The 142,083-nt window shown below is 46.0% G+C and overlaps 4 protein-coding genes and 3 pseudogenes across 7 annotated transcripts; 1 reads left to right on the top strand and 6 right to left on the bottom strand.

Moving 5' to 3' along the window:
• The first annotated feature begins 13,246 nt into the window (after positions 1–13,246).
• On the top strand, positions 13,247–25,832 carry GP6 (glycoprotein VI platelet). The gene is made up of 8 exons (XM_027514702.1): positions 13,247–13,404; positions 16,010–16,045; positions 16,163–16,420; positions 17,690–17,974; positions 19,518–19,571; positions 20,901–20,960; positions 23,807–23,857; positions 25,352–25,832. The coding sequence occupies exons 1-8, from the start codon at positions 13,371–13,373 to the stop codon at positions 25,588–25,590; spliced, it is 1,017 nt and encodes a 338-aa protein (XP_027370503.1). The 5' UTR covers positions 13,247–13,370; the 3' UTR covers positions 25,591–25,832.
• A 2,481-nt stretch (positions 25,833–28,313) lies between these two features.
• Positions 28,314–55,546, bottom strand: NLRP2 (NLR family pyrin domain containing 2). The gene is made up of 12 exons (XM_027514483.1): positions 55,325–55,546; positions 54,975–55,032; positions 45,348–45,392; positions 40,604–40,678; positions 38,856–40,455; positions 36,739–36,909; positions 35,146–35,310; positions 33,852–34,022; positions 33,340–33,510; positions 32,923–33,093; positions 31,292–31,462; positions 28,314–28,596 (listed from the first exon to the last, which is right to left on the bottom strand). Exons 1-12 carry the CDS (start codon positions 55,544–55,546, stop codon positions 28,458–28,460), a joined length of 3,159 nt encoding a protein of 1,052 aa, XP_027370284.1. The 3' UTR covers positions 28,314–28,457.
• Positions 55,547–67,866: 12,320 nt separating this feature from the next.
• On the bottom strand, positions 67,867–74,486 carry LOC113875961 (leukocyte immunoglobulin-like receptor subfamily A member 6). 4 transcript variants are annotated; one of them, XR_003506364.1, is made up of 8 exons: positions 74,380–74,486; positions 74,243–74,278; positions 73,782–74,066; positions 73,230–73,529; positions 72,947–72,991; positions 69,765–69,942; positions 68,397–68,449; positions 67,867–68,317 (listed from the first exon to the last, which is right to left on the bottom strand). XR_003506364.1 is itself a non-coding variant. In XM_027514699.1 (8 exons), the coding sequence occupies exons 1-8, from the start codon at positions 74,411–74,413 to the stop codon at positions 68,177–68,179; spliced, it is 1,026 nt and encodes a 341-aa protein (XP_027370500.1). In that variant the 5' UTR covers positions 74,414–74,486; the 3' UTR covers positions 67,867–68,176. The 4 variants fall into 4 exon arrangements, 3 of the variants coding, with proteins under 3 accessions (XP_027370500.1, XP_027370502.1, XP_027370501.1); XM_027514699.1 differs by having other exon boundaries at positions 69,765–69,896; XM_027514701.1 differs by lacking the exon at positions 68,397–68,449 and having other exon boundaries at positions 68,224–68,317; positions 69,765–69,896.
• Positions 74,487–80,360: 5,874 nt separating this feature from the next.
• On the bottom strand, positions 80,361–83,252 carry LOC113875810 (annotated as a pseudogene).
• Positions 83,253–84,904: 1,652 nt separating this feature from the next.
• On the bottom strand, positions 84,905–97,241 carry LOC113875959 (annotated as a pseudogene).
• Positions 97,242–105,880: 8,639 nt separating this feature from the next.
• Positions 105,881–129,042, bottom strand: LOC113875809 (leukocyte immunoglobulin-like receptor subfamily A member 6). The gene is made up of 11 exons (XM_027514481.1): positions 128,939–129,042; positions 128,802–128,837; positions 128,341–128,625; positions 127,792–128,088; positions 127,509–127,553; positions 126,124–126,294; positions 114,853–114,921; positions 114,392–114,676; positions 113,840–114,139; positions 108,349–108,393; positions 105,881–107,144 (listed from the first exon to the last, which is right to left on the bottom strand). The coding sequence occupies exons 1-11, from the start codon at positions 128,970–128,972 to the stop codon at positions 106,708–106,710; spliced, it is 2,004 nt and encodes a 667-aa protein (XP_027370282.1). The 5' UTR covers positions 128,973–129,042; the 3' UTR covers positions 105,881–106,707.
• A 3,859-nt stretch (positions 129,043–132,901) lies between these two features.
• On the bottom strand, positions 132,902–134,404 carry LOC113875808 (annotated as a pseudogene).
• Positions 134,405–142,083: the final 7,679 nt, after the last annotated feature.

Raw genomic sequence — 142,083 nt, 5'->3', positions numbered from 1 at the left:
TCCGTTAACGGTAGCACGATGGACCGAGAGATTTATCCTACTGAGAAGTCAGAGAGAGAAAGACATATTATGTCACTACAGGTGGCACCTATAAATCCTTTCAAATGGACAAATTCATAAACAGAAAGAGACTCACAGACTAATAAAGCCCACCAATGATTATTTCAACAAAGGGAGGGGAAGGGAGACATTTAGAGGTTGGATTAACACATACACACTCTGCTGTGCTCAGCCGTGTCCGACTCTTCGCGACCCCGTGACTCTAGCCCGCCAGGCTCCTCTGTCCATGGGATTCTTCAGGCAAGAATACCGGAGTGGCCATCATGCCCTCCTCAACATATACACACTGCTAGATATCAAATAGACAATCCCGAAAACCCTGCTGAACAGCACAGGGCAGTCTACTGAACACACTGAAAGAGCCCGTATGGGAAAGACCCCTAAAAGAACAGAACAGATACACCTCTGTATAGAACTGGATCAAATTCTTGTCAACCTAAAACAGAGCAGCAGACATCGACTGTAATCCAAAGGAAAAGAAAAACTTGATTTCCCAAAAGCGTGGAGCATGACCTCGCGGGCCCTCTCCCTGAGCGGCGGCCAGTGGCTGGGCCCCTTCCCTCGACGTGAGCCTCGGGGTCCTACTCGATGCGGGCCGATCTGCCAGGGACGGTGTCCGGGCCCCTCCGCTGCACGCGGTGGCGCGGGGCGCGCGGGCCGGGCGGCGGGGCCGGGGCATGGGGGCTCCGGGGGTGGCCGGCGTCCCGGGAGCGCCCCCGCCTGTGGCGGTGGGGCCCGCGCTTGCTGTCCTGCCGGCCCGGCCGTGTCGCTCCCTCGGGGCCCGGTCCCGCGGCCCTCGCTGCCCGCCATCCCCCCGCCCCGCACGGGTGCCCGCCCGCACCCCCTCCGCTGTCCGGGGCCGTGGGTATCGTCCCCGGCCTCCCTGCTGCTGGCGTCCCCGGGCCCCGAGGGACCCTCGGGCCCCGAGGCGGGGAGCTGGGCCCGGCGGGTGGCACGAGGGGCGCGGGGACGCGGCGGGAGAGCTTCCTCCCGGGCCCTCGCGGCGCTGCGGGTTGGGGCGCGCGAGCGCCTGCCCCGCGAGCGGCCCGGGGCTGGCGTCCTGGGCGCCGCGGGAGCGCCCCCCACCCGGTGCTGAGACCTCAGGCGCTGAGACCCCGGGGAGGGCCCGGCGGCCGACTGCGTCCGGGTGGTTTCCAATTGCCCCGGGGCCCCTCGCGGTGGCGCGCGGCCCACCGCCTCTGCCGTCGGTGCCCCTCTCCGTCCGTCCGTCTGCCGATCCCCGGGCCGTGCCCCGGTGCGTCTTGCTTCCCCGCCCGCCCAGCCCCGCTGCGTTGCGCGTAGCTGCCCTCTGTCCGCCGACGTCGTTGCTGGGCGAGGGGAGTCCCGGTGGCCTCGCCCGAGCGCGGGTCGGGTCCCTCGGCGGGTGGACGCGAGGGCGCGTCGGCCGTCCCCGGACTCACGTCGGGCCCACGACGGGGGTCGCCCCCTCGCTCCTCCAAGCCGCCGCGGCGCGCTGCGCCCCTCGGGAACCGACGTGGGCGATCGGTCGTCCTCGCCGCGGGCGGGGCGGGTCGGTCGGGCGCCCGGTGGTCGCCTTCCCCCTTCCTCACTTCGTGGGTTTCTGCTGCAGAGCATCGCCCCGCGCCCGACACGCCCGGGTCCTCGTGCTCGCTTCTCTGGAGAAGGGCATGGCAACCCACTCCAGTATTCTTGCCTGGAGAAGCCCATGGACAGAGGAGCCCGGCGGGCTACAGTCCATGGGTCACTAACACTTTGATCACTTTCACGTGGAGCAGGAAGAAATGCTGCCGCCTTGTGGCCACTTTGGGCCTCTTGTGCCCACCAGGGCACTTGATACTCACCTGGCAGGCCTGGGTCAGTCAGTGTAGCCGCTCAGTCGTGTCCAATTCTTTGCGACCTCATGGACCGCAGCACGCCAGGCCTCCCTGTCCATCACCAACTCCCGGGGTTTACTCAAACCCATGTCGGTGATGACATCCAACCATCTCATCCTCTGTCGTCCCCTTCTCCTGCCCCCAATCCCTCCCAGCATCAGGGTCTTTTCAAATGAGTCAGTTCTTCACATTAGGTGGCCAAAGGATTGGAGTTTCAGCTTCAGCATCAGTCCTTCCAATGAATATTCAGGACTGATTTCCTTTAGGATGGACTGGTTGGATCTCCTTGCAGTCCAAGGGACTCTCAAGAGCCTTCTCCAACACCACAGTTCAAAAGAATCCATTCTTTGACGCTCAGGTTTCTTTATAGTCCAGCTCTCACATCCATATGTGACTACTGGAAAAACCATAGCTTTGACTGGATGAACCTTTGTTGGCAAAGGCCTGCGCGGATGTAAGGAAAAAACACCTGTCCTCAAATAATGCCCTCAGTTAGGTCCTGGAAAAAGAATTTTAAACAGCAGACAGTCCAGAGGGGGTTCACACTGTTGTTTTTTTTTTTTTTTTTAAGTCTCATGAACAGCCTCCACACCATGAAATCTTAGAGAAACGAAAATCAAAACTGCAAAGAGGCATCACCTCACACGGGTTAAATGGCCTTTGTCAGAAAGTGTACAAACAATAAATGCTGGAGGGGGTGTGGAGAAAGGGGAACCCTCTTACACTGATGCTGTCAATGTCGATTGTTAACAGGCAGGATGGAGGTCAGGGAGGAGGTTCTTTAAACAATAAAAAGTGATTGAAGTCACCACACTCTCTCCCCCCATACAGAAAGAAGAAACTACAAATCAATTAAAGAGCGAAATGGAAGAATGATGATGCTTTAACCCTTGATGAAAATACAGACATCATATGGTTTGACATGTATTGTAGCAAATTCCTATTTGAGGAAAGAAAAATAAAACAAAAGTCAACAGAAGGGACCTACTGATCTTAAAAGCATTATGGACTGTAAGGAAAACCTCACTGGAAGAAAAAGGTAACCCTCAGAATGGGAAAGAAATGTTTGCAACTGAAGATGCCCACAAGAAATTTATCTCCAAAACAGGCAAACAGCTCATTAGCTCATTATCAAAAATACAAGGAACCCAATAGAAAAATGGGTCAAAGTTCTAAATGGATATTTCTCTAAAGAAGGCATATATATGGACATAAAGCACATGAAAAAGAAAAAAAAAACCCTCAGCATCACTAATTATTGGGGCTTCCTTTTTGGCCCAGCTGGTAAAGAATCCGCCTGCAATGCAGGATACCTGGGTTTGGTCCCTGGGTTGGGAAGATCCCCTGGAGAAGGGAAAGGCTACCCACTCCAGTGTTGTGGCCTGGAGAATTCCATGGACTGTATAGTCTGTGGGGTCGCAAAGAGTCAGACATGACTTCACTAATTATTAGAGAAATGCAAATCAAAACTGCAAGGAGCTATCGGTTCACATGGGTCAGAATGGCCTTTGTCTAAAAGTCTAGAAACAATGAAGAGTGGAGAGGTTGTGGAGAAAAAGATCCCTCCTGATGCTGGAATGTAAATTGTGAACAGTCAGGACGGAGGACAGGATGGGGTTCCTTAACGGGCGAAAGTGAACAAGGTTACACCACTCCCTAACCAGTTACAGAAAAAGAAACTCCAGACCAGTTAAAGAGCTGGATGGAGGGGTAATTACTCTAACCCTCTTGAGGAAAATATATTAATAGCAGAACAGGCTTTGATAAAAATCACGGCAAGTTCTTTCTGGATCCACTCTTAGAATAATGAAAAACGAAACAAAACTGAACGAAAGGGACCTCATTATCGTCAGAAGCTTTTGCAGGCAATGGAAACCCTAAATGAAAGGAGAAGACAGCCCTCAAAATGGGGGGCAATGCTTGCAAACGAACTTAAGAAGCAAGGAGTTCATCTCCAAAACATGAAGACAGTTCAGGCGGGGGTGGTGGTTTAGTCGCTAAAATCGTGTCCGACCCTTGTGACCCTATGGACTGTAAAGCCTGCCAGGCTCCTCTGTCCATGAGATTCTCCAGGCAAGAATGGTGGAATGGGTTGCCATTTCCTTCTCTAGGGGATCTTCCCAACCCAGGAAGCAAGCAACCTAATACAAAAACGGGCCAAAGACCTAAGTGGACATTTGTCCAAAGAAGGCAATGGCCTGTGAAGAGGCGCTTAGGATGACTGTTAGAGAAATGTCAACCAAAACGGCAAAGAGGTGTCTGCTCACACCCCTTAGAATGGCCATCTTCCAAAAGATCTACAGAGATAAAGTGCTGCCCAGGGTGGGCAGAAAGAATCCTCCTACAGTGTGGGCAGGGATGTAAAGGGGTGGGTGCCTGCAGGAAAGAAACAGTGTGGAGACACCATGAAAGACCAAATACTGCGTTACCACCTGCAGCGGCAAACCTGCCTCTTGCCCTAGATCCGGAGAAACTCGTAATTTAAAGGGATACGTGCACTGCTATTTCCAGGACAGCACTGTTCACAATATTTAAGACAGAGCATCAAATCAAAATGTCCATCAACAGAGGAAAAAAGCGTAACTGGTCCATCCAGACATGGGAATGCACTCAGCCATCCGAAAGAGGGAAGACATGCTTTGGAAGCAGCATGGTTGGATTGAGAGATTTATCATTCTGAGTGATATCAGTTAGAAAGGGAAGGAGAAATAACGTATCACTTAAACATGGAATTAATTAATTCATCCAAATAAGCTAATATATAAACAGACTCACAGACTTAGAAAACCAACTTACGATTATTAAAAAAATGGTAGGGGAAGGGGGACATTAAGAGGGTGGGATTAAGTAAATACACGCTAATTATTATCAGATCATCCAAAAGAACCTACAGGAATAGCACAGAGAACTCTTGAACACACTGAGAGTACCTATTTCAGAAAGGACGCCCTCCCTCCAAAAGAGATATGCGTTTGTGTATAACTGAACCAAGTTCCTGACATCGAAAACAAACACATCGGAAATCAACTCTACTTCAGTAGAAAATTAATGCTCAGTTACCAAAGGCAAAACAAAGAACACCAGTGGAATGTGAAGAAATGCTGTTGCCTTCTGCTGCTGCTTTTGTAACAGCAACCGAAAAACCTATGCTGATGGGTGCGTCCTCACCAGGCCTGCGGGGAGGTAAGGAAAAACCCCTGTCCTCAACAGATGTCCTCGAGCAGGTCCTGGAAGAAGAGTTCAAAACAGGGCAGAGGGTCGAGAGGCCAAGCTCCAGAGGTCAGTTTTACTCACACTGTTTTTTAAAAAATCACATGAAAAGCCTCCACATCCTGAAATCTTATCGAAATGCAAATCAAAACTACAACAAGGAATCACCTAGATAGAGAGATATGCTCAGTTGTGTCCAACACTCTGTGACCCCATGGACTGTAGCTACCAGGCTCCTCTGTCCATGGGATTCTCCAGGCAGGAATACTGGGGTGGATTGTCATTTCCTGCTCCAGAGGATCTTCCCGACCCAGGTATCGAACCCAGATCTCTTGCATCACAGAGAGATTCTTTACCGTCCGAGCCCCCAGGGAAGTACCATCAGTTCAGTTCAGTTCAGTCGCTTAGTCGTGTCCGACCCTTTGGACCCCATGAATCGCAGCACGCCAGGCCTCCCTGTCCATCACCAACTCTTGGAGTTTATTCAAACTCATGTCCATTGAGTCAGTGATGCCACCCAGTCATCTCATCCTCTGTCATCCCCTTCTCCTCCTGCCCCCAATCCCTCCCAGCATCAGTCTTTTCCAATGAGTCAACTCTTCATATCAAGTGGCCAAAGTATTGGAGTTTCAGCTTTAGCATCAGTCCTTCCAATGAACACTCAGGACTCGTCTCCTTTAGAAGGGACAGGTTGGATCTCCTTGCAGTCCAAGGGACTCTCAAGAGTCTTCTCCAACACCATAGTTCAAAAGCATCAATTCTTTGGCTCTCAGCTTTCTTCACAGTCCAACTCTCACATCCATACATGACCACTGGAAAAACCATAGCTTTGACTAGACAGACCTTTGTTGGCAAAGTAATGTCTCTGCTTTTTAATATGCTGTCTAGGTTGGTCATAACTTTCCTTCCAAGGAGTAGGGTCTTTTAATTTCATGGCTGCAATCACCATCTGCAGTGATTTTGGAGCCCAGAAAAATAAAGTCTGACACTGTTTCTACAGTCTCCCCATCTATTTCCCATGAAGTGATGGGACCAGATGCCATGATCTTTGTTTTCTGAATGTTGAGCTTTAAGCCAACTTTTTCACTCTCCTCTTTCACTTTCATCCAGAGACTCTTTAGTTCCTCTTAACTTTTTGCCATAAGGGTGGTGTCATCTGCATATATGAGGTTATTGATATTTCTCCTAGCAGTCTTGATTCCAGCTTGTGCTTCTTCCAGCCCAGCGTTTCTCATGATGTACTCTGCATATAAGTTAAATAAGCAGGGTGACAATATACAGCCTTGATGTACTCCTTTTCCTATTTGGAACCAGTCTGTAGTTCCATGTCCAGTTCTAACTGTGGCTTCCTGACCTGCATACAGATTGCACAGGAGGCAGGTCAGGTGGTCTGGTATTCCCATCTCTTTCAAAATTTTCCACAGTTTATTGTGATCCACACAGTCAAAGGCTTTGGCATAGTCAATAAAGCAGAAATAGATGTTTTTCTGGAACTCTCTTGTTTTTTCCATGACCCAGCGGATGTTGGCAATTTGATCTCTGGTTCCTCTGCCTTTTCTAAAACCAGCTTGAACAACTAGAAGTTCATGATTCATATATTGCTGAAGCCTGGCTTGGAGAATTTTGAGCATTACTTTACTAGCGTGTGAGATTAGTGCAACTGTGTGGTAGTTTGAGCATTCTTTGGCATTGCCTTTCTTTAGGATTGGAATGAAAACTGACCTTTTCCAGTCCTGTGGCCACTGCTGAGTTTTCCAAATTTGCTGGCGTGTTGAGTGCAGCACTTTCACAGCATCATCTTTCAGGATTTGGAATAGCTCAACTGGAATGCCATCACCTCCACTAGCTTTGTTCATAGTGATGCTTTCTAAGGCCCACTTGACTTCACATTCCAGGATGTCTGGCTCTAGGTCAGTGATCACACCATCGTGATTATCTGGGTTGTGAAGATCTTCTTGGTACAGTTCTTCTGTATATTCTTGCCATCTCTCCTTAATATCTTCTGCTTCTGTTAGGTCCATACCATTTCTGTCCTTTATCAAGCCCATCTTTGCATGAAATGTTCCTTTGGTATCTCTAATTTTCTTGAAGAGATCTCTGCTGCTGCTGCTGCTAAGTCGCTTCAGTCGTGTCTGACTCTGTGTGACCCCATAGATGGCAGCCCACCAGCCTCCCCTGTCCCTGGGATTCTCCAAGCAAGAACACTGGAGTGGGTTGCCATTTCCTTCTCCAATGTATGAACATGAAAATTGAAAGGGAAGTCACTCAGTCGTGTCTGACTCTTCGAGAACCCATGGACTGCAGCCTACCAGGCTCCTCCATCCATGGGATTTTCCAGGCAAGAGTACTGGAGTGGGGTGCCATCGCCTTCTCCAGAAGAGATCTCTAGTCTTTCCCATTCTGTTGTTTTCCTCTATTTCTTTGCACTGATAGCTGAGGAAGGCTTTCTTATCTCCTCTTGCTATTCTTTGGAACTCTGCATTCAGATGCTTATATCTTTCCTTTTCTCCTTTGTTTTTCGCTTCTCTTCTTTTCACAGCTATTTGTAAGGCATCCCCAGACAGCCATTTTGGTTTTTTGCATTTTTTTCCCATGGGGATGGTCTTGCTCCCTGTCTCCTGCACAATGTCACGAACCTCCGTCCATAGTTCATCAGGCACTCTATCTATCAGATCTAGTCCCTTAAACCTATTTCTCACTTCCACTGTATAATTATAAGGGATTTGATTTAGGTCATACCTGAATGGTCTAGTGGTTTTCCCTACTTTCTTCAATTTAAGTCTGAATTTGGCAATAAGGAGTTCATGATCTGAGCCACAGTCAGCTCCCAGTTTTGTTTTTGCTGACTGTATAGAGGGAAGTAACATAAGCAGACACAAAAGACCACACATACATAGCTTGACTCCAGTTATAAGAAACACCCAGAGCAGGGCAGTTCACAGAGACAGAGAGTACATCGGGAGTTATCAGGGGCTTCAGGAAGGGAGGACAGGGCGTCACTACCATTTTAGATTCTCTACGGGGTAAAATGCATGGAAACTGGAGAAGTGTTTTGAACAAGCTGCTCATACGGAGTATTACCTGACAGATCTCTGTAATGGATGGTTTGGTGAACTCTTCTTTGGAGCAGTGATGTGGGTCAGACACTCAGCCCTAAAGCCCTGAAGAGGGAAAGAGCCTGGCATTGCAACCAGAAAATGTGAGCAGAAAAAGATGGGCGTGGCTGGAATGAGCTGAGCAGAACCCTGACTGCAGACTGCAGGGGCGGGGTCAGGACGCACCAGCCTTGGGGGCTGATTCTTTACTTTCAGTTATAATCATAGATGTATCTCATTAAACATATAAAGTATATGTATGTGTGTAGTTGAAGGATCCTGGTGGCTCAGTGGTAAAGAATCTGCCTACAATGAAGGAGACCAGGGTTTGATCCCTGGATCAGGAAGATCTCCTGGAGAAGAGAATGGCCACCCGCTCCAGTATTTTTTTTTTTTTTTGCAGTTGAGTTCCTTTTCCTGACAACCCCCTCAACCACCCTGACTCCAATATTCTTGCCTGGAGAATCCCATGGACAGAGGGGCCTGGTGGCTTCAATCTCATGGCGGTCCATGGGATTGAAAAGTTTCAGACTCGACTTTGAGTGACTAACACTTTCACTTTTTTCATAGTTTATTTACAATGCTGTGTTAGTTTCAGGTGTACTCACAACAATTCAGTTATGCATATATATATTCCTTTATATACATATATACATACACATTGATTCTTTTCCAGCTTCTTTTCCCTAGTAGGTTACTGTTGATACAGATATTGAGTCGAGTCCCCTGTGCTATATACTAGCTCCTTCTTGTTTACCAATTTTTTATTGTAATTCCTCCCTTTTTTCTGGCTGCATTGTGCAACACGTGGGATCTTAGTTCCCTAATCCAGCCTGTGCTATCTGCAGTGGAAGCGTGGCGTCCTAACCACTGGACCTCCAGGGAGGTCCGTGTTTACCTGTCTTATAGATGGTAGTAAGTATATGTTAATCCCAAACTCCCAGCTCATCTCCCTCCACCACCTGCTGTCCCCTTTGGTAACCATACGTTTGTTTTCCATGTGAGCATTTCTGTTTTGTAAATAAGTTCATTTGGACCAGGTGATTTTTTGAAGTGGGGAGGAGAGAGCTATCTTGTGCATTAACCACTAGATGTCACTAGCACAATGCCCCATCCAACTGTGGGACAACCAAAAAAACATCTTCAGACGCTGCCCAATGCTCCTGGGGAGTGGACAGAATCACCCCAGTCAAGAACTGTTGGGTTACATCATTCAGGGACTAACAGGGCAAGATAGACTTGGGTGCACAGACATCTTTTTATAATGCTGGAGAAGACTCTTGAGAGTCCCTTGGACAGCTAGATCAAACCAGTCAATCCTCAAGGAAATCAACCCTGAATATTCATTGGAAGGACTGATGCTGAAGCTGAAGCTCCAATACTCTGGCCACCTGATGCGAAGAACTGACTCGTTGGATAAGACCCTGATGCTGGGAAAGACTGAAGGCAAAATGTGAAGGGGACGACAGAGGATGAGATGGTTGGATGGCATCACTGACTCAATGGACGTGAATCTGAGCAAACTCTGGGAGGTAGTTAAGGACAGGAAGGCCTGGCGGGCCTGGCGTGCTGCGGTCCGTGGGGTCACAAAGATCTGACGGGGCTGAAGCAACTTAGCATGCACGCAAAATCAGCACAGGAGTTAAGATAGCCTGATTAGACGAACGAAAGGGAAGCGCTTTTCTCTCCCTCACTGGACAACACACACACACACACACACACACACACACACACACACACACACACACAAGAAAGCAAGTGGCCCAAAATGGCTGTGGTAGCCACCTCCTGACCCTCCACCAAAGAGATTGTGTCAGCTTCCTCCAGCCGCTGTAACAAATACCGTTACCTTGATGACTTGTTGAGTTGCTAAGTTGTGTCCAACTCTTTGTGACCCCATGGACTGCAGCTTGACAGGCTCCCTGTCCTTCACTGTCTCCCATGGTCTGTCCATTGAGTCAGTGATACCATCCAACTGTCTCATTCTCTGTCGTTCCCTTTTCCTCCCGCCTTCAATCTTTCCCATCATCAGGGTCTTTTCCAATGGGTCAGCTCTTTGCATCACATGGCCAAACTCTTGGAATTTCAGCTTCAGCATCTAGGTTCCTCTAGGGTTGACTGGTTTGACTGACTTGGTGACCTAGAACATAAATGTATTCGCTCACAGTTCCAGAGGCTGGATGTCCAAACTTAAGGTGTCAGAGCCAGGGGCGGGGGTGGGATGGGGGACACACCCTCAGAGGCTCATGCCTTTTGCAGCTTCTGGGGCTCCAACCACTCCTGGGTTGGGGCTGCATCATCCCTGTCTCTGCCTGCCCTCCCCTCATCTCCTCTTCCTCTGTCCTCTGTCTTCTCTTCTGAGGACACTTGTTGGAGCGAGGCTCCGCCCGGATAATCTAGGACAGTCTCATCTCAAGACCCGTACGTACATCTGCAAAACCTTTTTCCGGGGACTCCCCTGGTGTCCAGTGGTTATGACTTCACCCTCCAATGCAGATGGTGGGGGTTCGATCTCTGGCCAGGGAGCTAAAATCCCACATGCCTCGGGGCCAAGAAACCAGAACACAAAAAACAGAAGCAATATTGCAACAAATTCAATAAAGACTTAAAAAATGCTCCACATTAAAAAAAAATCTTAAAAAACCCCCCTTTTCCAAATTAGCTCCATTCACAGGTACTAAGGGGAGGACCAGGCATATCTTTTAGGGGAAGCACCTCTGTTCAACCTGCCACAGTGACCTGATTTGGGGTGATGTCATCCCATGGGTGGAGGAGCCTGGTAGGCTGCAGTCCATGGGGTCGCTAGAGTCGGACACGACTGAGCGACTTCACTTTGATTTTCACTTTCATGCATTGGAGAAGGAAATGGCAACCCACTCCAGTGTTCTTGCCTGGAGAATCCCAGGGACGGGGGAGCCTGATGGGCTGGCGTCTATGGGGTCGCACAGAGTCGGACACGACTGAAGCGACTTAGCAGCAGCAGCAGTAATTGTCGGACCTGCATCTTGCAGGAGGAATCCTCAGGATGTTACTGAACCCAAAGCCTGCTACACCCCTGGGCTTATACTTCTGTGAAATGGAATTCCTTCTCCCTTTTGCCTGGGGTGAAGGTCAGCTCAGCTTAAACACCTTTTAAAAAATTGGAATATAATTGCTTTACAATGTGGTGTTAGTTTTTGCTGTACAACAACATGAGTCATATATACATATATCCCCTCCCTCCTGAACCTCCCTCCACCCCCATCCCACCCTCTGGGTCGTCACAGAGCACCGAGCTGAGCTCCCTGTCTACACAGCAGCTTCCCACTAGCCATCTATTTTACACATGGTCGTGTGCACATGTCAGTTCAGCTTAACCCCTTCATGTCCCGTGACTGGCAGCCCAAACCATCCCGACACAGTTCTCAAGCCCCAAAGGGCAGCATGAAGGATGTGACCCCGGCCTGGTCTCTCGTGGTGAAGAGCCCATCCGAGCACCGCCTTCCACGGTGGGCCCTGGGTCTGTGCACGACTTTGCCGCTGTCTCCTCTCTGGGCTGCTTCTGCGGGTTTGGGTTTTGTTTTGCCCGTCTTGTTGTAGATCGGTTTGATTGTCTTCCATCCGTCTGAAGGTTGTAGCTGGGTTTGTGAACCACCTCAAAGCCTTCAGAGAAGCAGTCAAGGATGAAGCTGATGTGTGACTCCACACTTGTGGTCTTCGGGGTTTCTCAGTTTCAGAAAGGAAGCGGATGTTGGTTGTGAAGGTTTGTGGTTAGCATCAGCTGTGAGCCGCAGGTTGCTTGCATGTATGTAATAGACAAATCTCTGTGTGGTCAGAGGTTCTCACGGACATTTGGACCTATAACCCTCCCCCAGAAAGAGAGTGGGCTGTGGAATCAGACTCTGAGTTCCAACCCCTCTTCTTGCTAACACACCCCAAGTTTTTTTTTTTTTTGCAAGCAGATAGTGGGAATTTTTGATTTTAAAAATCTGTTCTTTTCAGTTGACTTGCTTGCAAACGACCCTGGTGAAGCTGATTCCTCTTAATTTAAGCAGAAAGGATCTTTGCTTAAGGATTTTGTAAAGAACAGTGTGGTCGGCACAAAAGTGGGTGCCCCCAAAGGTGTTCACATCCTAATCCACAGAACCTTCTACTTTACAGGGCAAGGGGGGAGCGAGGTGGATGATGGGTTCAAGTTCCTAAAAGCCAATGTCAAAGGAGGAAGACGATCCTGGATTGTCTGGATGGGCCAAGCGATATCAAGAGTCCCGGAGAGGATTATTGAGAATCCCTTAGACTGCAAGGAGACCAAACCAGTCAATCCTCAAGGAAATAAGTTCTGAGTGTTCATTGGAAGGACTGATGCTGAAGCTGAAGCTCCAATACTTTGGCCACCTGATGGGAACAGCCAACTCATTGGAAACTCCTGATGCTGGGAAAGATTGAGGGCAGGAGAAGAAGGGGGCGACAGAGGATGAGATGGTTGGATGGTATCACCAACTCAATGGACATGAGTCTCAGCAAGCTCTGGGAGATAGGGAAGAACAGGGAAGTCTGGTGTGCTGCAGTCCATGGGGTCGCAAAGAGTCAGATACGACTGAGCGACTGAACAACAACTTCTGCGCTGGCAGGCAGATTCTTTCCCATTGAGCCGGCAGGGAAGCCCTACTGATGTACTTTTCCCCTTTCTTTTTAAAACGTTAATTTATTTGGCTGTATCAGGTCTTGCTTGCAGCCTGTGGGGTCTAGTTTCCTGACCAAGGATGGAACCGGGGGTCCCCTGCATTGGGAGCTCGGAGTCTCAGCCACTAGACCACCAGGGAAGTCCCCAGTGTACTTTCTGACTCTGTGGATTGCACTGACCCATTGGGGTTTTGATATGCAAGCCCTTAATGAATGTAGGGGGCTACTGGAAGTAGCAGAAGACAGATGATGCCTCACGAGGCAGACTCACTGGGGCCCTGGGCTGGTGACCGGAGATAAGCCAGGCTTCTTGGAGCTTGTGTGCAAGTCACGCTGTGGCTCTGGCTTGATGAGTGCCAACTAGGGAAAGCCAGGCTGATGGGGGAGGAGGAGAGGGCCCTTCACCCCCGCCGCAGCCTGTGTCCGGCTCCAGCCCCCACCCAGGGCTTCCCTCCTGGGTTGCAGAGCTCAGGACAGGCGAGGAACCATGTCCCCAGTCCTGTCTGCCCTCTTCTGTCTTGGTGAGTCATTCTGGAAAATGCTGAGGGACAGGCAGTGGGCTAGGAGACAAAGAATGCTTTTTTTTTTTTTTTAATTGCACCAGGGCAAGAGGTAACTTTCAGGGCAAGAGGCGACCTACAAGCATCACCTCACTTATTTGCTGGGTGGGAAAACTGGGACCCAGGGCGATGCTGCTTGTGTGAATTATTGTAGTTTATTCATGGCTGGGTTGATAAATGAATACAGGTCTCAGATACATATAATATATATATATATATATATATATATATATATATATATATATATATTCTTTTTCAGGTTCTTTTCCCTTATAGGTTATTACAAAATATTGAGTAGCGTTCCCTGTATTCTATAGTAGGTCCTTGTTGTATTATAATTTTTAATTTTGTTTGAGGTGGATTTGATATCAGTGCTAGATTATAGATTTAGCTTGTCAATATCCCTTAAGGTTCTGGTGCCAACAATTTTGCTGTTTGTGACAATGTGATTGGACTTTGAGGGTATTATGCTAAGCAATATAAGCCAGATAAACAAATATTGCAGGATCCTACTTATACACGGAGTCTCAAAAGGTCAAACCCACAAGAGCAGAGAGTAGCTTGTGATTGCCCAGGCTGGGGACAGGCGGTTGAGGTGGAGGTGCGGGTAATGGGGAGGTAGATGATGTGGGTCAAAAGGTACAATCTTCCACTTGTAAGATGAAATCAGTTCTGGGGGTTTAAGTCGTAACATGGTGACAGTAGGTAACCATTCTATAGCACGTACCTGAAACTTGCCAAAAGAGTAGATTTAGATTTCTCACCAGAAAAATACCCCAAAAGATATTTAATTATGTGAGGTGACAGATGTGTTAACTAGCTTGATTGTGGTAATTATTTTACAGGGCATCACCTTGGATATGTAAGATTTTTATTTGTCAGTCCATCTCAATAACGCTGGAGTAAGAGTCTCCTGTAATAGGACTGGTGCGGAGGCTCAGATGCATTTTTTGAAGTCTCCTTCTTATCAAGCTCTATTCTGGGCACGTCTGCGCATGATTTCCTTGTTTCTTCAAAGGAGTTTTATCACGGAAAAGGACAGAGGCTCCCGGGGCTAAGCAGGAAGGGAGAGCAGTTGTGTTATCGGGGATAAGAGTGCATACTGTGAAGACAAACTGCCCCTCAGTCACTCAAGCCTTTATCCACCCTTGAAAGAACTCATGGAGCTCTTGCACATGCATTATTCTGTGCTTTTATTTTATTTTTGGCTGTGCTGGGTCTTTGCTGCTGCATGTGGGCTTTCTCTAGTTGTGGTGATGGGGGCTCCTCTCTGGTTGCGGTGCCCAGGCTTCTCATTCCGGTGGCTTCTTTTGTTGCGGAGCACTGGCTCTGGGGCCCGCAGGCTTCAGTAGTCGCAGCACCTGGGCTCAGCAGTTGCAGTTCCCAGGCTCTAGAGCACCGGATCAGTAATTGTGGTGCACGGGCTCAGTTGCTCCCAGGCACGTGGGATCTTCCCGCATCAGGGATCGAACCCGTGTCTCCTGCACTGGCAGGCAGATTCTTTACCACTGAGCCACCAGGGAAGCCCTACTCTGTGTTTCTAAAAAGACACTCATTTAATCCCCATCACGGCCTGATGAAGCAGGGCCTCCTGTTATTCCCATCTCACAGGTGAGAACACAGGCCCAGAGGGATTAAGTAACTTGTTTAAGGTCACGCAGCGACAGGCTCAAATACAAACTAAGGAATGTTAGCACCACATCCACATGATTTACTGCGAAAATGTGCTGCCCATGTTTAAATCTACCTCCTGCCAGTTGCAGGGCTATGGACCTCATAGGATATACTGTGCAAAAAAAAAAAAATTATTTGTTGTTTATCTGAAATTCAAATTTAACTGGGAGCCCTGTGTTTATTTTTTAATTTTGATTAACTGGTCATGCCTCAGGGCTTGTGGCATCTTAGTTCCCTGAGCAGGGATCGAACCTGGGCCCCTGCATTGGAAGGGCAGAGTCCGGGTCACTGGACCACCAGAGACGTCCCAGGCTGGCTTCTTTCACTTCAATCATGTGCTTGTGTATCTTTGAAAAAAAAATGACACACACACACAATAATGACAAAAGAAAGGCAATACTTGAAACTAACACAAGGTTATTAATCAACTATCAGTTCAGTTTGGTTCAGTCGTTCAGGCGAGTCTGACTCTTTAGGACCCCATGGACTGCATCACATCAGGCATCCCTGTCCATCATCAACTCCCGGGGTTTACTCAAACTCATGTCCATCGAGTCGGTGATGCGATCCAACCATCTCATCCTCTGTCGTCCCCTTCTCCTCCTGCTTTCAATCTTTCCCGGCATCAGGGTCTTTTCAAATGAGTCAGCTCTTCACATCAGGTGGCCAAAATATTGGAGCTTCAGCTTCAGAATCAGTTCTTCCAATGAATATTCAGGACTGATTTCCTTTAGGATAGACTGGTTGGATCTCCTTGCTGTCGAAGGGACTCTCAACTATATCCTCAATTAAAAAAAGCAAAAGCATGCAAGTTCGTCAGCTCAGTGTGCAGCATGCAGGAGGTGTGGGTTCACACGAGGTCCTGGTGACTGGTCGCTTGCTCTTTCCCCAGGGCTGTGTCTGGGCCGGGTGATACGCGTTCCGGAAGGTGAGTCCAGATCCGTCTTCTGGGTTCAGCCAGTGAGAAGGCAGGAGCTGGGGGAGGGACCGGGACGGGAGGGCTCTGTCGGAAGCTGAGCTCCTCTAGGATTTGCTTCGCTTCCAGGTCCTCTGTCCGAGCCCTCCCTCCAGGCCCTGCCCAGCTCCCTCGTGCCCCTGGGGAGGCCGGTGACCATTCGCTGCCAGGGACCTCCGGATGCAGAACTGTACCGCCTGGAGAAGCTGAAATCCGGGAGGTATTTTGACCAGGCGGAGATCTTCATCTCGGCGATGGAAAGAGACCAAGCCGGCCGCTACCGCTGCTCCTATCAGATAGGGATGCGCTGGTCCCCTCCCAGCAGCCAGCTGGAGCTGGTTGCTACTGGTAACCGGGGGTGGGCGGGGCTGGACGTGGAGCCTCAGGGCTGCGTGGTCCTCTGTTCTGGGCGCCAAGAGGGTGAAAGTGGCGGGTGATGAAGACCCTAAACCCAAAGTCCCAGGGCAAGGGCAGGGGGTGGGGATGTTGGGATTAGGGTGGGGCAAGCAAGATGTTGGCCTTGAGTGCCAAATTTAGGGAAAGTGCCCAAAACTCAGTAACCCACATAAATAATATGTTAATACAATATTTAAAAAAAACCACCCCCAAATCAATGCATAAAATCCAGGATGTTCACAATAGCACAATTTTAAATAAAGACAGATTCCTAGATTGTCATTCCAAGTCACATCCAAGCCTGACACGAGAGCAAAAAATGTGCACCCCTCTAGCCACGTTTATCCCTTAAAAAATATTTATTTTGTGGCCACACCCTTGGGGCATGTGGGATCTTAGTTTTCCATCCAGGAGTCCAACCACCTGGCCCCTTCAATGGAAAGGTGGAGTCTTAACCACTTTCTCTCTCTCTTTCTCTTTTATCCCTCTCCCCCAGTTTTAATATTTTTTAATTGAAGTATAGTTGATTTACAATGCTGTTAATTTCTGCTGTGCAGCAAAGTGCTCCAGTTATACATATCTTTTTTTGAAAAACACTTTCCCATTATGGTTTATCCTAGGGTGTTGAATATAGTTCTCTGTGCTGTACAGTAGTAGAACCTTGTTGTTTATCCCTCCTATATATAAATGCTTATATCTGCTAACCCCAACCTCCCACTCCATGCCTCTCCCAACCCTCTTTCCCTTGGCAACCACCAGTCTGTGCTCTGTGTCCATGAGTCTGTTTCTGTTTCACTTGTGTCATATTTTAGATCCCACATGTACTTGATATCATGTGCTACTTGTCTTTCTCTGTCTGACTTACTTCCCTTAGTGGGATTGTCTCTAGTTGCACATGGCATGTTGTTGCAAATGGCATTATTTCATTCTTCTTTGTGGCTATGTGGTGTTCCATTGTATACACGGACTGCATCTTCTTTATCCATTACTCTGCCAGTGCATATTGAGGCTGTCTCCATGTCTTAGCTATTGTGAATATTGCTGCTGTGAACATAAGCGTGCATATATCTTTTTGAGTTAGAGTTTTGTCTGTATATGTGTCCAGGAGAGGGGTTGCTGGATCATATGGTGGGTAATTCTGTTTTTAGTTTTCTGAGGAACCTCCATACTGTTTTCCACAGTGGCCACCATCTTTAATACTAAAGTTCTGTCCTTTCCCAGGAACTTCCCCCAAGCCCTCGCTCTCAGCTCAGCCCAGCACGGCGGTGCCCGCAGGAGTGACCGTGACTCTACGCTGTCAGAGCCAATATGGTTTTGACCAATTTGCTCTCTACAAGGAGGGGGACACCAGGCCCTTCAAGACACCGGAGAGGTGGTACCGGGCAGACTTCCCTATTGTCACGGTGACTGCAGCCCACAGTGGAATCTACCGATGCTATAGCTTTTCCAGCGCATATCCATACCTGTGGTCAGCCCCCAGCGACCCCCTGAAGCTTGTGGTCACAGGTCAGGGGTATAGACAAAATCTTTTCTCCAGCCTTGGCAGTCCCTGATGGAAGTTTCCAGGGGAGGGAGCATGGGAATTCAGAGGCATTGGAGGGTGTTTGAGTGTCTGGGTGCTGTGTAACAAGTGACCACAAGTTTGCTGGCTTAAATTTCACAAATGTATTACCTTACAGTTCTGGAAGTCAGAAGTCTGAAATGGGTCCTGCAGGGATAAAACCAAGGTGTCAGCCAGCCTTCCTTCTGGAGGCTCAAGGGGAAGATTCATTTCTGGTGCCTTTTTCAGCTTCTAGAATCACCTGTATCTCTTGGCTCCCATGGTCCCTTCCTTCATCATCAAAGCCAGTTTCATAGCATTTTCTAATCTTTCTCTTTCTCTCTGACTCTTCCACCTTCCTGCTTCGCTCTTAGGCTTTTAAGGACTCTTGTAATTGGACCCACTCAGATAATCCAGGATGGTCTTCCCAGCCCAAGATTTTCTTTTTTTTAAAAATGTGTATTGTAGTATAGTTGGTTTATAGGGCTTCTCAGCTAGTGTGGTGCTAGTGGTAAAGAACCTGCCTGCTAATGCAGGAGATATAAGAGACTCACGTTCACTCCCTGGGTTGGGAAGATCCCCTGGAGGAGGCCATGGCAACCCACACCAGTATTTGTGCTTGGAGAATCCCCGTGGACACATAAGCCTGGTGGGCTACAGTCCACCAGGTTGCAAAGAGCTGGACACAACTGAAGTGACTTAGCACACACACACATGGTTGATTTATAATATGGTGTTAACTTTAGGTGTACAGCAAAGTGAATGAGTTATATGTATATATATATATATATATATGCATACATATATTCACTTTACATTAATCAATCAGTTATTTTTATGTAAAAATTTTAATTTATGTATTTTTTCTTTTTTTTTGGCTGCACCTTGCGGCATGCGGGATCTTGGTTCCCTGACCAGGGACTGAGCTTGCACTCCCTGCAGTGGAAGCCTGGAGAAAGTGAAAGCCAGGAAAAAGAAAATTTAATACTGTTTTAATTTGAATGCTATGAATAATGCCTGGGTATTATTGCCTGGGAATGATGCTGGGAATAATGCCTGGGTGATTGGTCTGGGTAAACAAGCAGATAGCAAGGGTCATGGGAGAGGGAAGGGGCTGTTTTGTTCCCTTGGCAGTCCCCATTTGTCCCCACATAGGATGCCTGTCTTTCTCTGGATACAGTCCATGGTTTTTGCCTCCTCATCTGGTTCCCAGGAGACAAAAGCCACTTTTGTTCCCAGGATCTGTAAGATGGCAGGTCACAGGGATCCAGAAGAAGGGACAGGACTGCAGTTTGGCAAGTAGGGAAGGCAGCTACAGGGATCATCATTCATTAGCTCCAGAATGTGCTAGGTGTGCCTTTCAAATGCTGTTTAAGACTCACTACAGTCCAGTGATGGAAGCATCTGCATTTTTATTTTCCAGGTGAGGAAACTGGGTTTGCTCAGGAACCACACGTAACAGTGCACAGATCGCTCTCTCTCTCTTTTTTTTTCTTCCTGATTTCTCAGGGACCTCTGTGACCCCCAGCTGGCCGCCCACAGAACTGCCTTCCACTGTAACAGGTAGGTTTTGGAGCATTCACCCTGTGTCTGTGGTATAAAGGGACAGGAACCCTGTTATCCTTCTCCTCTTTGTCTAGATTTCTCGATATACTTGAATACTGGAGTGGGTTGCCATTTCCCCCTCCAGGGGATCTTCTTACATAATTACAGTACAACAGAAAAACCAGAAGTCTGACATTGGCACACTATATATGTATAGTTCTATGTCGATTTATCACACAGATTCATATAACTACCATTGCATTCAAAATACTGTTCCCAGGGAAGAAAACAAAAAATGCTATTCCACCCTCACAAAGATATTTCTCAGGGTCCCCGCTTTATAGACACCCCTCCCCTCCCATGATCCTTAACCCCTGGCTAATTTGTTCTTCCTAGATTTAATTTTGTCATTTTGAGAATGTTACATATAAACGGAATCATACAACATGGGACTTTTTGAGATTGTCTCCTCCCCCGCCCCCCATCATAATACTCGATGGACATGAGTTTGAGCAAGCTCCGAGAGTTGGTGATGGACAGGGAAGTCTGGCATGCTGTAGTCTATGGCGTTGCAAAGAGTTGGACATAACTGAGTGACTGAACTGATCATAATACCCTTGAGATTTTTCCAAGTTGTTGCATGAATCAATAGTGCTTCCTTTTTCAAAGAAAATTAAAAAAAAATTATTTGTCTTTGGCTGTGCTTGGTCTTCACTGCTGAATCGGCTTTTTTTTTTTTCCCTAGATGTGGAGAGCAGTGGCTACCCTCTAGTTGCGATACATGGGCTTCTTATTGTGGTGGCCTCTCTTGTTTCGGAGCATGGGCTCTAGAGCATGTGGGCTTCAGTAGTTGTAGCTCGTAGGCTCTAGAGCACAGGCTCAATAGCTTAACTGCTCCACAGTATGTGGGATCTTTCTGGACCAGGGATCGAACCCAGGTCTCCTGCATTGCAGGCAGATTCTTTACCACAGAGCCGCAGATTCTTTACCACAGAGCCAACAGGGAAGCCCTCACCTTCAGTATATACAGCCAAGAATATTTAAAAAAGTGTATTCACACAGAAGCTTGTATGTGAATGTTCATATAGTAGCAGAATTCACAATAGCCCCAACGTGGAAGTAACCCAATGTCCATCAGCAGATGAATGGAGCCATTTCTCAGGAAGCCACTCAGAAGTAGAATACGGGTTTATTTTGGGCTTTCTGAGTTTGTTTTTCCTCTGTGTCTGTGCAGTGTGTGGTAGATAAATGAGTTCCAGGAAACGGATAGCTCAGAAGGGGTGAGGGGAGTACGGACTCACTGAACAGACACGACATTACCCACTTTCTTATAATCTTCTTGCTTAGAATTCACAGAAGCCTCCAGGAAGCTGAACCACTCGATTGCGAACGAAGCCTCCACAACTGGTGAGTAACCAGGCACTCAGAGCTCGCTCTTCCATCATCTAAGGCTGTCAGCTTTCAGTCTGCTTCTCAAAACCACCTGACTCTTCCCAGGAAAGTCCTTGATTTGAGGGCGAGGGTGGGGTGGAGGTGGGCTCTGAGCATGGGGGCAGAGGAGCATTCTGGGAAACGTGGCTGCCTCCAAGATGGCGGCACCGAGGCTACCATGGGGACACCATTACTTATCCCTACACTGTGCTCTTCTTCTTTCCTAAATTTACTTTTAATTGAGGGACAACTGCTTTACAATGACGTGTTGGTTTCTGCTATACAGCAACGTGAGTCAGCTATACACATGTCCCCTCCCTCTTGAGCCACCCCCCCATCCCCAGCTCCGCTCTGTTTTTCTTTTTCATTTGGACTTTCTCCCACTTAGTGTGTTGCCACAAGAACTCTTCTACGTGGGTAGTAAGTTCTGTGCCGGGGTCCAGCCCTGGTGGACCCAGGGAAATAGAAGGGGAGACAGCTTCAGCGATCAGGATATGATAGAGTTAAAGATATAAAGAGTGGTTAAATAAGGATAGCTCAGTGAGAAAATTCAGTGGAGAAAAGAGGCTGAATAACCTGGTTTACGTGGAAAGCTAATAAAATTCCAAGACAAGGAATTTGCATCACCTACATAGGCTGCAGGCGTCCTCCCGTTCTCCCGAAGGAGAGGAGACACTAAGGCCTCCCTGGTCAGATCTTAGAAGCCCAGGCAAAATTAGTAGGCTTGACGAGCCTCCATGCTCCAGATGGGAATTCAGCCAGAAGGTGAGAGAAAGAATGACATCGGGAGACCAAGCTTCGGTGAACAAGGCCTGCACTTTATTTTCCAAAGTAGTTTTTATACCTTAAGTTGTGCGTAGAGGATAATGGGGGAAGGGGTAGAGTCAGCAGTAAGCCAGGCTTTTTTCCTGCAAACTTATCATATGCAAAAGTTTAGGTGATTTACATCATCTTCTGACCAGGAGGCCTGTTAACATTTTATGACCCTTTCTTCAGAAAACTTATTTTTCTCTAAAGGTGACTATTCTAAAGTCAGGTGCCACCCTCTGAAAGCATTAGATAAAGTTACATTCCTATAACAAGGAAAGAATTAACTCAAGTGTCCAAGGTTACAAACATTAAAGCTACTACTTACATTTCTATTCACCAATTATATTAATCAATACACTCCCAGGGACACAGTAGGTAAGGGATATGGAAACTTAGCAGCAAACATTGGCCCAACAAGTGAAAAACACTTCACCAATACAATTTCTAATCAATCTTTTAACTGCTCAAAGGAATCTGTATTTAGACAGTTTAGAACATCTCATGTCTCTCACGGTTGGGAGGCTGTGAACAATCACATGTGGCCAGAAGAACCTGTTAAGGCAGGCTAGAGGACTTCCAAAGGAGTTTGTAGGTTGAAACACTCTTGTCATGCCCAGGAACTTTATTAACTGGAGCTGTAAGTTAACTCTTTTTCAGAGAGAGGTGGTGGGGGACAGCCCCCCGTAAAGCCAGGGGTGTAGGTGAGAGCACAAAGCAGTAAAGTAGGCAGGCTCTGGTTTTCGGGGTAGATGCTCGAGAATTTCCAGGGGGACTCCTGAGCCTCGATCCCACCTTTGCGTTTGCCGAGCCTCCTTCCTCATGACCTCTGCCATGGGCGGAGTTCTTCACGCTGGCTCCCGGCAGTTCTGAATGTTTCTTTCTTTCTTTCTTTTTTTTTTTTAATTTGTTGGCTGTGCTGCATGGGATCAAACAGGGATCAAACTCACGCCCTCTGCATTGGAAGTGCAGAGTCTGAACCACTGGACCCTCAGGGAAATCCCTTTGGTGTGCTCTTCCAACTTGGCTCTGATCCATGTGTGTAGCCTTGTTCCCCTTGCTTCCAGGCTCGATCCTGTGCTTCAGGCCCATGTAGATCGTAGTTCTCTGGACACAGTACATCCTCCAGTCCAGTGCAGTTATGTTTCCCTCACACTGTTGTGCTCTTTGCCTTTGGATTCCCTAGGAAGTGTCTCCTTTTCCTTCAAGGCAGAAAACCTTGGCAGATTCCCTGAGGATTCCTTAGCTATCTTCATGGGGTCCACACACTTTAGGTTCCTGATTCCAGCAGGTACTTTCCAAGACTCTGAGGAGATTCTTCCCCATCCTATGTTCAAAACCCTTCTTGGTCCCCAGTCACTCTCAGGAGGATTAGGAAAACTGACCCATAGCTATTAAGTCATTTGTCAGATGGTAAAGAATCTACTTGTAATGCAGGAGACCTGAGTTCAATCCCTGGGTCAGGAAGATCCCCTGGAGAAGGCAATGGCAACCCACTCCAGTATTCTTGCCTGGATAATTCCATGGACAGAGGAGCCTGATGAGCTATAGTCCATGGGGTTGCAAAGAGTCAGACATGGCTGAGTGACTAACATTATCACTCTATCCACATCTAATAAGTGATGAGTCTGAGGTTCAAATCCGAACACTCTGACTCTGCAGTTTGTGTTGTTTACTCACTCAGTCATGTATGACTCTTTGAAACCCCGTGGACTGTAGCTTACGAGGCTCCACTGTCCATGGGATTTCTCAGCCAAGAATACTGGTATAGGTTGGCATTTCCCACTCCAGGGGATCTTTCCAACCCAGGAATTGAACTCGTGTCTCCTGCATTGGCAGGCGTTTTTTTTTTTTTTTTTTCCCCACCACCTAGCCATCAGAGAAGCCCTTTGTAGTTCATACTCTTCTTATAAACCTGGAATTCTGCCTCTCAATGCAGCTGTTCAGGATTGGGGTAGAAACAGGGGTAGAAGAGATGGTTCCACCTCTTTACACTTATCGTTTTTGATTCCCAGAAGCTTCTAGGAATATCACTGTCCTTCCAAAGGAGTCAGACCCTCCAACTGGTGAGTAAGTGTCCTTCTCTGGACCAACTTCATGCCCCCTCTAGCCCATGTCTTTACCCCAAACTGGCTGCTTTCCCTGCAAAGAAGCTGCAGCTCTCTGGTCTTGGGTTCTGGTGTGTCAGCTAAGAAGGGGAGGGGTAGTGTTAGCATATGGAGCTCAGAATTGGGCAAAGACCAGTGTGAAGGTGGAGATTATCTAAAAGGTCAGAAGAAGGGAAATTTCGTCTCTGTCCCACCCCTTATGACAGTCTCCTCTTCCACAATCAGCCAAACAACCAGGTAGTGTCTGTGTATGGGGAGAAGTATCAGAGGCCTGTGAAGGGGTGAGTGGAAGATGTGCTACTCAATGAATGGGGCTTATCTAGTCCTGATGCTTGGTGAGGATGGGAGGAATCCTCGAGGAAGAAGGTTGGCATCCTAGCCTGTTATTCTTCAGTTGTGTCTGACTCTTTGCAGCCCCATGGACTGCAGCATGCCAGGCTTCACTGTCCTTCACCATCTCCCGGAGTTTGCTCAAACTCATATTCATGGAGTTGGTGATGCCATCCATCCATCTTGTCCTCTGTTGTTCCCTTCTCCTCCTGCCCTCAATCTTTCCCAGCATCAGGGTCTTTTCTAATGAGTCAGTTCTTTGCATCAGGTGGCCAAAGTATTGGAGTTTCAGTTTCAGCATCAGTCCTCCCAATGAATATTCATGGTTGATATCCTTTAGGGTTGACTGGTTTGATCTCCTTGCAGTCCAAGGACTCTCAAGAGTCTTCTCCAACACCACAGTTCAAAAGCATCAGTTCTTCAGCACTCAGCTTTCTTTATGGTCCGACTCTCACATCCATACGTGACTACTGGAAAAACCATAGATTTGACTAGACAGACCTTTGTTCGCAAAGTAATGTCTCTGCTTGTTAATATGCTGTCTAGGTTTGTCATAGCTTTTCTGGCTAGTGGAGAGTAATAGGTTTTCAGATGAAGGATTTGGCTGTGACAAACCCAAAATGTGGCTTGGAGTGGGTCCTGGAGAGGAGCTTTTTTTTGTTTGTTTACTATTTATTTATAATTTTTATTTTTGACTGGGCTGGGTCTTAGTTGCAGCTTGAGGCATCTTTGATGTGGCATGTGGTTTTCTCTCTAGTTGTGGTTCTTGGGCTCAGTAGTCAAGCTCACAGGCTTGTGGCATGTGGGACCTTAGTCCCCTGACCAGGGATCCAGCCTGTGTCCCCCTGCATTGGAAGGCAGATTTTAAACCACTGGACCACCAGGGAAGTCCCAAGATTATTACCATTATTTTTTTGGATATGGACCACTTTTAAAGTCTTCATTGTATTGCTTCTGTTTTATGTTTTGGTTTTTCGGCTTTGAGGGATCTTAGCTCCCCAACCAGGGATTGAACCTGCATCCCTGGCATTGGAAGGTCAAGTCTTAATCCCTGGACCACAAGGGAAGTCCCCTTGGAGCTGGGCTTTTATCATCTGCTCCTGTCTCTTCTTGTTCCTCCAGGTCTTGCCCTCCAGCACTACACTAAGGGCAATCTGGCCCGGATATGCCTTGGGGCTGTGATTCTAATTCTCCTGGTGGGGCTTCTGGCAGAAGACTGGCACAGCCGAAGGAAACCTCCAATGATGCACCGGATCAGAGCTGCACACAGGCCACTCCCACCCCTCCCGCAGACCCAGAAACCACAGGGTCGTCAGGATAGGGGTCGACCAGATGGTCACAACCAAGGCTTCCGTCACTAGAATCTCAGGCTTGGCTGTGTCTAAGAGATTGGTTATGTGAGTTGGGAGGGGATCTAGCGTGAGTGGACTATGAGAGCCACAGTCTACTCACTGTTGTCTTGCTCGTTGCCTTTTTTTGGAGGAGGGGGGGAGCTGGACTGTGAGGCATGCGGGGATTTTAGTTATGTAACCAGGGATCGAACCCATGCCCCCTGCATTGGAAGGAAGAGTCTTAACCACAAGACCACCAAGGAAGTCCCTCCAGATGGACTAATTTTTTTCATTCTATTTATTTTTAATTGGAGGATAATTGCTTTACAATGCTGTGTTGGTCTCTGTCATACATCAACCTGAATCAGCCATAGGTATACACATGTCCCCTCCCTCTTGAACCTCCCTCCCACCTCCCACCCCTCTAGTTGTCACAGAGCACCAGTTTGAGTTCCCTGTGTCATACGGCAAATTCCCACTGGCTGTTTTACACGTGGTAGGGTATGTGTTTCAGGGCTTCTCTCTCAGTTTGTCCCCCCTCTTTTCCCCACTGAGGATTGACTTCTGACGTCACCCCCCCTCACAGATGACCCAATCCATCCTCTGCCCAAAACTCTCCCATGTGTCCCCGTTGCCCACCTGCCTTATGCTTTTTTTTTTTTTTTTTTTAAATTCTATTGACATATAGTTAATTTACAACGTTGTGTTAGTTTCTGGTATGCAGGAAAGTGAATAAGTTCCTGAGGTTTTTTTTTTTTTTTTCCTGGTTATCCCCAAATGTAAACCTCATGCTAACACTGTCTTAAGCTACCGTCTGAAAAAAAATCTTTTTTTGTTTCTTGGGTTGTACCTGACTCTTTCAGGCTTTTGGGTATTCTATTCTTTCCCCTTTGAATATAATAATAATTAAAACCAACATGTTAATGACTTGCCTTTATATTAGAAAAAAACTCCAAAGTCCTAAGCTTATCCTAAAGGTTTGGATGGACTGGTGGTTGACAGGGGTTAAGGCAAGGAAGAAATAGGGAGTATTTACTTGTTGGTCAGTTGCTAAGTCTTGTGTGACTCTTTTTGACCCCGTGGACTGCAGCACACCAGGCTTCCCTGTCCTTCACTGTCTCCTGGATTTTGCTCAGATTCATGTCCACTGAGTTGATGATGCCATTCAACCATCTCACCCTCTGGCACCCCCCCTTCTCCTTGGGCCTTTGGTCTTTCCTAGCATCAAAGGGTAATTACTTAATTGGTGATTTTTTTCTTTTCTAATTTTGCAGTGATGAAAACATTTTGCAACTAGGTAGAGGTGGTGGTTTCATAACAAAATGTACTAAATGGCACTGAGTTGTTCACCTTAAAATGGTAAATTTTATTTTACATGAATTTCACCTTAATAAAAAGGAAAAAAAAAAAAACCAAACAAACCCAACCTTACTCCCTGACATCCATCCCTGTCTGTGTGGGGTCACTTGTCCTAGGGAGATAAGTGACATAAGTCAGAAATACTTCCCTTTTCCTGTTGCTAGACTGTGGCACCTAGTTGGGTGCCCTCCTGCTAAACAGAAGCCTTTCTGTTGCTGACACAGTCTTCAAATGAAGTCCGGTCTGGCTCTCCCATGAATATGACTCTGGTACACATCTGGGGTTCCAGTTCCTACCAGAGTGAACCTCAGACCCTGACTTTGTTAGGGAACTTCCCCCCAGGAGCTGTGATGAAGATTGGCAAGATCTGGCCCCTCCCTCAACACTGCCAGCCCCCAGGTTGCCTGCCTTCCTGGAGACTCTGAGCTCAGAGTCCTCCCCCAGTGTGCCCTCTATGCCACTTGGGCTAGAGGAAACATCTAGAAGGAAGTAAGGTTTGGAAGAAAAAAAATTAGTGCTTAATAAAAAAGTAATTCTTATAGAAAATAACATTAAAAAGAATATATAGATGTATATATCATCAAGTCACTTTGCCGTACAGCAGAAATTAACACACCAATGTACATCAACTATACTTCAATTTAAAAAAAAGCAAAAAATAAAGGTTCTAATAAAAAAATAATTCTTGTACTGCTGCTTTAAGGAATTTGGGGATTTTGTATGTCACAAGGGAATTCTGGGGGCTGTAAGAAGAGCTATGCATACCATGAAGTTCTGTTTTCTGTGGAATCATTAAATCATTAACATGGAATCATTAAAAGTTAATCAGAGCAATGATGTGATCATATATGTGCTTCATGTATGTGTGTGTTAGTTGCTCGGTTCTGTCTGACTCTTTGCGACCCCATGGACCCCACCAGGTTCTTCTGTCCATGGTATTTCTCAGGCAAGAAAACTAGAGTGGGTTGCCATTTCCTCCTCCAGGGGATCTTCCTGACCCAGGGATCGAACTCTGGTTTCCTGCCTTGAAGGCGGATCCTTTACCTTCTGAGCCACCAGGGAAGGCCACTGAAGCACCCAAGAGGGCTGCAAAATATTGTGGGATTAGTAGGAGAAATACTCCAATGAGGAAGACTTGTCAGGTATCTAGCCACACAGATAAGAAATACCAGATCTGGGCAATGACTTCGAAGACAAATCAATGTGATCACCAACATTTCTTTCCCATTCCCTCACCCCTGGGCTAAGTTCTCCCTGATTAAAGTACCTTTTCTCTAAGTTCAGTTGGAATCCATTCATAAATAAGACTTCACTCATGAATGCTTTCACCTTTATTTTTCTTGACATACTCAAGATACAGACATTTCATCCACCACAGGGTTAAATGATGAGTGTATGTCTTATGTAAACCAGAGGCTCAACCATGGCTAAACTAACATCTGGCTAAGCAACTAACATCACTGAGAAGGATCTTGGGAAGTTCACCATCACCTTGATGATCTAGGAATTTACTGGGGAATGAATGGCTCCAGGGGGATTCAGAAAATGAAGTCATGAGAAGAAGGTCTGTTATCTTTTGGGTCTCGATGATCACTCTCAATAGTCAGCTGTGGGTTGCTTTCCTTCATTTCTCTCAGCAGCTTCTGGATTTGAGCATCAGATTCATCTATCTTCAACCTAGGAGGTAGAATGTGGGAGAGAGAATGTTTTCTTATTGCTTTGAGGAACTTCATTCCAAATGCCCAGGTGCCTGGCAAAGCTCATGATTTAGGAATTTACAGAGCAAGGGCCATCTGCATTGGTTATTCTATGCTGCAAAGTAGAGTTCCAGATTGATTTGGTAGGGAAAAAAGATGCTACTGGGTTAACATTGGTGGTGATGGTGGTAGTAGTGTAGTCACTAAGTTATGTCTGACTCTACAGTCATGGACCACAGCCCACCAATCTCCTCCTCCTCCAATCTTCCATAGGATTTCCCAGGGGGAGAGTACTGGAGTGGGTTGCCATTTCCTTATCCAGGGCATCTTCCTGACCCAGGATCAAACCCAGGTCTCCCACACTGGCAGGCAGATTCTTTACCACTGAGCCACCAGGGAAGCCCTGGGTTAACACTGTAATGGTATAAAGGTACTACATAGCTTTGGGTGCTTGAATGATCTTGGGTGATTATCATATCATGCTTGGCACTAGAGATGGAGTTGATGAATACCTCTGTGATGTCCGTCTAAAACCTACCTATTCCATAACATTGACAACTTCTATTCAGTGAATCCAGGATGAGGCAGGCACACTTGAATCAAGTCAGTGGGATTAGCTTTTTATGCTCCTTGGCTACGAGCTTCTAGATAACTGCTACCCCGTATGTGACCCGTGATAAGACCAGTCTCATTTCTTGGATTTGCCTTTTAGTAACCATATTCAGTCATGTGTATGTGGAAATGGGGAGTAGGGAAGCAGAGGGAATAATTAAATTAAAAATAAAAACAGGAGACCAAGGATATTGGCTGCCGCGTTTCTGATTGGCATTATAGTCCCAATTTTGCTGGCATATTAATCAAAATATGTTTTGATGTTTGAGTTTCACAATATGTCCATGCAACAAACCTTCAGTTATAAGATGAATGTTTTGGGGGTCTCATGTACAGCTTGATGACTATAGTTAATAATACTGTATTGTATATCTGATAGCTAAGCGAGTAGATCTTATGTGTTCACACCACACACACAAAGGTAACCGTGTGAGGCAATGGATGTGTTAATTACATTGATTGTGATGCTCATTCCACAATATATACATACACAAAAATATTACACTGCATACCTTAAATATATACAATTGTGTTAATTATATCTCAGTAAAGCTGACAGACCACCCCTGTCCCCAAACTCCATGTACCCCATTAACCTTAAGCTAGCTTGAGCAGAAACCTTGTCAGCAATCAATGTGCTGCTGCTGCTGCTGCTGCTAAGTCACTTCAGTCGTGTCCGACTCTATGCGACCCCATAGACAGCAGCCCACCAGGCTCCCCCATCCCTGGGATTCTCCAGGCAAGAACACTGGAGTGGGTTGCCATTTCCTTCTCCAATGCGTGAAAGTGAAAAGTGAAAGTGAAGTCGTTCAGTCGTGTCCGACTCTTAGCGACCCCAGGGACTGTAGCCCACCAGACTCCTCCATCCATGGGATTTTCCAGGCAAGAGTACTGGACTGGGGTGCCATAGGCAAGCTAGCTTCAAAATATTTAAAACATGACCCTTCAAGGTCAGACATAGTTGGGTCTATTCATGATTGTCAGAGGTTGGTCATAGTCTTTGGTAGAAAAACAAAAAAATAGTCCCATAGATGATCTGTGTGTGGTTGAAAGTGTTGAAGGAATCAGAAATGGGGTGTGAAGAACAGATCAGAAGATACAAATGTGTTACTTTAAGAACGAGGATGGTGCTAGGGAAGACGCTCGAGAGTCCCTTGGACAGCAAGGAGATCAAACAGTGAATACTAAAAGAAATCAACACTTGAGTATTCATTGTAAAGACTGATGCTGAAGCCAAAGATGCAATCTTTTGGCCACCTGATATGAAGAGTCAACTCACCGGAAAAGACCCTGATAGTGGGAAAGACCGAAGGCAAAGGAGAAGGGGGTAGCAGAGGATGAGATGGTTAGATAGCATCACTAACTCCATGGATGTGAATTTGAGCAAACTCTGGAGATGATGGAGGACAGAGGAGCCTTGTGTACTGCAGTCCATGGGGTTGCAGTCGGACATGACTTAGTGAATGAACAACAACAAAAGCCATTAATTGTCTAGGTTGCATTTGAGGATTTAAAAAAGCTCTCACACTCTTGGGAAGAGTTTTATGGTTCTTTGTTACCACAATAGCAAATCAACAATAGAGCAAGAACAATATAACAATGAACAAGTAGAAGACAACCAGTTGGTGATAGCTTCTACGATCACAGATTACTTCGATTAGACAGCAAACTCACTCCAAAGAACATGCTTCTAAGTCTGGCATTGACCCATTGGACCTCTGTAACTAATACAGTCCACAAACAAACTTTCCAAAAACACCATAGAAGAGCTGTGATTCTATTTCCCTAATGAGACAATCGCTGGCTGCCGTAACTCCCCCTCAGGTAGACAAACCCTAAGTCCAGCCTCTTGGTTTCCAGGTTGAGTTTTTGTCTCCTTCGACTCATCTTCTCTGTCAAAACAATGGAAGGAACCTATGGGAAAATGATCTCATAACCAGACATCAATAAATAAATGAAAGTTGAATGTGAGGATTAAATGCCTACAACAAATTCCTGTAGTTTGTGTTCCCCCAAAACCTAGGATTGTGGAGCAAACACTCAGGGGAGTAGGAGGATCATACCTGAGCGTCTGGAGGGGACAACTTTGAAGTTTCAAGGCATCGCACAGCATATTTACTCCACTGGACCCCAAGGAATTTTGGCCCAGGTCCAGCGTGATCAGGTTCTGATTGCTTCTAAGGGCAGATGAAAGTTCTGCACAAGAGAAGGGAGTGATGGCACATCCCCACAACCTGTAGGTGAAACACGCACATTCACTGATTTACTCAACCAGTGCTCGTTGATACCACCCCATATGCTAGGCACACACTTGGGTGGTAGTGGTCTTTGTGGTCAGGGTTGATTTGGGATCTTCTGTGGTTCACTATGAATTTGGGGATTAAATTTTGTGTGTGGGTATGAAAAATCACATCCTGGTCAAAATTTTCATTTTTATTTATTCTTTAAAGGTTTGCCTATTTTTGGCTGACTGGGTTTTCGTTGATGCGTGTGGGCCTTCTCCAGTTGCGATGTGTGGGGGCTACTCTCTAGTTATGGTGTTCAGGCTTCTCACTGCAGTGGTTTCTCTTGTTGAGAAGCATGGGCTCTAGGGTATGCAAACGTCAGCACTTGCAGCTCACAGGCTCCAGAGCACAGGCTTTAGGAATTGTGGCACATGGGCTTAGTCGTCCTGTGGCATGTGGGATCTTTCTGGACCAGGGATCGAACCCGTGTCCCCTGTATTGGCAGGTGGATTCTTTACCACTGAGCCACCAGGAAAGCCCCATCCTGGTGGAATTTTTTAAATGCTCAATGAAAATTTCGGGGGAGGTCTGCTATATTGATAGTACCTTTTAGATACAGACCAAAGTTCAAAAAAAAAAAAAAAAATCAATAACCTCAGACATGCAGATGACACCACCCTTATGGCAGAAAGTGAAGAGGAACTAAAAAGCCTCTTGATGAAAGTGAAAGTGGAGTGTGAAAAAGTTGGCTTAAAGCTCAACATTCAGAAAACTAAGATCATGGCATCTGGTCCCATCACTTCATGGGAAATAGATGGGGAAACAGTGGAAACAGTGTCAGACTTTATTTTTTTGGGTTCCAAAATCACTGCGGATGGTGACTGCAGCCATGAAATTAAAAGATGCTTACTCCTTGGAAGGAAAGTTATGACCAACCTAGATAGCATATTCAAAAGCAGAGACATTACTTTGCCAACAAAGGTCCATCTAGTCAAGCCTATGGTTTTTCCTGTGGTCATGTATGGATGTGAGAGTTGGACTGTGAAAAAGGCTGAGCGCCGAAGAACTGATGCTTTTGAACTGTGGTGTTGGAGAAGACTCTTGAGAGTCCCCTGGACTGCAAGGAGATCCAACCAGTCCATTCTGAAGGAGATCAGCCCTGGGATTTCTTTGGCAGGAATGATGCTAAAGCTGAAACTCCAATACTTTGGCCACCTCATACCAAGAGTTGACTCATTGGAAAAGACTCTGATGCTGGGAGGGATTGGGGGCAGGAGGAGAAGGGGACGACAGAGGATGAGATGGCTGGATGGCACCACTGACTCGATGGACGTGAGCCTGGGTGAACTCTGGGAGTTGGTGGTGGACAGGGAGGCCTGGCGTGCTGCGATTCATGGGGTCGCAAAGAGTCCGACACGACTGAGCGACTGAACTGAACTGAACTGAAAGTTCACAAAACCGTAACTCACCATAGACATCTTAGTTTACACAGTGGTTTCTTCAAAGCCTCGCACAGAAACTTCAATCCAATAATTCCTATGTGATTCAGTCCCAGATCCAAGTGTGTGAGGCTTGAATTTTGCTGGAGGAGTGTCGAGAGATGAATGCAGCCATCGCTGGTTATGTTGCAACACCATAGCCTAGAAATCAGATCACATGAAGAAAAAATTTTTCTTTTCTCCCACTGATGAGACACACCAAAACCATGACCAACTATCTCAAGCCATGGCTTTTTAGATGAGTTTGAAGACATTGGAGACAGTAACTAGAAACTGCCCTACTTGAATCCAGTATGTATGTATATACATACAACACACACACACACACACACACACACACACACACACACACACACACACACACATACAGAGCCAGCACAGACTTACACCAGGGTTTGCAGTTGACATTCAGGGTAAGTCAGGCCCTCACACAGCAGTTTCACCCCACGATCTCCAAGAGCATTCTTGGCCAAACACAGGTGGGTCAGCCTCTGGTTGACAATCAAAGCCGAAGACAGATCTTTGCAGTAGGCTTCTGTAAGCTGACAGTTTTCCAACCTGCAAAAGCACCACACAGATAGCAAGATGGTGAAAACATTTCCAGGACCCAACTTTTCTTGGCTGTCTTCAATGACTAGAGTCCTCAGTCACACCCCTTTTTGTTAATTCTCTGCCCTCTGTCAATGGTGTGCTAGTGATCGTGGTCATAAAGGGACAGGAATGAGAGAAGGATGAGATACATAAGCCATTTGTCTGGGGCCAAAAATGGGAGCCAGGCATCTATATCAGTGGGGTGCTCATCCTGGTCACCCAGCAATTCCAGGTGTTACCTCTTCTCTTCTCTGTGTGACCCTACATCTACCACAAAGACGCTCAGTGGAAAGAGGGGAGAGACTTACGACAACCTCTGTAGGAAGCACGTTGGATATCTCAGGGTCATGTAGAGCAACTTGGCTCCCTCATCCAGGAACTCATTTGCTGTGAGGTTCAAGCATGTGAGGGACTGATTGGTTTTGAGGCAGCAGGAGAGATCAGCCCATTGCTGAGTGGTGGCAGAACAAGACACCAACCTGCAGGAGAAATGGCAACAAGTCATTCACGAGGACCAAACACTGGATACACGACTGTCTACAGTTTTGTCTCTCACTCTGTTATGTTAGGGCTTCCCAGGTGGCTCTAGTGGTAAAGAACCCACCTGCCAGTGCAGGAGACTAAGAGATGTGGGTTTGATCCCTGGGTTGGGAAGATGCCCTGGAGGTGGGCATGGCAACCCACTCCAGTATTCTTACCTGGAGAATCCCATGGACAGAATAGCCTGGTGGGATACGGTCCATGGGGTCACAAAGAGTTGGACCCAGCTGAAATGATCTAGCATGCCATTATGTTAACCCTGGATTAAATTATCTGGAGCAGAGGTTGTCCAAGTGTGATTCCTAGACCAGTTGCATCAGCACCACCTGGTAACTGTGTAGAAATGCAAATCGTCTAGAGACTCTAGATGTAGAGGCCAGTGATCTATGTTTTAAGGTATCCTGCAGTCACCTGGAAGATGTCTTTTAACAAATTCCTTGGCCATATACCCAGAATTTGATTCTGAAGATCTGGGTGAGACCCAAGAATTTGGATCTTTTTATCAAGTTCCCCAGGGATGGTGCTGCTGCTGGTGGTCTGGAGATGATACATCAAGAACTACTTATTTAGAAATCCAGCCAACCAAGTATATTGTGCAATTGTATTCTATCTGGAGATACGTATTCTATTCCTGGAGGTACACATTCTTCATCATGAGCAAATAAAACTTTATTGGAACACGATATATAGTATCATGATAAAGAATACGCATTTCCAGGAGTAGAATACAGGTAACATGTTTTTCTTTCTTTGGGGGCGGGGTGGGTCACGCTGCCTGGCATGTGGGATCTTTGTTCCCTGACTAGGGATTGAACCTGCACCCCCTGCAAGGGAAGCATGGAGTCTTAAACACTGGACCTCCAGGGGAGTCCCCTCCAACTCATTTTCTATTCTGGGGCATGTGCTTTAAGTGGTGGTGGTTGTTGTTTAGTCATTAAGTCATTCTATCCAGTCAGAATAAGGGATTCCTGCCTCCCTCCGATTTGCACAGCATTGCCGTGTAGGTTTGTGCTAGCTCTATTCACAGGCTGAGGGTTTTCGGTGATGGTGAGGCTGATATACCTGAGATACTGCAGATTACATTTGGGGTTCCTCAAGACCTCACACAATGGGGGAAGCATGTCATTCTGGTCGTTTCCTTGAAGGGTCAGATGTGTTAAAGTCTTGTGACCACCAAAAGCCATGCAAAAGTTCCGATAAGTGTCAGCTGGGGAAATGTTTTTGAGGCTAGGGAAAAGAACAGGTGTTAGCTTGAGTTTGTATACCTACACTGCATACACATAGAATAAAGAGCTGCCATGGGCTTAAGTGTTAGAATTAATTTTTTTCATATTTTTACCTTTATTGACATACTGTTCACAGATAAAACTGTGTATATTTAAAGCATATGACTCCATGTTTTGATACACAAGTACCTTGTGAAGTCACCCCTACTATCAAGCCACCACTGCACATAGATCCCCTTCCTTCTTTTCTTCTGTGGTGAGGACACTTATGATGAACTGTCTTAGCAAATTTCAAGTATTCAGAGCAGTAATGTTAGCAGTCATCACATTGGTGTCCATCAGGTCACCAGAACTTACCATCTTGCATAGCTGAAACTTTGTGCTGTTTAATGAACAGCTCATTACAATTAGAAGCTCGAGTTTCATTTTTTTTTAAAGCAGGAAAGAATTTTAATTATTCAATTCTTCTCACAGAAGAAAAAAATCTGAGCTGCTAGTAGCTGTCATGTCATAGATGGATAGATGGATAGACAGACAGATAGATGATAGATCTTATGAAAGTAGAAGCTCCAATTTCTTTGGTTGTTTCAAACTTTTTCCAAAGTGAAGTCAGTCATAAGCAGTCATTTTAGACAAAAGCTGTTCTCCTATGGCTTTTTGAGAAAGATAAGGCAGTATCTCTTTTTCTTGAAGTGTTACCAATGGATGCATTTCAACAATGCTATGTTCTTGATGACAAAATTATAATGGAGGAATCACAGTTCAGGTATTCAAAATTGGACTCAGGTGGCTACTGGGAATCTGGTCTCAGACACCTCTCTGCATCACTGAGAACTTGAACTTTCTTAAAAAGCCCAAGGACACCACCCTCCAACCCCACCCTTATGGTCTCTCCAATCTCCCCTTGTAACTATGTAAGCATTTCAAACCCCAAGCAATCCTTGCTCAAGGAGCACTCTTACTTCTTGCCAGTTCCAATTATAATTCTTGATAAACAACTCAGGTAACTGACTGTAACACTGCATTTTCTGCTTTATAAACCTCCTCAATTTTGTAGTCATGGGGAACACAGTTTAAACATTTCCTGAATCTGTGTCTCTTGGGCTGTGGTCCTAAATGACCCCAAATCAGCACCTTTTAATCTCAATCAAGTCTCCATTTCTGAAATGTTGGTTAACAGCCTGCTGAATACTTTGACTCCAAGGAATGCTCTTGGGCTTAGAATCAGGACTGCAGAGCCAATAAAACCCAAAGTGGGAAGAGCTCTTATTTCTCTGCGTCGAGAAAGAAAAATACCAAAAGAGGACTAGCTACACAAACGAACCTCAGGTCCAGGAAAACTTTAACTAAAATGCTATCCTAGGGGGACAAAATGTGAGAAGCTTGGACATGCCCTGAAGTTTTAATGCAGGGACTAGCTGCTACTTACACCACTTTCTGGAGACTAGACGCAGCAGAGGCTATTTTTTCACAAAGAATTCTCACTGAAGAGGTACTGAGGAAGCTCTGACTGATGTCCAGAAACAGCAGACTCCTGCTTGAGTCAAACACAGAACAAAGATCCATCCAGAGAGGGAGCATGTGTTGCTCATTCTGGGACCTATGGGAAAGAGATGAAGGAGGGACTTAACAAACACTGCTGGAGAGAAAAGTGGCATTTGTCTGTCTTCGTGAATGTGTTTCAGGTTGCTCTATGCATTATTGTTGTTTAGTTGCTCGGTTGTCTTCTACTCTTTGTGATTCTATGGACTGTAGCCTGCCTGGCTCCTCTGTCCATGGGATCTCCCAGGCAAGAATACTGGAGGGGGTTGGCATCCCCTTCTCCAGGAGATCTTCCTGACTCAGGGATCGAACCTGCATCTCCTGAACTGGCAGGTGGATTCTTTACTACTGAGCCACCTGGGAGGCCCTAATAAGAAATTATAACTGTAAAAGTTGGGTGATTTAATTATTTAGCACAAGTATCAGACAACCCAATACCTAAGACATATTACTGGAGAAAGAACTTGAACTTCTCACATGTCAACCTAATAGAGCCTTAAAATAAGTCAAAATTCTAACCATATCATTGATCAAAGATTGAGAGCAATATACATCATTGATAAACACTTAAGAGTAGGTGTACACATCAATGGAGGTTATTTGGATATTTGATGGTAAATCCATATACGTAATATTCAAGCTAATTTATAACCATATTTGCTGACCTAAGATGATGTCCATAAAATCTTGAGAAAATACAATCTTTAAGTGGTTGCATATTCATATACAAAGATTTCTCAAAGAATGGTTATTTTGTTCTGGTGACTGGTCTTTAGTGGAAGGATTTTAGCAGAGGAAAGATATAGGAGACCTGGGTTCAATCCCTGGGTCAGGAAGATCCCATGGAGTAGGAAATGGCAACCCACTTCAGTATTCTTGCCTGGGAAATCCCATGGACAGAGGAGCCTGGTGGGCTATAGTCCATGGGATCGCAAAAGAGTCAGACACAACTCAGTGACTAAACAAAGATTTAGATAAATTAGTATGCAAGCCTGTCAAAACATCTGAGTGAAAGAAGGGGAAAAATTAGAATATGAATATAAATGGATCCATAAGGTAGAGAAATGCTGATGTCAAGTTACCATGGTCCTAACACTTTCTGGAAGTAAATCAAGCTTATGACTTCACCAAGTGGTGAAGGAAAGTGGGAGAATGTTAAGGGAATATATAAAACAGACACCTCCACCAGGGGCTAATGAGGGCATTTTATTCTAGTTCAACATATATACATGAAGATTTCAGACACAGATTTCAGATAACAACGTAGGAGGGAGGAAGAGGTGAGTTGATAAGATGAATATCAGTATGTTGACAGGTATTACACACCACCGTGAGGTAGAGATTTTAGATTGTGACCACAGGACTTTATAAGCCAATAGACTTGAGCTCTAATCCCAGCCAAATACTCTTTTCTGAAGCCAATATCTTCATCTTAACATGGAAGGTGACCTGTTTCTAGTAGGTGCCAAGTTAGAGGTATTTGGAAGCTGCACATGATCTCAGTTGATGTTATTTGTGCCTAAATTGAAAATAACAAAGATTCATAACTGGCCATCTCATTATCTAAGTCTGTCAGGTGAAGTTCCTGGGAGGAGAGTCTCCGTGATCATGGGTGAGGTGTGGTGTTCAGAAACTTGGATTCAACTCCTAACTCCATCTTTAATGCTTTTCTTGAAGTCATGCCCCAAATGGGACCACCATGTTATACATCTCCCCAAATCTACACAGCCAACCTGCAGACTGAAACAGGTGGAAACATTTTTAAAAAATGGTTTGGCTAAAGGAAAATGGAGGTGGGTCTTCAAAGAAGTTCTGGTTCCAAAGCTCCCATTTCTAATGCCATCATACCTCCTGCCTTGAATGTTAGGTTGGCAGGACACAAGGCCACAAGAGGCCACTTACTGACCTTAAGCAAGAGGGAGCAAGACACACTGGCTTTTTCTTAATGAACCATGGAATAAGCAAAAGATAGGAGAACTAGCCAGGTGAAAAATGAGTTCTGACCTTTCAACTTGAGTGCCTGATTCCAGTGCGGTATCATTATCCAGGAATATCCCCTCTTCTACCTGAAGTGAAAGTTTCTGCAAGTTTCCACAGTGCTTGAGGCAGAATGATGAGTGCACGACATCCGTTTCATTTTTCAAATGCAGGGACATCTCCTTAACATGGGCCATGGCATCTTTCACGAGCTGCTCCTCCTGAGACTCGTACAGACAGCTCAGAACCTCCTTCGTGTCCATTACGGAAAAGGATTTCTTCCCATGGGGCATCAATGTGTATTTCAGTAGCTCCCGCTTGATCTCCGTTGATACCAGACAGCCGAAAGTCGTCTCCAGCTCCATGGCCCTTCTTTCGTTGCAGAGGCCAAACAGGAAGTACCCGACGTGAGTCAGGCTGGGGTTCTTCAGCCTTTCCTCCTTGGACAGCAGTTTCCCCACATTCCCAACGTGCCACTGGCGGCCGCCCAGCCCTTCCTCCTCTTGCTCTTCCAGCTCCAAGACATAGAACATGGCGGCCAGAAGCTGCTGGACGCTGAGATGGATGAAAGAGTAGCAGGCCTCACCGTCTTCGCTCTTCTGGAGAATATTCCCGTCCAGGAAAGGACAGAGGGCAGATGGGTCCACCCCAAGTCGCCTGAGGTCTTCCCCATCGAACACAGAGCTCCGCATCCACACGCCCTCAGCAGCCAAGAGGCACAGGGGCTTGAGCGGAGCCCGGAGGCCCCGCCTGGGGCCGCCGCCATGCGGTGGGGTGAAGCGGCCGCAGAGGAAGCGCAGGAACAGGGCCGTGGTGGTCCTGCAGGTGGCGGCGGGGTCCTCCCCCCTCTCCATCTGCTGTCTCAGGCAGGTGCAGACCATCCAGCACACGGAGGGCGCCGAGCCCAGCTGGAACAGAGCCTCGTTGTTCTTCATCAAGTCGAAAGCTCGCAGGGCCTGACTCTCCTCTTCAAAGTGTTTCAGGAAATACGCCTTCCGGTCCTCCTCCAAGAAGCCCTCGATCTCTATGAAGAGCGGCTGTTCTGTTAAGAGCCGCAGCTCCCGCAGGGCTCCCGGTCGGGTGGTGATGAGTAAGGTGGCCTTGGGTAGCATCTTTCTCTTCAGTAAACTCCCCAGGAGGACGGGCACCGGCTTCTGCTTCTTCCAGTCGCCACATATGTCGTGGATGAGTGCCTCCGAGGGGACCTTCAGCTCATCAAAACTGTCGAGGATGAACAGGACTTTCTGTGCCTGGGCCAGGATCGCTGGTATGTCCTCCTGCACATGTGGCCAGTTGGTAGATATCAGCTCTGCAAAGGTGCACGTCCCCATGTGGTTGAGCTCCTTGCAGCTGAGGTAGAAGGCGAAGTTGAAGGTCTCTGCCAGGTTGTCCTGTGTCCAGTCCAGCATCAATTTCTTTGCCAGTGTGGTTTTCCCAACGCCAGCAGGACCGTGCAGCACCACAGTGTGTGGAAATGGCCCGGCCGGCATTTTAGGATTACAGAATGGGATCAGGGTCTCATATCTTTGGGTGACAATACAAACATCTTCACTGAGTCTGGGCCAGAAGTTCTTCCAGTGTTGACAGAACTTCTTTTTCAATATATTTCTGTATTTATCTTGTTTACCTTCAGTGATAAGAGTCAGGGGATAGAAAGATATAGTTGGTTATTCATTAGGGAGATGATGCTTTGTTTTAAGTAGGAAAGGGAAAAAGAAATGAGGTTTATAAAGAACCACCCAACACCAAACTCACTCCAGGTAGAGAGGACAGACCTGGCTTTTCTCCTTCCAAATCTTCTTTCGTTTCTTGTAGGTTTGTGACATCTTCTTCCTGTATTTGGGCCAGCTCTGCAAAATACAAATTAAAGTGAGCTTGACACAAAACCGGTGTACTTCTTCTTCTTTTTCTTTCTTTCTTTTTTTTTTTTTTTTTACCAGAAATATGGTGTTAAAGTGGACTCCAAGGAGTCCAGAATCTAAGTTTTTTGTCCACAGTGTGTGCTGGGATGTGTAAAGTTGGGTTTATAGTGATGAAGATAGCAAGTGAGTCCCTAAACCAAGTTGCATGCCTCTACTCTGTGGAACCATAACAAGAAATGCTGCCTCTATCACAACTCAATGTGGTTTATTGAAATTATTTGTCTATCTTTTCCAAAGGATTAGAAGAAGTGCCCATAAAACAGGTAATGGATCTTCCCCATAATAGTCTCAAGTCATTTTAGGAGCTCAGTATTAAAGTACAGGCAACTTGTAAGTATGCACCCAAGATAAATGGGCATATGTCTATACAAAGACTTGCACCCTCTATACTAAGAGTGTGCATGGCAGCGTTATTCAAGACAGTCAATAAATAGATATGATTCAAACTTCCCTTCCCTGATAAATGAGCAACCTAAACATTTTATGTCCACTCAATAGAATATTACTCAGCAACAAAAAGGAATGGATCAGTGACACATGTAACAACATGGATGAACCTCAAAAGCATTTTTTTTGGAAAGTTGCTCAGTTGTGTTTAACTCTTTGTGACCCCCATGGACTATACAGTCCATGGAATTCTCCAGGCCAGAGTACTGGAGTGGGTTGCCATGCCCTTGTCCCGGGGATCTTCCCAACCTAGGGATTGAACCCAGGTCTCCCACATTGCAGGCAGATTATTTACCAACTGAGCCACAAGAGAAGCCCAAGAATACTGGAGTGGGTAGCCTATCCCTTCTTCAGCAGATCTTTCCAACCTAGGAATTGAACTGGGGTCTCCTGTGTTGCAGGTGGATTCTTTACCAACTGAGCTATCAGGAAAGCCCCCCAAACCTCAAAAATGTTATTGTAAGTAAAAAAGAAAACAGACACAAAAGACCACGCATATTCAGAAATGGAGAATATAGAGAGACAAAAAAATTAATGGCTGCCTGGACTTGGGGGATAGAGACCAGGGAACAGTTACATATGGACAAGAAGGATCTTTCTGGAGGTGATGGAAAGATTGTAAAATTGAATAGTGGTGATTTTTGTACAACTCAGTAAATTGACTAAAAGTTATTAACAGGTACATTTAAAATGAATGAAATTTATGATACATAAATTATACTTCAACAGAGCTGTTGAAGCAGACTTGAGAGTGAGACTAATGTTAAACTGGCCTCCACATTGGTTGAGGCAAATCAGCTACTTACCATAGGTCTCAATTTTCTAATCTGTGAGTTGATACTATCAAAGTTGTCTGAACAATTGGCAAAATCTTAAGAAAATTCTATATGACATACTCCTGATTTTCCATGAACTGAATTCTGGCTTTCCCAAATGTTTATTTCCCTCTTTATTCTTACATAATAGGAATAAGACAGGGAGGAAGGCATTCTCCATAAGACAACTGGGGACAATGAATCAGTTCAGTCCAGTCACTCAGTCGTGTCCGACTCTTTGCAACCCCATGGACTGCAGCATGCCAGGCTTCCCTGTCCATCACCAACTCCCAGAGCCTATTCAAACTCATGTCCATTGAGTCGGTGATGGGATCCAGCCATCTCATTCTGTTGTCCTCTTCTCCTGCCTTCAATCTGCATTCCAGCATCAGGGTCTTTTCAAATGAGTCAGTTCTTCACACCAGGTGGCCAAAGGATGGAAGTTTCAGCTTCAGGATCAGTCCTTCCAATGAATATTCAGGACTGATTTCCTTTAGGATGGACTGGTTGGATCTCCTTGCAGTCCAAGGGGCTCTCAAGAATCTTCTCCAACACCACAGTTCAAAAGCATCAATTCTTTGGTGCTCAGCTTTCTTTATAGTCCAACTCATACATGACTACTGGAAGAACCATATCTTTGAATAGATGGACTTTTGTTGGCAAAGTAATGTCTCCGCTTTTTAATATGCTGTCTAGGTTGACTATAAACATGTCTAGGGGACTATGAATATTGGTGAAATAAAGTTAGAGAGAGATGAGGTTCCCCCAAAGAGTGAGAGAGGACAGCCAGGAAGGGTCTACTTCATTTAGTTTACTCCAATATTGGATGTCCTAAGATCAACCTGGCTCTTTGTCTTCCTCTTCTCCTACATGCTGCTGTGTTTGTTCCTGGGTTTTCATATTTTCTTATCCCTGAAGAAAAGGGAGGGTGTTATGGTCTTGCCACTATGCCAGTATTGAAGCTTCTGTTTATAAGAGAGTGGAATTTCAAGATGTTTCAAGTTCAACAATTGGGTCTCAATGTCTAAGCCCAGATTACATGAAAAGGGTATTATTGAGGTTCTGGAGATAAAATTAAAGTGTCAGGCCATGATCTCAGTGCCATTCTGACAACTGAATTCCTGTGCAGCTAAGAAATGGGCACATACAGACAATGGCTCTTTCCGAGGGGCATCAAAAAGTCTTCAAGACAAATTCCCTAGTTTCTGACAAGGTATGTAAAGTTACATAGTCATAGGATGCAACCTTGGAACAGGGAGAAGTCATACAGGAGAAGAAATACTTCAAGTGCAACATGGATAATGAAGAGGTGAGGGAGTTCCCTGGTGGTCCAGTGGTTGGGATTCTGAGCTTTAGTGCTGAGGACCTGAATTCAATCCCTGGTCAGGAAGCTAGGACCTCAAAGGCAAAACAAAAGAAGAGGTGAATGTGTGGAACTTGTGAAAAGGTATCCAGGAGGCAACAGGATATGAGTATCTGAAGTTCAGGGAAATGCTGAAGATGTCACCTGGAGAGTCCTTGGCATATAAATAGCCAGTAAGACTCCATGTGAGCCTTCCAGGATAAGTATACATAGTGAAAAATGGCCAACCAACCATTCATTTTGAAAATTAAACAGGAGAGCAGGGGCTCTGGGGAAAAAATGTTTGTACACAGGTGATGTCATGTTGCCAAGAGTTAAGTTTTCTTTAAGGATTTTTTTTTTTTTTGATGTGGACCACTTTTATGAAGTCTTTAATAATTTATTACAATATTGCTTCTGTGTTTTTTTTTTTTTTTTTGCCATTAAGGTACGTGGGGCTCAAACCTGCATCTCCTGCCTTAAGGTGAAGTCTTAACCACTTAACCATCAGGGAAGTCCCCAAGAGAAAGATTTTTAGACAAGGAACTCTCTGATGCTAGTTTAGTTAGAACATTAAATTAAATATCAACTTTGAGGCTGGTACTATTCCTTAAAGCATTGCCAAATGTCAACTCCAACAGATCATTAGCTTATGTTTGAATTTAGATCATAACTGTAGGACATTTAACATATTTATGTATCAGTAGAAGCAGTTAGATTTTTGGTAGGGGAATTATGTATGAATGGCTGTCTTCACTTTTCAAACCAGCCCCCAGTCTACAATTTTCTTGAACCCAAGTTATTTTTAAAGATACTGGGGATGTCAAGAGAAGATAATGTTGAAAATCACAAATTCAAAAATCATTTTTGGCCGGGATTAGCAAACATTTTTTTTAAAATCCTCTCTGCAAAGGAGCAGATAATGAAGATTTTCTGTTTTATGCCCAATATAGTTTGTTGCAATTACTCATCTCTGCCCTTGTGGGGCAGAAGAAGTCATAGGTAATATAATATATAAGCAAATGACTATGCTGTGTACAAATAAGTTTATTTATATTAACATGTAGTTAAATTTGAATTTCACATGATTTTCATAGACCATAAAATATTTCTTTTTTAAAAAATATAATTTATTGGCTGTATTGGATCTTGGGGTTTCCCTTATAGCTCAGTTAGTAAAGAATCCACCTGCACTGCAGGAGACCCAGGTTCGATTCCTGGGTCAGAAAGATCCCCTGGAGAAGGGATTGGCTACCCACTCCAGTATTCTAGCCTGGAGAGTTCCATGGACTGTATAGTCCATGGGGTCCCAAAGAGTTGGACATGACTGAGTGACTTTCAACTGGGTCTTAGTTGTGACATGTGGGATCTAGTTCCCAGCCCAGGGATTGAACCCTAGCCCCCTGCATTGAGATCATGGAATCTTAGCTACTCAAAAACCAAGCAAGTCCCTGTAAAATATTCTTTTGATCTTCCCAGCCACTTAAAAATGCAAATACCATTCTTAGCTTGTGAAGAAGTGAAGTAAAGTCACTCAGTTGTGTCCGACTCCTTGCGACCCCATGGACTATAGCCTACAAGGCTCCTCTGTTCACAGAATTTTCCAGGCAAGAGTACTGGAGTGGGTTGCCATTTCCTTCTCCAGGGGATCTTCCCAACCCAGGGATTGAAGGATCTACAAAAGCTGATGCTTTGGAAGCCATGGTTTGCCAACCCTGGCTTTAGGAGACTAAAGTAAAATTCAGCCTATTCAGATTCCAAGAGGAAGTTCACTCTCTCTCATGTTTGCATGCATTTACTGATTTCTGGCATAAACATTGCCTCATTGTACCTTTCAGTGTCTTACTGTTGCCCACCTGGATGACAGGAGAGGTGAGGTCTTCTGTTTCTTTGCATTCCTACTGCTCAGCATGATGTATTTTCTAATTAAAACAATCCTGAATTCTAAAATCTCACTTTTAGATAAAGTGAGATTGTGAATGGGGTGACTTACCTAACGACGGAGGCTTATTTTCCTGAAGTGACTTCAAAGCTGTTTCTGAAAAAAAAAAAAAAAAAAGGAAGAAATTAACATTTTTCAGAGCCCAGACCCTGGTAGTTGTACAGCCCTCTGAGTTTACTCAAGTGATTTTAAAATTTGCACCCTCCAGATGGCTTCAGGGGCTAAAACCATCACCTGTCCATTGAAGAGGTAACAGTAGGCTAAAAACTGAAGCTGGGACTTCCCTGGTGGTTCAGTGGTTAAGAGTCCATGTTTCTAATACAGGGGGTGAGGGTTTGATTCCTGGTAGGGGAACTAAGATCCTACATGCTATGTGGTGTGGCCAAAAAATAAAGATAAAATAAAATTTACAAAAAGCTAAAAACTGAATTTAAATTGGCAACTAAAGAAAATGCACTTTCTCCCCCACAAATTCATCAAAAGATCATCTGAATGCTGAGCAACTTCCACAAAGCAACTTCTGAATGCTGACAGAGGACACCAGGTACCCAGAAAGGCAGCCCATTCTCTTTGAAAGGAGGTAGGACAAAATAGAAAAGTCAAAAAGAGACAAAAGAGTTAGGGATGGAGACTCGTCCTGGGGAGGGAGTTGTGAAGGAGGAGAAGTTTACAAACAGCAGGAAACCCTCTCATCAGCGGGTCTGTGGGGAGTTTTGGAGTCTCCAACCTAATCAGAGGGCAACATAACCAGAAGAAGAAGAAGAAGAAAAAAAACCCACAGAATCTGTGCCTAACTGCAACTCCCAGTGGAGAAGTAGCCCAGACACTCTTGTCTGCCACCAGCGAGCACGGGCTGGACAGGGAGATGTGGGCTGCATGCTTAGGGTAAGGACCAGGCATGAATGCCCTGAGGACAATCTGAGGGAGCTGATGCTTTTTAACTGTGGTATTGGAGAAGACTCTTGAGAGTCCCTTGGACTTCAAGGAGATCCAACCAGTCCTTCCTAGAGGAAATCAGTCCTGGGTGTTCATTGGAAGGACTGATGCTGAAGGTGAACTCCAGTACTTTGGCCACCTGATATGAAGAACTGACTCATTGGAAAAGACCCTGATGCTGGGAAAGAATGAAGGGAGGAGGAGAAGGGGACGACAGAGGATGAGATGACTGGATGGCATCACTGACTCAGTGGACATGAGTTTGAGTCAACTCTGGGAGTTGGTGATGGAGAGGGAGGCCTGGCATGCTGCAGTCCATGGGGTCGCAAAGAGTCGGACATGACTGAGCGACTGAACTGAACTGAATTGACTGAACCTCTACTCTAGATTTTTAATCTTTGCTTTTTGGTATTTGCTGTCAATTTTGTACCTTTAAGAATCTAATCTTCAATATCCATTTTCACTTAGGGGTGTGATTACTAGCTTGATCGCTCTCTCCTCTTTTGACTCTCCCTTTTCTCCCTCAGGTCACATCTATCTCCTCTCTCCCCCTTCTCTACTTAACTCTGAATCTCTCTGGGTGTTCCAGGCTGCAAAGAGCACATAGGGAATTGATTACTGGCTAGACTGCTCTCTCCCCTTTTGACTCCCCCTCTTCTTCTCCTGGTCACCTCTATCTCCCTCCTCCCTCTTCTTTTCTCCATGTAACTCTGTGAACCTCTCTGGGTCTCCCTCACTGTGGAGAATTTTTTCACCATTAACCTAGATGTTTTATCATCTGTGCTGTATGGATGGAGAAGTCTAGAGGCTACTGTAAGAATAAGACTGAAAACCAGAGGCTTAAATCCAAAATTTGAGAACACCACAGAACTCCTGATTCCAGGGAACGTTAATAGACAAGAGCTCATTAAAAAGCCTCCATACCTACACTGAAACAAAGTTCCGCCCAAGAGCCAACAAGTTCCAGAACAAGACATACCAGACTAATTCTCAAGCACTGCAGGAACACAGCCCTGAGCACTTAAATACATGCTGCCTAAAGCCATGCTAAGCCCATAGACACCCCAAAACTCACTACTGAACACTTCATTGCACTCCAGAGAGAAGAGATCCAGCTCCAACCACCAGAACACAGATGCAAGCTCCTCTAACCAGGAAACCTTGACAAGCCACTAGTCCAACCCCACCGACAGGGAGCAAGCTCCACAATAAAGAGGAACCACAAACTTCCAGCCTAAAGAGAGGCCATCCCAAACACAGCAATCTAAACAAAATGAAAAGGCAGAAAAATATTCAGCAGGTAAAGGAACATGATAAATGCCCACCAAACCAAACAAAAGAGGAGGAGATAGGTAGTCTACCTGAAAAAGAATTCAGAATAATGATAGTAAAGATGATCCAAAATCTTGAAAACAAAATGGAGTTACAGATAAATAGATTAGAGACAAGGATTGAGAAGATGCAAGAAATGTTTACAAGGACCTAGAAGAAATAAAAAAGAGTCAATCAATAATGAATACTGCAAGAACTGAGATCAAAAACACTCTGGAGGGAACCAACAGTAGAATAACTGAGGCAGAAGATAGGATAAGTGAGGTGGAAGAGAGAATTGTGGAAATAAGTGAAGCAGAGAGGAAAAAATAAAAAAGAATTAAAAGAAATGAGGACAACCTCGGAGACCTCCTGGACAATGTTAAATGCCTCAACATTTGAATCATAGGAGTCCCAGAAGAAGAAGACAAAAAGAAAGGTCATGAGAAAATACTCGAGGAGATAATAGTTGATAACTTCCATAAAATGGGGAAGGAAATAGCCACCAAAGTCCAAGAAACCCAGAGAGTCCTAAACAGGGTAAACCCAAGGTGAAACACCACAAGACACATATTAATCAAATTAACAGAGATTAAACACTAAGAGCAAATATTAAAAGCAGCAAGGGAAAAGCAACAAACAACACATAAGGGGATCCCCATAAGGATAACAGCTTATCTTTCAATAGAAACTCTTCAGGCCAGAAGAAAATGGCAGGACATACTTAAAGTGATGAAAGAGAAAAACCTACAGTCCAGATTACTATACCCAGCAAGGATCTCATTCAAATATGAAGGAGAAATCAAAAGCTTTACAGACAAGCAAAAGCTGAGAGAATTCAGCACCACCAAAACAGGTCTTCAACAAATGCTAAAGGATCTTCTCTAGACAGGAAACACAGAAAAGGTGTATAAACTTGAATTCAAAAGAACAAAGTAAATGGCAATGGGATCATAATTATCAATAATTACCTTACATGTAAATGGGGGTTGAATGCCCCAACCAAAAGACAAAGACTGGTTGAATGGATACAAAAACAAGACCCCTATATATGCTGTCTACAAGGGACCCACCTCAAACAAAGGGACACATAAAGACTTAAAGTGAAGGGCTGGAAAAAGATATTTCATGCAAATGGAGAGCAAAAGAAAGCAGGAGTAGCAATACTAATATCAGATAAAATAGACTTTGCAATAAAGGCTGTGAAAACAGACAAAGAAGGACACCACATATTGATCAAAGGATCAATCCAAGAAGAAGATATAAAAATTATAAACACATATGCACCCAACATAGAGGCACCAAAATATGTAAGGCAAATGTTGACAAGTGTGAAAGGGGAAATTAAAAGTAACACAATAAAAGTGGGAGCCTTTAATACCCCACTCACACCTATGGATAGATCTACCAAACAGAAAATTAGCAAGGAAAAGCAAACTTTAAATGATACAATGGACCAGTTAGACCTAATTGATATCTATAGAACATTTCACCCCAAAACAATGAATTTCACTTTTTCTCAAGTGCACATGGAACACCAGGATAGATCACATCCTGGGCCATAAATCTAGCCTTGGTAAATTTTATTTTATTTTATTTATTTTTTATTTTTTTATTATTTTTTAAATTTTATTTTATTTTTAAACTTTACATAATTGTATTAGTTTTGCCAAATATCAAAATGAATCCATCACAGGTATACATGTGCTCCCCATCCTGAACCCTCCTCCCTCCTCCCTCCCCATACCACCCCTCTGGGTCGTCCCAGTGCACTAGCCCCAAGCATCCAGTATCGTGCATTGAACATGGACTGGCATCTCGTTTCATACATGATATTTTACATGTTTCAATGCCATTCTCCCAAATCTTCCCACCCTCTCCCTCTCCCACAGAGTCCATAAGACTGTTCCATACATCAGTGTCTCTTTTGCTGTCTCGTACACAGGGTTATTGTTATCATCTTTCTAAATTCCATATATATGCGTTAGGATACTGTATTGGTGCTTTTCCTTCTGGCTTACTTCACTCTGTATAATAGGCTCCAGTTTCATCCACCTCATTAGAACTGATTCAAATGAATTCTTTTTAATGGCTGAGTAATACTCCATTGTGTATATGTACCACAGCTTTCTTATCCATTCATCTGCTGATGGACATGTAGGTTGCTTCCATGTCCTGGCTATTATAAACAGTGCTGCGATGAACATTGGGGTACACGTGTCTCTTTCCCTTCTGGTTTCCTCAGTGTGTATGCCCAGCAGTGGGATTGCTGGATCATAAGGCAGTTCTATTTCCAGTTTTTTAAGGAATTTCCACACTGTTCTCCATAGTGGCTGTACTAGTTTGCATTCCCACCAACAGTGTAAGAGGGTTACCTTTTCTCCACACCCTCTCCAACATTTATTATTTGTAGACTTTTGGATTGCAGCCATTCTGACTGGTGTGAAATGGTACCTCATAGTGGTCTTGATTTGCATTTCTCTGATAATGAGTGATGTTGAGCATCTTTTCATGTGTTTGTTAGCCATCTGTATGTCTTCTTTGGAGAAATGTCTATTTAGTTCTTTGGCCCATTTTTTGATTGGGTCATTTATTTTTCTGGAGTGGAGCTGTAGGAGTTGCTTGTATATTTAACTGAAATCATTTCAAGCATCTTTTCTGATCACAGTGTGGTAAGATTAGATGTAACTACAGGAAAAAAACTATTAAAAATGCAAACATATGAAGGCTAAACAACACACTGCTGAATAACCAACAAATCACAGAAGAAATAAAAAATGAAATCAAAATATGCATAGAAACAAATGAAAATGAAAACACAACAACCCCAAACCTATGGGTTTTAGTAAAAGCAGTGCTAAGGGGATGGTTCATAGCAATACAAGCTTACCTCAAGAAACAAGAGAAAAATCAAATAAATAACCTAACTTTACACCCAAAGCAACTAGAAAAAGAAGAAATGAAGAGCCCCAGGGTTAGTAGAAGGAAATAAATCATAAAAATCAGAGCAGAAATAAATGAAAAAGAAACAAAGGAGACTATAGCAAAACCCAACAAAACTAAAAGCTGGTTCTTTGAGAATATAAATAAAACAGACAAACCATTAGCCAGACTCATCAAGGAAAAAAAGGAGAAGAATCAAATAAACAAAGTTAGAAATGGAAATGAATAAATCACAACAGACAACACAGAAATACAAAGGATCATAAGAGACTACTATCAGCAACTGTATGACAATAAAATGAACAACTTGGAAGAAATGGACTAATTCTTAGAAAAGTATAACCTTCCAAAACTGAACTAGGAAGAAATAGAAAATCTTAACAGACCCATCACAAGCACAGAAATTGAAATTGTAATAAAAATCTTTCAACAAACAAAAGCCCAGGACCAGATGGCTTCACAGCTGAATTCTACAAAAAATTTAGAGAAGAGCTAACACCTTTCCTACTCAAACTCTTCCAGAAAATTGTAGAGGAAGGTAAACTACCAAACTCATTCTATGAGGCCACCATCACCCTAATACCAAAACCAGACAAAAATGCCACCAAAAAAGAAAACTACAGGTCATTATTACTGATGAGCATAGATGCAAAAATCCTCAACAAAATCCTAGCAAACAGAATCCAAGAAGATATTAAAAAGATCATACATCATGACCAAGTGGGCTTTATCCCAGGGATGCAAGGATTCTTCAATATTTGCAAATCAATCAGTGTAATACACCACATTAACAAATTGAAAGATAAAAACGTATGACTATCTCGATAGCTGCAGAGAAAGCCTTTGACAAAGTTCAGCATCCATTTATGATGAAAACCCTCCAGAAAGCAGGCACAGAAGGAACATACCTCAACATAATAAAAGCCATATATGATAAACCTACAGCAAACATTATCCTCAGTGGTGAAAACTGAAAGCATTTCCCCTAAAGTCAGGAATAAGACAAGGGTCCTCACTCTCACCACCTCTATTCAACATAGTTTTGGAAATTTTAGCCCCAGCAATCAGAGAAGAAAAAGAAATAAAAGGAATCCAGATTGGAAAAGAAGAAGTAAAACTCTCACTGTTTACAGACATGATCCTCTACACAGAAAACCCTAAAGACACCAGCAGAAAATTACTAGAGGTAATCAATGAATATAGTAAATTTGCAGGATATAAAATTAACATACAGAAACCCCTTGCATTCCTATACGCTAACAATGAGAAAACAGAAGAAAAATTAAGGAAACAATTCCATTCACCTTTGAGATGAAAAGAATAACATACTTAGGAACAAATCTACCTAAAAAACTAAAGACCTATATATAGAAAAGTATAAAACATCGATGAAAGAAATCAATGACACAAACAGATGGAGAAATATACTATGTTCATGGATTGGAAGAATCAGTATAGTGAAAATAAGTATACTACCCAAAGCAATCTATAGATTCAATGCAATCCCTATCAAGCTACCAATGGTATTTTTCAGAGAACTAGAACAAATATTTTCACAATTTGTATGGAAACACTGCTGCTGCTAAGTCGCTTCAGTCATGTCCGACTCTGTGCGACCCCATAGACGGCAGCCCACCAAGCTTCCCCGTCCCTGGGATTCTCCAGGCAAGAACAGAGTGGGTTGCCATTTCCTTCTCCAGTGCATGAAAGTGAAAAGTGAAAGTGAAGTCGCTCAGTCATGTCCGACTCTTAGCAACCTCATGGACTGCAGCCTACCAGGCTCCTCCATCCATGGGATTTTCCAGACAAGAGTACTGGAGTGGAGTGCCATCACCTTCTCCGGTATGGAAATACAAAAAACCTCAAATAGCCAAAGCAATCTTGAGAAAGAAGAATGGAACTGGAGGAATCAACCTGCCTGACTTCAGACTATACTACAAAGCTACAGTCATTAAGGCAGTATGGTCCTGGCACAAAGACAGAAATATAGATCAATGGAACAAAATAGAAAGCCCAGAGATAAATCCACATACCTATGCACACCTTATCTTTGACAAAGGAGGCAAGAATATACAATGGAGAAAAGACAATCTCTTTAACAAGTGGTGCTGGGAAAACTGGTCAACCACCTGTAAAAGAATGAAACTAGAACACTTTCTAACACCATACACAAAAATAAACTCAAAATTGATTAAAGATCTAAATGTAAGACAAGAAACTATAAAGCTCCTAGAGGAAAACATAGGCAAAACACTCTCTGACATAAATCACAGCAGGATCCTCTATGACCCACCTCCCAGAGTAATGGAAATAAAAGCAAAGATAAACAAATGGGACCTAATTAAACCTAAAAGCTTTTGCACAACGAAGGAAACCATAAGCAAGGTGAAAAGACAGCATTCAGAATGGGAGAAAAGAATAGTAAACAAAGCAGCTGACAAAGAATTAATCTCAAAAATATACAAGCAGCTCCTGCAGCTCAATTCCAGAAAAATAAACGACCCAATCAAAAAATGGGCCAAAGATGTAAACAGACATTTCTCCAAAGAAGACATATAGATGGCTAACAAACACATGAAAAGATGCTCAACATTACTCATTATCAGAGAAATTGCAAGTCAAAACCACAATGAGGTTCCATCTCATGCCGGTCAGAAAGGCTGCTGTCAAAAGTCTACAAACAATAAATGCTGGAGAGGGTGCGGACAAAGGGAACCAGCCCTCTTACATCGTTGGTGGGAATGCAAACTAGTTCAGCCACTACGGAGAACAGTGTGGAGATTCCTTAAAAAACTGCAACTAGAACTGCCATATGACCCAGCAATCCCACTGCTGGGCATACACACCAAGGAAACCAGAATTGAAAGAGACATGTATACCCCAATGTTCATCGCAGCACTGTTTACAATAGCCAGGACATGGAAGCAACCTGGATGTCCATCGGCAGATGAATGGATAAGAAAGCTGTGGTACACATACACAATGGAATATTACTCAACTATTAAAAAGAACACCTGTGAATCAATTCTAATGAGGTGGATGAAACTGGAGCCTATTATACAGAGTAAAGTAAGTCAGAAAGTGAAGCACCAATACAGTATATTAACACATATATATGGGATTTAGAAAGATAGTAATGATGACCCTACATGTGAGACAGCAAAAGAGACACAGATATAAAGAACAGACTTTTGGACTCTGTGGGAGAAGGCCAGGGTGGGATGATTTGAGAGAATAGCATTGAAACATGTATATTACTGTATGTGAAATAGATCACCAGTCCAAGTTCAATGCATGAAACAGAGCACTCAAAGCTGGTGCACTGGGACAGGCCTGAGGGGAGGGGGGTTCAGGATGGGGGACACATGTACACCCATGGCTGATTCATGTCAATGTATGACAAAAACCACCACAATATTGTAAAGTAATTAGCTTCCAATTAAAATAAACAAATTAATTTTAAAAATGATAGGATACGAAGAAGAGATATGTTAAATGCTCTTGCTGAGGGTGGGGAGAGAGAGAATGTTTATAGTCATATTATATGGGGGAGGGAAACATAGTGGGACTTGACGACAAAATAGAGGGTTTATAACCCTAACCTTCACATTTTTCTCCTATATTTTTTACACAGAGGCAACTGTTTTATGAGTAATTGGAGTAAGAAATGGCAACCCAGTCCATGGAAAATCCCATGGACAGAGGAGCCTGGTAGACTACAGTCCATAGGGTCACAAAGAGTTGGACACAACCGAGAGACTGAGCCTGCATGCACATAGTATTTTTACTTTTTTCTTTGAGTTCTTTGAATTTCACTTCTCTTCATGTTTTTATGTGTATTAAAAAGTAAAATAAAACAATACTGTGTGCATTTTTAAATATACATAATATTATGAATGTTTTATGGAGAGGGAAATGGCAACCCACTCCAGTATTCTTGCCTGGAAAATCCTGTGGACAGAGGAAACTGGTGGGCTGCTGTCCGTGGGGTCACACAGAGTCGGACACGACTGAAGCAACTTAGCATGCATGCATGCATTGGAGAAGGAAATGGCAACCCACTCCAGTATTCTTTCCTGAAGAATCCCAGGGACAAAGGAGCCTGGTGGGCTGCCGTCTATGGGGTTGCACAGAGTCGCACATGACTGAAGTGACTTCGAAGCAGCAGCAGCATGAGTGTTTTAAACAGAGGGTTGATAAGATCTTGGAGGACATATGAAAGAGTGAAAAAATGAATCTACTCCCGAAACAGTCTTGAACAGGAGAAGAGTTGTTTAATGAAGTGGCCAGGATAGGTATACAATATTTGGAGTAAAAACAGCTAGAATACAGGAATCTTGGAAGACACCACCAGACTTGACCAAGGTCTAACACTTGTGTTCAGGTCAGCTAGCCTCTCCATGGAGCAATATCATTTCTGTGTTTCTAAAACCACAGAGACTATTACTCCTCCCTCCCAGGATGCAGTGTGGGCTTGTTTCTGCTTACCCTGGAGTTCATCCTTTGCTCTCTCAGACAGATCCATTCGGTTCATCTCATCAGAGACCTGGATGCATAATGGAGGAAGGAGAGGGTGGGACGAATTGAGACAGTAGCGTGGAAATATATATACTACTACATATGTAAGGTGGATAGCCAGTGGGAATTTGCTATGTGATGCAGGCAGCTCAACGTGGTGCTCTGTGATAACCTAGAGGGGTGGGATGGAGTGGGAGGTGGGAGGGAGGTTCAAGAGGAAGGGGACATATGTATACCTATAGCTGATTTATGTTGATGTATGGCAGAAACCATCACAGTAGGTCAAGTAATCACCCTCTAATTAAAAAAATAAAAAAGACCTGGATGGTCACCATCTCTACCCAGTAGCTGGGGCAGTGGGCAGTGAGGAGGTATGCCAGCTGCTTCCTGCTGGCCTCCTCCACCTCTGTCTGCAGGAGGTGCTGTAACTCCTCTTTCAGGGAATGGTCCCTCAGAAGAGATTTGAATTTGCTCAGCTTATCCTGGCCGAGCTCCTCTAATAGAGACTGCAGATGGAAACCCAGCTCGGCAGAAGACGCCATCTTGACCAACAAATGAGAGCTCAAATTTTGGCATTAACCACGTTTTAAGGGGAGGAAGGGAAAGGCACAGGGGATTGGTACTCCCCTCTCAAATGCTGGTTGCTTCTGTGTCAGGAAATAGGCTGTTTATTCTCCCTGCCTAACCTGCTGCGTTAAGAACAAACTCCCCAGTAGAGGTAAAACCCACATAGAACTCTTTCTTGGATTTAGAGCTTAGGACCCCTCTGAGAACAGGCGGTAGCTGAGGTAGGAAGGAAGTCCACACTGCTGGATCTCCTGTATGCAGCAGCTCATCTGGTATTTTTCAGTAAATTGATGTACAAATAAATTAATGAGAATTATTAACTTTAGCCCTTAGTAGCAACTTGATGTGTAGTTATCTTAGGATGTTTATAGAGCTTGACTACTAAATGAGGATCTTGAGTTGAGACTATTTTAACAGATATTCACTCTGCAGTTGAGTGGAATGCCTTTTCAATTTACTGTTCTTAAAGAGTCACTTCCTGAACTCAACAGACCTGGATTTGAAACTCTTTTAACAGTTGAGGGTTTGAGCCGAGGGTTCTGAGCTCGAATTTCTAATTGCTAATCAACTACACCATCACCCACATTATTAAATGGCTAGGGGCATTCATCTATGCCAATAAAAGGCTCCTTTGGATGTCAAGAAATATTTTAAATAAAAAATTTTATTGAGGTATAGTTGATTTATGTTGTATTAATTTCTGCTGTACAGCAAAGTGATTCAGTTATACATATATACATTTTTATAGTCATTTCCATTATATTTGCCATAGGATATTGAATATAGTTCTCTGTGCTATGCAGTAGGACCCTGTTGTTTATCCATCCTGTATATAATAGCTTACGTCTGCTAATCCCAAATTCCCAATACATCTATCCCCAGACCCCTCCCCCCAGGAACAATTTTAGAACCTAAATGACAGCTGTAAAGATGGGTAAGAGCTCTGCCTATTTGGGGTTTATACTCAATTTGAGTACACACATGGAGTGTAGGGGGGAGAAGTAGACATTTCGCAGATGAATTCAAACAGAAGCAATGACAAAGCTTGGAGACAAGATGACACAGAGAAATAGAATAAGGGTCAGGTAACCATGGAATTTTCTCAGAGGAAATATTTCAGTTGAGGACCTGATGAGTAGGAGCTGCTGGTTAGGGAAACTGGTGGGGGTTAGAAATTCTAAGCAGTGTGAACAACTAGTATCATTTTAGGGCTGAAATGAATACGGCAGGTTTGAGGGAAAGAATTTAGGTGTGTATTGGCTGGAGCAGACAGACAAACGCCGTGACTCCTACTCTAGGATCAGACATCCTGTCATGAAGGGGTTCCAGGTTAATGAGGATTTACAATTTGATTCCAAGTGCAGTAGCAAGCTGCTCCAAAATTTCCAGTGGGGAGACCTCACAGCCTGCTGTGTTTTCAGGAGCACTTTCTCTTACTTCTTGGGAGAGAGAGGGGAGTCACACCAAGGAGCTGGTTAAAATTTTTTGTGATGCTTGAAGCTAGTAAGGAAGACTTTGAGAGAGGTTACTGAATCGGGGGTTTTGAAGTAGGGGAGAGAGATAGAACTTAACTCCAACTACAATAAAGACAAGTGGGAATTGAGAGCCAAGGAACAGGATTTACAGGGTGGGGAGGGGTTCTGTGGGAACCCAATTACTAAGAGGAAATGTCAAGGCTAGGAGTATTCTTGTCAGATCGACTCAACAGTATTCTTGCTGAGGGCAGGTCAGGATGATCAGACATCACTCTGAAGGGTGACGAATTTGATCAGATATTGAAGGTGGGGATTTTTGCTCAACTGACTGAGCAGTGCTGTACTGTGCTTAGATGCTCAGTCATGTATGACTCTTTGCGACCCAGTGGTCTGTAGCCTGCCAGGCTCTCTTGCTCAAACTAGACTGAAATGGGCCAGGGAGAGAGCCCAAGGATGAAGTCTAGTGAAAACAAGGAGAGTCTTTGTTGCTGCCTGCTGAGAATTCTGAACTCATCCAGGTGAGGGTAGGGTCAGGGAACACCTGGATAGTACCAGGCACTGCAATCAACCCTGTAGACTTGGCTCATTAATCCTATGATATTCCCAAGTACTATATCCTCCCTATTCCAGATATTGATACTGGATTAGCAGAAATGTTAGATAGAACATCCACGTTTACATGGTCATAAAGTGTCAGAACTGGGCTCTGAACCAGGTATAACAAATAGCTCTAGGGTCCATGTTTTAGTTAATTACTCTGCTTTGATGGTTCTTTGTTCTTAGATGTAGTTGTAGAGGGGCTTCCCAGGTGGCACTAGTGGTAAAGAACCCACATGCCAATGCAGGGGACGTGGGTTCCATCCTTGGGTTGGGAAGATCCCCTGGAGGAGGACATGGCAACCCACTCTAGTATTCTTGCCTGGAGAATCCATGGACAGAGGAGCCTGGCTACAGTCCATAGGGTCGCAAAGAGTCAGACATGACTGAGTCGACTTAGCACTCACACCTAGTTGTAGAGAACTAATTGAATTCAGGTTATATCTTTTGAGAGAAGTCAATAGTTTTTGACTGGATATGGAAAGAGGGAAAAGAAGAATTTGTAAGAACATAAACACCTGGGTTACGGGCCCTCATTTGAGCTGGGTTTCTTCTACCTCCAACTGCTTGGGATTCCCATACAGCCTTCCCACTAAGGAAAGGGTTAGGTTTAAGGTTTGGGCCAAGAACAGGCACCTCTGCTGTGCTCCTGAGGTGCATTGAAAGTTAATCCAATTTACATTATGTTCCTGTGACTTGAGGAGGCTGAGCTTCAGCAAGAGAAAAGAACCTGTTTAAAGTTATGAAAGGAGCCCTGGGAAGGGGCTCCCCTTCAGGAGTCCTCCATTTTTGCACAAGCAGGAGTTTGACTTGAAACTTCAAGTCCTTCAACAGTTTGACATCCAAATATTCAAAGAAAAGGAGGAGGAATTTTTACTGTGGAGACTTAGCAGTTGAATGAAGATAGAGAGGCATGAAGTCAAGAAGCAGGATTGTTACTCACCTCTCCTATGCTTAACCCCTGCTCCAGAGTGCTGAAGCCACAGGAAACCTCCTATAAAAGACTTCCTCTTTCTGCCCAAGCTCTGTGATTGGCTACTGGGAGCCAATCCCATTGCCAGGAGCTTCCTGCAGCCACACAATGACTGACAGGTGGAGACCATTTCCTCAATTTGAGCATCAAGTTCTCCCAGACCAGTGGTTCCCAACCTTGACTGCCTTAAAACTCACTTCCCTGGGGTATCATTTCAAAGTATTAATGCCCAGAGATTCTGATTTCTAGGTTAGATCAGAGATGCCCAGACACTGAGGTTCTTTAAAGGCATCCTGTTGTTGTTGAGCCATTCAGTTGTGTCCGACTCTTTGTGACCCCATGGACTGCAGCATGCCAAGCCTCCCTGTCACTTACCATCTCCCAGAGCTTGCTCAAACTCATGTCTATTGAGTCGGTGATGCCATCCAACCATCTCATCCTCTGATGCTTTCTTCTCCTTCTGCCCTCAATCTTTCCCAGCATCAGGGACTTTTCCAAAGAGTCATCTATTCACATCAGATGACCAAAATACTGTAGCTTCAGATTCAGCATCAGTCCTTACAGTGAATGTTCAGGCCAATCTCCCCTAAGATTGACTGCTTTGATCTCCTTGTTGTCCAAGGGACTTTCAGGAGTCTCCTCCAGCACCAGAGTTTGAGGTCATCAATTCTTTGGCGTTCTGTCTTCTTTATGGTCCAGCTTTCACAACTGTACATGACTACTGGGAATATCATAGCCTTTACTATGGGGACCTTGTTGGCAAGGTCTCTGCTTTTCAACAACTGCCTAGGTTTGTCATCAATTTCCTGCCAAGAAGCAATTGTTTTCTAATTTCATGGCTGCAGTCACTGTCCACAGTGATTTTGGAGCCCAGGAAGAGGAAATCTGTCACTACTCCCACCTTTTCCCCTTCTATTTGCCATGCAGTGACAGGGTCGGATGCCATGATCTTAGTTTTTTTAATATTTAGCCTTAAGCCAGAGCTTTCACTGTCCTCCTTCACCCTTATCAAGAGGCTCTTTAGTTCCTCTTTGCTTTCTGCCATTAGAGTTGTATCATCCGCATATCTGAGGTTGTTGATGTTTCTCTGGCCCATCTTGATTCCAGCTTGTAACTCATCCAGCCCGGCACTTCTCATGATGTGCTCAGTGCACAGGTTAAACCACAGGGTGACACAGACAGCCCTGTCATATTCCCTTCCCGATCTTGAACAGCCAGTTGTTTCATACAGGGTTCTGACTGTTGCTTCTTGACCTGCATGCAGGTTTCTCAGGAGACAAGGCCCCCTGCTGCTGCTAAGTCACTTCAGTCGTGTCCGACTCTGTGCAACCCCACAGATGGCAGCCCACCAGGCTCCCCAGTCCCTGGGATTCTCCAGGCAAGAACACTGGAGTGGGTTGCCATTTCCTTCTCCAATGATGAAAGTGAAAAGTGAAAGTGAAGCCGCTCCGTCATGTCCAACTCGCAGCGACCCTAGGGACTGCAGCACCAGGCTCCTCCATCCATGGGATTTTCCAGGCAAGAGTACTGGAGTGGGGTGCCATTGCCTTCTCCCAAGGCCCCCTAGATGACTGTAATTGCAGTCAAGCTTGAGAACCACTGCTTAGAACCTTCAGCTGTTGATCAGCTGCCTATCCCATCGAACCAGATACATTAAAATCCATCCACATTTCACGTTCAATGTAAATAACACAAGAAGTGCATCAAGAAACAGGTTCATCAGTTTTACACTATTTCATAAAATATTAATATTTACAATATTAATTTCTATAGATTTATATTAAGACTTCAAAATTTTGTGTTTTGAAGCCTTCATCTTTTAGAACCAATATATCTATATGTCCATCTCTCTCTCCCCACCTCCGCCTATCTGCTCAAAATTGAAATCTTACGGTGAAAACAATATACTATACAATAAATTGAATACAATAAAATAGCTTAACATACTAAAGTAATATTTTAAACATGTAATATTGACCATGCTTGTAATGTAAAATTTTCTACTTTTCAATATTGTATTTAATAATAAATAAATGATAAATGGTTAAAAAAAAAACAAACAAAAATTTTCTAATAGCCATGACAAACAAGTAAAAAGAACTAAATAAAATTGCTTTTTATAATATATCGACTCCAATATATCCAGAGTATTATTTCAACTTGTAGTCAATATAAAAACAACTGAGATATTTTCCCTTCAACATTTGGTACTGAGGCTTCAAATCCGGTATTTCATACTGGGAGGACATTTAAGCTTACATTAGCCACAGTCCTTGCTTTCAATAGCCACATGTGTCTACTGGCCACCGTATGGGTTAGGTCTGGACTAGAGGACAGGAAGGGGACCTCTGGCTTTAAACATTTTTTTAATTATTATTTTTGGATGTGCTGGGATCTTCATTGCTGTGTCTGGGCTTTCTCTAGTTGGGGTGAGCAGGGACTACTCTTTGTTGCAGTGTGTGGGCTTTTCCTTGCAATGGCTTCTCTTGTTGCAGCTCATGGGCTCTAGAATGTGGGCTCAGCAGTTGTGGCACACGGGCTTAGTCACTCTGTGGCATGTGGGATCTTCCCTGACCAGGGATTGAACCCATGTCCCCTGCATTGGCAGGTGGATTCCTAACCACTGGATCAACAGGGAAGTCAGGGACCTCTGGCTTTAAAAGAAAGGAGGTTCAAGGGATTCAAAGGTTTGGATGTCCTCTGAGCCTCAGTTTTGTGACGTGGGCTTTCCCTTTACCTTAAACCCAGAAAAGGAGAAATTGTACTTTATGCAGACCCTGAAACACTGTAGTCAGAGGCCCTTCCACACAGGTCAGGTAAGCCATATTAGTTAATAATGTGATACATAATAAACCTTTTAATGGCTAAATATTTTAGCTCTTTTAGATACTGTGAACTAGCCGTTTTGCAAAAATATATTTTTTTATGTAAGATTTTATAGACATGGAAAAATGAGGCAATGAATACTTTAAAGCAGATTTATTTTTATAGAAAGGTTATATCCTCCTGATTCTGTATCCTGCTGTTTCTCCTTAAAACTATATCCCTAACATTTCCACCTATGTCTCTATTCATATCTGTATCCATAGATGTGTGCACTCAGCAGCTTCAGTAGTGTCCGACTCTTTGAGACCCATGGACTGTAGCCCACCAGGCTCTTCTGTCCATGGAATTCTCCAGGAAAGTATCCTGGAGTGGGTTTCCATTTCCTCTTCCAGGAAATCTTCCAGACCCAGGGATCGAACCTGTGTCTTTTGTGTCTCCTGCATTGACAGGAGGATTCTTTTACCACTAGCACCACCTGGGAATGCCCTCAGACATCTATAGATATCTAAATAAAATGTATGAACATGAGTTATATGTAGAATCATGTGAATGACAAATGGAAAACTACTCAATCATTTAAATTATGCACATGCACATATAAAAATACATTCTAAACAATAGATTATCATAATATGTTACATGTATAATATACTATATACAAAATAAATATATAAACATGAATATTCAAATATATGCATATATAATTCTTTCTATGTTAGTATATATAATGTGTATAACAGATATTATATAAATACATAAATCTATGCATGATTTAAGTAACTGAAGAGTTTTCCATTTGGTCATGTACATAATTATCTTTATTATTCCCAAGATCTTATTCCCGAGATCTGCTGCTAAGTCACTTCAGCCGTGTCCGACTCTGTGCGACCCCATAGACAGAAGCCCACCAGGCTCCCCAGTCCCTGGGATTCTCCAGGCAAGAACACTGGAGTGGGTTGCTGTTTCCTTCTCCAATGCATGAAAGTGATAAGTGAAAGTGAAGTCGCTCAGTCGAGTCCGACCCTCAGCGACCCCATGGACTGCAGCCTACCAGGCTCCTCCATCCATGGGATTTTCCAGGCAAAAGTACTGGAGTGGGGTGCCATTTCCTTCTCCGTCCCAAGATCTACCTTTATGTAATTTTTGTGTTTGGGTACATGTTCGTGTGTGCATACATATGCTTCTAACTGCGTGTTTGTGAGTGCGTGTAAAAAACAGAAACCTCAATTAACTGGAGTTGGGAGAGACCAGAAGGGGGCGCTCCCACACCCTGAGCTGATAGCTCAGCATGATAGGAAGAAGGAAGACCCCCTCTTCTCCGTAGCAACTCAACCAATGAAAAGCCACGGACTGTTTACTACAGACCTCCAGCTTCCTGCTGCTGCTGCCAAGTCGCTTCAGTTGTGTCCGACTCTGTGCAACCCCATGGACGGCAGCCCACCAGGCTTCACCGTCCCTGGGATTCTCCAGGCAAGAACAATGGAGTGGGTTCCAGCTTCCTCAGTTCAGTTCAGTTCAGTCACTCAGTCGTGTCTGACTCTTTGCGACCCCATGAATCGCAGCACGCCAGGCCTCCCTGTCCATCACCAACTCCCGGAGTTCACTCAGACTCACGTCCATCGAGTCAGCGATGCCATCCAGCCATCTCATCCTCTGTCGTCCCCTTCTCCTCCTGCCCCCAATCCCTCCAAGCATCAGAGTCTTTTCCAATGAGTCAACTCTTCGCATGAGGTGGCCAAAGTACTGGAGCTTCAGCCTCAGCATCATTCACTCCAAAGAAATCCCAGGGCTGATCTCCCCCAGGTCCCTAGTCCCCTCTATAAAAGTGGTCTTCTCCTGCCCTTTGGGAACATGGGTCCCCGTGGTCATAGACCCTAAACTGCAATTCTCTAATTCTGAGTAAACACATTTTTGCCATTGAAATAACTGGCAGCCTATTTGTTCAGGTTAACATGTACGGTTTTCCTCGCCCCTGTTTTCTTTTTTTAAATTTATTTTTAATTGGAGGGTAATTGCTCATTTAAAGGACACTGAACTGAGAATTTCCTGGGAAAACAGTTCCATGTGGTGTAATGACCTCCTGAAGTCAAGTTTCTAAAATGGATTTGTGAGTCAAAAGTGACCCACATCTTCAGTTCTGAGACACATTGCAAACTGCTCTCCAGAAATTGACGCTTCCCCCAACTTCTTCCTCTGACTCAACCACAGGAACCAGTCAGGTGGTGCAGCTTCTGTTTGCCACCTTCTGGGAAGCTCTGAAATCTACTTCTTCCTTTCTGTGTGGGCTCAGATCTGACCTCTGACATGGATTCCCTCCATCTTTAAAGAGCTTCGCTTCTTTCAGTTCCTCCCCTCCTGTCCAGTCTCCATGGTGACTTCCAGGAAACTCTTTCTCACATGCAGTTCTGATCTTGTCACTTCTCTATTCAAACCGCACCTTGATTCCCAATCCCCCTTTCTGTAAAATCCAGACTGAATGTAATTTTCAGGATTTGTTTGAATCTGGTTTCAGCTAATTCTTTTCTCTTTTCACATTTCTATCCACTTGGTGCTCAACCCAAGCAAAGTTTTGTGGTTCCTAACATCATGAGAAACGCTGGGCTGGAAGGAGCACAAGCTGCAATCAAGAATGCCAGGAGAAATATCAATAACCTCCGATATGCAGATGACACCACCCTTATGGCAGAAAGTGAAAAGGAACTAAAAAGCCTCTTGATGAAGGTAAAAGAGGAGAGTGAAAAAGTTGGCTTAAAACTCAACATTCAGAAAACAAAGACCATGGCATCTGGTCCCATCACTTCATGGAAAATAGATGGGGAAACAGTGTCAGACTTTATTTTTTGGGGCTCCAAAATCACTGCAGATGGTGACTGCAGCCATGAAATTAAAAGACGCTTACTCCTTGGAAGAAAAGTTATGACCAACCTAGATAGCATATTGAAAAGCAGAGACATTACTATGCCAACAAAGGTCTAGTCAAGGCTATGGTTTTTCCAGTGGTCATGTATGGATGTGAGAGTTGGACTGTGAAGAAAGCTGAGCATTGAAGAATGGATGCTTTTGAACTGTGGTGTTGGAGAAGACTCTTGAGAGTCCCTTGGACTGCAAGGAGATCCAACCAGTCCATTCTGAAGGAGATCAGCCCTGGGATTTCTTTGGAGGGAATGATGCTAAAGCTGAAACTCCAATACTTTGGCCACCTCATGCGAAGAGTTGACTCATTGGAAAACGCTCTGATGCTGGGAGGGATTGGGGGCAGGAGGAGAAGGGGACGACAGAGGATGGCTGGATGGCATCACTGACTCGATGGACATGAGTCTGAGTGAACTCCTGGAGTTGGTGATGGACAGGGAGGCCTGGCGTGCTGGGATTCATGGGGTTGCAAAGAGTCGGACATGACTGAGCGACTGAACTGAACTGAACATGTGGGGCAATGTTGCAATAACTTTTAATCAAAAGTTACAATAACTTTTTATCAAAGGGATGGTGGGTTTTTAAATTTTCACTTTAAAAATAGAAGTTGTGTATATAATATATAAGGTGTACATAATGATGGGGGTTCCTTTGGCGGCTCAGTGGTAAAGAATCTGCCTGCCAATGCAGGTGACTCAGGTTCCATCCCTTTATGTAATTTTTGTGTTTGTGTACATATTTGTGTGTGCATACATATGCTTCTAATTGTGGGTCGGGGAGATTCTCAGCAGAAGGAAATGGCAACCCACTCCAGTATTCTTGCCTGGGAAATCCCATGGACAGAGGAGCCAGGTAGGCTACAGTCCATGGGGTCACAAAAGAGTCGAACATGACTTAGTGACTAAACAAGAATAACAACCACCACGTGATGATGACTGAATACTGGGATTATATCTTCTCTCTGCATTTTATGCCCACAGGCCCTCTGTTATGGTCCCTGTGACTGATTTCTGTTCATCCTAATTCCCATGACCCCAGTTTTAAAAATCACTTCCAGATAACCTGACTCAATGCACGTGTCATTCTCCTGTTTCTGTAAATAAAGATTTACTGGAACACAGTCATGCCATTCCTTTACATATCAACAGTCTGCTAACTGCTGCATTACATCACAGGTTTGGAGCCTTGGCTGCTTATGGGAATAACCTGGGAGACTTAAGGAATTTTACTACTGGGGTCCCATTCCAAGAGATTTTTCCAGGGGGTGGGAGAATGGGGAATCTGGTTCCCAGGATTTAAAATAATTCTTTAATTGATTTGAATATGTAACCAAATTTGAAATCACAGTACCAGAGTCACATCTCTTTAACTGGGTGTGTCTTAATTGTCTGTATTAGAAATAAGTGGGAATTTTTATAAATGATAACCATTTCCTGAGTACTGTCCTTGGTTGGCTGAAGAAGCCATAGAACCAACCTTTAATCCTCCTCCTCCATGCCCTCTTCCCATCCCAATAATTCTTATTGAAACTGAAGTTTTGGAACATTTGCAGTAAACCAGCAGCTGAAAGATGTTTTCTTCGAGGGCCAAAGAGTAAATATGTTAGGTTTTGAGAGCCATCTGGTCTCTGCTGCAATTCCTTGATGCTACAGGAATTACAGCGGGGGAATAGCCACAGGTAATAAGTAAATCAACGTGCTTGCCTGTGTTCCAATAAACCTTTATTTGTGGAGGTTGAAGTCTGAATTTCAAATAGTTTTTACATGTCATAAAATATTACTTTTTTCATCCTATTTGGGGTCCTTTGGGCTTCACGGATATGGTTATGGCTAGTTGGGCTTCCCCTGTGGCTCAGCTGGTAAAGAATCTGCCTGCAATGTGGGAGACCTGGGTTTGATCCCTGGGTTGGGAAGATCCTCTAGAGAAGGGAAAGGCTGCCCACTCCAGTATTCTGGCCTGGAGAATTCCATGGACTAGTCCACGGGGTCTCAAAGAATCGGACACAACTGAGCAACTTTAACTTCACTTCAGTGCCTTGATTGTGGTGATGATATCATGTCATTTGCATTTATCCAAACTCATCAAATAGTACCCACTAAATATGTGCAGTTCTTTCTAAATCAGTTATACCTCACCAAAGCAATTAAAGTATTCTTTTGATTTTTTCAACCATACAAAATGCAGTGGTGCTGACTGTTGTAAAACAATGTGAATGTATTTAATGTCATTTAACTTTATACCTAAAAACTTTTTTTTTCTTTTTTATTTAGCCATGCCCTGCAACATGCAGGATCTTAGTTCCCCAACAAGGGACTGAACTCATGACCCCTGTCGTGGAAGTGTGGAATCTTAACCACTGACATCCAGTAGGTCCCTAAAAATGGTTAAAAAGGTAAATTTTGTGTCATGTGTATTTTAGCTGCTCGGTCATGTCCAACTCTTTGCGACCCCATGACTGTAGCCTGTCAGGCTCCTCTGTCCATGGGATTCTCCAGGCAAGAATACTGGATACTGGAGTGGGTTGCCATGCCCTCCTCCAGGGGATCTTTCCAGCCCAGGGATCAAACTCAGGTCTCCAGCATTGCAGGTGGATTCTTTACCTTCTGAGCCACCAGGGAAAAAAGCAAAAAAAAAGTATTGAAAAGTGTAAAAATGTAACATGTATGGAACAAAACTGGTGACTTGCCAGGTTTGACCTGTGGGTTCTAGTTTATTGACCCCTGCTAGACAACAAACTCTTCAACAAGAGGGATGGTTTTAGGATCTTTCCTGTGCCCCTACATATAGTCAATTTGCAAAATAAAGCACCAATCATACAGAAACAATGTGAGTGAGAGTATTTATCTCTTAGGACTTATCTGAACTGGAAACCCGATTTCAAATTTATTTTCATGGACCTTCAGTTAATTGGCACCCATTAGCCTCTAAGTGGAGACTTTTAGAGAAAACGTCAAAAAACTATCAGAATTTCCTGTCACTCACTCAAGACTCCTGATAGATTCCGTAAAAGCCAATGTTCAGTCCTTTCTCATTCCTTTATATAGATTCAAATTTTCATCTGGTATATTTTTTTCTTCACTTAAAGAACTTCCTTTAGTATTCCTTATAGTAGGTTATGAACATTCTCAGCTTTTGTTTTCAGAAGGCTGTAACATAAAACCTGGTACCCAAGAGGATTTAAGTACACTTACTTATTAATTAATCCCCTTCATGGATCACAGCCTTGTCATGGCAAAAGAAAACCAACCCTGAATATTCACTGGCAGGACTGATGCTGAAGCTGAAGTTCCAATACTTTGGCCACCTGATGGGAGGAGCCGACTCAATGGAAAAGACTGTGATGCTGGGAACGACTGAGGGCAGGAGGAGAAGGGGACGTTAGAGGATGAGATGGTTGGATGGCATCACTGACTCAATGGACATGAATCTGAGCAAACTCTGGGAGACAGTGAAGGACGGGGAGTCTGGCGTGCTGCAGTCCATGGGGTTGCAAAGAGTCGGACATGACAGAGACTGAACAACAACATTTAATTAATGAATAATGAAGACTTACAAAACATTACCCTGTCACTCTTCTGGTGACTTCAGAGGGTCTCAGGAACTCCTGGGCAACTAGAGATTCTGGGACTGACTGGCTGATGTTGCTGAGGTCTCTAGATTTCCGGGTGTGTGTGTGGGGGGGCATCAGGACCTTCTGAGGAATGTGGGCTCCCTCAACCAGGCTGACTGTTAGGTTTGGAGCCTCAGTTCTAGAGGAGGGAGCTACCAGAGGTAGCTGTGAGTTCTGCTGCCCAGATGAAGTGCTGGCCCTGGTCCCTGGCTTATTTGAAGGCCAGCGTCACATACTCGCTGCTCTGGGTCTGTCTGGGCACCCAGGAGGGGGTCCCAGCTGTCTCCTGGTGGGGGACATGGCAGTTCACCTGGGAATAGGTGACATCCTGCGGGTCTGCAGCTTCAGAGGCCTGAGGAAGGAAGGGAGAATATGAGATGGGGTTGTGACAGGAGGCGTCCAAGGGACAGTCTAGGGGAGGAAGCCCTCACCTGTCCATTCACCCAGCCAGCTGCCTCTGGGTGTCTCTCTTTCCTCTCAGCATCTAGAGGGAAAGGGGAGGTTGTTATGGACCGTGTATCTGTGTCCCCACTCCCCCTTCCCCCAGATTCATCTGCTGCAGTGGGGACCTGCACGTGATGGTGTTTGGAGATGGTGCCCCTGGGAGGAACTGAGGTTTTGATGGGGTCCTGAGGGTGGGATTCTCATGTTGAGCCAGAGCTCTAGCTCACTCTCTCTGCCAGGAGAGGTGACCATCTTCAAGAGAACCCTCACTGGGAACTAAATCCCAGCACCTACATCTCAGACCTCCCAGCCTCCAGAATTGTCAGAAATGAATGCTGGATGTTTGAAGCACCTGGTCTATGGTGTTCTGTTACAGCAGCTCGAACAGACAAAGAGAGGGTCATTTCTTAAAAAACTGAAGTACTGTTGAATGTACAATATAAGTTACAGGTATACAGTATAATGATATACAGTTTTAAAAGGTTAAACTCTGTTTATAGTTATGATAAAATATTGCTATATTCCCCATTTTGTTGTTGGGGCATTTGGGATCTTTTTTTTTTCCCCCTAGTTGTGGCATGTGGGATCTAGTTCCTTGACCAGGGATCAAACCTGTACCCCCTGCATTGGGAATGTGGAGTCTTAGCCACTGGACTACCAGAGAAGTCCCATCCTTGTAGATTATTTTATACCTACTAGTTTGCACCTCTTAATCCCCTACCCCTTAATTGCCCCTCCCCTCCCCATTGGTCACTGCTAGTTTGTTCTCTATATCTGTAATTTTAAACACAACATTATAGCCTCAATATTTCTCTTTGTCACTAGAGGTGTTTCCTAAACAATTTTTTAAATGGCTACGTTAGTTGTAGCATCGTGTATAGTTTATATCTTCTGTTTTATGACACCATTTTGGTATATGGGTTATATACTGTTTTATGACATTGTTTTGTAGTATTGTAAATAATGCCATGGTGACTATGTTTGTGAATCCGTGTATCCTTCCACCAGCAGCTTAAGAGAGTGTTTACATCTCATCTTCCCCGATTGAATTTTCTCATTTTTTCATCTTTGATAATGAAAAGCGACACAGCAACAACAACAACAACAATCTCGTGAACATAACAAGGAGAGGGTCATGTTTTCGGGAGGGTGGCTGTCGATCCCCTCCAGCCCTGTCGTCTGGAAGGCAGTTACCACAGTCACAGCGTGAACAAGCAAAACAGCCCACCCCTTATTGCTTCTCGACCCCTCAGCCCCTCCTCCTCCCCCAGCAAGTGCCCCGCCCCATTTCCCCAGTGGGATTTGCGTCCCAGGGATCTCTGCACAGGCTCCCCCTCCTGCTGTCAAGAACCTACTATTTTTGGCTTTGCGCAGACAGTAGAGGATGAGGAAGATGAGGAAGACTAGGAGCAGGAGACCCACGGCCACCGGGACACCGATCCAGATGCCTAGGCGTATGTCTTGGGAGGCTCGGTTGCCAGACGGGGCTGCAAAGACGACATAGTGCTGGAGCAGGCACCCTGTGTAAAGAGCCTTCACACACAGCATGGTTTCTGAGTATTTCCTCAGACCCCACCACAATCCCCAAGCTCAGAATTGCTGACCCCGTTTCTTAGAAAAGGAATGAGCTTTGACCACCTCGTTTGCTTGCTGCATGAAGTCATAGATAACAGAGCACTCGGAGGGATGTCTTTGGAGGTCCAGTGCTGAAGACTTCGCCTTCAATGCAGGGGGTGCTTGTCCCATCCCTGATGGAGGAGCTAGGATCCCACATATCTCATGGCCAACCCCCCACCAAAAAAAAAAAAAAACATAAAACAGAAGCAACATTGTAACAAATCCAATAAAGATTTAAAAGAGAAGCCACTCAGAAATGGAAATTTGTATCCTTATAGAGACCAGCACATGATGACACACAGATCAACCCCCCGCCACCTGTGTTTTCCTGTGGCCCTCGAGCTCAGAATAGACTTACATTTAAAAACTGTAATCCAATAATAATAATAATAATAATAATAAAAAGAAAGAATGAAATTTGCGACAAGTGCAAACGAACTGAAATTCAAGCTTCAGTGCCTGTATCTATCGTTTCATCAGAGCTCGACCTCGGCTCACTTGCTTCTGCATATTGTCAGTGGCTGCTTTTGTGCACAGGGTCAGAGTTGAGCAGTTGAGAAAGAGACCAGCTATCCGGCCACTGAGTAACTGGCCTATTACAGGAAATATTTACTGACTGCTGGCGCAGAGGAAGCACAGCTCAGAAAAGAGCCAGCGGTGGTGAATCAAGAATATGGTGTTAACCAAGCTCAGGGGAGGGCTCATTCCAAGAACTGACTTGAGCCATCATATGGAAATGTGTAGGAAAAGTATGCATTTCATTACACAAAAGCAACCATGGACAACAAAAAGAATTCTTTCTGTGTTGGCTAGATTCCAATACAGAAAAAAAATATATGTTTTTAAAAACAAATAGGCTGTGAGGTGGATAGAGCACACGTTTCACACCCCCATCCCCCCACCCCGCCCCCAGTTTTCCAATCAAGTTTCTATCCATCTCATAGGTGATAGGGCCCAAATGGGGTCTCATTGATAAGGCAGCTCATTATGTCGACCTCACAAACAAAGAATAAAGTTTCACAGCGATCTGTGAGACTGACCAAATTGCCCATATGGCACCCTGTTATCTCACTGGCGCCCATCTTCTCAAAGCTGCGAGATCACCAGATTCCAGACCTCTGGCTACATGACCATCCCTTCAGAGAATTTTTCATTGGTGGGGTATAAAAAGGACTCCGTAAGAAAGGGAGGAGGCTGGTTCTCCTTAAGAGCCAGTCACCCCTCTTTTCCCTCTAATAAATTTCCTTTTCTTGCCTGACTGCCTGGTTCACTCTCTTTTTCTCTGCACTCGCCTTAATTCTGGTGCTGAAACCCAGGAGGGAAGATCCGCTGCAGCTGGGTGGGCTCTACTCCCAAGCCCACCTCCGGTGGTCCCCTCTTTTGCCAAGAAACTGAGACGAGCTCTGGGATGGGACCCTCTACTTGCCTTGCTGGACTGACATCCACATACCGGCCTGCTTTTCATCCATCGGTTACAAGGGTGAGTGAAACCCCATCCCCTCGGATCCTCTCTCTCTCTCTCCCCCCACGGCCCTCGGGCCCTTGGCCTTGTGCCCCGTCTGACTTTGAAATAGGGGACACCCATTTCAAAGCAGACTGTTATTACTCTCTGAGAAAGTCCTGAGAACGGGGGCACCTTTTGTCTTGGACCTTGCTTTCTCCTCGTTTCCTCTTGCCCTTGTCTAACCTCTAGGAGGGCATGGTCAACTCAAGAGCAAGGAGTCCAAGAGCAAACCCTTCCTCTTGAGGACCCCTCCAGTTTTGGAAGCTCCTTATAGGCATCTGTCTATGAATGGCCCCCGCAATACACACACACTCATGCACACACACACACACAGTACAGACTCCGAGAGATGTCTTGGGACAGGAAGCAAGTTCATACTGCTGCTGCTGCTAAGTCGCTTTAGTCATGTCTGACTCTGTGCGACCCCATAGATGGCAGCCCACCAGGCTCCCCCATCCCTGGGATTCTCCAGGCAAGAACACTGGAGTGGGTTGCCATTTCCTTCTCCAATGCATGAAAGTGAAAAGGGAAAGTGAAGTTGCTCAGTCGTGTCCGACTCTTCGATACCCCATGGACTGCAGCCTACCAGGCTCCTCTGCCCATGGGATTTTCCAGGCAAGACTACTGGAGTGGGGTGCCATTGCCTTCACCTAAGTTCATACTAAATTCTTCTCAAGACATAAGAAAGAAGTGACAGTGGTCACAACCACTGCCTTAATCCAACAGTCCTTAATCCTGTACAGAGTTTGCGTCTACATCCCTGAAGGAAATGAGGCTCAGAGGAGGGGAAAGACATTGACAGGGAATTTGTTGTAGGAACAGCTCTCATAATCTGTGTGTACTCAGTGCAGTCTAGGGATGAAGTCACCAGAGAACAAGGTTATCTGATCATCTGGATTATTCTGAGCTGATATTGAGAGACTAACCCTTCTGGGAGAGAGCTCCGTGGAAAATGAAAGTGAAAGTGAAGTCATGTCCAACTCTTAGTGACCCCATGGACTGTAGCCTACCAGGCTTCTCCGCCCATGGGATTTTCGAGGCAAGAATACTGGAGTGGGTTGCTATTTCCTTCTCCAGGGGATCTTCTCCACCCAGGGAATGAAACCAGGTCTCCCGCATTGTAGGCAGACGCTTTACTGTCTGAGCCACCAGGGAAGTCCAGAATATTGTCAATTATGCATCACTGATAAATGGTATTTATGGATCCTATTGGCTTTATCTGCAATCTGTAGACTGTCTAATCTTCTTTCCCTTAGGGAGAGCAGCCCTACCTGCTATATCTCTGTTTTCCATGCCCCAAGACATCAGAAGCCTTCTTAAAAAGCTGGCCCCGTCTGTAGTAAGCCCTGTTCCACTCCAGGTCAGAGAGAAGGGAATATAGAATCTCTTTTCAGTTTTCCGCCTAAACTCACTCACCAGTTGAATGTCTGGGCTGTGTGCTGCTGGGAGAGTCAGTAGTTCCTGAAAACAGAGGTGAAGTGGGAGAGGTCTTTCTTATTTCCGCTCAGTCAGGCTCTCACCTCCCAGAGTCCCAGGGACCCACACGACCCGTCCCCAGCCCGTCCCTCAGAGATGTGAGTCTAAGCTGATGGCGCTCACACACCCCCGTCTTGTGGTCCTCTTCCCCAGCCAGTGCTTTAACCGCACAGAGTCAGCCCCAAGGTGGGGAGCAGGTGGGTGGTCTGGGCTTCTTCCTCACCTTCAGCCTGAAGCTGCAGTGGGTCACTGGGCTGAGACCACACGTAGGGATATTCGTGGAAGGCACCGTAGCATCTGTAGGTCCCCGCCTGTGTGGAGGAGACTGGATTCAAGAGGAAGATGATCTGGCGTCCTCCGTCGTGGGGGACGGAGCTTTGGTTCTGGGTGACGTGATCTCCATCTTCTTTGGTGAGGATAAATACATCATAGTTGATTTTGGAGAAACACTGCAACTTCACAGTCTCCCCCGGAGCCACCACTGTGCCAGCCATGCTGGAGAGGGAGGGCTTGTCATAAGCTCCTGAGAAAGAAGGAAGTTCAGCGATGAAGGGAAGGGTCACGTAGGCACTGTCCCTTTTTGTCCCCTGGGAGCAGACGTGGCTCTGGTCTCTCTCCCCTCCTCGCCCCCTCCCCCTTGAGGAAGTCTCTCGGCATCATCCCTGAGACCTCCCCAAGGACAAGGCTTGGTCCTCCTGCTTCCTGTCCCCGAAATCCGGTCCTTCCCTCGGCAGAGGGGTCAGTCCCGGCTCCACTGCCTCTGTGGCCCCCTCACCGGTCATCACCAGCTGCAGGGGGTCACTGAACTGGGACCAGCGGCCTCCTCTCTGATAGGAGCAGTGGTACAGCCCTGTCTTGTCTGTTGTAAGCTCTGTGAAATTCAAAGCGTTGGTCTTTCTGGACGTGATCTGTTCGTCTTTGTCCATGGGCTCAGGACTTCCCACTCTTGATATCCTGTACCCCTCAGCTTGTTTAGGTCCTTGACACAGGAGGGTCACAGGACTCTTCCATGGAACTGTGGATCCAGGCAGAGCTGTGATACGAGGCGGGGGGAGATTTCCTAGAACACAGGGAACAGGTAATAGACACACAAGCGTTTCTCCCTCCACCCTTCTGTTTCTCCCCCTCTTACAGCCCCCGCTGTAAAGTCTGAGTCCCCTCTTTCCAGCGGCCAAGAGACCTGATACCTGGCTTAAACCCTGCTGGGTCCTCAGGAGTATCACACAGAATACTCACCCTTCTGTGCCCAAGTGCTCTGGCTCAGACACAACCCTAGAAAGAAACACTCGGTGAGAACAGTCCCGCCTTAAAGAACCACCAGCCCTGCCCTCCTTAGCCGTCTATTTGTACCTAACCCTCTCTCCCAGACTGACCAAGACAGAGCAGCGAGGGAGGAACCATGGACATGATCCCGCGTTCAGGCTGCCCACCAGCTTCAGCCCTGCTCCTCTGATGAAGGGCACACTGCTCCGTCGAGTGACCCACACTTACAGGAAGCTGTGCAGTTGCTTTCGGTTCTCAGCCCTGTAGTGAAGGCAGTTCACATCCTCTTCCTCCTGGGTTGGGAGTGGGGCATACAGACGTAGCTGACACCATGAAGATGTTGATCTGAATTCTCCTCTGTGGGCTTACTGGGTCATGGCTGGGCAGAGAGAACCATGGTGTCAGGTTGAAACTTCAGAGGCCCGTGGCTCAGGAGGGCTTCCCTTATGACTGAGGAGACGACTGAAGGTTCCAACTCAGAGCAAGAGGTTGTTGTTGTTCAGTCACTCAGTCGTGTCTGACTCTTTGAGACCCCATGGGCTGCAGCATGCCAGGCCTCCCTGTCCATCACTGTCTCCCAGAGTTTGCTCCCACTCATGTCCATTGCGGTGAGACAGGGCTTTCTTTCCTCTGACACTGTGGAAAATAGACATATCCATGTCTACCTATCATCATCTGTCATTTTACTGTCTACTTATTTATCATCTACCATCTATCAATCATGCATTTATTATCTATCCATCATTTACTATCATCTACCTAGCCACCATTTATTTATCTAATTCTACCATCTATCTATGGCCTTCTATGGTGGCTCGTGGTGAAGCATTGCCTGCAATGCAGAGGACATGGGTTCTATCCGTGGGTCTGGAAGATCCCCTGGAAGAGGCAATAGCAACACTCTGCAATATTCTTGCCTGGAGAATCCCATGGACAGAGGAGCCTGGTGGGCTACAGTCCATGGTCGCAAAGAGTCTGACATGACTTAGTGACTAAAGAACAGAAACAACAATCACTTATCTATATCTACATCTAGACGTGAGTTATCCATTAATAATCTGTGTGTTATCTATCTACCATCTATCCATTCTCTACTGTCTATCAAGCAATCATCTATTATTTTATTTTTATTTTAAATATCCAGTTATTTGTGTGTATATCTGACCGCACCAGGTCTTACTTGTGGCCCATAGGGTCTTTAGTTGCAGCAGGTGAACTCTTAGCTGCCGCAGGTGGGATCTAGTTCCCTGACCAGAAACCAAGCCCAGGTCCCCTGAATTGGGAGCAAGGAGTCTCATCTACTGGACCACCAAGGAATTCCCTATTTTTATTTATATATTTTTAAAATTTAAATTTGTTTATTTTAATTAGAGGCTAATTACTTTACAATATTGTATTGGTTTTGCCATACATCAACATGAATCTGCCACGGGTGTACACATGTTCCCAATCCTGATCCCCCCTCCCACCTCCCTCCCCGTACCATCCCTCTGGGTCATCCCAGTGCACCAGCCCCAAGCATCCTGTATCCTGTGTCGAACAGGATATCAAAAGTGGACTGGCGATTTGTTTCTTATATGATATTACACATGCTTCAATGCCATTCTCCCAAATCATCCCACTCTCTCCCTCTCCCACAGAGTCCAAAACACTGTTCTATACATCAGTGTCTCTTTTGCTGTCTTGTATACAGGGTTATGGTTACCATCTTTCTAAATTCCATATATATGCGTTAGTATAGTACTGGTGTTTTTCTTTCTGGCTTACTTCACTCTGTATAATAGGCTCCAGTTTCATCCACCTCATTAGAACTGATTCAAATGTATTCTTTTTAATGGCTGAGTAATACTCTATTGTGTATATGTACCACAGCTTTCTTATCCATTCATCTGCTGATGGACATCTAGGTTGCTTTCATGTCCTGGCTATTATAAACAGTGCTGCGATGAACATTGGGGTACACGTGTCTCTTTCCCTTCTGGTTTCCTCAGTGTGTATGCCCAGCAGTGGGATTGCTGAGTTGTATGGCAGTTCTATTTCCAGTTTTTTAAGGAATCTCTACACTGTTCTCCATAGTGGCTGAACGAGTTTGCATTCCCACCAACAGTGTAAGAGGGTTCCCTTTTCTCCACACCCTCTCCAGCATTTATTGCTTGTAGACTTTTGGATCGCAGCCATTCTGACTGGTGTGAAACGGTGCCTCATTGTGGTTTTGATTTGCATTTCTCTGATAATGAGTGATGTTGAGCATCTTTTCATGTGTTTGTTAGCCATCTGTATGTCTTTTTTTGGAGAAATGTCTATTTAGTTCTTTGGCCCATTTTTTGATTGAGTCGTTTATTTTTCTGGAATTGAGCTGCAGGAGTTGCTTGTATATTTTTGAGATTAGTTGTTTGTCAGTTGCTTCATTTGCTATTATTTTCTCCCATTCTGAAGGCTGTCTTTTCACCTTGCTTATAGTTTCTTTTGTTGTGCAGAAGCTTTTAATTTTAATTAGATCCCATTTGTTTATTTTTGCTTTTATTTCCAATATTCTGGGAGGTAGGTCATAGAGGATCCTGCTGTGATTTACGTTGGAGAGTGTTTTGCCTATGTTTGCCTCCTCTAGGAATTTTATAGTTTCTGGTCTTACGTTTAGATCTGTAATCCATTTTGAGTTTATTTTTGTGTATGGTGTTAGAAAGTGTTCTAGTTTCATTCTTTTACAAGTGGTTGACCAGTTTTCCCAGCACCACTTGTTAAAGAGATTGTCTTTAATCCATTGTATATTCTTGCCTCCTTTGTCAAAGATAAGGTGTCCATAGGTGTGTGGGTTTATCTCTGGGCTTTCTGTTTTGTGCCATTGATCTATATTTCTATCTTTGTGCCAGTACCATACTGTCTTGATGACTGTGGCTTTATAGTAGAGCCTGAAGTCAGGCAGGTTGATTCTGAAAATAGACTATTTTATGTACTTATTTAATTTTGGCCATGCCCTGTGGCATGTGAGATCTTAGTGCCCCTGCCAAGGATTGACCCATGCCCCCTGCATTGGAAGCACAGATCTTAACCACTGGACCACCAGGGAAGTCCCTATCCATTGTTTATACGTATCATTTTTCGCTTACTTATCTATCTATCTGTCAATATCTAATGTCCTCTATCTTTGTATCATTTCTCTCCCTCCTCACACCTCTTTCCCTCCATCCAGGGCATCGAAAGGGAATCCCGAGAACACCCCCATCACTGCTTTCTAGGAGAACCATCTCCAGATGCTTTGTTTAGCTTGTCTTTGCTCTCAAGTTACTTGGACTCAACGGTTTGGAGGAAAGATTCTGAGAGAGGATCACTGAGTTCTAAAACCCACTGTCTGTTTTTGCATGGCCTCAGGATTTTTAAATGACTGAAAAAAAAAAAGAAAGAAAATTAGCATTTTGTAACCCATGAAATGAGTTAAAATTCACACTTTGCTTTTTCAAACTAAGTTTCAGAGGATTATGGCCTTGCTCATAAGGTCATACATCACCGCTCCTGCTTTTGTGCTGTATGTGCGCTCAGTCAGGTCTGACCCTTTGTGTGACCCGTGGACTGTAGCCCAGCAGGCTCCTCTCTGTCCATGGGAATTCCCAGGCAAGAATACTGGAGTGGGTTGGCAGTTCTTTCTCCAGGGAGTCTTCTTGACCTAGGGATTGAATCTGGGTCTTTCCCATCTCCTGCATGGGCAGGTGGGTTCTTCAGCCCTAGTGCTCCTTGGGAAGCCCTATGAGAGCACAACTGAGTGCCTGCAAAGAGAGCGAATGGCTCACCATATACTTACCGCTTTTCAGAACTCAGCTGTCATTTAGAACATGACAGGGACACCTAGCCGACTCTGAGAAGGCATTCAGAGAAAACACCCAAGGAAAGTTAGGTCTATGCTGACACAGAGAAAGAGGTAAGGAACAGGCAGAAGGAGGGGACATTGGTGAGGGAACAGCAGCCAATGGCAGCCAGCTGAGTCGAGTCTTGGGGCAGAGGTGAGACTGAAGAGCACGTGATCAGTTAGTGTCTCTGTTTTTCTGTGAGGTATCCACGGAGGTTTAAGTGCAAGGGTATTTGTTATTTACTTAAACAGCTTGGAGGTAAGAAGTCGCCAAACTATTTCCTCAGCTCAAGTATAAGAGGGGGTGAGTTAGCCTTTCTGTGATTCTGTTGTTTTAGTCTCATGCTTTGAAAGCTGTTTCTTCTCAGAAACAAAAACCCAAACCCCCAAACCCAAAGAGGAACAGTTGCTAACATCACAATCATCTGTGTAATTTAATTCTCCAAACCAACCAACAAATATGAATGTTCATGCTTTTATACTTTCTTTCTTCTGCTGCTGCTGCTAAGTCACTTCAGTCCTGTCCGACTCTGTGCAACCCCATAGACGGCAGCCCACCAGGCTCCCCCATCCTTGGGATTCTCCTGGCAAGAACACTAGAGTGGGCTGCCATTTCCTTCTCCAATGCATGAAAGTGAAAAGTGAAAGTGACATCGCTCAGTCGTGTCCAACCCTTAGAGACCCTATGGACTGCAGCCTACCAGGCTCCTCCATCCATGGGGTTTTCCAGGCAAGAGGACTGGAGTGGGGTACCATCGTCTTCTCCACTTGCTTTCTAGAATTTTTAAATTCTACAAAGAGTCAGACACGCCTGAGTGACTTTTCCTTTCACAAGGGCTGTATTGAAGGAAAAAAATCAGCATTTCTAGCCCTAGACCCATTTGCCACCCAGCAAGAACAACCACTCTAAGGAATGTACACATTACACATAAGCAAAGTTTATTAAGTATCATCTCTGTTTGAATCACATCCTGTTCTAAATTGAAAAGAGTGTTAAACATTTATTCCCAGGTACTTCCCTGGCAGTCCAGTGGTTAAGACTTTGTCTCCCAATGCGGGGGCTGTGGGTTCAATGCCTGGTCGGGGACCTACGATCCAACATACTTCGTGGCCAAAAAACCAAAACGTAAAACAGAAGCAAAATTTAACAAATTCAATAAAGACTTAAATATTAAAGCAAAACAAAAAACCTGCTTGTTTCAAAGTCTCTCCTGTGAGACAGTGCATAAAAGCAAGGATTTCTGGCTCAAAGATCAGACTCAGTGATCTCCAGGAGGCAGGGTGAGTAACAGCCTTCTAATGATAGTTTTGCAGAGCTACCCAGAACCTCCATGTCAAAAGGGACACTGCCCCACTCCAGTACACTTGCCTGGAAAATCCCATGGACAGAGGAGCCTGGTGGGCTGCAGTCCATGGGGTCTCGAAGAGTCAGACACGACTGAGCGACTTCCCTTTTACTTTTCACTTTCATGCATTGGAGAAGGAAATGGCAACCCACTCCAGTGTTCTTGCCTGGAGAATCCCAGGGACGGGAAAGTCTGGTGGGCTGTCGTCTATGGGGTCACACAGAGTCGAACCCGACTGAAGTGACTTAGCAGTAGCAGCAGCAGATGTGGTGAAATTAAGGGTCTTGGGTGGGAGCTTATCGCAGGTTGTCATGGGGGGGGTGCCCCATGTAGTCACGGGTCTTTTTTAAATATAATTTTATTTTTATTTATTTATTCATTTGGTTGCTGCTCACAGGCTTAGGTGCTTTGCAGCCTGTGGGATCTTAGTTCCCTGACTGGGCATCAAACACACATCCCCTGCATCGCAGGGCAGATTCTTAACCACTGGACCACCGGCAGGTCCCCATAAGTGTTCATCAAGAGGGAAGCAGGAGGGTGGGGGTGTGTGAGGCAAGAAGGGAGGAAGGAAGCAGAGGTCAGAGAGGAGAAGAGACGCTCCCCTCCTGGGTCTGGAGGACGGAGCTCCACGACAGGGAGCACAGGCAGAGTCTAGAAGCTCGAAAAGGCAAGAACACCAATGGGAAAGTAGCAAGTAGTGCAGGCTTGGGGACAGGGTTTAGACTTCTGCTCTCTAGAACTGAAAGAGAATTCACAGTGGGCTGCTCTCGTCCACAGTGCCTCTGGTACGTTGTTCAGGTTCGACAGGGAGCGAGTACACTGCTGCATCGGATGGGTGACCCAGCCAGGGCCCTGGAACTGCCGGCCCCACAAGTGAGCACAGTGCTTTGATGCCAGCAGAGGGTCATCGGTGCTTGTCAGTCCACTGGGGCAGGGGCTCATCTGACTTCACTGAGGGACCCCCCTGGCTGCACCAGGCTTCAGCCAACAGGACGACCATGACCAGGAGAAGCAGGGCAGCCAGGCTCAGGCGGACTTGAGTCTCCACGGAAGGATGCCAAGCCGTAGGCGCTGAGAGAGAGGAGGTAGAAGGGCCGATTCCCGTTGGTGGTTGTTGATTAGTCACTCAGCTGTGTCCTTGTGACCCCATGGACTGTGGCCCACAGGTTCCCCCATCCATGTGATATCCCAGGCAAGGGTATTGAGTGAGTTGCCACGCCCTTCTCCAGGGCATCTTCCTGACCTGGGGATTGAACCTGGATCTCCTACTTGGCAGGTAAATTCTTTACCACTGAGCTACCAGGGAAGCTGTCGATGCCTCTAAAGGGCCCTAAAACTCAAGCTCATTTCTGCAGATCTCTGGACCTGGTGGGAAGCCCGCCCAGCCCACTCCCTCGGGGTAAGCATTAAACACCTTTCTTTCCTCCTGTCATTACGGGAGGTGTGCTGATACTGGACTTCTGGGGTCAAGAAAGACAGGACTGGGGTGCTGGAGGCTGCCAGTCCCTGCCCAGAGCCTGGCCTGCTCCTCGCTCAGTATCTCCTGTGATTTGTCCATTCCTGCAGCAGACACGCTGGCCTCTGTTACCCGTGGGCTCCTGAGCGGGTCTCTATGTCTGGGTCTTGGCCCAGGGCTGGTTCCTCTGCATGTCCTGCGCTCTCTACAAGGATCACCCCTCTGATTTCATCCCAGTGTTTGTTAAAAATACACCCATGAGGGACTTGCTTGTTGAGACCTCTTCTAAATCACTAGCCCCTTCTGTCAGTCTTGTTCTGTTACACTGTGTGTGACTCTGTTTTTCCCAACCAGTCATTATGTGACACACTTTTATTCTAAAAAAATGAAAATACATATAACACATGTATTAATATAGTCTATGTAAATATTTTCTGCAAAGCATATATGATATTTAATAATAGTTACACATATAAAAAATACATATATATACATGGAGTTCCTTGTAGCTCAAACAGTAAAGAATCTGCCTGCTATGCGGGAGACTGGGGTTCGATCCCTGGGTCAGGAAGATCCTCTGGAGAAGAGAATGGCAACCCACTCCAGTGTTGTTGCCTGGGAAATCCCATGGACAGAGGAGCCTGGTGGGCTACAGTTTGTGGGGTCACAGAGTCGGACACGACTGAGCAACTAACACACACGTATATCCATATAATATATAACATATACATCTGCATCCATGCAGTTAACACTCCAGGTCAGAGAGAAGGGAACACAGAATCTCTTCTCAGTTTTCCACCTAAACTCAGTTACTCACCAGTTGAATGTCTGGGCTGTGTGCTGCTGGGAGAGTCAGTAGTTCCTGAAAACAGAGGTGAAGTGGGAGAGGTCTTCCTTATTTCTGCTCAGTCAGGCTCTCACCTCCCAGAGTCCCAGGGACCCACACGACCCGTCCCCGGCCCGTCCCTCAGAGATGTGTGTCTAAGCTGATGGCACTCACACACGCCCCCTCTTGCGATCCTTTTCTCCAGCCAGTGCTTTAACCGCACACAGTCAGCCCCCACGGCGGGGAGCAGGTGGGTGGACTGGGCTTCTTCCTCACCTTCGACCTGAAGCTGCAGTGGGTCACTGGGCTGAGACCACACGTAGGGGTTGTCGTGGAAGGCACCGTAGCATCTGTAGGTCCCCGCCTGTGTGGAGGAGACTGGATTCAAGAGGAAGATGGTCTGGCGTCCTCCGTCCTGGGTGTGTAGCTTTGGTTCTGGGTGACGGGATCTCCATCTTCTTTGGTGAGGATAAATACATCATGGTTGATTTTGGAGAAACATTGCAACTTCACAGTCTCCCCTGGAGCCACCACTGTGCCAGCCATGCTGGAGAGGGAGGGCTTGTCATAAGCTCCTGAGAAAGAAGGAAGTTCAGTGATGAAGGGAAGGGTCACGTAGGCACTGTCCCTTTTTTGTCCCTGTGAGCAGACGTGGATCTGGTCTCTCTCTCGTCCTCGCCCCGCTCACCCTTGAGGAAGTCTCTCGGCATCATCCCTGAGACGTCCACAAGGACAAGGCTTGGTCCTCCTGCTTCCTGTCCCCGAAGCCTGGTCCTTCCCTCGGCAGAGGGGTCAGTCCCGGCTCCACTGCCTCTGTGGCCCCCTCACCGGTCATCACCAGCTGCAGGGGGTCACTGAACTGGGACCAGCGGCCTCCTCTCTGATAGGAGCAGTGGTACAGCCCTGTCTTGTCTGTTGTAACCTCTGCAATACTCAAAGTGTTGGTCTTCCTGGACATGATCTGTTCGTCTTTGTCCATGGGCTCAGGACTTCCCACTCTTGATATCCTGTACCCCTCAGCTTGTTTAGGTCCTTGACACAGGAGGGTCACAGGACTCTTAGCTGGAACTGTGGATCCAGGCAGAGCTATGATACGAGGCGGGGGGAGATTTCCTAGAACACAGGGCACAGGTAATAGACACACAAGCGTTTCTCCCTCCACCCTTCAGTTTCTCCCCCTCTACAGCCCCCCCGCTGTAAAGTCTGAGTCCCCTCTTTCCAGCGGCCAAGAGACCTGATACCTGGCTTAAACCCTGCTGGGTCCTCAGGAGTATCACACAGAATACTCACCCTTCTGTGCCCAAGTGCTCTGGCTCAGACACAACCCTAGAAAGAAACACCTGGTGAGAACAGCCCCGCCTTAAAGAACCACCAGCCCTGCCCTCCTTAGCCGTCTATTTGTACCTAACTCTCTCTCCCCACTGACCAAGACAGAGCAGCGAGGGAGGAACCATGGACATGATCCCGCGTTCAGGCTGCCCACCAGCCTCAGCCCTGCTCCTCTGTGAAGGGCACACTGCTCTGTCGAGTGACCCACACTTACAGGAAGCTGTGCAGTTGCTTTCAGTTCTCAGCCCTGTAGTGAAGGCAGTTCACATCCTCTTCCTCCTGTGTTGGGAGTGGGGCATACAGACATCGCTGACACCATGAAGACACTGAACTGAACTTCTCCTCTGTGGGCATACTGGGTCATGGCTGGGGGGAGAGAAGCATGGTGTCGGGGTTGAAACTTCAGATGCCCCTGGCTCAGGAGGGCTTCCCTCAGGACTGAGGAGACGACTGAAGGTTCCAACTCAGAGCAAGAGGTTGTTGTTGTTGTTCACACTCAGTCGTGTCTGACTCTTAGAGACCCCATGGGCTGCAGCATGCCAGGCTTCCCTGTCCATCACTGTCTCCCAGAGTTTGCTCCCACTGGCGTCCATTGTGGTTAGACAGGGCTTTCTTTATTCTGATACTGTGGGGAATACACATATCCACGTCTATCTATCATTATCTGTCATTTTATTGTCTCCTTATTTATCATCTATCAATCATACATTTATTATCTATTGATCATTTATTATCATCTACCTGCTGCTCCTGCTGCTAAGTTGTTTCAGTCATGTCCGACTCTGTGCGACCCCATAGACCGCAGCCAACCAGGCTCCCCCATCCCTGGTATTCTCCTGGCAAGAACACTAGAGTGGGCTGCCATTTCCTTCTCCAATGCATGAGAGTGAAAAGTGAAAGTGAAGTGGCTCAGTTGTGTCCAACCATCAGCGACCCCATGGACTGCAGCCTACCAGGCTCCTCCATCCATGGGGTTTTCCAGGCAAGAGGACTGGAGTGGGGTACCATCGTCTTCTCCACTTGCTTTCTAGAATTTTTAAATTCTACAAAGAGTCAGACACGCCTGAGTGACTTTCACTTTCACAAGGGCTATATTGAAGGAAAAAATCAGCATTTCTAGCCCTAGACCCATTTGCCACCCAGCAAGAACAACCACTCTAAGGAATGTACACATTACACATAAGCAAAGTTTATTAGGTATCATCTCTGTTTGAATCACATCTTGTTCTAAATTGAAAAGAGTGTTAAACATTTATTCCCAGGTACATCCCTGGCAGTCCAGTGGTTAAGACTTTGTCTCCCAATGAGGAGGCTGTGGGTTCAATCCCTGGTTGGGGACCTACGATCCAACATACTTCTGGCCAAAAAACCAAAACGTAAAACAGAAGCAAAATTGTAACAAATTCAATAAAGACTTAAATATTAAAGCAAAACAAAAAACCTGCTTGTTTCAAAGTCTCTCCTGTGAGACAGTGCATAAAAGCAAGGATTTCTGGCTCAAAGATCAGACTCAGTGATCTCCAGGAGGCAGGGTGAGTAACAGCCTTCTAATGATAGTTTTGCAGAGCTACCCAGAACCTCCATGTCAAAAGGGACACTGCCCCACTCCAGTACTCTTGCCTGGAAAATCCCATGGATGGAGGAGCCAGGTGGGCTGCAGTCCATGGGGTCGAGAAGAGTCAGACACGACTGAGCGACTTCCTTTTTACTTTTCACTTTCATGCATTGGAGAAGGAAATGGCAACCCACTCCAGTGTTCTTGCCTAGAGAATCCCAGGGACGGGAAAGTCTGGTGGGCTGCGGTCTATGGGGTCACACAGAGTCGAACCCGACTGAAGTGACTTAGCAGTAGCAGCAGCAGATGTGGTGAAATTAAGGGTCTTGGGTGGCAGCTTATCGCAGGTTGTCCTGGGCAGGAGGTGGTGCCCCATGTAGTCACGGGTCTTTTTTAAATATAATTTTGTTTTTATTAATTTATTCATTTGGTTGCTGCTCACAGGCTTAGGTGCTTTGCAGCCTGTGGGACCTTAGTTCCCTGACTGGGTATCAAACACACATCCCCTGCATCGCAGGGCAGATTCTTAGCCACTGGACCACCGGCAGGTCCCCATAAGTGTTCATCAAGAGGGAAGCAGGAGGGTGGGGGTGTGTGAGGCAAGAAGGGAGGAAGGAAGCAGAGGTCAGAGAGGAGAAGAGGCACTCCCCTCCTGGGTCTGGAGGACGGAGTCCAAGACAGGGAGCACAGGCAGAGTCTAGAGGCTCGAAAAGTCAAGAACACCAACGGGAAAGTAGCAAGTAGTGCAGGCTTGGGGACAGGGTTTAGACTTCTGCTCTCTAGAACTGAAAGAGAATTCACAGTGGGCTGCTCTCGTCCACAGTGCCTCTGGTATGTTGTTCAGGTTCGACAGGGAGCGAGTACACTGCTGCATCAGATGGGTCCCAGCCAGGGCCCTGGAACCGCCACCCCCACAAGTGAGCACAGTGCTTTGATGCCAGCAGAGGGTCATCGGTGCTTGTCAGTCCACTGGGGCGGGGGCTCATCTGACTTCACTGAGGGACCCCCCCGGCTGCACCAGGCTTCAGCCAACAGGATGACCATGACCAGGAGAAGCAGGGCAGCCAGGCTCAGGCGGACTTGAGTCTCCACGGAAGGATGCCAAGCCGTAGGCGCTGAGAGAGAGGAGGTAGAAGGGCTGATTCCCGTTGGTGCTTGTTGATTAGTCACTCAGCTGTGTCCTTGTGACCCCATGGACTGTGGCCCACCAGGCTCCTCCATCCATGGGATATCCCAGGCAAGGGTATTGAGTGAGTTGCCACGCCCTTCTCCAGGGCATCTTCCTGACCTGGGGATTGAACCTGGATCTCCTACTTGGCAGGTAAATTCTTTACCACTGAGCTACCAGGGAAGCTGTCCATGCCTCTAAAGGGCCCTAAAACTCAAGCTCATTTCTGCAGACCTCTGGACCTGGTGGGAAGCCCGCCCAGCCCACTCCCTCGGGGTAAGCATTAAACACCTTTCTTTCCTCCTGTCATTATGGGCGCTGTGCTGATACTGGACTTCTGGGGTCAAGAAAGACAGGACTGGGGTGCTGGAGGCTGCCAGTCCCTGCCCAGAGCCTGGCCTGCTTCTCGCTCGGTATCTCCTGTGATTTGACCATTCCTGCAGCAGACATGCTGGCCTCTGTTACCCGTGGGCTCCTGAGCGGGTCTCTATGTCTGGGTCTTGGCCCAGGGCTGGTTCCTCTGCATGTCCTGCACTCTCTACAAGGATCACCCCTCTGATTTCATCCCAGTGTTTGTTAAAAATACACCCATGAGGGACTTGCTTGTTGAGACCTCTTCTAAATCACTAGCCCCTTCTGTCAGTCTTGTTCTGTTACACTGTGTGACTCTGTTTTTCCCAACCAGTCATTATGTGACACATTTTTATTCTAACAAAAATGAAAATACATATAACACATGTATTAATATAGTCTATGTAAATATTTTTCTGCAAAGCATATATGATATTTAATAATAGTTACACATATAAAAAATACATATATATACATGGAGTTCCTTGTAGCTCAAACAGTAAAGAATCTGCCTGCTATGCGGGAGACCGGGGTTCAATCCCTGGGTCAGGAAGATCCTCTGGAGAAGGGAATGGCAACCCACTCCAGTGTTGTTGCCTGGGAAATCCCATGGACAGAGGAGCCTGGTGGGCTACAGTTTGTGGGGTCACAGAGTCGGACACGACTGAGCAACTAACACACACGTATATCCATATAATATATAACATATACATCTGCATCCATGCGGTTAACACTCCAGGTCAGAGAGAAGGGAACACAGAATCTCTTCTCAGTTTTGCACCTAAACTCAGTTACTCACCAGTTGAATGTCTGGGCTGTGTGCTGCTGGGAGAGTCAGTAGTTCCTGAAAAGAGAGGTGAAGTGGGAGAGGTCTTCCTTATTTCTGCTCAGTCAGGCTCTCACCTCCCAGAGTCCCAGGGACCCACATGGCCCGTCCCCGGCCCGTCCCTCAGAGATGTGTGTCTAAGCCGATGGCACTCACACACACCCCCTCTTGCGATCCTTTTCCCCAGCCAGTGCTTTAACAGCACAGAGTCAGCCCCCATGGCAGGGAGCAGGTGGGTGGACTGGGCTTCTTCCTCACCTTCGACCTGAAGCTGCAGTGGGTCACTGGGCTGAGACCACACGTAGGGATATTCGTGGAAGGTACCGTAGCATCTGTAGGTCCCCGCCTGTGTGGAGGAGACTGGATTCAAGAGGAAGATGGTCTGGCGTCCTCCGTCGTGGGGGACGGAGCTTTGGTTCTGGGTGACGTGATCTCCATCTTCTTTGGTGAGGATAAATACATCATAGTTGATTTTGGAGACACACTGCAACTTCACAGTCTCCCCTGGAGCCACCACTGTGCCAGCCATGCTGGAGAGGGAGGGCTTGTCATAAGCTCCTGAGAAAGAAGGAAGTTCAGCGATGAAGGGAAGGGTCACGTAGGCACTGTCCCTTTTTGTCCCTGGGAGCAGACGTGGCTCTGGTCTCTCTCCCCTCCTCGTCCCCCTCCCCCTTGAGGAAGTCTCTCGGCATCATCCCTGAGACCTCCCCAAGGACAAGGCTTGGTCCTCCTGCTTCCTGTCCCCGAAGCCTGGTCCTTCCCTCGGCAGAGGGGTCAGTCCCGGCTCCACTGCCTCTGTGGCCCCCTCACCGGTCATCACCAGCTGCAGGGGGTCACTGAACTGGGACCAGCGGCCTCCTCTCTGATAGGAGCAGTGGTACAGCCCTGTCTTGTCTGTAGTAACCTCTGTGAAATTCAAAGCGTTGGTCTTTCTGGACGTGATCTGTTCCTCTTTGTCCATGGGCTCAGGACTTCCCACTCTTGATATCCTGTACCCCTCAGCTTGTTTAGGTCCTTGACACAGGAGGGTCACAGGACTCTTAGCATGGAACTGTGGATCCAGGCAGAGCTGTGATACGAGGTGGGGGGAGATTTCCTAGAACATAGGGAACAGGTAATAGACACACAAGCGTTTCTCCCTCCACCCTTCTGTTTCTCCCCCTCTTACAGCCCCCACTCTAAAGTCTGAGTCCCCTCTTTCCAGCGGCCAAGAGACCTGATACCTGGCTTAAACCCTGCTGGGTCCTCAGGAGTATCACACAGAACACTCACCCTTCTGTGCCCAAGTGCTCTGGCTCAGACACAACCCTAGAAAGAAACACTCGGTGAGAACAGTCCCGCCTTAAAGAACCACCAGCCCTGCCCTCCTTAGCCGTCTATTTGTACCTAACCCTCTCTCCCCAACTGACCAAGACAGAGCAGCGAGGGAGGAACCATGGACATGATCCCGCGTTCAGGCTGCCCACCAGCCTCAGCCCTGCTCCTCTGATGAAGGGCACACTGCTCCGTCGAGTGACCCACACTTACAGGAAGCTGTGCAGTTGCTTTCGGTTCTCAGCCCTGTAGTGAAGGCAGTTCACATCCTCTTCCTCCTGGGTTGGGAGTGGGGCATACAGACGTAGCTGACACCATGAAGATGTTGATCTGAATTCTCCTCTGTGGGCTTACTGGGTCATGGCTGGGCAGAGAGAACCATGGTGTCAGGTTGAAACTTCAGAGGCCCGTGGCTCAGGAGGGCTTCCCTTATGACTGAGGAGATGACTGAAGGTTCCAACTCAGAGCAAGAGGTTGTTGTTGTTCAGTCACTCAGTCGTGTCTGACTCTTTGAGACCCCATGGGCTGCAGCATGCCAGGCCTCCCTGTCCATCACTGTCTCCCAGAGCTTGCTCCCACTCATGTCCATTGAGGTTAGACAGGGCTTTCTTTCCTCTGACACTGTGGAAAATAGACATATCCATGTCTACCTGTCATCATCTGTCATTTTACTGTCTACTTATTTATCATCTACCATCTATCAATCATGCATTTATTCTCTATCCATCATTTACTATCATCTACCTAGCCACCATTTATTTATCTAATTCTACCATCTATCTATGGCCTTCTGTGGTGGCTCGTGGTGAAGCATTGCCTGCAATGCAGAGGATGTGGGTTCTATCTGTGGGTCGGGAAGATCCCCTGGAGGAGGCAATAGCAACACTCTGCAATATTCTTGCCTGGAGAATCCCATGGACAGAGGAGCCTGGTGGGCTACAGTCCATGGTCGCAAAGAGTCTGACATGACTTAGTGACTAAAGAACAGAAACAACAATCACTTATCTATATCTACATCTAGACGGGAATTATCTATTAATAATCTGTGTGTTATCTATCTACCATCTATCCATTCTCTACTGTCTATCAAGCAATCATCTATTATTTTATTTTTATTTTAAATATCCAGTTATTTGTGTGTATATCTGACCGCACCAGGTCTTACTTGTGGCCCATAGGGTCTTTAGTTGCAGCAGGTGAACTCTTAGCTGCCGCAGGTGGGATCTAGTTCCCTGACCAGAGACCAAGCCCAGGTCCCCTGAATTGGGAGCAAGGAGTCTCATCTACTGGACCACCAAGGAATTCCCTATTTTTATTTATATATTTTTAAAATTTAAATTTGTTTATTTTAATTAGAGGCTAATTACTTTACAATATTGTATTGGTTTTGCCATACATCAACATGAATCTGCCACGGGTGTACACATGTTCCCAATCCTGAGCCCCCCTCCCACCTCCCTCCCCGTACCATCCCTCTGGGTCATCCCAGTGCACCAGCCCCAAGCATCCTGTATCCTGTGTCGAACCTGGAGTGGCGATTCGTTTCTTATATGATATTATACATGCTTCAATGCCATTCTCCCAAATCATCCCACCCTCTCCCTCTCCCACAGAGTCCAAAACACTGTTCTATACATCAGTGTCTCTTTTGCTGTCTTGTATACAGGGTTATGGTTACCATCTTTCTAAATTCCATATATATGCGTTAGTATAGTATTGGTGTTTTTACTTACTTACTTCACTCTGTATAATAGGCTCCAATTTCATCCACCTCATTAGAACTGATTCAAATGTATTCTTTTTAATGGCTGAGTAATACTCTATTGTGTATATGTACCACAGCTTTCTTATCCATTCATCTGCTGATGGACATCTAGGTTGCTTCCATGTCCTGGCTATTATAAACAGTGCTGCGATGAACATTGGGATACACGTGTCTCTTTCCCTTCTGGTTTCCTCAGTGTGTATGCCCAGCAGTGGGATTGCTGAGTTGTATGGCAGTTCTATTTCCAGTTTTTTAAGGAATCTCCACACTGTTCTCCATAGTGGCTGAACTAGTTTGCATTCCCACCAACAGTGTAAGAGGGTTCCCTTTTCTCCACACCCTCTCCAGCATTTATTGCTTGTAGACTTTTGGATCGCAGCCATTCTGACTGGTGTGAAACGGTGCCTCATTGTGGTTTTGATTTGCATTTCTCTGATAATGAGTGATGTTGAGCATCTTTTCATGTGTTTGTTAGCCATCTGTATGTCTTTTTTGGAGAAATGTCTATTTAGTTCTTTGGCCCATTTTTTGATTGGGTCGTTTATTTTTCTGGAATTGAGCTGCAGGAGTTGCTTGTATATTTTTGAGATTAGTTGTTTGTCAGTTGCTTCATTTGCTATTATTTTCTCCCATTCTGAAGGCTGTCTTTTCACCTTGCTTATAGTTTCTTTTGTTGTGCAGAAGCTTTTAATTTTAATTAGATCCCATTTGTTTATTTTTGCTTTTATTTCCAATATTCTGGGAGGTAGGTCATAGAGGATCCTGCTGTGATTTACGTTGGAGAGTGTTTTGCCTATGTTTGCCTCCTCTAGAAGTTTTATAGTTTCTGGTCTTACGTTTAGATCTGTAATCCATTTTGAGTTTATTTTTGTGTATGGTGTTAGAAAGTGTTCTAGTTTCATTCTTTTACAAGTGGTTGACCAGTTTTCCCAGCACCACTTGTTAAAGAGATTGTCTTTAATCCATTGTATATTCTTGCCTCCTTTGTCAAAGGTAAGGTGTCCATAGGTGTGTGGGTTTATCTCTGGGCTTTCTGTTTTGTGCCATTGATCTATATTTCTGTCTTTGTGCCAGTACCATACTGTCTTGATGACTGTGGCTCTGTAGTAGAGCCTGAAGTCAGGCAGGCTGATTCTGAAAACAGACTATTTTATGTACTTATTTAACTTTGGCCATGCCCTGTGGCATGTGAGATCTTAGTGCCCCTGCCAAGGATTGAACCCATGCCCCCTGCATTGGAAGCACAGATCTTAACCACTGGACCACCAGGGAAGTCCCTATCCATTGTTTATACGTATCATTTTTCGCTTACTTATCTATCTATCTGTCAATATCTAATGTCCTCTATCTTTGTATCATTTCTCTCCCTCCTCACACCTCTTTCCCTCCATCCAGGGCATCGAAAGGGAATCCTGAAAACACCTCGCATTACTGCTTTCTAGGAGAACCATCTCCAGAGACTTTGGTTAGCTTGTCTTTGGTCTCAGGTTACTTGGACTCAACTGTATGGAGAAAAGATTCTAAGAGAGGATCATTGAGTTCTAAAACCCAGTGTCTGTTTTTGCATGGCCTCAGGATTTTTAAATGACGGAAGAAAAAAAAAAAAAAAAAAAACAAAGAAAACGAGCATTTTGTAACCCAGGAAAATGATTTAAAATTCACACTTTTGCTTTTTCAAACTAAGTTTCATAGGATTATGGCCTTGCTCATAAGGTCATACATCACCGCTCCTGCTTTTGTGCTGTATGTGCGCTCAGTCAGGTCTGACCCTTTGTGTGACCCGTGGACTGTAGCCCAGCAGGCTCCTCTCTGTCCATGGGAATTCCCAGGCAAGAATACTGGAGTGGGTTGGCAGTTCTTTCTCCAGGGAGTCTTCTTGACCTAGGGATTGAATCTGGGTCTTTCCCATCTCCTGCATGGGCAGGTGGGTTCTTCAGTCCTAGTGCTCCTTGGGAAGCCCTGTGAGAGCACAACTGAGTGCCTGCAAAGAGAGCGAATGGCTCACCATATACTTACCGCTTTTCAGAACTCAGCTGTCATTTAGAACATGACAGGGACACCTAGCCGACTCTGAGAAGGCATTCAGAGAAAACACCCAAGGAAAGTTAGGTCTATGCTGACACAGAAAAAGTAAGGAACAGGCAGAAGGAGGGGACATTGGTGAGGGAACAGCAGCCAATGGCAGCCAGCTGAGTCGAGTCTTGGGGCAGAGGTGAGACGGAAGAGCACGTGATCAGTTAGTGTCTCTGTTTTTCTGTGAGGTATCCACGGAGGTTTAAGTGCAAGGGTATTTGTTATCTGCTTAAACAGCTTGGAGCTAAGAAGTCGCCAAACTATTTCCTCAGCTCAAGTATAAGAGGGGGTGAGTTAGCCTTTCTGTGATTCTGTTGTTTTAGTCTCATGCTTTGAAAGCTGTTTCTTCTCAGAAACAAAAACCCAAACCCCCAAACCCAAAGAGGAACAGTTGCTAACATCACAATCATCTGTGTAACTTAAATTCTCCAAACCAACCAACAAATCTGAATGTTCATGCTTTTATACTTTCTTTCTTCTTCTGCTGCTGCTAAGTCACTTCAGTCCTGTCCGACTCTGTGCAACCCCATAGATGGCAGCTCACCAGGCTCCCCCATCCCTGGGATTCTCCAGGCAAGAACACTGGAGTGGGCTGCCATTTCCTTCTCCAATGCATGAAAGTGAAAAGTGAAAGTGAAGTCGCTCAGTCGTGTCCAACTCTCAGCGACCCCATGGACTGCAGCCTACCAGGCTCCTCCATCCAGGGGTTTTCCAGGCAAGAGTACTCGAGTGGGGTACCATCATCTTCTCCACTTGCTTTCTAGAATTTTTGAATTCCACAAAGAGTCAGACACGCCTGAGTGACTTTTCCTTTCACAAGGGCTATATTGACGGAAAAAAATCAGCATTTCTAGCCCTAGACCCATCTGCCACCCAGCAAGAACAACCACTCTACGGAATGTACACATTACACATAAGCAAAGTTTATTAAGTATCATCTCTGTTTGAATCACATCCTGTTCTAAATTGAAAAGAGTGTTAAACATTTATTCCCAGGTACTTCCCTGGCAGTCCAGTGGTTAAGACTTTGTCTCCCAATGCGGGGGCTGTGGGTTCAATCCCTGGTCAGGGACCTATGATCCAACATACTTCGTGGCCAAAAAACCAAAACGTAAAACAGAAGCAAAATTGTAACAAATTCAATAAAGACTTAAATATTAAAGCAAAACAAAAAACCTGCTTGTTTCAAAGTCTCTCCTGTGAGACAGTGCATAAAAGCAAGGATTTCTGGCTCAAAGATTAGACTCAGTGATCTCCAGGAGGCAGGGTGAGTAACAGCCTTCTAATGATAGTTTTGCAGAGCTACCCAGAACCTCCATGTCAAAAGGGACACTGCCCCACTCCAGTACTCTTGCCTGGAAAATCCAGTGGACGGAGGAGCCTGGTAGGCTTCAGTCCATGGGGTCGCTAAGAATCAGACACGACTGAGCGACTTCCCTTTTACTTTTCACTTTCCTGCATTGGAGAAGGAAATGGCAACCCACTCCAGTGTTCTTGCCTGGAGAATCCCAGGGATGGGAAAGTCTGGTGGGCTGCCGTCTATGGGGTCACACAGAGTCGAACACGACTGAAGTGACTTAGCAGCAGCAGCAGCAGATGTGGTGAAATTAAGATTCTTGGGTGGGAGCTTATCGCAGGTTGTCATGGGCAGGGGGTGGTGCCCCATGTAGTCACGGGTCTTTTTTAAATATAATTTTATTTTTATTTACTTATTCATTTGGTTGCTGCTCACAGGCTTAGGTGCTTTGCAGCCTGTGGGATCTTAGTTCCCTGACTGGGCATCAAACACACATCCCCTGCATCGCAGGGCAGATTCTTAACCACTGGACCACCGGCAGGTCCCCATAAGTGTTCGTTAAAAGGGAAGCAGGAGGGTGGGGGTGTGTGAGGCAAGAAGGGAGGAAGGAAGCAGAGGTCAGAGAGGAGAAGAGGCGCTCCCCTCCTGGGTCTGGAGGACGGAGCTCCACGACAGGGAGCACAGGCAGAGTCTAGAAGCTCGAAAAGGCAAGAACACCAACGGGAAAGTAGCAAGTAGTGCAGACTTGGGGACAGGGTTTAGATTTCTGCTCTCTAGAACTGAAAGAGTTCACATTGGGCTGCTCTCGTCCACGGTGCCTCTGGTATGTTGTTTCAGGTTCGACAGGAAGCGAGTACACTGCTGCATCGGATGGGTGACCCAGCCAGGGCCCTGGAACTGCCGCCCCCACAAGTGAGCACAGTGCTTTGATGCCAGCAGAGGGTCATCGGTGCTTGTCAGTCCACTGGGGCGGGGGCTCATCTGACTTCACTGAGGGACCCCCCTGGCTGCACCAGGCTTCAGCCAACAGGACGACCATGACCAGGAGAAGCAGGGCAGCCAGGCTCAGGCGGACTTGAGTCTCCACGGAAGGATGCCAAGCCGTAGGCGCTGAGAGAGAGGAGGTAGAAGGGCTGATTCCCGTTGGTGCTTGTTGATTAGTCACTCAGCTGTGTCCTTGTGACCCCATGGACTGTGGCCCCCCAGGCTCCTCCATCCATGGGATTTCCCAGGCAAGGGTATTGAGTGAGTTGCCACGCCCTTCTCCAGGGCATCTTCCTGACCTGGGGATTGAACCTGGATCTCCTACTTGGCAGGTAAATTCTTTACCACTGAGCTACCAGGGAAGCTGTCCATGCCTCTAAAGGATCCTAAAACTCAAGCTCATTTCTGCAGACCTCTGGACCTGGTGGGAAGCCCACCCAGCCCACTCCCTCGGGGTAAGCATTAAACACCTTTCTTTCCTCCTGTCATTACGGGAGGTGTGCTGATACTGGACTTCTGGGGTCAAGAAAGACAGGACTGGGGTGCTGGAGGCTGCCAGTCCCTGCCCAGAGCCTGGCCTGCTCCTCGCTCAGTATCTCCTGTGATTTGACCATTCCTGCAGCAGCAGACACGCTGGCCTCTGTTACCCTTGGGCTCCTGAACGGGTCTCTACGTCTGGGTCTTGGCCCAGGGCTGGTTCCTCTGCCTGTCCTGCACTGTCTACCAGGATCAGCCTTCTGATTTCATCCCAGTGTCTGTTAAAAATACAGCCACGAGGGACTTGCTTGTTGAGACCTCTTCTAAATCACTAGCCCCTTCTGTCAGTCTTGTTCTGTTACACTGTGTGACTCTGTTTTTCCCAACCAGTCATTATGTGACACATTTTTATTCTAACAAAAATGAAAATACATATAACACATGTATTAATATAGTCTATGTAAATATTTTCTGCAAAGCATATATGATATTTAATAAGTTACATATATATAAAATACATATATATGCATGGAGTTGCCTGTAGCTCAAACAGTAAAGAATCTGCCTGCTATGCTGGAGACCAGGGTTCAATCCCTGGGTCAGGAAGATCCTCTGGAGAAGAGAATGGCAACCCACTCCAGTGTTCTTGCCTGGGAAATCCCACGGACAGAGGAGCCTGGTGGGCTACAGTTTGTGGGGTCACAGAGTCGGACACAACTGAGTAACTAACACACACGTATATCCATATAATATATAACATATACATCTGCATCCATGCAGTTAACACTCGAGGTCAGAGAGAAGGGAACACAGAATCTCTTCTCAGTTTTCCACCTAAACTCACTCACCAGTTGAATGTCTGGACTGGGTGCTGCTGGGAGAGTCAGTAGTTCCCAAAAATAGAGGTGAGGTGGGAGAGGTCTTCCTTATTTCCGCCCAGTTAAGCTCTCACCTCCCAGAGTCCCATGGACCCACATGGCCTGTCCCCGGCCCATCCCTCAGAGATGCGTGTCTAAGCTGATGGTGCTCACACACCCTCCCTCTTGTGGTCCTCTTCCCCAGCCAGTGCTATAACCGCAGAGTCAGCCCCCAGGGCGGGGAGCAGGTGGGTGGACTGGGCTTCTTCCTCACCTTCGACCTGAAGCTGCAGTGGGTCACTGGGCTGAGACCACACGTAGGGGTTGTCGAGGAAGGCGCTGTAGCATCTGTAGGTCCCCGCCTGTGTGGAGGAGACTGGATTCAAGAGGAAGATGGTCTGGCATCCTCCGTCCTGGGGGGTGCAGCTTTGGTTCTGGGTGACGGGATCTCCATCTTCTTTGGTGAGGATGAATACATCATGGTTGATTTTGGAGATACACTGCAACTTCACATTCTCCCCTGGAGCCACCACTGTGCCAACCACGCTGGAGAGGGAGGGCTTGTCATAAGCTCCTGAGAAAGAAGGAAGTTCAACGATGAAAGGAAGGGTCACGTAGGCACTGTCCCTTTTTGTCCCCTGGGAGCAGACGTGGCTCTGGTCTCTCTCCCGTCCTCACCCCCCTCACCCTTGAGGAAGTCTCTTGGCATCATCCCTGAGACCTCCCCAAGGACAAGGCTTGGTCCTCCTGCTTCCTGTCCCCTAATCCTGGTCCTTCCCTCGGCAGAGGGGTCAGTCCCGGCTCCACTGCATCTGTGTACCTCTCACCGGTCATCACCAGCTGCAGGGGGTCACTGAACTGGGACCAGCGGCCTCCTCTCTGATAGGAGCAGTGGTATAGCCCTGTCTTGTCTGTTGTAACCTCTGCAATACTCAAAGTGTTGGTCTTCCTGGACATGATCTGTTCGTCTTTGTCCATGGGCTCAGGACTTCCCACTCTTGATATCCTGTACCCCTCAGCTTGTTTAGGTCCTTGACACAGGAGGGTCATACGACTCTTCCATGGAACTGTGGATCCAGGCAGAGCTGTGAAAGGAGGCGGGGGGAGATTTCCTAGAACACAGAGAACAGGTAATATACACACAAGCTTTTCTCCCTCCACCCTTCTATTTCTCCCCCTCTTACAGTCCCCGCTCTAAAGTCTGAGTCCCCTCTTTCCAGCTGCCAAGAGACTTGATATCTGGCTTAAACCCTGCTGGGTCCTCAGGAGTATCACACAGAATACTCACCCTTCTGTGCCCAAGTGCTCTGGCTCAAACACAACCCTAGAAAGAAATACCTGGTGAGAACAGCCCCGCCCTAAAGAACCACCAGCCCTGCCCTGCTTAGCCATCTATTTGTACCCAACCCTCTCTCCCCAACTGACCAAGACAGAGCAGCGAGGGAGGAACCATGGACATGATCCCGTGTTCAGGCGGCCCACCGGCCTCAGCCTTGCTCCTCTGATGAAGGGCACACTGCTCCGTTGAGTGACCCACACTTACAGGAAGCTGTGCAGTTGCTTTCGGTTCTCAGCCCTGTAGTGAAGGCAGTTCACATCCTCTTCCTCCTGGGTTGGGAGTGGGGCATACAGACGTCGCTGACACCATGAAGACACTGAACTGAACTTCTCCTCTGTGGGCAAAGTGGGTCATGGTTGGGGGGAGAGAACCATGGTGTCGGGTTGAAACTTCAGAGGCCCGTGGCTCAGGAGGGCTTCCCTCAGGACTGAGGAGACGACTGAAGGTTCCAACTCAGAGCAAGAGGTTGTTGTTGTTCAGTCACTCAGTCGTGTTTGACTCTTTGAGACCCCATGGGCTGCAGCATGCCAGGCCTCCCTGTCCATCACTGTCTCCCAGAGCTTGCTCCCTCTCGTGTCCATTGCGGTTAGACAGGGCTTTCTTCATTCTGATACTGTGGGGAATACACATATCCATGTCTATCTACCATTATCTGTCATTTTATTGTCTACTTATTTATCACCTATCATCTATCAATCATGCGTTTATTATCTATTGATCATTTATTATCATCTACCTGCTGCTCCTGCTGCTAAGTCGCTAAGCACAGCAGGAGACTCTGTGCAACTCTGTATGGCAGCCCACCAGGCTCCCCCATCCCTGGGATTCTCCAGGCAAGAATACTGGAGTGGGTTGCCATTTCCATCTAGCTACCATTTATTTGTCTAATTCTATCATCTATCTACAGCCTTCCATGGTGGCTTGTGGTGAAGCATTGCCTGTAATGCAGAGGACATGGGTTCTATCCATGGGCCGGGAAGATCCCCTGCAGCAGGAAATGGCAACCCACTCCAATGTTCTTTTTTTTTTTTTTTCTTCTCTTGCTTTGTCACAAATAGAATGTTCAACGTTTTTAATGTTATCTAACTTTTTTTTTTTTTAATTGCCAACAGTAGTAGGAAAATTTGGAATGAGAAGGTCATATGTCTGGCTTCATTTTCTTTTTTCTCAACCCTGTAGAGAAAGATAATGTAGAGGATTGGGGTGGGTTTTCAAACATGGCTAAAGACAGATCTTTTATTTATCAAAAGAGACAGTCAGACTCTGTGTTAGTCATTACATCACAAGTCTGACATCAGAGATTCTGGGGAACAAAAGAGTGGCAGGGAGGTGATGGTGGTGAGGAGACTTGGAAGCAGGTAAGTGGGGGAGAGAGAGAGGTATGTGTGTGTGTGCTGGGTGGAGAAGAGCAGAGGCTCATGCCTCTAGCTGCCCACAATGCTATTGTCATTTCCCTGTAGGTACAAGTCTATATTTGCATTATCCTTGCTCTCATAAATGAGCCCAAGAGATGTGTAGGATTCAAAAGACCTTAGAGTTTTAAGGGCATTGGAGGTAATTTAGAAACCCCAACATCAGTGTTGATCACCAAGTCCTGCCAGTCTGTGTCTTTTTTTTTTTTTTTATTCCTTTATTTCTCATGTGTTCCCCATCCTGAACCCTCCTCCCTCCTCCCTCCCCATACCATCCCTCTGGGTCGTCCCAGTGCACCAGCCCCAAGCATCCAGCATCATACATTGAACCTGGACTGGCATCTCGTTTCATACATGACATTTCACATGTTTCAATGCCATTCTCCCAAATCTTCCCACCCTCTCCCTCTCCCACAGAGTCCATAAGCCTGTTCTATACATCAGTGTCTCTTTTGCTGTCTCGTATACAGGGTTATCATTACCATTGGTAGCTTGATAGAGATTGCATTGAATCTATAGATTGCTTTGGGTAGTATACTCATTTTCTCTATATTGATTCTTCCGACCCATGAACATGGTATATTTCTCCATCCATTAGTATCCTTTTTGATTCCTTTCACCAGTGTTTTATAGTTTTCTATATATAGGTCTTTAGTTTCTTTAGGTAGATATATTCCTAAGTATTTTTTTCTTTTCGTTGCAATGGTGAATGAAATTGTTTCCTTAATTTCTCTATTTTCTCATTGTTAGTGTATAGGAATGCAAGGGATTTCTGTGTGTTGATTTTATATCCTGTAACTTTACTATATTCAGTGATTAGCTCTAGGAATTTTCTGGTGGCATCTTTAGTGTTTTCTATGTAGAGGATCATGTCATCTGCAAACAGTGAGAGTTTTACATCATATTTTCCAATTTGGATTCCTTTTTTTTCTTTTTCTTCTCTGATTTCTGTGGCCAAAACTTACAAAACTATGTTGAATAATAGTGGTGAAAGTGGGCACCCTTGTCTTGTTCCTGACTTTAGGGGAAATGCTTTCACTTTTTCACCATTGAGGATAATGTTTGCTGTGGGTTTGTCATATATAGCTTTTATTATGTTGAGGTATGTTCCTTCTATTCCTGCTCTGGAGAGTTTTTATCATAAATGGATGTTGAATTTTGTCAAAGGCTTCCTCTGCATCTATTGAGATAATCATATGGCTTTTATTTTTCAATTTGTTAATGTGGTGTATTACATTGATTGATTTGTGGATATTGAAGAATCCTTGCATCCCTGGGATAAAGCTCACTTGGTCATGGTATATGATGTTTTTAATGTGTTCTTGGATTCTGATTGCTAGAATTTTGTTAAGGGTTTTTGCATCTATGTTCATCAGTGATATTGGCCTGTAGTTTTCTTTTTTTGTGGGATCTTTGTCAGGTTTTGGTATTAGGGTGATGGTGGCCTCATAGAATGAGTTTGGAAGTTTACCTTCCTCTGCAATTTTCTGGAAGAGTTTGAGCAGGATAGGTGTTAGCTCTTCTCTAAATTTTTGATAGAATTCAGCTGTGAAGCCGTCTGGACCTGGGCTTTTGTTTGCTGGAAGATTTTGATTACAGTTTCAATTTCCGTGCTTGTGATGGGTCTGTTAAGGTTTTCTATTTCTTCCTGGTCGAGTTTTGGAAAGTTGTACTTTTCTAAGAATTTGTCCATTTCTTCCTCGTTGTCCATTTTATTGGCATATAATTGTTGATAATAGTCTCTTATGATCCTTTGTATTTCTGTGTTGTCTGTTGTGATCTCTCCATTTTCGTTTCTAATTTTATTGATTTGATTTTTCTCCCTTTGTTTCTTGATGAGTCTGGCTAATGGTTTATCAATTTTATTTATCCTTTCAAAGAACCAGCTTTTGGCTTTGTTGATTTTTGCTATGGTCTCTTTTGTTTCTTTTGCATTTATTTCTGCTCTAATTTTTAAGATTTCTTTCCTTCTACTAACCCTGGGGTTCTTCATTTCTTCCTTTTCTAGTTGCTTTAGGTGTAGAGTTAGGTTATTTATTTGATTTTTTTCTTTTTTCTTGAGGTGTGCCTGTATTGCTATGAACTTTCCCCTTAGGACTGCTTTTACTGTGTCCCACAGGTTTTGGGTTGTTGTGTTTTCATTTTCATTCGTTTCTATGCAAATTTTGATTTCTTTTTTGATTTCTTCTGTGATTTGTTGGTTATTCAGCAGGGTATTGTTCATCCTCCATATGTTGGAATTTTAATAGTTTTTCTCCTGTAATTGAGATCTAATCTTACTGCATTGTGGTCAGAAAAGATGCTTGGAATGATTTCTATTTTTTTGAATTTACCAAGGCTAGCTTTATGGCCCAGGATGTGATCTATCCTGGAGAAGGTTCCATGTGCACTTGAGAAAAAGATGAAATTCATTGTTTTGGGATGAAATGTCCTATAGATACCAATTAGATCTAACTGGTCTATTGTATCGTTTAAAGTTTGTGTTTCCTTGTTAATTTTCTGTTTAGTTGATCTATCCATAGGTGTGAGTGGGGTATTAAAGTCTCCCACTATTATTGTGTTATTGTTAATTTCTCCTTTCATACTTGTTAGCATTTGTCTTACATACTGCGGTGCTCCCGTGTTGGGTGCATATATACTTATAATTGTTATATCTTCTTCTTGGATTGATCCTTTGATCATTATGTAGTGACCTTCTTTGTCTCTTTTCACAGCCTTTGTTTTAAAGTCTATTTTATCTGATATGAGTATTGCTACTCCTGCTTTCTTTTGGTCCCTATTTGCATGGAAAATCTTTTTCCAGCCCTTCACTTTCAGTCTGTATGTGTCCCCTGTTTTGAGGTGGGTCTCCTGTAGACAACATATGTAAGGGTCTTGTTTTTGTATCCATTCAGCCAGTCTTTGTCTTTTGGTTGGGGCATTCAACCCATTTACATTTAAGGTAATTACTGATAAGTATGATCCCGTTGCCATTTACTTTATTGTTTGGGGTTCGAATTTATACACCATTTTTGTGTTTCCTGTCTAGAGAATATCCTTTAGTATTTGTTGGAGAGCTGGTTTGGTGGTGCAGAATTCTCTCAGCTTTTGCTTGTCTGAGAAGCTTTTGATTTCTCCTTCATACTTGAATGAAATCCTTGCTGGGTACAATAATCTGGGCTGTAGGTTATTTTCTTTCATCATTTTAAGTATGTCTTGCCATTCCCTCCTGGCTTGAAGAGTTTCTATTGAAAGATCAGCTGTTATCCTTATGGGAATTCCCTTGTGTGTTATTTGTTGTTTTTCCCTTACTGCTTTTAATATTTGTTCTTTGTGTTTGATCTTTGTTAATTTGATTGATATGTGTCTTGGGGTGTTTCGCCTTGGGTTTATCCTGTTTGGGATTCTCTGGGTTTCTTGGACTTGGGTGATTATTTCCTTCCCCAGTTTAGGGAAGTTTTCACCTATTATCTCCTCAAGTATTTTCTCATGGTCTTTCTTTTTGTCTTCTTCTTCTGGAACCCCTATGATTCGAATGTTGTAGCGTTTAATATTGTCCTGGAGGTCTCTGAGATTGTCCTCATTTCTTTTAATTCGTTTTTCTTTTATCCTCTCTGATTCATTTATTTCTACCATTCTATCTTCTAATTCACTAATCCTATCTTCTGCCTCTGTTATTCTACTATTTGTTGCCTCCAGAGTGTTTTTAATTTCATTTATTGCATTATTCATTATATATTGACTCTTTTTTATTTCTTCTAGGTCCTTGTTAAACCTTTCTTGCATCTTCTCAATCCTTGTCTCCAAGCTATTTATCTGTGATTCCATTTTAATTTCAAGATTTTGGATCAATTTCACTATCATTATTCGGAATTCTTTATCAGGTAGATTCCCTATCTCTTCCTCTTTTGTTTGGTTTGGTGGGCATTTATCCTGTTCCTTTATCTGCTGGCTATTCCTCTGTCTCTTCATCTTGTTTAAATTGCTGAGTTTGGGGTGTCCTTTCTGTATTCTGGCAGTTTGTGGAGTTCTCTTTATTGTGGCTTTTCCTCGCTGTGTGTGGGTTTGTACAGGTGGCTTGTCAAGGTTTCCTGGTTAGGGAAGCTTGTGTCAGTGTTCTGATGGGTGGAGCTGTATTTCTTCTCTTTGTTCAGTTGCGCTGTGGGGAGGGAGGGAGGGATGCTGCAAACAAATAACACTGGCGTGCGCTCACAGTGCCTCAGCCACACTGGGTCTGCCCCCGCTCACGGCGCGTGTAGCCTCCCTGCCCACACTGCTCGGGCTCTAGGTTGTTCCGCCGGGAACAATCCGAGGCTGGCCCTGGGTTGCATGTACCTCCCAGGTCCAAGCTGCTCAGGTTCAGGCACTCGGGTAGTCCTCAGAGGCGCAGACTCAGTTGGGCCTGAGTTTTGTGCTCTTCCCAGGTTCGAGCAGCTCAAGTGATGAGGTGTTTGGCGAGCGCCAATGCTGCGACTTATCGCCTCCCTGCCACTCGGTTATCTGGGTGTAAAACCGGCGCACCTTCTCAGGCAGATGTTAACCATCCAGACCCCCAAAAAGTTTTAGTTAACAAAGAAGCCTGCTTACAGTTTTATAGATAATGTCTCTCTGGGGCTGCGATTGCCCCCTTCCGGCTCTGGCTGCCTGTCACCGGAGGGGGAAGGTCTGCAGCCGGCTATCTCTGTTCAATTCTTTGTTCCGTGCGCGGGCCTGGCGGTCTTAGGTTAGGGCTGGCTTTTCGCGTGGTAGATATCCCACAGTCTGGTTTGCTAGCCCAAATTATTTCGCTCAGATAGTGCTCAGGGTATTCAGGCCAGATTCTTACTCTAAGCGATGCAGCCCGCGCTGCGCCTCCCTGCCCAGCCCCCGCTTGCTAATGGCGCGTGCAGGCGTCTGCGCTGCTTCTCCGCTGGGGGAATTACCATAGGACTCGCAATCTTCGAGTTTTAATTGTTTATTTATTTTTTCTTCCTGTTATGTTGCCCTCTGTGCTTCCAAAGCTCGGCACAGATTCGGCAGTGAGAAGGTTTCCTGGTGTTTGGAAACTTCTCTTTTTTTAAGACTCCCTTCCCGGGACGGAACTCCGTCCCTCCCTCTTTTGTCTCTTTTTTTGTCTTTTATATTTTTTCCTACCTCCTTTCGAAGAGTTGGATTGCTTTTCTGGGTGCCTGATGTCCTCTGCCGGCATTCAGAAGTTGTTTTGTGGAATCTACTCGACGTTTAAATGCTCTTTTGATGAATTTGTGGGGGAGAAAGTGTTCTCCCCGTCCTACTCCTCCGCCATCTTGGCTCCTCCCTCCCCGGTCTTCCAATGTTCTTGTCTGGAGAATCCCATGGACAGAGGAGCCTGGTGGGCTACAGTCCGTGGACTCAAAAAGAGTCCGACACTACTTAGGGACTAAACAACAGCAACAATAATCACTTATCTATATCTACATCTAGATGTCATTTATCTATTAATAATCTGTTTGTATCTATCTACCATCTATTCATTCTCTACTTTCTATCAAGCAATCATCTATTATTTTATTTTAAATATCCAGTTATTTGTGTGTTTATCTTACCACACCAGGTCTTAGCTGTGACCCACGGGATCTTCAGTTGCAGTAGGCGAACTCTTAGCTGTCCCAGGTGGGATCTAGTTCCCTGACCAGAGACCAAGCCCAGGTCCCCTGAATTGGGAGCAAGGCGTCTCAGCTACTGGACCACCAAGGAATTCCCTATTTTTATTTTTAAGACAGCCTGGAAATAGACTATTTTATTTATTTAACTTTGGCCACGCCCTGTGAATGTGGGATCTTAGTCCCCTGGCCAGGGATTGAACTCATGCCCTCTGCATTGGAAGCACGGAGTCTTAGCCACTCGACCACCAGGGAAGTCCCTATCTATCGTTTATACGTATCATTTTTCGCTTACTTATCTATCTATCTGTCAATACCTAATGTCCTCTATCTTTGTATCATTTCTTTCCCTCCTCCCACCTCTTTCCCTCCATCCAGGGCATTGAAAGGGAATCCCGAGAACACCCCCATCACTGCTTTCTAGGAGAACCATCTCCAGATGCTTTGTTTAGCTTGTCTTTGCTCTCAAGTTACTTGGACTCAACGGTTTGGAGGAAAGATTCTAAGAGAGGATCACTGAGTTCTAAAACCCACTGTCTGTTTTTGCATGGCCTCAGGATTTTTAAATGACTGACAAAAAACCCAAAGAAAATTAGCATTTTGTAACCCATGAAATGAGTTAAAATTCACACTTTTGCTTTTTCAAACTAAGTTTCATAGGATTATGGCCTTGCTCATAAGGTCATACATCACCGCTCCTGCTTTTGTGCTGTATGTGCGCTCAGTCAGGTCTGACCCTTTGTGTGACCCGTGGACTGTAGCCCAGCAGGCTCCTCTCTGTCCATGGGAATTCCCAGGCAAGAATACTGGAGTGGGTTGGCAGTTCTTTCTCTAGGGAGTCTTCTTGACCTAGGGATTGAATCTGGGTCTTTCCCATCTCCTGCATGGGCAGGTGGATTCTTCAGCCCTAGTGCTTCCTGGGAAGCCCTTGAGAGCACAACTGAGTGCCTGCAAAGAGAGCGAATGGCTCACCATATACTTACCGCTTTTCAGAACTCAGCTGTCATTTAGAACATGACAGGGACACCTAGCCGACTCTGAGAAGGCATTCAGAGAAAACACCCAAGGAAAGTTAGGTCTATGCTGACACAGAAAAAGTAAGGAACAGGCAGAAGGAGGGGACATTGGTGAGGGAACAGCAGCCAATGGCAGAGAGCTCTGAGTCGAGTCTTGGGGCAGAGGTGAGACTGAAGAGCACGTGATCAGTTAGTGTCTCTGTTTTTCTGTGAGGTATCCACGGAGGTTTAAGTGCAAGGGTATTTATTATTTACTTAAACAGCTTGGAGCTAGGAAGTCGCCAAACTATTTCTTCAGCTCAAGTATAAGAGGGGGTGAGTTAGCCTTTCTGTGATTTTGTTGTTTTAGTCTCATGCTTTGAAAGCTGTTTCTTCTCAGAAACAAAAAACCAAACCCCAAACCCAAAGAGGAAAAATTGCTAACATCACAATCATCTGTGTAAGTTAAATCCCCAAACCAACCAACCAATATGAATGTTCATGCTTTTATACTTGCTTTCTGCTGCTGCTAAATCCCTTCAGTCATCTCTGACCCTGTGAGACCCCATAGATGGCAGCCCACCAGGCTCCGCCATCCATGGGATTTTCCAGGCAAGAATACTGGAGTGGGGTGCCATCGCCTTCTCCACTTGCTTTCTAGAATTTTTAAATTCCGCAGAGTTGGACACGCCTGAGCAACTTTCACTTTCACAAGGGCTATATTGAAGGAAAAAAATTCAGCATTTCTAGCCCTAGATCCATTTCCCATCCTGCAAGAACAACCACTCTAAGGAATTTACACATTACACATAAGCAAAATTTATTAAGTATCATCTCTGTTTGAATCACATCCTGTTCTAAATTGAAAAGAGTGTTAAAACATTTATTCCCAAGTACTTCCCTGGCAGTCCAGTGGTTAAGACTTCGTCTCTCAATGAGGGGCTGTGAGTTCAAATCCTGGTCGGGGACCTACGATCCAACGTGCCGCATGGCCCAAAAAACCAAAACGTAAAACAGAAGCAAAATTGTAACAAATTCAATAAAGACTTAATATTAAAGCAAAACAAAAACCCGTGCTTATTTCCGAGTGTCTTCTGTGAGACAGTGCATAAAAGTAAGGATTTCTGGCTCAAAGATCAGACTCAGTGATCTCCAGGAGGCAGGGTGAGTAATATCCTCTAATTACAGTGTTGCAACGCTACCCAGAACATCCATGTCAAAAGGGACACTGCAGATGTGGTGAAATTAAGGGTCTTGGGTGGGGGCTTATCGCAGGTTGTCACGGGCTGGGGGGGCGGGCAATGTAGTCACGTGTTCTTTTTTTAAATACAATTTTATTTTTATTTATTTATTCATTTGGTTGCTGCTCACAGGCTTAGCTGCTTTGCAGCCTGTGGGATCTTAGTTCCCTGACTGGGCATTGAACACACATCCCCTGAATCCCAGGGCAGATTCTTAACCCCTGGACCACCGGCAAGTTCCCAAAAGTGTTCGTTAAAAAGGAATCGGGAGGGTGGGGGTGTGTGAGGCAAGAAGGGAGGAGGGAAGCAGAGGTCAGAGAGGAGAAGAGGCGCTCCCCTCCTGGGTCTGGAGGACGGAGCTCCACGACAGGGAGCACAGGCAGAGTCTAGAAGCTCGAAAAGGCAAGAACACCAACGGGAAAGTAGCAAGTAGTGCAGGCTTGGGGACAGGGTTTAGACTTCTGCTCTCTAGAACTGAAAGAGAATTCACATTGGGCTGCTCTCGTCCACGGTGCCTCTGGTATGTTGTTCAGGTTCGACAGGAAGCGAGTACACTGCTGCATCGGATGGGTGACCCAGCCAGGGCCCTGGAACCGCCACCCCCACAAGTGAGCACAGTGCTTTGATGCCAGCGGAGGGTCATCGGCACTTGTCAGTCCACTGGGGCGGGGGCTCATCTGACTTCTCTGAGGGACCCCCCCCCACCTCCCCCCTCCCCGGCTGCACCAGGCTTCAGCCAACAGGACGACCATGACCAGGAGAAGCAGGGCAGCCAGGCTCAGGCGGACTTGAGTCTCCACGGAAGGATGCCAAGCCGTAGGCGCTGAGAGAGAGGAGGTAGAAGGGCCGATTCCCATTGGTGGTTGTTGATTAGTCACTCAGCTGTGTCCTTGTGACCCCATGGACTGTGGCCCACCAGGCTCCTCCATCCATGGGATTTCCCAGGCAAGGATATTGAGTGAGTTTCCATGCCCTTCTCCAGTGCATCTTCCTGACCTGGGAATTGAACGTGGGTCTCCTACTTGGCAGGTAAATTCTTTACCACTAGCTACCAGGGAAGCTGTCCATGCCTCTAAAGGACCCTAAAACTCAAGCTCATTTCTGCAGACCTCTGGACCTGGTGGGAAGCCCGCCCAGCCCACTCCCTCGGGGTAAGCATTAAACACCTTACTTTCCTCCTGTCATTATGGGCGCTGTGCTGATACTGGACTTCTGGAGTCAAGAAAGACAGGACTGGGGTGCTGGAGGCTGCCAGTCCCTGCCCAGAGCCTGGCCTGCTTCTCGCTCGGTATCTCCTGTGATGTGACCATTCCCCAGCAGCAGACACTCTGGCCTCTGTTACCCATGGGCTCCTGAGTGGGTCTCTACGTCTGGGTCTTGGCCCAGGGCTGGTTCCTCTGTGTGTCCTGCACTCTCTACAAGGATCACCCCCCTGATTTCATCCCAGTGTTTGTTAAAAATACACCCATGAGGGACTTGCTTGTTGAGACCTCCTCTAAATCACTAGCCCCTTCTGTCAGTCTTGTTCTGTTACATTGTGTGACTCTGTTTTTCCCAACCAGTCATTATGTGACACATTTTTATTCTAACAAAAATGAAAATACATATAACACATGTATTAATATAGTCTATGTAAATATTTTTCTGCAAAGCATATATGATATTTAATAATAGTTACATACATATAAAATACATATATATACATGGAGTTCCTTGTAGCTCAAACAGTAAAGAATCTGCCTGCTATGCAGGAGACCAGGGTTCAATCCCTGGGTCAGGAAGATCCTCTGGAGAAGGGAATGGCAACCCACTCCAGTGTTCTTGCCTGGGAAATCCCATGGACAGAGGAGCCTGGTGGGCTACAGTTTGTGGGGTCACAGAGTTGGACACGACTGAGCAACTAACACACACGTATATCCATATAATATATAACATATACATTTGCATCCATGCGGTTAACACTCCAGGTCAGAGAGAAAGGAACACAGAATCTCTTCTCAGTTTTCCACCTAAACTCAGTTACTCACCAGTTGAATGTCTGGGCTGTGTGAGGCTGGGAGAGTCAGTAGTTCCTGAAAACAGAGGTGAAGTGGGAGAGGTCTTCCTTATTTCTGCTGTCAGGCTCTCACCTCCCAGAGTCCCAGGGACCCACATGGCCCATCCCCGGCCTGTCCCTCAGAGATGTGTGTCTAAGCCGATGGCACTCACACACGCCCCCCTCTTGCGATCCTCTTCCCCAGCCAGTGCTTTAACCGCACACAGTCAGCCCCCAAGGCGGGGAGCAGGTGGGTGGACTGGGCTTCTTCCTCACCTTCGACCTGAAGCTGCAGTGGGTCACTGGGCTGAGACCACACGTAGGGATATTCGCGGAAGGCACCGTAGCATCTGTAGGTCCCCGCCTGTGTGGAGGAGACTGGATTCAAGAGGAAGATGGTCTGGCGTCCTCCGTCGTGGGGGACGGAGCTTTGGTTCTGGGTGACGTGATCTCCATCTTCTTTGGTGAGGATAAATACATCATGGTTGATTTTGGAGACACACTGCAACTTCACAGTCTCCCCTGGAGCCACCACTGTGCCAGCCATGCTGGAGAGGGAGGGCTTGGAAAAAGCTCCTGAGAAAGAAAGAAGTTCAGTGATTAAGGGAAGGGTCACATAGGCACTGTCCCTTTTTGTCCCTGGGATCAGACGTGGCTCTGGTCTCTCTCCCGTCCTCACCCCGCTCACCCTTGAGGAAGTCTTTCTGCATCATCCCTGAGACCTCCCCAAGGACAAGGCTTGGTCCTCCTGCTTCCTGTCCCCGAAGCCTGGTCCTTCCCTCGGCAGAGGGTTCAGTCCCAGCTCTGCTGCCTCTGTGCCCCCCTCACCGGTCATCACCAGCTGCAGGGGGTCACTGAACTGGGACCAGCGGCCTCCTCTCTGATAGGAGCAGTGGTACAGCCCTGTCTTGTCTGTAGTAACCTCTGTGAAATTCAAAGCGTTGGTCTTTCTGGACGTGATCTCTTCCTCTTCGTACATGGGCTCAGGACTTCCCACTCTTGATATCCTGTACCCCTCAGCTTGTTTAGGTCCTTGACACAGGAGGGTCACAGGACTCTTAGCTGGAACTGTGGATCCAGGCAGAGCTGTGATATGAGGCGGGGGGAGATTTCCTAGAACATAGGGAACAGGTAATAGACACACAAGCGTTTCTCCCTCCACCCTTCTGTTTCTCCCCCTCTTACAGCCCCCGCTGTAAAGTCTGAGTCCCCTCTTTCCAGCGGCCAAGAGACCTGATACCTGGCTTAAACCCTGCTGCGTTGTCAGGAGTATCACACAGAACACTCACCCTTCTGTGCCCAAGTGCTCTGGCTCAAACACAACCCTAGAAAGAAACACTCGGTGAGAACAGCCTAGGCTTAAAGAACCACCAGCCCTGCCCTCCTTAGCCGTCTATTTGTACCTAACCCTCTGTCCCCGACTGACCAAGACAGAGCAGCGAGGGAGGAACCATGGACATGATCCCGCCTTCAGGCTGCCCACTGGCCTCAGCCCTGCTCCTCTGATGAAGGGCACACTGCTCTGTCCAGTAACCCACACTTACAGGAAGCTGTGCAGTTGTTTTCGGTTCTCAGCCCTGTAGTGAAGGCAGTTCACATCCTTTTCCTCCTGGGTTGGGAGTGGGGCATACAGATGTAGCTGACACCATGAAGACACTGAACTGAACTTCTCCTCTGTGGGCATACTGGGTCATGGCTGGGCGGAGAGACCCATCGTGTCGGGGTTGAAACTTCAGAGGCCAGTGGCTCAGGAGGGCTTCCCTCAGGACTGAGGAGACGACTGAAGGTTCCAACTCAGAGCAAGAGGTTGTTGTTGTTGTTCACACTCAGTCGTGTCTGACTCTTAGAGACCCCATGGGCTGCAGCATGCCAGGCCTCCCTGTCCATCACTGTCTCCCAGAGTTTGCTCCCACTGGTGTCCATTGCAGTTAGACAGGGCTTTCTTTCTTCTGATACTGTGGGGAATACACATATCCACGTCTATCTATCATTATCTGTCATTTTATTGTCTACTTATTTATCATCTATCAATCATGCATTTATTATCTATTGATCATTTATTATCATCTACCTGCTGCTCCCGCTGCTAAGTTGTTTCAGTCATGTCTGACTCTGTGCGACCCCATAGACGGCAGCCCACCAGGCTCCCCCGTCCCTGGGATTCTCCTGGCAAGAACGCTAGAGTGGGCTGCCATTTCCTTCTCCAATGCATGAGAGTGAAAAGTGAAAGTGAAGTCGCTCAGTCATGTCCAACCCTCAGCGACCCCATGGACTGCAGCCTACCAGGCTCCTCCATCCAGGGGTTTTCCAGGCAAGAGTACTGGAGTTGGGTACCATCATCTTCTCCACTTGCTTTCTAGAATTTTTAAATTCTACAAAGAGTCAGACACGCCTGAGTGACTTTTCCTTTCACAAGGGCTATATTGAAGGAAAAAAATCAGCATTTCTGGCCCTAGACCCATTTGCCACCCAGCAAGAACAACCACTGTAAGGAATGTACACATTACACATAAGCAAAGTTTATTAAGTATCATCTCTGTTTGAATCACATCCTGTTCTAAATTGAAAAGAGTGTTAAACATTTATTCCCAGGTACTTCCCTGGCAGTCCAGTGGTTAAGACTTTGTCTCCCAATGAGGAGGCTGTGGGTTCAATCCCTGGTAGGGGACCTACAATCCAACATACTTCGTGGCCAAAAAACCAAAGTATAAAACAGAAGCAAAATTGTAACAAATTCAATAAAGACTTAAATATTAAAGCAAAACAAAAAACGTGCTTGTTTCAAAGTCTCTCCTGTGAGACAGTGCATAAAAGCAAGGATTTCTGGCTCAAAGATCAGACTCAGTGATCTCCAGGAGGCAGGGTGAGTAATAGCCCTCTAATTATAGTTTTGCAAAGCTACCCAGAACCTCCATGTCAAAAGGGACACTGCCCCACTCCAGTACTCTTGCCTGGAGAATCCCATAGATGGAGGAGCCTGGTAGGCTGCAGTCCATGGGGTCGCAAAGAGTCAGACATGACTGAGCAACTTCTCTTTCACTTTTCACTATCATGCATTGGAGAAGGAATGGCAACCCACTCCAGTGCTCTTGCCTAGAGAATCCCAGGGATGGGAAAGTCTGGTGGGCTGCCGTCTATGGGGTCACACAGAGTCGAACACGACTGAAGTGACTTAGCAGCAGCAGCAGCAGATGTGGTGAAATTAAGGGTCTTGGGTGGGAGCTTATCGCAGGTTGTCACGGGCGGGGGGTGCCCAACGTAGTCATGGGTCTTTTTTAAATATAATTTTAGTTTTATTTATTGATTCATTTGGTTGCTGCTCACAGGCTTAGCAGCTTTGCAGCCTGAGGGATCTTAGTTCCCTCTCTGGGTATCAAACACATCCCCTGCGTTGCAGGGCAGATTCTTAACCACTGGACCCCCATAAGTGTTCGTCAAGAGGGAACCAGGAGGGTGGGGGTGTGTGAGGCAAGAAGGGAGGAAGGAAGCAGAGGTCAGAAAGGAGAAGAGGCGCTCCCCTCCTGAGTCTGGAGGACGGAGCTCCACGACAGGGAGCACAGGCAGAGTCTAGAAGCTCGAAAAGGCAAGAACACCAACGGGAAAAGTAGCAAGTAGTGCAGGCTTGGGGACAGGGTTTAGACTTCTGCTCTCTAGAACTGAAAGAGAATTCACAGTGGGCTGCTCTCATCCACGGTGCCTCTGGTACGTTGTTCAGGTTCGACAGGAAGCGAGTACACTGCTGCATCGGATGGGTGACCCAGCCAGGGTCCTGGAACCGCCACCCCCACAGGTGAGCACAGTGCTTTGATGCCAGCGGAGGGTCATTGGTGCTTGTCAGTCCACTGGGGTGGGGGCTCATCTGACTTCACTGAGGAACTCCCCCCCCATCCCCGGCTGCACCAGGCTTCAGCCAACAGGACGACCATGACCAGGAGAAGCAGGGCAGCCAGGCTCAGGCGGACTTGAGTCTCCACGGAAGGATGCCACGCTGTAGGCGCTGAGAGAGAAGAGGTAGAAGGGCCGATTCCCGTTGGTGCTTGTTGATTAGTCACTCAGCTGTGTCCTTGTGACCCCATGGACTGTGGCCCACCAGGCTCCTCTATCCATGGGATTTCCCAGGCAAGAGTATTGAGTGAGTTGCCATGCCCTTCTCCAGGGCATCTTCCTGACCTGGGGATTGAACCTGGGTCTCCTACTTGGCAGGTAAATTCTTTACCAGTGAGCTCCCAGGGAAGCTGTCAATGCCTCTAAAGGACCCTAAAACTCAAGCTCATTTCTGCAGACCTCTGGACCTGGTGGGAAGCCTGCCCAGCCCACTCCCTCGGGGTAAGCATTAAACACCTTTCTTTCCTCCTGTCATTATGGGCGCTGTGCTGATACTGGACTTCTGGAGTCAAGAAAGACAGGACTGGGGTGCTGGAGGCTGCCAGTCCCTGCCCAGAGCCTGACCTGCTTCTCGCTCGGTATCTCCTGTGATTTGACCATTCCCCAGCAGCAGACACTCTGGCCTCTGTTACCCATGGGCTCCTGAGTGGGTCTCTACGTCTGGGTCTTGGCCCAGGGCTGGTTCCTCTGTGTGTCCTGCACTCTCTACAAGGATCACCCCTCTGATTTCATCCCAGTGTTTGTTAAAAATACACCCATGAGGGACTTGCTTGTTGAGACCTCTTCTAAACCACTAGCCCCTTCTGTCAGTCTTGTTCTGTTACACTGTGTGACTCTGTTTTTCCCAATCAGTCATTATGTGACACATTTTTATTCTAACAAAAATGAAAATACATATAACACATGTATTAATATAGTGTATATAAATATTTTTCTGCAAAGCATATATGATATTTAATAATAGTTACATACATATAAAATACATATATATACATGGAGTTCCTTGTAGCTCAAACAGTAAAGAATCTGCCTGCTATGCAGGAGACCAGGGTTCAATCCCTGGGTCAGGAAGATCCTCTGGAGAAGGGAATGGCAACACACTCCAGTGTTCTTTCCTGGGAAATCCCATGGACAGAGGAGCCTGGTGGGCTACAGTTTGTGGGGTCACAGAGTCGGACACGACTGAGTAACTAACACACACGTATATCCATATAATATATAACATATACATCTGCATCCATGCGGTTAACACTCCAGGTCAGAGAGAAGGGAACACAGAATCTCTTTTCAGTTTTCCACCTAAACTCACTCACCAGTTGAACCTCTGGGCTGTGTGCTGCTGGGAGAGTCAGTAGTTCCCGGAAACAGAGGTGAGGTGGGAGAGGTCTTCCTTATTTCCGCCCAGTTAGGCTCTCACCTCCCAGAGTCCCAGGGACCCACATGGCCTGTCCCCGGCCCATCCCTCAGAGATGTGTGTCTAAGCCGATGGTGCTCACACACCCTCCCTCTTGTAGTCCTCTTCCCCAGCCAGTGCTTTAACCGCACACAGTCAGCCCCCAGGGCGGGGAGAAGGTGGGTGGACTGGGCTTCTTCCTCACCTTCGACCTGAAGCTGCAGTGGGTCACTGGGCTGAGACCACACGTAGGGGTTGTCGTGGAAGGCACCGTAGCATCTGTAGGTCCCCGCCTGTGTGGAGGAGACTGGATTCAAGAGGAAGATGGTCTGGTGTCCTCCGTCCTGGGGGACGGAGCTTTGGTTCTGGGTGACGTGATCTCCATCTTCTTTTGTGAGGATAAATACATCATGGTTGATTTTGGAGACACACTGCAACTTCACATTCTCCCCTGGAGCCACCACTGTGCCAGCCATGCTGGAGAGGGAGGGCTTGTCATAAGCTCCTGAGAAAGAAGGAAGTTCAGCGATGAAGGGAAGGGTCACATAGGCACTGTCCCTTTTTGTCCCCTGGGAGCAGACGTGGCTCTGGTCTCTCTCCCCTCCTCGTCCCCTCCCCCTTGAGGAAGTCTCTCGGCATCATCCCTGAGACCTCCCCAAGGACAAGGCTTGGTCCTCCTGCTTCCTGTCCCCGAAGCCTGGTCCTTCCTTTGGCAGAGGGGTCAGTCCCAGCTCCGCTGCCTCTGTGGCCCCCTCACCCGTCATCACCAGCTGCAGGGGGTCACTGAACTGGGACCAGCGGCCTCCTCTCTGATAGGAGCAGTGGTACAGCCCTGTCTTCTCAAATGTCATCTCTGTGATACTCAAAGCGTTGGTCTTCCTGGACGTGATCTGTTCCTCTTTGTCCATGGGCTCAGGACTTCCCACTCTTGATATCCTGTACCCCTCAGCTTGTTTAGGTCCTTGACACAGGAGGGTCACAGGACTCTTCCATGGAACTGTGGATCCAGGCAGAGCTGTGATATGAGGCGGGGGGAGATTTCCTAGAACACAGGGAACAGGTAATAGACACACAAGCGTTTCTCCCTCCACCCTTCTGTTTCTCCCCCTCTTACAGCCCCCACTCTAAAGTCTGAGTCCCCTCTTTCCAGCGGCCAAGAGACCTGATACCTGGCTTAAACCCTGCTGCGTTGTCAGGAGTATCACACAGAACACTCACCCTTCTGTGCCCAAGTGCTCTGGCTCAGACACAACCCTAGAAAGAAACACCCGGTGAGAACAGCCCCGCCTTAAAGAACCACCAGCCCTGCCCTCTTTAGCCGTCTATTTGTACCTAACCCTCTCTCCCCAACTGACCAAGACAGAGCAGTGAGGGAGGAACCATGGACATGATCCCGCGTTCAGGCTGCCCACCAGCCTCAGCCCTGCTCCTCTGATGAAGGGCACACTGCTCTATCGAGTGACCCACAATTACAGGAAGCTGTGCAGTTGCTTTCGGTTCTCAGCCCTGTAGTGAAGGCAGTTCACATCCTCTTCCTCTTGGGTTGGGAGTGGGGCATACAGACGTAGCTGACACCATGAAGACACTGAACTGAACTTCTCCTCTGTGGGCATACTGGGTCATGGCTGGGCGGAGAGACCCATCGTGTCGGGGTTGAAACTTCAGAGGCCTGTGGCTCAGGAGGGCTTCCCTCAGGACTGAGGAGACGACTGAAGGTTCCAACTCAGAGCAAGAGGTTGTTGTTGTTGTTCACACTCAGTCGTGTCTGACTCTTAGAGACCCCATGGGCTGCAGCATGCCAGGCTTCCCTGTCCATCACTGTCTCCCAGAGTTTGCTCCCACTGGTGTCCATTGTGGTTAGACAGGGCTTTCTTTCTTCTGATACTGTGGGGAATACACATATCCACGTCTATCTATCATTATCTGTCATTTTATTGTCTACTTATTTATCATCTATCAATCATGCATTTATTATCTATTAATCATTTATTATCATCTACCTGCTGCTCCCGCTGCTAAGTCGCTTCAGTCATGTCCGACTCTGTGTGACCCATAGACGGCAGCCCACCAGGCTCCCCCGTCCCTGGGATTCTCCAGGCAAGAACACTAGAGTGGGCTGCCATTTCCTTCTCCAATGCATGAGAGTGAAAAGTGAAAGTGAAGTCGCTCAGTCATGTCCAACCCTCAGCGACCCCATGGACTGCAGCCTACCAGGCTCCTCCATCCAGGGGTTTTCAAGGCAAGAGTACTGGAGTGGGGTACCATCGTCTTCTCCACTTGCTTTCTAGAATTTTTAAATTCTACAAAGAGTCAGACACGCCTGAGTGACTTTTACTTTCACAAGGGCTATATTGAAGGAAAAAAAAATCAGCATTTCTAACCCTAGACCCATTTGCCACCCAGCAAGAACAACCACTCTACGGAATGTACACATTACACATAAGCAAAGTTTATTAAGTATCATCTCTGTTTGAATCACATCCTGTTCTAAATTGAAAAGAGTGTTAAACATTTATTCCCAGGTACTTCCCTGGCAGTCCAGTGGTTAAGACTTTGTCTCCCAATTCAGGGGCTGTGGGTTCAATCCCTGGTCGGGGACCTACGATCCAACATACTTCTGGCCAAAAAACCAAAACGTAAAACAGAAGCAAAATTGTAACAAATTCAATAAAGACTTAAATATTAAAGCAAAACAAAAAACCTGCTTGTTTCAAAGTCTCTCCTGTGAGACAGTGCATAAAAGCAAGGATTTCTGGCTCAAAGATCAGATTCAGTGATCTCCAGGAGGCAGGGTGAGTAACAGCCTTCTAACGATAGTTTTGCAGAGCTACCCAGAACCTCCATGTCAAAAGGGACACTGCCCCACTCCAGTACTCTTGCCTGGAAAATCCCATGGATGAAGGAGCCTGGTAGGCTTCAGTCCATGGGGTCGCTATGAGTCAGACATGACTGAGTGACTTCCCTTTCACTTTTCACTTTCATGCATTGGAGAAGGAAATGGCAACCCACTCCAGTGTTCTTGCCTGGAGAATCCCAGGGACGGGAAAGTCTGGTGGGCTGCCGTCTATGGGGTCACACAGAGTCGAACACAACTGAAGTGACTTAGCAGCAGCAGCAGCAGCAGCAGATGTGGTGAAATTAAGGGTCTTGGGTGGGAGCTTATCGCAGGTTGTCATGGGCAGGGGGTGGTGCCCCATGTAGTCACGGGTCTTTTTAAAATATAATTTTGTTTTTATTTATTTATTCATTTGGTTGCTGCTCACAGGCTTAGCTGCTTTGCAGCCTGTGGGATCTTAGTTCCCTGACTGGGTATCAAACACACATCCCCTGCATCCCAGGGCAGATTCTTAACCACTGGACCACCGGCAGGTCCCCATAAGTGTTCGTCAAGAGGGAAGCAGGAGGGTGGGGGTGTGTGAGGCAAGAAGGGAGGAAGGAAGCAGAGGTCAGAGAGGAGAAGAGGCGCTCCTGAAAGGTTGTTGTTGAATCACGTGAATACACCGGGATTCTTGGCCCCCAGAGGAGAAGAATTCAATCCGGGGCCAGAGACGAGGCTTGATCGCTCAGAGCTTTTGTGTAATAAAGTTTTATTAAAGTATAAAGGAGATAGAGAAAGCTTCTGACATAGGCATCAGAAGGGGGCAGAAAGAGTACCCGCTTGCTAGTGTTAATAATGAGGTTATATAATCCAAAGAATGTCTGGAGGTTGTAAAGACCTCCTCCGACCTACTCCCATAATTTACATTTTAAGATAACACTGTCCTCAGGCAAGATACATCCTTGTAAAGACCAGGTATACTCCCATAATTAACTTTTTAAAATAACAGAAGGTTGAATCCAAAGACTGTCCTTAGGCAGGATACATTATTGGTATATAATCCTAAGGAATGTGGAGAAAGAAAAAAAGTTTGTCCTTTTTTTCCTCCTTGAGAATTCCAGACCCCTCTCTCTTTGGGGACCCCTAGACTCCCTATCAACCTGCCTAGGAAATGACTCTCTCATTCCCCCCTTTTCTTTTAGGAGAATTATGTTGCCTAGGGAAAAGGGGCGTCGTTCTCGTTCCATAACTGCTTCCAAGCTGATAAGGGGCGCTGTCCCTAAATTGGTGAGGCAACATATTCTCCTAATCCTCATATTGAGGATATCTGATCCAGGGGCCCCAAATAGTAGCTGGAGGAAGCTACAGCAGTAGCAGGAGTTTGAGCAACCATTTGTAACTTAAAAGCTTTCATGCGGCTAGAAACAAATCCAGTTATACAATTACAGATGCAGGGAGCAAACAGCAAGAACAAAACAACCAGAATTATTGTAATTAAGATAGTTGTCCACCATGGGGAATTAGTTAACGTTTTCCAAAGTGAAGCAATTGAGGCTTCAGGAGTGTCCATGGCCCTAATCATCATGTTCATGTGGTTAGTAAAATGAGTAACATTCGTGCTCATATCAGGTATATATGTACAGCATTGGGTATGAATAATGGCACAAGTTCCTCCTTGTGCAGCTGTAAGAATATCTAGAGCCAATCTGTTTTGTAAAACCACCTTTCTAATTTGTGCTTGTTCAGCATTAAGAGCTGAAATAGCCTTTTGAGAATCCTGTAATGCCTGTTGAGTAAAATTAGTCAAAGCATCCACTCGTAACATAACATCTGTAGTTCCCAAAGAGGGAACAAACGCTGCAGCCAAATAATCATACCAATGAAATACAGACCTTGCCCACCGAGTTCTAAGGTGGGGTAAATTAGCAGGCTTTTCTGGAAGCTCTGAAAATATAAAGCCATGAGTAAAGGCTAGACCCAGGGTGCACCTCCCTATCCAACCAGCGGGGAGCCATGCCCATAGGTAAGAGCCACATATCCAATAAGTCCCGTTTGGAGCAAGCCAGCGCGACTGAGATATCCAGTCCCAATTCGTGCCTGGCCAGACAAAGGGAGAACCGGAACTGGGATTGGAAAACACAGGAATGATTACATTGCATGTTTCCTGAGACAAATATCCCATTTGTTTCCAATCATTGTAATTAAGTTGTTGGCTAACTTTTGGGGACGGCTCTGTTTGTTCCCAGCATATAAAGGCAGTAGATATTAAACGTCCTTTTTCAGGAGTTAGCCATGTAACTTCATCCCATATTTGATAAACGTCAGGTAAAAAGCCATTAGATCTAGACCTATTTACCTTATATGTAGCAAAATAGTCATTGAACCGAGACAATGTATAATCAAAATTAAAAGTCACATTATGTCCATAGTTAGAGTACAAAGTGTTGCACCAGTCCATTTTAGGGTTGGTAGATGTCATCAGATGACGAAGAGGCATCGCATGTGATTGTTGTCGAAGGTATTCACAGACTTGGAGAAAGTCTTTTCCTTGAAGTGGGGATGTCCACCACGGGAAGCCTTCCACTGACGAAGAGGGGAGCGCTCCGCAGACCCAGCAGTTAGACCGATTGTGGAATGCAGCATAGGAGTGAGCCCAGGACAGGAAGACATTGTCTTGAGGATCCAACGGCAGACTCAGGATATTTGGAGTCAGCAGAAGTAAGCTCACATAGGTTATCAGGCCCATCTAAAAGGTACAAAGTCAGAGCATAGAAAGTAAAGACATAAAATGAAGTCACTTAATTTTGGTCAGGGTGCCACCTCTTAACTCGAGTATGATGTACCCACGAATCAATTCCTGGCACTTTGACAGCTGTGGGAGAGGAAAGAATAACCTGGTAAGGACCTTCCCAGAGAGGCTCGAGGGATGGCCCCCCAGATCCCACTGTTTTTATGAGGACCTCGGTTCCTGGCTCAAATAGAGGCCTGCTTGACTCGGAGGCTGGGTCAGGAGTCTTCTCCCGGAGTTCTGTTAATGTCTGTTGAAAAGCTGAGAGCTGAGTTACATAATTGGTTAATTCCAAGGCTTCAGGGTCTATAACAATGTCTGTGCGTAAGAAAGGCCTTCCATAAATACATTCAAAGGGGGACAGTCCCTCTTTTTTTGGAGTAGTTCGAGCCCTCATTAAAGCTATGGGTAGGACTTTAATCCATTTGTCCTGCGTCTCTTGAGTTAATTTGCGCAGATGCCTTTTGATAATGTCATTAGCTTTTTCAACTTTTCCGGAGGATTGGGGTCTCCAGGAACAGTGTAAGTGATATTCCATTCCTAGAGCTTTAGATACCCCCTGAGTTACAGCAGCTTTAAAGGCGGAGCCATTGTCACTCTGAAGGCTCCGTGGCAGCCCAAACCTGGGGATAATTTCATGAATTAAAATCTTTATAACCTCCTTAGCCTGTTCACTACGACAGGGAAAAGCCTCAATCCATCCAGTAAAGGTATCTACCCAAACTTGTAAGCAAGAATATCCATTAGCTTTTGGCATATGAGTAAAATCAATTTCCCAATCCTCTCCAGGATACTTCCCACTTCGTTGTAATCCAGATTTTGCTAGCTTTTCAGTCTTTGGGTTATTTTTTTGACAAATCTCACACCTTTTGATAATATTCTTTAAAGTTTTCATTACATTTTTACCTTCAAACAAACGAGAAACCATTTGGTAAGTACTCTCAGCACCCAAATGAAAACTCTGATGTAAACCCTTAAGAATTTTCCACTGAGCATTTTCAGGAATTATTAATCGTCCATCCTCGGACTGTAACCATCCTTTATCAGTAATCTTTGCTCCTCGTTTCTCATATCTTTCTAATTCTTCCTCAGTATATTGTGGTCTTTCCTGTTCCACAGGACCTGTCCAGATCAAAGGCGTCTGTAGTGAAGGGGTTTCGTAAAGTGCCGCTTTTCTGGCTTGACAGTCAGCCAGATGATTACCTTCGGCTATTTTACTCCCATCCCTGCTGTGCCCTTTGCAGTGCATAACAGCTACTTCTTTAGGACAATATATAGCAGTTAAAAGTCTCTCGATCTCTCTGAAATGCTTAATAGGTTCTCCTGTTGCTGTTTTAAAGTGTCTCTCTTTCCATATTGCAGCATGAGCATGTAAAGTCAAATAAGCATACTTAGAATCTGTATAGATATTTACCCGCTGCCCTTTGCTTAACTCTAGAGCTCGGGTCAGGGCCACAAGCTCCGCTAACTGAGCACTAGTTTCCTGGGGGAGAGATTTTGCTTCTAAAACCTGTTCAGCAGTCACCACGGCGTAACCTGCTTTACGCTTTCCATCCTGAACAAAAGAACTGCCGTCTGTAAATATTTCCATGTCAGGATTGTCTAATGGGGTATCCTTTAGATCCTCCCGAGCTGCATAGTTTAAGGTTAGGAATTGAGAACAATCGTGATCAGGTGTTTCATTTTCCTTCTCAGGAAGGAAAGTGGCAGGATTTAAATTTCCACAAACTTTAAGTTTAGTTACTGGTCCTTCTAACAACAATGACTGATACTTAAGAAGCCTACTGTCTGTCATCCAAATATTAACCTTAGAATTTAAGATTCCACTCACATCATGAGAAGTCAGTACAGTAAGGTTTCGTCCATTAATTATTTTTAAAGCTTCAGGTGCTAATAAAGCCGTTGCCCCAATTACTCTTAGGCAGTGGGGCCACCCACATGCAACTACATCTAATTCTCTGCTTAGATAAGCAATAGGTTGTTGGTGAGGCCCTCGGGGTTGTGTCAAAACTCCCAATGCCACACCTTTTCTTTCAGTGACAAATTAAATTCTGACCCTGTGGGCAAGCTCAGAGCTGGAGCTTGCAGGAGAGCAGTCTGAAGAACCTTAAAAGCCTTTTGAGTTTCTGGAGACCAAACCAGTTTGTCGGTTTGGGCCTGCTGAGTTTCAGCTATAAGTTTATATAAAGGCCGGGCAAGTTCCCCCTAACCTGGAATCCAAATGCGACAGTAACCTGTGATTCCCAAAAATCCTCTCAATTGTCTTAAAGTCATAGGTAGGGGGTGATTTAGTATAGGTTTAATTCTCTCAGGGCCTATGGCCCTAGTCCCTTCTGATATGATTAGGCCCAGATATCTAACCGATTGTTGACAAAGCTGAGCCTTTTCTCTTGATGCCTTGTAACCACAGTCTGCCAGTAAGTTTAAGAAATCTTCTGAGGCTCGTGAACAAGCTTCCTCTGTCTCAGCACAGAGCAAAATATCATCTACATATTGTAACACCACTGCTTCAGAGCTATTAAAGTTTTGTAGATCCCGTGACAAACTTTGTCCGAATAAGTGAGGACTGTCACGAAATCCCTGGGGCAAAACTGTCCAGGTTAACTGAGAAGCTGGCTGCGTAGGGTCTTCAAAGGCAAATAGGAATTGACTTTCTTCCGCCAAAGGCACTGAATAGAAGGCATCCTTTAAATCAATTACTGAGAAATATTTGGCCCGTTCAGGAATTTCAGACAATAGAGTATAAGGATTAGGCACCACGGGGTGTAAAGGAACTACAGCCTCATTTATTATTCGTAAGTCTTGAACTAGTCTCCATTTACCATTCGATTTCTTTATACCCAAAATAGGAGTGTTGCAAGGACTGTTACAGGGAATTAATAGTCTCTGCTCCTTTAAATTTTCGATGATGGGTTTTAACCCTTCCTTAACTTCAGGTTTCAGTGGATACTGCTTCTTATGTGGAAATACGTGTGGGTCTTTGAGCTTAACAACTACAGGAATAGCATTTTGTGCTCGACCCACAGATTTTCCATCAGCCCATACTCTAGGATTTACATTTTGTTCAACTAAAGGGAGAGAAAGGGAGGGCTCCATGTTCATGAAAACAGAGGCATGGACCTTGCTCAGTATATCCCTTCCCAAAAGGGGTGAGGGAGATTCTGGCACGATCAGAAACTCGTGTGAAAACAGCACAGAATCCCAGTTGCAAGATAAAGAATAACTGAAATAATACCTTTTGGCTCGTCCAGACAGTCCCATTACGGAAGCGGATTGGGAAGAAAGTGGGCCAGGGACTTCAGTAAGCACAGAATAAGTTGCCCCAGTATCTAAAAGGAAATTGACGGATTGGCCCCCCACAACTATTAATACCCAGGGTTCCTCAGGTGTAATTAGGACGGGAGCTTGTGTGCGGACCCCCGGGCACCTTCAGTCCTGATTGTCTTGAGAGTCTGACCCCGGAGACCTACGCCTCTGGGGACAGTCTCTCTTCCAGTGTGGTCCTTTGCAGACCGGACATGGAGCCGGGGGCGGCTTACATGCCTGAGGGCAATCCCGCTTGAGGTGCCCCTCCTTTCCACAGCAGTAGCAAGCCCATCCCTTTTCACCTGGGCCCCTCTGGGCATTTTTCTCAGGCTGTTTAAGAACGTTTTTCATAGCCATGGCGAAGGCTTCCGCCTTTTCCTTTGTCTTTTTTGCCTTTCTTTTCCTCGTATTCCCTACCATAATAGACTGTCTGAGTCAGTTGTAACAGAGTATCTAAAGACTGATTTGGTCCATACGCCTGTTCTAATAGCTTACGGCGGATATCTGGAGCCGACTGAGTGAGAAATCTATCCTTTAAGATCACTTTTCCCTCTTCACTTTCGGGATCAATCTCAGTGAATCTGCGAAGGCCTTCTCTCAGTCTATCTAGGAATTTACCAGGAGCTTCTTTCTCCTCCTGTTCTATGTCTGCCAATTTGTCATAGTTTAAAGGCTTAGAACGCGCCTGCCTAAGTCCCTCAAGAATACATCTAACACAATGACTCTGATCCCATCTTCCTTTAGCTGTGTTGTAGTCCCAGTCTGGTTCTATAGTTGGGACCGCCTGATTCCCAGTGGGGAGGGCCGCTGTCTCGTTCTCCCTCTTCCCTACTGATTCATTACCAAGCCACTCATCTCCATAAGCAACCGCTTTTCCCAAAACTCGAGTCTTTGACTCAGGAGTCAGCGTTTGTCCCAAGATATACATCACATCCTTCCAAGTGAGGTCATAAAGCAGAGTAACACCTTTAAAAGCTCTAATATATTTTTCTGGGTCCTCTAAATAGTCTCCCAGATCCTCCTTGATTCTTTGTATTTCTTGATAAGAGAAAGGCTTATTAACTCTCACAGACTGATTATTTCTCCCGGTGGGTGTTTCATAAAGAGGCAACAACTTGTGTGGCTGTTCCTCAGTCTCTCTGGCTGCTCTGCGCATACGATCCCAGGGATAGATTGGAGAAACCTGTTTTTCCTCTTCTCTTTGTCTCCTGTCCTCCATCTCATCTCTTACTTCGATGGTCTGAGTTTCTACTGAAACCAGAGTAGTCTGAGGTCGTACTGAGACAGGAGTTGTTTGGACCTCCATGTGGGCAGTTTGAATCCCAGTTTGGAGTCCCAGGTATGGGGGCAAAGTAAGAGGACAGGAGGGAGCTGAAGGTTTCACGCCCAAATCTATACCCTTAGGACATAAGTCTGGCATATTTCGCAGAGAGAAAAAGGGCAACACATATGCTACTTCTACCCATTTCCCTTGTTCCTTACAGAACCGGTCTAATTGTAGAACAGTGTTATACTTAAGAGACCCTCCAACTGGCCACCGTTCGCCGTCCTCCAATGGATACCGTGGCCATGCAGTATCACATAGGAAGACCAGGTGTGTCTTCTTTAAGCCCTGGGGATCAAATCTATCCCAGTTTTTCAGGATACAGTTCAAAGGAGTGAGGCTGGAATTGTTAGCTCCCATCTGTAAGAGAGAAAAAAAGCGACCAGCGCCATTTTTTCTACCGGAGGCGTCCCTCCCTGCTCTAGATGGGGGTGTAGACAGACGTTACACCAAAAGCTTTTCCTTCCTGGTCGGACTTAGTCTGTCCCTTACCGACGCAGGCGCCGTACTCGTCCCTCCCGGTTCTACCACCGGGATGGGGTGGGGATGTACCAGGGGTAGACTTGATAGCATCCCTACTTGACGTCCAGCTCTTCACCCTTAACCTTGCTTGCCTCTGATGTCACCCGGGGTGAATCAGAGTAACCTTCCGGAATGCCTCCCAAGCTAAGACTACCGGGGAAACATTCGTCACCTGAGTGCCTGTGCACGACCCTGAGTATTTCCTGACCACAATAAGACCGACGTGAACATAAAACTGAGATGTTCTTTCCAAGCATCACCACACCAGTATAACACCCTCCTCTGATCCACTAAGAGCCGGCGTTACCAAAGAAAAAAAACCCATCACAGTCCCAATCTGAGTAACCTTTAACCTCAGAGATGTTCTGGGAGCTAGAGCTCCATCTAGCTTCCGAACTTTCGATTCCTAGCGAGGCTAGACACTTTCTTGACTACGAATTCAAGTTTGGGACCTAAGCCACAGTACACAGTAACAGTATAGATCACAAGTCCCTTGAAAGTCTATGATCCGATAGATTAGGTTAGTACTTCTAATTCCCAAGGAGTTATGAAATGGTCAAAGAGACCGAAAAGTTTGACCGAGAAAGGAGAGTTCGGTCCACACGCTTTGCCCATTTCTGGTCGGTTCCCGAAGGAGACATTGGGTGCCTCTTGGCATTGGCAGGTCGGTATAATGCCCCGACAGGTTTCTGCCATAAGCCCTATGAGATCACCGTGGAACCGCAGAGCAGAGCTCCTTACTTGTTTCACGCAGGGCATGCCATTCATTCACACAAGCACACGGTAGAGTTAGTAAAGCACAGCAGAAAACGTGTTCACCAAGAGATCAAAGAACTAAAGCTCCAAGCATCCTTACCTTGTCCTGAAGGATCCCGGACGAGCCCCCAAGATGAAAGGTTGTTGTTGAATCACGTGAATACACCGGGATTCTTGGCCCCCAGAGGAGAAGAATTCAATCCGGGGCCAGAGACGAGGCTTGATCGCTCAGAGCTTTTGTGTAATAAAGTTTTATTAAAGTATAAAGGAGATAGAGAAAGCTTCTGACATAGGCATCAGAAGGGGGCAGAAAGAGTACCCGCTTGCTAGTGTTAATAATGAGGTTATATAATCCAAAGAATGTCTGGAGGTTGTAAAGACCTCCTCCGACCTACTCCCATAATTTACATTTTAAGATAACACTGTCCTCAGGCAAGATACATCCTTGTAAAGACCAGGTATACTCCCATAATTAACTTTTTAAAATAACAGAAGGTTGAATCCAAAGACTGTCCTTAGGCAGGATACATAATTGGTATATAATCCTAAGGAATGTGGAGAAAGAAAAAAAGTTTGTCCTTTTTTTCCTCCTTGAGAATTCCAGACCCCTCTCTCTTTGGGGACCCCTAGACTCCCTATCAACCTGCCTAGGAAATGACTCTCTCACTCCCCTCCTGTGTCTGGAGGACGGAGCTCCACGACAGGGAGCACAGGCAGAGTCTAGAAGCTCGAAAAGGCAAGAACACCAACGGGAAAGTAGCAAGTAGTGCAGGCTTGGGGACAGGGTTTAGACTTCTGCTCTCTAGAACTGAAAGAGAATTCACAGTGGGCTGCTCTCGTCCACAGTGCCTCTGGTAAGTTGTTCAGGTTCGACAGGAAGCGAGTACACTGCTGCATCGGATGGGTGACCCAGCCAGGGCCCTGGAACCGCCACCCCCACAGGTGAGCACAGTGCTTTGATGCCAGCGGAGGGTCATCGGCGCTTGTCAGTCCACTGGGGTGGGGGCTCATCTGACTTCACTGAGGGACCCCCCCCTCCCCGGCTGCACCAGGCTTCAGCCAACAGGACGACCATGACCAGGAGAAGCAGGGCAGCCAGGCTCAGGCGGACTTGAGTCTCCACGGAAGGATGCCAAGCCGTAGGCGCTGAGTGAGAAGAGGTAGAAGGGCCGATTCCCATTGGTGGTTGTTGATTAGTCACTCAGCTGTGTCCTTGTGACCCCATGGACTATGGCCCACCAGGTTCCTCCATCCATGGGATTTCCCAGGCAAGGGTATTGAGTGAGTTGCCACGCCCTTCTCCAGGGCATCTTCCTGACCTGGGGATTAAACCTGGGTCTCCTACTTGGCAGGCAGATTCTCTACCACTGGGAGAGTCAGCTACCCACCAGGGAAGCTGTCCATGCCTCTAAAGGACCCTAAAACTCAAGCTCATTTCTGCAGATCTCTGGACCTGGTGGGAAGCCCGCCCAGCCCACTCCCTCGGGGCAAGCATTAAACACCTTTCTTTCCTCCTGTCATTATGGGCGCTGTGCTGATCCTGGGCTTCTGGGGTCAAGAAAGACAGAACAGGGGTGCTGGAGACTGCCAGTCCCTGCCCAGAGCCTGGCCTGCTCCTCGCTCGGTATCTCTTGTGATTTGACCTTTCCTGCAGCAGACACGCTGGCCTCTGTTACCCGTGGGCTCCTGAGCACGTCTCTACCTCTGTGTCTTGGCCCAGGGCTGCTTCCTCTGCCTGTCCTGCGCTCTCTACAAGGATCACCCCTCTGATTTCATCCCAGTGTCTGTTAAATATACATCCACGAGGGACTTGCTTGTTGAGACCTCTTCTAAATCACTAGCCCCTTCTGTCAGTCTTGTTCTGTTACACTGTGTGACTCTGTTTTTCCCAACCAGTCATTATGTGACACATTTTTATTCTAACAAAAATGAAAATACATATAACACATGTATTAATATAGTCTATGTAAATATTTTCTGCAAAGCATATATGATATTTAATAATAGTTACATACATATAAAATACATATATATACATGGAGTTCCTTGTAGCTCAAACAGTAAAGAATCTGCCTGCTATGTAGGAGACCAGGGTTCAATCCCTGGGTCAGGAAGATCCTCTGGAGAAGGGAATGGCAACCCACTCCAGTGTTCTTGCCTGGGAAATCCCATGGACAGAGGAGCCTGGTGGGCTACAGTTTGTGGGGTCACAGAGTCAGACACGACTGAGCAACTAACACACACGTATATCCATATAATATATAACATATACATCTGCATCCATGCGGTTAACACTCCAGGCCAGAGAGAAGGGAACACAGAATCTCTTCTCAGTTTTCCACCTAAACTCAGTTACTCACCAGTTGAATGTCTGGGCTGTGTGATGCTGGGAGAGTCAGTAGTTCCTGAAAACAGAGGTGAAGTGGGAGAGGTCTTCCTTATTTCTGCTGTCAGGCTCTCACCTCCCAGAGTCCCAGGGACCCACATGGCCCGTCCCCGGCCCGTCCCTCAGAGATGTGTGTCTAAGCCGATGGCATTCACACACGCCCCCTCTTGCGATCCTTTTCCCCAGCCAGTGCTTTAACAGCACAGAGTCAGCCCCCAGGGCGGGGAGCAGATGGGTGGACTGGGCTTCCTCCTCACCTTCGACCTGAAGCTGCAGTGGGTCACTGGGGTGAGACCACACGTAGGGATATTCGCGGAAGGCACCGTAGCATCTGTAGGTCCCCGCCTGTGTGGAGGAGACTGGATTCAAGAGGAAGATGGTCTGGCGTCCGTCGTGGGGGACGGAGCTTTGGTTCTGGGTGATAGGATCTCCATCTTCTTTGGTGAGGATAAATACATCATGGTTGATTTTGGAGAAACACTGCAATTTCACATTCTCCCCTGGAGCCACCACTGTGCCAGCCATGCTGGAGAGGGAGGGCTTGTCATAAGCTCCTGAGAAAGAAGGAAGTTCAGCGATGAAGGGAAGGGTCACATAGGCACTGTCCCTTTTTGTCCCTGGGAGCAGACGTGGATCTGGTCTCTCTCTCGTCCTCGCCCCCCTCACCCTTGAGGAAGTCTCTCGGCATCATCCCTGAGACCTCCCCAAGGACAAGGCTTGGTCCTCCCGCTTCCTGTCCCCGAATCCTGGTCTTTCCCTTGGCAGAGGGGTCAGTCCCAGCTCCGCTGCCTCTGTGTCCCCCTCACCGGTCATCACCAGCTGCAGGGGGTCACTGAACTGGGACCAGCGGCCTCCTCTCTGATAGGAGCAGTGGTACAGCCCTGTCTTCTCAAATGTCATCTCTGTGATACTCAAAGTGTTGATCTTCCTGGACGTGATCTGTTCCTCTTTGTCCATGGGCTCAGGACTTCCCACTCTTGATATCCTGTACCCCTCAGCTTGTTTAGGTCCTTGACACAGGAGGGTCACAGGACTCTTCCATGGAACTGTGGATCCAGGCAGAGCTATGATACGAGGCGGGGGGAGATTTCCTAGAACACAGGGAACAGGTAATAGACACACAAGCGTTTCTCCCTCCACCCTTCTGTTTCTCCCCCTCTTACAGCCCCTGCTCTAAAGTCTGAGTCCCCTCTTTCCAGCGGCCAAGAGACCTGATATCTGGCTTAAACCCTGCTGGGTCCTCAGGAGTATCACACAGAATACTCACCCTTCTGTGCCCAAGTGCTCTGGCTCAGACACAACCCTAGAAAGAAACAGCCGGTGAGAACAGCCCCGCCTTAAAGAACCACCAGCCCTGCCCTCCTTAGCCGTCTATTTGTACCTAACCCTCTCTCTCCGACTGACCAAGACAGAGCAGCGAGGGAGGAACCATGGACATGATCCCGAGTTCAGGCTGCCCACCGGCCTCAGCCCTGCTCCTCTGATGAAGGGCACACTGCTCTGTCGAGTGACCCACAATTACAGGAAGCTGTGCAGTTGCTTTTCGTTCTCAGCCCTGTAGTGAAGGCAGTTCACATCCTCTTCCTCCTGGGTTGGGAGTGGGGCATACAGACGTCGCTGACACCATGAAGACACTGAACTGAACTTCTCCTCTGTGGGCAAAGTGGGTCATGGTTGGAGGGAGAGAACCATGGTGTCGTGTTGAAATTTCAGTGGCCTGTGGCTCAGGAGGGCTTCCCTCAGGACTGAGGAGATGACTGAAGGTTCCAACTCAGAGCAAGAGGTTGCTGTTGTTGTTCACACTCAGTCGTGTCTGACTCTTAGAGACCCCATGGGCTGCAGCATGTCAGGCTTCCCTGTCCATCACTGTCTCCCAGAGTTTGCTCCCACTGGTGTCCATTGCGGTTAGACAAGGCTTTCTTTATTCTGATACTGTGGGGAATACACATATCCACGTCTATCTATCATTATCTGTCATTTTATTGTCTACTTATTTATCATCTATCAATCATACATTTATTATCTATTAATCATTTATTATCATCTACCTGCTGCTCCTGCTGCTAAGTCGCTTCAGTCATGTCCCACTCTGTGCAACCCCATAGACGGCAGCCCACCAGGCTCCCCCGTCCCTGGTATTCTCCTGGCAAGAACACTGGAGTGGGCTGCCATTTCCTTCTCCAATGCATGAGAGTGAAAAGTGAAAGTGAAGTCGCTCAGTTGTGTCCAACCCTTAGCGACCCCATGGACTGCAGCCTACCAGGCTCCTCCATCCATGGGGTTTTCCAGGCAAGAGTACTGGAGTTGGGTACCATCATCTTCTCCACTTGCTTTCTAGAATTTTTAAATTCTACAAAGAGTCAGACACGCCTGAGTGACTTTTCCTTTCACAAGGGCTATATTGAAGAAAAAAAAATCAGCATTTCTAGCCCTAGACTCATTTGCCACCCAGCAAGAAGAACCACTCTAAGGAATGTACACATTACACATAAGCAAAGTTTATTAAGTATCATCTCTGTTTGAATCACATCCTGTTCTAAATTGAAAAGAGTGTTAAACATTTATTCCCAGGTACTTCCCTGGCAGTCCAGTGGTTAAGACTTTGTCTCCCAATGAGGAGGCTGTGGGTTCAATCCCTGGTCGGGGACCTACGATCCAACATACTTCGTGGCCAAAAAACCAAAATATAAAACAGAAGCAAAATCGTAACAAATCCAATAAAAACTTAAATATTAAAGCAAAACAAAAAACCTGCTTGTTTCAAAGTCTCTCCTGTGAGACAGTGCATAAAAGCAAGGATTTCTGGCTCAAAGATCAGACTCAGTGATCTCCAGGAGGCAGGGTGAGTAATAGCCCTCTAATTATAGTTTTGAAAAGCTACCCAGAACCTCCATGTCAAAAGGGACACTGCCCCACTCCAGTACTCTTGCCTGGAAAATCCCATAGATGGAGGAGCCTGGTAGGCTGCAGTCCATGGGGTCGCAAAGAGTCAGACATGACTGAGCAACTTCTCTTTCACTTTTCACTTTCATGCATTGGAGAAGGAATGGCAACCCACTCCAGTGCTCTTGCCTAGAGAATCCCAGGGATGGGAGAGTTGGGTGGGCTGCCGTCTATGGGGTCACACAGAGTCAGACACGACTGAAGTGACTTAGCAGCAGCAGCAGCAGCAGCAGCAGATGTGGTGAAATTAAGGGTCTTGGGTGGGAGCTTATCGCAGGTTGTCACGGGCGGGGGGTGCCCAACGTAGTCATGGGTCTTTTTAAAATATAATTTTATTTTTATTTATTTATTCATTTGGTTGCTGCTCACAGGCTTAGCTGCTTTGCAGCCTGTGGGATCTTAGTTCCCTCTCTGGGTATCAAACACATCCCCTGCGTTGCAGGGCAGATTCTTAACCACTGGACCCCCATAAGTGTTCGTCAAGAGGGAACCAGGAGGGTGGGAGTGTGTGAGGCAAGAAGGGAGGAAGGAAGCAGAGGTCAGAAAGGAGAAGAGGCGCTCCCCTCCTGTGTCTGGAGGACGGAGCTCCACGACAGGGAGCACAGGCAGAGTCTAGAAGCTCGAAAAGGCAAGAACACCAACGGGAAAGTAGCAAGTAGTGCAGGCTTGGGGACAGGGTTTAGACTTCTGCTCTCTAGAACTGAAAGAGAATTCACAGTGGGCTGCTCTCATCCACGGTGCCTCTGGTACATTGTCTCAGGTTCGACAGGAAGCGAGTACACTGCTGCATCGGATGGGTGACCCAGCCAGGGCCTGGAACCGCCGCCCCCACAGGTGAGCACAGTGCTTTGATGCCAGCGGAGGGTCACTGGCGCTTGTCAGTCCACTGGGGAAGGGGCTCATCTGACTTCACTGAGGAACTCCCCCCCCCCACCCCCGGCTGCACCAGGCTTCAGCCAACAGGACGACCATGACCAGGAGAAGCAGGGCAGCCAGGCTCAGGCGGACTTGAGTCTCCACGGAAGGATGCCACGCTGTAGGGGCTGAGAGAGAAGAGGTAGAAGGGCCGATTCCCGTTGGTGGTTGTTGATTAGTCACTCAGCTGTGTCCTTGTGACCCCATGGACTGTGTCCCACCAGGCTCCTCCATCCATGGGATATCCCAGGCAAGGGTATTGAGTGAGTTGCCATGCCCTTCTCCAGGGCATCTTCCTGACCTGGGGATTGAACCTGGGTCTCCTACTTGGCAGGTAAATTCTTTACCAGTGAGCTACCAGGGAAGCTGTCCATGCCTCTAAAGGACGCTAAAACTCAAGCTCATTTCTGCAGACCTCTGGACCTGGTGGGAAGCCTGCCCAGCCCACTCCCTCGGGGTAAGCATTAAACACCTTTCTTTCCTCCTGTCATTATGGGCGCTGTGCTGATACTGGACTTCTGGAGTCAAGAAAGACAGGACTGGGGTGCTGGAGGCTGCCAGTCCCTGCCCAGAGCCTGGCCTGCTTCTAGCTCGGTATCTCCTGTGATTTGACCATTCCCCAGCAGCAGACACTCTGGCCTCTGTTACCCATGGGCTCCTGAGTGGGTCTCTACGTCTGGGTCCTGGCCCAGGGCTCGTTCCTCTGCATGTCCTGCACTCTCTACAAGGATTACCCCTCTGATTTCATCCCAGTGTTTGTTAAAAATAACACCCATGAGGGATTTGCTTGTTGAGCCCTCTTCTAAACCACTAGCCCCTTCTGTCAGTCTTGTTCTGTTACACTGTGTGACTCTGTTTTTCCCAATCAGTCATTATGTGACACATTTTTATTCTAACAAAAATGAGAATACATATAACACATGTATTAATATAGTCTATGTAAATATTTTTCAGCAAAGCATATATGATATTTAATAATAGTTACATACATATAAAATACATATATATACATGGAGTTCCTTGTAGCTCAAACAGTAAAGAATCTGCCTGCTATTCGGGAGACCGGGGTTCAATCCCTGGGTCAGGAAGATCCTCTGGAGAAGGGAATGGCAACCCACTCCAGTGTTCTTGCCTGGGAAATCCCATGGACAGAGGAGCCTGGTGGGCTACAGTTTGTGGGGTCACAGAGTCGGACACGACTGAGTAACTAACACACACGTATATCCATATAATATATAACATATACATCTGCATCCATGCGGTTAACACTCCAGGTCAGAGAGAAGGGAACACAGAATCTCTTTTCAGTTTTCCACCTAAACTCACTCACCAGTTGAACCTCTGGGCTGTGTGCTGCTGGGAGAGTCAGTAGTTCCCGAAAACAGAGGTGAGGTGGGAGAGGTCTTCCTTATTTCCGCCCAGTTAGGCTCTCACCTCCCAGAGTCCCAGGGACCCACATGGCCTGTCCCCGGCCCATCCCTCAGAGATGCGTGTCTAAGCTGATGGTGCTCACACACCCTCCCTCTTGTGGTCCTCTTCCCCAGCCAGTGCTTTAACCGCAGAGTCAGTCCCCAGGGCGGGGAGCAGGTGGGTGGACTGGGCTTCTTCCTCACCTTCGACCAGAGGCTGCAGTGGGTCACTGGGCTGATACCACACGTAGGGGTTGTCGTGGAAGGCACCGTAGCATCTGTGGGTCCCCGCCTGTGTGGAGGAGACTGGATTCAAAAGGAAGATGGTCTGGCGTCCTCCGTCCTGGGGGGGTGCAGCTTTGGTTCTGGGTGACGGGATCTCCATCTTCTTTGGTGAGGATGAATACATCATGGTTGATTTTGGAGAAACATTGCAACTTCACAGTCTCCCCTGGAGCCACCACTGTGCCAGCCATGCTGGAGAGGGAGGGCTTGTCATAAGCTCCTGAGAAAGAAGGAAGTTCAGCGATGAAGGGAAGGGTCACATAGGCACTGTCCCTTTTTGTCCCTGGGAGCAGACGTGGATCTGGTCTCTCTCTCGTCCTCGCCCCCCTCCCCCTTGAGGAAGTCTCTCGGCATCATCCCTGAGACCTCCCCAAGGACAAGGCTTGGTCCTCCTGCTTCCTGTCCCCGAAGCCTGGTCCTTCCCTCGGCAGAGGGGTCAGTCCCGGCTCCACTGCCTCTGTGCCCCCTCACCGGTCATCACCAGCTGCAGGGGGTCACTGAACTGGGACCAGCGGCCTCCTCTCTGATAGGAGCAGTGGTACAGCCCTGTCTTGTCTGTTGTAACCTCTGCAATACTCAAAGTGTTGGTCTTCCTGGACATGATCTGTTCGTCTTTGTCCATGGGCTCAGGACTTCCCACTCTTGATATCCTGTACCCTTCAGCTTGTTTAGGTCCTTCACACAGGAGGGTCACATGACTCTTAGCTGGAACTGTGGATCCAGGCAGAGCTGTGATACGAGGCGGGGGGAGATTTCCTAGAACACAGGGAACAGGTAATAGACACACAAGCGTTTCTCCCTCCACCCTTCTATTTCTCCCCCTCTTACAGCCCCCGCTCTAAAGTCTGAGTCCCCTCTTTCCAGCGGCCAAGAGACTTGATATCTGGCTTAAACCCTGCTGGGTCCTCAGGAGTATCACACAGAATACTCACCCTTCTGTGCCCAAGTGCTCTGGCTCAAACACAACCCTAGAAAGAAACACCCGGTGAGAACAGCCTAGCCTTAAAGAACCACCAGCCCTGCCCTGCTTAGCCATCTATTTGTACCTAACCCTCTCTCCCCAACTGACCAAGACAGAGCAGCGAGGGAGGAACCATGGACATGATCCCGTGTTCAGGCGGCCCACCGGCCTCAGCCCTGCTCCTCTGATGAAGGGCACACTGCTCCGTTGAGTGACCCACACTTACAGGAAGCTGTGCAGTTGCTTTCGGTTCTCAGCCCTGTAGTGAAGGCAGTTCACATCCTCTTCCTCCTGGGTTGGGAGTGGGGCATACAGACGTCGCTGACACCATGAAGACACTGAACTGAACTTCTCCTCTGTGGGCAAAGTGGGTCATGGTTGGAGGGAGAGAACCATGGTGTCGTGTTGAAATTTCAGTGGCCTGTGGCTCAGGAGGGCTTCCCTCAGGACTGAGGAGACCACTGAAGGTTCCAACTCAGAGCAAGAGGTTGTTGTTGTTCAGTCACTCAGTCGTGTCCGACTCTTTGAGACCCCATGGGCTGCAGCACGCCAGGCCTCCCTGTCCATCACTGTCTCCCAGAGCTTGCTCCATCTCGTGTCCATTGCGGTTAGACAGGGCTTTCTTTATTCTGATACTGTGGGGAATACACATATCCATGTCTATCTATCATTATCTGTCATTTTATTGTCTACTTATTTATCATCTATCATCTATCAATCATGCGTTTATTATCTATTGATCATTTATTATCATCTACCTGCTGCTCCTGCTGCTAAGTCGCTTCAGTCATGTCCGACTCTGTGCAACTCTGTATGGCAGCCCACCAGGCTCCCCCATCCCTGGGATTCTCCAGGCAGGAATACTGGAGTGGTTTGCCATTTCCATCTAGCTACCATTTATTTGTCTAATTCTATCATCTATCTACAGCCTTCCATGGTGGCTTGTGGTGAAGCATTGCCTGCAATGCAGAGGACATGGGTTCTATCCATGGGCCGGGAAGATCCCCTGCAGCAGGAAATGGCAACCCACTCCAATGTTCTTTTTTTTTTTTTTCTTCTCTTGCTTTGTCACAAATAGAATGTTCAACGTTTTTAATGTTATCTAACTTTTTTTTTTTAATTGCCAACAGTAGTAGGAAAATTTGGATTGAGAAGGTCATATGTCTGGCTTCATTTTCTTTTTTCTCAACCCTGTAGAGAAAGATAATGTAGAGGATTGGGGTGGGTTTTCAAACATGGCTAAAGACAGATCTTTTATTTATCAAAAGAGACAGTCAGACTCTGTGTTAGTCATTACATCACAAGTCTGACATCAGAGATTCTGGGGAACAAAAGAGTCGCAGGGAGGTGATGGTGGTGAGGAGACTTGGAAGTAGGTAAGTGGGGGAGAGAGAGAGGTATGTGTGTGTGTGCTGGGTGGAGAAGAGCAGAGGGTCATGCCTCTAGCTGCCCACACTGCTATTGTCATTTCCCTGAAGGTACAAGTCTATATTTGCATTATCCTTGCTCTCATAAATGAGCCCAAGAGATGTGTAGGATTCAAAAGACCTTAGAGTTTTAAGGGCATTGGAGGTAATTTAGAAACCCCAACATCGGTGTTGATCACCAAGTCCTGCCAGTCTGTGTCTTTTTTTTTTTTTATTCCTTTATTTCTCATGTGTTCCCCATCCTGAACCCTCCTCCCTCCTCCCTCCCCATACCATCCCTCTGGGTCATCCCAGTGCACCAGCCCCAAGCATCCAGCATCATACATTGAACCTGGACTGGCATCTCGTTTCATACATGACATTTCACATGTTTCAATGCCATTCTCCCAAATCTTCCCACCCTTTCCCTCTCCCACAGAGTCCATAAGCCTGTTCTATACATCAGTGTCTCTTTTGCTGTCTCGTATACAGGGTTATCGTTACCATCTTTCTAAATTCCATATATATGCGTTAGTATACTGTATTGGTGTTTTTCCTTCTGGCTTACTTCACTCTGTATAATAGGCTCCAGTTTCATCCACCTCATTAGAACTGATTCAAATGTATTCTTTTTAATGGCTGAGTAATACTCCATTGTGTATATGTACCACAGATTTCTTATCCATTCATCTGCTGATGGACATCTAGGTTGCTTCCATGTCCTGGCTATTATAAACTGTGCTGCGATGAACATTGGGGTACACGTGTCTCTTTCCCTTCTGGTTTCCTCAGTGTGTATGCCCAGCAGTGGGATTGCTGGATCATAAGGCAGTTCTATTTCCAGTTTTTTAAGGAATCTCCACACTGTTCTCCATAGTGGCTGTACTAGTTTGCATTCCCACCAACAGTGTAAGAGGGTTCCCTTTTCTCCACACCCTCTCCAGCATTTATTATTTGTAGACTTTTGGATCACAGCCATTCTGACTGGTGTGAAATGGTATCTCATAGTGGTTTTGATTTGCATTTCTCTGATAATGAGTGATGTTGAGCATCTTTTCATGTGTTTGTTAGCCATCTGTATGTCTTCTTTGGAGAAATGTCTATTTAGATCTTTGGCCCATTTTTTGATTGGGTCATTTATTTTTCTGGAGTTGAGCTGTAGGAGTTGCTTGTATATTTTTGAGATTAGTTGTTTGTCGGTTGCTTCATTTGCTATTATTTTCTCCTATTCTGAAGGCTGTCTTTTCACCTTGCTAATAGTTTCCTTTGATGTGCAGAAGCTTTTAAGTTTAATTAGGTCCCATTTGTTTATTTTTGCTTTTATTTCCAATATTCTGGGAGGTGGATCATAGAGGATCCTGCTGTGATGTATGTCAGAGAGTGTTTTGCCTATGTTCTCCTCTAGGAGTTTTATAGTTTCTGGTCTTATGTTGAGATTTTTAATCCATTTTGAGTTTATTTTTGTATATGGTGTTAGAAAGTGTTCTAGTTTCATTCTTTTACAAGTGGTTGACCAGATTTCCCAGCACCACTTGTTAAAGAGATTGTCTTTAATCCATTGTATATTCTTGCCTCCTTTGTCAAAGATAAGTTGTCCATATGTGCGTGGATTTATCTCTGGGCTTTCTATTTTGTTCCATTGATCTATATTTCTGTCTTTGTGCCAGTACCATACTGTCTTGATAACTGTGGCTTTGTAGTAGAGCCTGAAATCAGGTAGGTTGATTCCTCCAGTTCCATTTTTCTTTCTCAAGATCGCTTTGGCTATTCGAGGTTTTTTGTATTTCCATACAAATTGTGAAATTATTTGTTCTAGCTCTGTGAAGAATACTGTTGGTAGCTTGATAGGGATTGCGTTGAATCCATAAATTGCTTTGGGTAGTATACTCATTTTCACTATATTGATTCTTCCAATCCATGAACATGGTATATTTCTCCATCAATTAGTGTCCTCTTTGATTTCTTTCACCAGTGTTTTATAGTTTTCTATATATAGGTCTTTAGTTTCTTTAGGTAGATATATTCCTAAGTATTTTATTCTTTTCGTTGCAATGGTGAATGGAATTGTTTCCTTAATTTCTCTTTCTGTTTTCTCATTATTAGTGTATAGGAATGCAAGGGATTTCTGTGTGTTGATTTTATATCCTGCAACTTTACTATAATCATTGATTAGTTCTAGTAATTTTCTGGTGGAGTCTTTAGGGTTTTCTATGTAGAGGATCATGTCATCTGCAAATAGTGAGAGTTTTACTTCTTCTTTTCCAATTTGGATTCCTTTTATTTCTTTTTCTGCTCTGATTGCTGTGGCCAAAACTTCCAAAACTATGTTGAATAGTAATGGTGAAAGTGGGCACCCTTGTCTTGTTCCTGACTTTAGAGGAAATGCTTTCAATTTTCCACCATTGAGGATAATGTTTGCTGTGGGTTTGTCATATATAGCTTTTATTATGTTGAGGTATGTTCCTTCTATTCCTGCTTTCTGGAGAGTTTTTATCATAAATGGGTGTTGAATTTTGTCAAAGGCTTTCTCTGCATCTATTGAGATAATCATATGGTTTTTGTTTTTCAATTTGTTAATGTGGTGTATTACATTGATTGATTTGCGGATATTGAAGAATCCTTGCATCCCTGGGATAAAGCCCACTTGGTCATGGTGTATGATCTTTTTAATGTGTTGTTGGATTCTGATTGCTAGAATTTTGTTTAGGATTTTTGCATCTATATTCATCAGTGATATTGGCCTGTAGTTTTCTTTTTTTGTGGGATCTTTGTCAGGTTTTGGTATTAGGGTGATGGTGGCCTCATAGAATGAGTTTGGAAGTTTACCTTCTTCTGCAATTTTCTGGAAGAGTTTGAGCAGGATAGGTGTTAGCTCTTCTCTAAATTTTTGATAGAATTCAGCTGTGAAGCCGTCTGGACCTGGGCTTTTGTTTGCTGGAAGATTTTTGATTACAGTTTCAATTTCCGTGCTTGTGATGGGTCTGCTAAGGTTTTCTATTTCTTCCTGGTCGAGTTTTGGAAAGTTGTACTTTTCTAAGAATTTGTCCATTTCTTCCTCGTTGTCCATTTTATTGGCATATAATTGTTGATAATAGTCTCTTATGATCCTTTGTATTTCTGTGTTGTCTGTTGTGATCTCTCCATTTTCGTTTCTAATTTTATTGATTTGATTTTTCTCCCTTTGTTTCTTGATGAGTCTGGCTAATGGTTTATCAATTTTATTTATCCTTTCAAAGAACCAGCTTTTGGCTTTGTTGATTTTTGCTATGGTCTCTTTTGTTTCTTTTGCATTTATTTCTGCTCTAATTTTTAAGATTTCTTTCCTTCTACTAACCCTGGGGTTCTTCATTTCTTCCTTTTCTAGTTGCTTTAGGTGTAGAGTTAGGTTATTTATTTGATTTTTTTCTTTTTTCTTGAGGTGTGCCTGTATTGCTATGAACTTTCCCCTTAGGACTGCTTTTACTGTGTCCCACAGGTTTTGGGTTGTTGTGTTTTCATTTTCATTCGTTTCTTTGCAAATCTTGATTTCTTTTTTGATTTCTTCTGTGATTTGTTGGTTATTTAGCAGCGTGTTGTTCAGCCTCCATATGCTGGAATTTTTAATAGTTTTTCTCCTGTAATTGAGATCTAATCTTACTGCATTGTGGTCAGAAAAGATGCTTGGAATGATTTCTATTTTTTTGAATTTACCAAGGCTAGCTTTATGGCCCAGGATGTGATCTATCCTGGAGAAGGTTCCATGTGCACTTGAGAAAAAGGTGAAATTCATTGTTTTGGGATGAAATGTCCTATAGATACCAATTAGATCTAACTGGTCTATTGTATCGTTTAAAGTTTGTGTTTCCTTGTTAATTTTCTGTTTAGTTGATCTATCCATAGGTGTGAGTGGGGTATTAAAGTCTCCCACTATTATTGTGTTATTGTTAATTTCTCCTTTCATACTTGTTAGCATTTGTCTTACATACTGCGGTGCTCCCGTGTTGGGTGCATATATACTTATAATTGTTATATTTTCTTCTTGGATTGATCCTTTGATCATTATGTAGTGACCTTCTTTGTCTCTTTTCACAGCCTTTGTTTTAAAGTCTATTTTATCTGATATGAGTATTGCTACTCCTGCTTTCTTTTGGTCCCTATTTGCGTGGAAAATGTTTTTCCAGCCCTTCACTTTCAGTCTGTATGTGTCCCCTGTTTTGAGGTGGGTCTCCTGTAGACAACATATGTAGGGGTCTTGTTTTTGTATCCATTCAGCCAGTCTTTGTCTTTTGGTTGGGGCATTCAACCCATTTACATTTAAGGTAATTACTGATAAGTATGATCCCGTTGCCATTTACTTTATTGTTTGGGGTTCGAATTTATACACCATTTTTGTGTTTCCTGTCTAGAGAATATCCTTTAGTATTTGTTGGAGAGCTGGTTTGGTGGTGCAGAATTCTCTCAGCTTTTGCTTGTCTGAGAAGCTTTTGATTTCTCCTTCATACTTGAATGAAATCCTTGCTGGGTACAATAATCTGGGCTGTAGGTTATTTTCTTTCATCATTTTAAGTATGTCTTGCCATTCCCTCCTGGCTTGAAGAGTTTCTATTGAAAGATCAGCTGTTATCCTTATGGGAATTCCCTTGTGTGTTATTTATTGTTTTTCCCTTACTGCTTTTAATATTTGTTCTTTGTGTTTGATCTTTGTTAATTTGATTAATATGTGTCTTGGGGTGTTTCGCCTTGGGTTTATCCTGTTTGGGATTCTCTGGGTTTCTTGGACTTGGGTGATTATTTCCTTCCCCAGTTTAGGGAAGTTTTCAACTATTATCTCCTCAAGTATTTTCTCATGGTCTTTCTTTTTGTCTTCTTCTTCTGGAACCCCTATGATTCGAATGTTGTAGCATTTAATATTGTCCTGGAGGTCTCTGAGATTGTCCTCATTTCTTTTAATTCGTTTTTCTTTTATTCTCTCTGATTCATTTATTTCTACCATTCTATCTTCTAATTCACTAATCCTATCTTCTGCCTCTGTTATTCTACTATTTATTGCCTCCAGAGTGTTTTTAATTTCATTTATTGCATTATTCATTATATATTGACTCTTTTTTATTTCTTCTAGGTCCTTGTTAAACCTTTCTTGCATCTTCTCAATCCTTGTCTCCAAGCTATTTATCTGTGATTCCATTTTAATTTCAAGATTTTGGATCAATTTCACTATCATTATTCGGAATTCTTTATCAGGTAGATTCCCTATCTCTTCCTCTTTTGTTTGGTTTGGTGGGCATTTATCCTGTTCCTTTATCTGCTGGCTATTCCTCTGTCTCTTCATCTTGTTTAAATTGCTGAGTTTGGGGTGTCCTTTCTGTATTCTGGCAGTTTGTGGAGTTCTCTTTATTGTGGCTTTTCCTCGCTGTGTGTGGGTTTGTACAGGTGGCTTGTCAAGGTTTCCTGGTTAGGGAAGCTTGTGTCGGTGTTCTGATGGGTGGAGCTGTATTTCTTCTCTTTGTTCAGTTGCGCTGTGGGGAGGGAGGGAGGGATGCTGCAAACAAATAACACTGGCGTGCGCTCACAGTGCCTCAGCCACACTGGGTCTGCCCCCGCTCACGGCGCGTGTAGCCTCCCTGCCCACACTGCTCGGGCTCTAGGTTGTTCCGCCGGGAACAATCCGAGGCTGGCCCTGGGTTGCATGTACCTCCCAGGTCCAAGCCGCTCAGGTTCAGGCACTCGGGTAGTCCTCAGAGGCGCAGACTCAGTTGGGCCTGAGTTTTGTGCTCTTCCCAGGTTCGAGCAGCTCAAGTGATGAGGTGTTTGGCGAGCGCCAATGCTGCGACTTATCGCCTCCCCGCCACTCGGTTATCTGGGTGTAAAACCGGCGCACCTTCTCAGGCAGATGTTAACCGTCCAGACCCCCAAAAAGTTTTAGTTAACAAAGAAGCCTGCTTACAGTTTTATAGATAATGTCTCTCTGGGGCTGCGATTGCCCCCTTCCGGCTCTGGCTGCCTGTCACCGGAGGGGGAAGGTCTGCAGCCGGCTATCTCTGTTCAATTCTTTGTTCCGTGCGCGGGCCTGGCGGTCTTAGGTTAGGGCTGGCTTTTCGCGTGGTAGATATCCCACAGTCTGGTTTGCTAGCCCAAATTATTTCGCTCAGATAGTGCTCAGGGTATTCAGGCCAGATTCTTACTCTAAGCGATGCAGCCCGCGCTGCGCCTCCCTGCCCAGCCCCCGCTTGCTAATGGCGCGTGCAGGCGTCTGTGCTGCTTCTCCGCTGGGGGAGTTACCGTAGGACTCGCACTCTTCGAGTTTTAATTGTTTATTTATTTTTTCTTCCTGTTATGTTGCCCTCTGTGCTTCCAAAGCTCGGCACAGATTCGGCAGTGAGAAGGTTTCCTGGTGTTTGGAAAGTTCTCTCTTTTTAAGACTCCCTTCCTGGGACGGAACTCCATCCCTCCCTCTTTTGTCTCTTTTTTTGTCTTTTATATTTTTTCCTACCTCCTTTCGAAGAGTTGGATTGCTTTTCTGGGTGCCTGATGTCCTCTGCCGGCATTCAGAAGTTGTTTTGTGGAATCTACTCGACGTTTAAATGCTCTTTTGATGAATTTGTGGGGGAGAAAGTGTTCTCCCCATCCTACTCCTCCGCCATCTTGGCTCCT

The sequence above is a fragment of the Bos indicus x Bos taurus genome, chromosome 18, assembly GCF_003369695.1.
Source record: "Bos indicus x Bos taurus breed Angus x Brahman F1 hybrid chromosome 18, Bos_hybrid_MaternalHap_v2.0, whole genome shotgun sequence".
In the NCBI taxonomy this organism is placed as follows: domain Eukaryota; kingdom Metazoa; phylum Chordata; class Mammalia; order Artiodactyla; family Bovidae; genus Bos; species Bos indicus x Bos taurus.
This window is presented reverse-complemented; position numbering and strand designations above follow the sequence as displayed.

What these genes read in the sequence shown, in the direction of transcription:
- GP6 (XM_027514702.1), top strand. Translation starts at nt 13,371, where the DNA reads ATGTCCCCAGTCCTGTCTGCCCTCTTCTGTCTTG. An exon ending in GCTGGAGCTGGTTGCTACTG is followed by an intron (nt 16,421 to 17,689) that starts GTAACCGGGGGT and finishes GTCCTTTCCCAG; the next exon opens with GAACTTCCCCCAAGCCCTCG. An exon ending in ACTGCCTTCCACTGTAACAG is followed by an intron (nt 19,572 to 20,900) that starts GTAGGTTTTGGA and finishes CTTCTTGCTTAG; the next exon opens with AATTCACAGAAGCCTCCAGG.
- NLRP2 (XM_027514483.1), bottom strand. Translation starts at nt 55,546, where the DNA reads ATGGCGTCTTCTGCCGAGCTGGGTTTCCATCTGCAGTCTCTATTAGAG. An exon ending in TTTGGAAGGAGAAAAGCCAG is followed by an intron (nt 40,456 to 40,603) that starts GTCTGTCCTCTC and finishes TTATCACTGAAG; the next exon opens with GTAAACAAGATAAATACAGA. An exon ending in TCAGGCACTCAAGTTGAAAG is followed by an intron (nt 36,910 to 38,855) that starts GTCAGAACTCAT and finishes TCTTTCCCATAG; the next exon opens with GTCCCAGAATGAGCAACACA.
- LOC113875961 (XM_027514699.1), bottom strand. Translation starts at nt 74,413, where the DNA reads ATGTCCATGGTTCCTCCCTCGCTGCTCTGTCTTG. An exon ending in TCCCTCGCTGCTCTGTCTTG is followed by an intron (nt 74,279 to 74,379) that starts GTCAGTCTGGGA and finishes GTTTCTTTCTAG; the next exon opens with GGTTGTGTCTGAGCCAGAGC. An exon ending in CCTGCAGCTGGTGATGACCG is followed by an intron (nt 73,530 to 73,781) that starts GTGAGGGGGCCA and finishes CTTCTTTCTCAG; the next exon opens with GAGCTTATGACAAGCCCTCC.
- LOC113875809 (XM_027514481.1), bottom strand. Translation starts at nt 128,972, where the DNA reads ATGTCCATGGTTCCTCCCTCGCTGCTCTGTCTTG. An exon ending in GTGGACTGACAAGCGCCGAT is followed by an intron (nt 114,922 to 126,123) that starts GACCCTCCGCTG and finishes TGGTTCTTTAAG; the next exon opens with GCGGGGCTGTTCTCACCGGG. An exon ending in ACTGCAGCTTCAGGTCGAAG is followed by an intron (nt 108,394 to 113,839) that starts GTGAGGAAGAAG and finishes CTCTGTTTTCAG; the next exon opens with GAACTACTGACTCTCCCAGC.